This window comes from Typha angustifolia, chromosome 14, assembly GCF_048772165.1.
Source record: "Typha angustifolia cultivar Huaian chromosome 14, ASM4877216v1, whole genome shotgun sequence".
Classification (NCBI taxonomy): domain Eukaryota; kingdom Viridiplantae; phylum Streptophyta; class Magnoliopsida; order Poales; family Typhaceae; genus Typha; species Typha angustifolia.
In genome coordinates, this window is record NC_133252.1 from 3762315 (window position 1) to 3906493 (window position 144179).

Consider the following 144179-nt stretch of genomic DNA (forward strand, 5'->3'; position numbering starts at 1 on the left):
TGTCTTAACGGATTAAAAGAAAAACAGATATGTATATAGTAATTGATAATAAATGTGTTTTTTTAATAAATTTTTCCGTAGCAAATAAGGGGCCTGTTGTAAATAAAAATGGTTATTTGCACCTAAAACTCATCTTCTACTTCCTTTTCTTTATTCTTTTTCGTAATTGAACTATAAAATTCTAATTTAGTATTATTTTTTAAAAAATACTTAAAAGATAATCATTTGACCTCTAAATATTATAAAATTAATTGAATAAAATCAGTGGTATCATGATTAACAACTTTTGCATTCTATTTTCTTCGGATTATGAATCTGTTTATGGCGAAATAAATAATTTCTAGTTTAAATATAAAATTATGAATTACACTAAGAATTTTATACTTAAACGCATAATTTTAATTCCATATGGTTTCAAATATATATATATAAGTAATAATAAACATGTAAATTGTAATTGTAAAGTATGTAAATTCTAAAATGTGTAGAAAAAATAACAAAAATTGTTAAAAATCAATAAAAGTTATTATTATATTTGTGACAATTGTTAATATTTTTTCTTCCACTTCTTTTTTTTTCTGTACAAGTTTATCTAATTGCTCTTTAGTTAATATCATAAGTGATTAATTGAAGATAGTGGTGAGATAATTTTAATTAGTTAAATAATCAAAAGCATGATTTATGTATAATTATTATTTGTTTCTATACAAATTATTATAGTGAAGTATGTAAATTATGTAATATATAAAAATAATAATAAAAGTTATTAAAAATCAACAAAAGTTATTAATATATATTTTTCTTCTTATACTAATTTTGCTATTGCTTCTTCTTCTTCCTTCTTCTTTTGCCTTAATTATTCTTTATTTTCTATAAAAGTCTCTCTAATAACTATTTAATTAAAAAAGTATGAGATTAATCAAATACTTATGAGAAATTATATTTCATTGTTATTTAATAATTTTTTTTCTATACACATTTTGTTATCTTTTAACAAATTCAGTAGTGAAGTAGATTAATAAGAAGCAACAACAGAAAATAAGAAAAAAGAAACATATTAAAAACTTTCATAAATATAATAATAATCTTCGTTGCTTTTTCTATACACTATCTATACACTATAGAATTGATATATTTCACTGTTATAGAGCCATATTTTTTGTTATTTAATTAATAGAAATGATAAAAGATAATTATGATTAGTTAAAAAATAAAAAACATGACTCAACATGATTATTGTTTATTTTTATGTGAATTGTAATTGTAAATTATATAAATTCTGCAGTGTATAGTAAGAACAATAAAAATTTGTTAAAAATTAATAAAATTATTACTATATTTACGAAAGTTGTTAATATATATTCTTCTTATTCTATTTCTAATTTTCTGTTATTGCTTCTTATTCTCTCATTCATTAATCATTCTCTTTTTTTTTCTATATAAGTCTTTATAATCATTTTTTAATTAATAAAATAAGAGATTATTTTGAGATAGTGGTGAAATAATTAGGACTAGTTAAATAACAAAAAATATAACTCTACATGATTATTATTTGTTTCTATATAAATTGTAATATAGAATTTCGTACTTAAATATAAAATTTTATACTTAAACTAAGAATTAAGACACAGATAAATTTATTATATGAAAAAACTTTGAATACAAAAGTTATAGATCATGATGTCACCGATTATCTAATTAGTTTTATAATTTTTGGACGTCAAATAATTATCTTTTAGATTTTTTTTTTAAATTATGTAGAATTGAAATTCTGTGTTTAAGTATGAAAATTCTGACTGTGATTCATAATTTCATATTTAAACTATGGATTATTCATTTTGCCATTGATAAATTCATAATCTGAAGTAACTCTGAATAGAATAGTTGTAGTTCATGATGTCACTGATTTTATCAAATTAATTTCATAATATTTAGATGTTTGGATGTCAAATAATTATTTTTTAAATATTTTCTAAAAACTATGCTAAACTAAAATTTTGTAGTTTAAGTACGAAAGAAGAAGAAGATAGAAAAAAGAGTAGCATCAGTAAAACGAAAAGAAGAATAAGAATTAACACTAGCAAATAAAGTAGAAGATGAAGAAGAAAAATTAACATTAGCATATGAAGTAGAAGATAAAGAAGACGAAGAAGAAGAAAAATTAACATTAACATCAACAAATAAAGTACGTGGTCATTTTACTCTCTCTCTTATAGTGTCCCATTAATATTTAATAATATACTAAATAATAGAAATGATAAAGTTGGAAGAAAAATAAGAAAAAAAATCTAGTGTGCAATGGGAATGAAAAAAAAACCCCCTAGCTTAGGAAATAAAAAACCTAGTGAATTTTTAATAAAAATAATGCAAATCAAAAAGATATTAGAAAAATAAAAGAAAGAGCTTTATTCATGGTAGTTAAAATATAGTTGTTAATATAAAAAGGAGTTTTTGATTAAACTAAACCTCTTCTAAACTTTATATACCAATTTAAATTTCACCTCAAACTTAATATACAAGAGTTTATTTTACATTAGCTACTAGTAAAATATTGAATTTGCTCAGATTTTACTCAAAAAAATTCCGGTAATAAGTATAGCTAAGAAGTTCAGCATAAAATATATATTTAATTTAATTATTTTATAATTTAATAAATAAACTCATTAGTAAGCCTTTTGCTTTAATTTTGTTTAAAAGGCCAACTAGAAGATCATAATTTTATAATTAATAGTCTAAAAAAGTTTAGGATATAGTAAAATTGTGCTCGATTATTTATTTTAGTCATTAAAAAATATTGTTATGAAGATAAGAAAGATGCCAAGCGTTGGAATGATGTGGCTATTTCTCTACGACAAGACTTGTGAAAAAAAAGTACTATACGTCCTCCAAACTTTTAATTTTTAATTTTGTCTTTTTTTTGCAAAGAAAAATGATGAATAATCAAACATTTTTCTAAATTGTTCAGTATTTTTCTTTTCTAAAAATAAAATATTAATACATTTAGTGTTTTACCTAGAAGATAAAAAAAAATAATAAACTTATCGATGTATTACTAACAACTGTAATAAAGTAGACCCAGTTTGTTATTAGGTTTGAGGTATTAGAGCAACTCCTAAATTTAGAGCTCAGTTGAGCTCCAATGGGACTCTACAACTAGCTCTAAATTTGGAGCTAACAATAGTGAACCATACTATGAAAATGGAGCCCGGCTCTATTTGTCATTTCAACCTTTTGAAATACCAAAATTATCCAATAATTATTGCATTCAATAATTTTAATTTTATTTGTATTATTTATTAAATAATGTAGTTAGTTAAACTGAGTATATAATTAGTTTTAGTAAATAAAATTTAGGAGAATGCTAAATTGGTTAAAATATAAAGGAATATGTTTTAACTAGCTTAGATGTTATATCATAAATTATCAAAAAAATAATTGAATTATTTATAAATATAAACGGTTGATTAGTTCAATATTTTCATAAATCAGTGAAACGCTGAACAATTAAGCATTTCATATAGAATACTCAATTTAAATAGAACACTTAGTAGATGGAAAATCCAAATTACTTTATTAATAAAATGTTTACTGTTTAACGTGTTTTCTAACTGTAAAACTACTCAACAATTCAGCGCCGAGTTAAATAATGATGTGGCAATTGAGACCCGTTTGTTAATTAGGACTGGCAAAATAAATAAGCTGCTCGAGCTCTGCTAGACTGAAGCTTCTGCTCTGCTAGACGACTGAGGTTTGAATTCAATGTTTTAGATATTGCTACAGTAAAAAATCCTTTTACCTAGTTTGAGGGACAATCCATTTAAAAAACCAAAATTTGAAATAGGTCTAGTTTGGTCAATCACGCTAAAAAGAAGTTTATAAGGGGACCAATTTGGTCCGAAATTCTTAAAATAAAGGGTATCATTTATACTTATCTCTGAACTATAAAAATAAGACCAACTGCTACATGACTCTCTTCCTACCTTTCTATGCTGTTTCCCTGGTACCAATTCAAGACTTTCCCAATCTTTAGCCCTACCGAAATTCTATCAAATTTACAAATTTTTAATTCCACCTACTTCCTTGCACGATTAATTTTTTTTTTTTTTCAAATCCGGAATCACATTGCTCAAAACAAATAGGGAATTTTTCAACCTATTAATTGATCTCTTTCTTCCTCTCCCTCAACAAATAGAGAGAGATAGAAGCGTAGAGATAGAGGACGGGATCGATGGGTGGATGCTGCTCAGATGTGAGAGGAGGGATGCAAGCCGTCGGCGTGGGCCCACGCGGCGGGTCGGCCGGTCCCTCGGCGGCGGCGGCGCAGACCGAGGTCAGCCAAGCCGTGGACTACTTCTTCCAGTCTCGTGGCCTTCGAGGCTTGTACATGCCGCTGGAGGTGAGCGCATCTTGAAATCCTATAAAAAAAAGGTTCCATTGCTCTGCATTCTTTAGTTGATTCCTTTTACCGTCAGCCCAAGGAGGAGTCTGGTTAGTAGATAATGTTGTGAAAAGCGCCGGCGGTCGTATGTGCCTATGCAGTCTGTTCTAGCAATAAAAGTATTAAAAAAAATTATATATGATTTACCTATCCGTTTTTTTTTTCTAAAAATTTAGTAGCATAGCAAGCTAATAGATAGGTAAAAGTTGCAAAGTAACATATGGAGAATCATTTTCATAATATCCTATCCACTAAAGACACTACTTTCTAATCATATAATTACTCAATAAATATACAATTAATCAATACAAATTGTTATGAAGTGCTAAATATCCATTATTATGACAGTGCTTTCATATGCATATTATGGTAGATATGTATATGCAGTCAATATATGGGTGCCTATGTGTTTGCGGTCCTCATATGAGATCTATATGTGGTCGCACTGCATATGAGGACTGCATAATGCATTTGTTGCGCGATTGACCCACCGTCAGCGCCTATGTGGCCGCATTTGTGGTTTATGCAGATAGATAGGTAAGTATATAAAATGCAACGTTTTTTCTGTCCTTGTTTAATGCATTTTGTGGTTGCGGGATAAGGAAATCCCCATTAGTTTATTAAGAATCAAAGAGGTACTGTAAGTTGTCTTTTGGTTGGGAGAATGAGACTAGATGCTGATAGAATTGAAACTTGACATATGACTTTTTTTCAATAATATATAAAAACTGTTTCTAATATTTGGTATTGGCCTTTGGAACTCTGGTTTGTCATCCTATTTCTTTTCCCTGTTATTCATTATAAGACTGGTCAGCTATGCAGAAACCTTGATAATCTCAGTTTGACCACAATTTATTGGGATCTTTTATCCTGTCTCATTTTCCTTTTTGTTGTTAGATATTGGTCACCATGTTGATAATATTGTCATTTTCCTTTTTGGTAACACAAGAATGACTACTGAGCCATTACATATTTATCTTCAAAGTTATCATGATATTTTAGAAAGACAGAACACAAGATGAAATTTTTTGGAGGAAAGGATAATGAAAATTTTAAAAATAAGTAGTAATGTAATAATGTTCCTAATTATATGTTTCTCTACCTCAATTAGCAGACTAATCAGTAGGAAATTATACTTCTCTGTAAATTGGAGTGACGTAGGACAATATAAGGGTTGTTCTACGATGTGATGATGGGCCTGATACTCTATGATGTCCTACTGCAGAAAATAGGCAAGAAAAAGATATTTTAGTAGGGATATGTTAAGAACAGTATGAAAGAAAATTATGACAAGAGTGTATAAATGCAACTAGAGAAGAGAAAAGGGTATGTAATAGAGAATACTAAGAGATAAAAGATAAAGAATAAGAAGTGACAAAGAAGACACAAACCTGGCTTCAAGCATTTTCTTTTTTATCAACAATCATCTATACATCCATAGGACTAGCTAGTTCACCTCTTTATATAGAGAATACAAACCCTGAGTCAAGCATACCCTAGTTAGACTCTGACAACACTAAATAATAATACAATAAGTCGTGGCTATTGTTCACATGAGTTGGTGAAAATTTATAATATGACTTCTGCAGCCAGTTGATGTTAACTTCTGAAATTAATCTTAAGTTCGAAGATACATAAGAGTAACAAATTAAATTCCTTGATGCAATGTCGCTATGCAAATAATCTTGCTACTTATTAGTGCATTTTTTCTCTATACAGCTGATAAATAACATCTTCTTTTGGAACAATTACACTGTATTTTGTTGATTGAACAACATGGATTCATTGCCTTTACATGTACATTTTCTTAATATTTTGACAATGCTTCTTTCTTAGTTGTCATTGTCTGCTTCGAAGTTGCGGAACATGGACATACTTTCAAAGGTACACTTCCCAATCCCAATGAGGAATTTTTAGAAGTAATCTTCAAAACACATTCTCTTTGAAGATAGTATTAGAATAACTTAAACAACTTTTCTCTATATTTTCTTTCTGGTGCTCAAGTCTAAATGGTTCTCAAGTTTTCTTGTTGATTTCCTTAGGCTTGTTTATTTAGTGGTTATTGGAAAATCTTAGTGCTGCATATTGAATACTTCATTGTTCCAAATTGTTATGTCTTGTACATGGGTGCTAACTAACTTTATCAGTTTATCTTACAGCCTGTTTCGCGCGTAGTTGCTGCTAACTAATGTAAGAATATAAGATTAATCGCCCTGGTTGCTTAGTAGCTTTTGTGTTACTTGGAGTGGAACTAATATAATATCTAGATCATTTTAATGACTAGAAATACAGTACTTGAAGATGATTACAATATACTACCAACTCTAGTGTTGTTTGACAAGCTGGAACAAGATGGATTTTTGGGTCTTCGTCCTCGTCAAGTCATTGACTGCTAAATGCGTTCTTTGAATCAACAAGTCTGGAAAAGGATATAATCCTATTTTTGAAAGTGATGTAGGACAAAAAGGAGGTCCTATGATTCAATGTTAGACCTTTGGGTAAAAGAGATTAAGGATAAAAAAGATGTGAGAGAGAGAGAGAGTTTCAGGTGAACAATAACTGTTATAGTCAACAATACTGTGCCAAGTGTCACTACAGTACCCTCAAAAATAGATTAAGGGTAAAAAAGTGGAAGATGAAGATACGAGAGAGAGTTCACGTGAACAATAACTGTTATAGTAAACAATACTGTGCCAAGTGTCACTACAGTGCCCTCAAAATTTTCAAAAAGTTCGGCTTTTTTCTTTCCGAAGAATGTTTTACAATTCATTTCCATTCCATTTGTACCTGTCACAATTGATACCTGCATCGGAGGTGGTCTTTAATTCCTCTGTCTAGTCTTTGATCATATGTATGGAACTCGTAGAGTGTTTGCCAAAGTTTCATGTAGTATAATGACTTGAAAAATTAGACATAAATAGTCAAAAGTAAAATGTACTAATAACTCTAAACCTAACACCTATGTAGACTTTGGCTTAAATTTTTACTTCATCAATAACATTTTTTTTTCTGGTCTTATCTGGGTGTACTTACCACCAATCTGTCTCTCATCATATATTCTTGTTGAAAGTATGCTTCCTTGATATGCTGAAGGTATAATCATATCATTTCTCTAGAAATTTACATACATTGCTGTTTTTCATTCTTATACCTTTTTTATTTTTCCTTCTCTTAATCCTCTTATCTACCATGGATAACATGGCTTTTACTGGTCTTTGATACCCACCTTTGGATCAAACTTCTTCAGATCTTATGAATGATATCCACTTGTGTACCACTGATGTGATAGATCAAAGTTAGGGAAAATATAGTTCATAGTCCCTAGATCACCTTTCTGTTTTACTTCCCTTAAGTATTTGTGGATATAACAAATTTTAAACAAAGACACGATACACCAAGGGTACTTAGGTTGTGTATTTACTTGAACATATATATGTAAATATATCTATGCAAACAAAAGATTATATTTGTGTATGCTTGTATTATATTGAATTAAGATTGTTATTACTACAAGTCTACAACATGTGATAATATATTTGAAGCACATCTTTAAGTTGTTCATTAACAAAGCTAATAATTTATAACGAATTTAGACACTTATATTAAGAGTGAAGAACATCTATTTATAAATCATAAGTTGGTTATGCATCTGTGGCGTGAATCCTAATATTGGTTCCCTCCAAATTCATAGATCTTTATAAAAGAACATCTAGCATCAACTTTGGAGCTATCTGAGATTGTATGTGTCTGTTTTTATTTTTAATACATAAAGGAAGTATGCGACATGTATTAATGAATTTTTCTGATAGCACTATATCTAACATGATATGGATAGAGTTTTAAAATATCTCTGTTTTTCCTAGGTGTCAATTACTAGGTGAAATCCTACGAAGTTTTTGGTTTTATTTGTTACATACTCTCCTTTGCTTGAAGCACAATCACATAAATAAAGTGATTTTTTAACAGTAGGATACTTGTATTGAAGTATGTCTGCCCGACTCAAAATCGGAATCACCACCGGACATATACCATTGAGTTGAGATACACAAAGCCGTAACATTAACTTTCCAAAATCCGCAATATAAATTAATAACTCCAAGTCAATTAAAAATTCTCAATGTAATAAAGAGGTTTAAAGTTAGAAAACCAATGCCTTTCAAATAATATTGAAACAACTAATGAGACTAAAGGGAAACCTAAATCCTAAGTAGAGGTAAAAAAAGTCTCAATGCACCACGTTTACTCGCCACCCTAATCAACATCTAAAATATTAAGAGAGTTTAATGAGCTAACAATTTTAGCGCAATGGATGAACCCACTCTCTATAGATAGAATAACAATTGAAAACCATAATTTGTAAAGCATTTTTTAAAAATCTAAGTTTAACAATTTCTAACACAATTAAAATCAAACATGTTCATATGATGAATAATTCAGCAATAACATGACAATATGCTTAAATTTTATTATGTGTAACTTCTCAATCTCAAACAAATGTCATATTTATTTTTTTGGATTTGTGCTCGTAGATCTATATCAACTAGAAGTCACCCTCAAAATGACAGTGATATTTTTACCTTATAGCTGATTTGGTTAGACTTATCTAGAGGTGTTACTGAGTGATAAATGCACATTGTCTTTTCCTTTAACCATTAAATATGGGTGTAATTGAGCCGAGCTCTGATCAAGCTTGAATTGAATTAATTTCGAGTCTAATTATAGAATTAAACTTGATTTGAAATATTTCAATTTGAGTCAATATTGAGCCAATTTTGTGATCGAGCTAAGCTCTAGCCTAATTGAGCCGATCAATAAGCAATTTCAAGTTTGAATCATTTCAAGCCTAAATCAAGCTTGAGTTCAATCAAGCTTGATTTAATGATAAAGGTATAAGAACTAACGTAATAATATTATGAGCTTTTAGATCTTGATCTAAAGGTTCATATTAGTTATATGTATTATACATTATATACTATTAAAAATTACCTTGTCAAGTTGAGCTTGATTGAGCTGCCTCTTGATTAAGCTTGTCTCAAAATTAATTTTGACCTATTATGTAGATCAAGCTTGAATCAACTAACTTTTTGAGCCGAGCTTGAATGAGCTTTAGTAAGCTAAACTTAGTTGAGCTCGAGCCTGCTCAATTATTTTATATCCTTATTGTTCAGAGAGATTAGAGTAATCTTGGAGAGATTTTTAGTCTAGCTTGGGATTGTTTCCTAACTTTGTTTGAGTCACTTATACCAAGGTTTTGAAACTCGGTATTTGAATCGTGATCGACCGCTAGGAAAAACGATATATATTAGCTGTATCGGTTGTATCAGTTATCTATAATGGGTCGTATTATTTTCATTTAAATATGCAGACTTTTTTAAAAATATTTAGAAAAAATAACAAAAAAATAAGAAAATAAAATTTAGTTATATATGAAGCCTAAAAACTAAATAAAAAATCACTCAAAATTATGATGAATTTCGACTTGAATCTTACAAATTTTTATAGCACAATAGTAAAGAGAGAGATCTCTCTCTTACTGTTATTCTATAACAATAAGAAAAGAGGAGTTAAAAAGTGTGAAAAAGAGAGAAGAGAAGTGAGGAAAAAAAAACACTCAATTGAGTTCAGCAGAGTGTAGAGTAATCGGAAGGGTTCACTGAATCGGCCGCCCGAATGAGCTCGGTGAAGTATAAGGGGTAGGAGGAGACTGTGTGTGAGAGATAGAGGGTAAAAATTGAAAACTTGAAAAGAAGGTAGCTGATAACATTAATTATTAATGTCTTCTAGGCTAGATACATTTTAAATTTGACCTGAATTTAAAAAATAAATAGTTTCAATTGATACGACTGAGATGGATTGCTAAAACTAGCCAATCTCAGACCAAAGGTTAGGATCGGCCGATTTTGAGAACCATGACCTAAATGGATTACCATAGTGATTAGGAATAAGTTTGTTTCCTAAACTAAGGTAGGCTTGAGTTACCACAAGAAGATTTTTGATCTAGCTTAGGATTGTTCCTGAAGTCATACCTATTCATAATGTAGGTTCCACTAGATGTATAAAGAATACCATTTCATGAGGTACAATATTGTCCAAAGGATAAAATGACACAGAATAATATAACACAGAATACTATTGCACGGAGAATAAGTAGTATACACATATTTTTGCAAAATACTATACAGAGTAAACTAAGTGAATCTCAATTTTTTTAATTTCTTGTAATAACAGTGTCTGTTGTCAAGATATAATTGCTGACTGGTTCCTTATGCATTTGAATATTTGATAGAGGGAAAGTTTCAAATTCTGATAAAAATGCTTTTTTCCTCATAACTTCAGTGTTTGAGCTTGTAAACTATATCTCAAAACCTTTTAGTGTTTTGTCTCTATATCTCAAAAACATTTTAGTGTTTGACATTATAAATTTATGTTTTTCTTCACTATTTCTATTTTGAGTATCATTACCAAGAGAACCCTAGTCACTGGAAAATGTCACTTTCCTTGAAGTTGACTGTCATTATAATGTAGTTCGGAAGTTAAAGAGACAAGGTTACTGTATTTTTGTGATATCGATACTTTTTAAGTATATAATTCTTCTGGAGTACATAGTTTATCCTAATGTTGCAGAAGTTGTCCTTGTTTTATTCCTAACCTGTTGGGATGTGCAAATTCCACTTGTGCTAACTATGTCTATTCCACTGATGGTTCTTCTGTTACTTGACTCTAGAGTGATCCAATGGCAGTATTATATGTAAAGAAGCAAGATGGAAGTTTAGAAGAACTTGGTCGTACTGAAGTGATATTGAACACATTGAATCCTGCTTGGATCACAAAATTTACCATTAATTATCAGTTTGAGATTGTGCAAACATTAGTGTAAGTTTCTTAAAGATGGTGTCTATCTTGTTGGAGCTTATTATTGCTTCTTATTTTCTTCTTTATCGCATGGCAGATTTCAGATCTATGATATAGATACCAGCTATCATAACATTCCTGTGAAGGTATTGACTCTTGCTCACAGTTATACTTCATAATGGTAATTGAATGAAGTGCTTAACTGCTTACTCAACAAGCTACAAGAGATATGGATTCTAATTTTGGATTCTTTTCCTCTGTTTTGTGTGTCATTTGATTGTTGAAGTGGATGCAAATTTCTGCTTGTACTTCTCATTCTTTATTATCCTGCACATATAGTTTAATTCTGACGCATTACCTACTAACATTTTTCTTCTGCTGGTCTACATTGAGACAGACATATTTTACATTTTTTTCTGTATCTGTCTCAGTGATATTTAACATCATGAAGGCCTGAAAATTGTAGTTTGTTGAAATATTAGTAAGTATTTTTCTTAAAGGATTACTAGGGTCATTTTGTTACTTTTGGTAGCTGATTCATGCCTATGCTAATTTAGTTGCACATTGCTGTAGCTTTGATCTCCACTGTTCAGTGAACTTAACAGTATTTAAGAACATCTTCAAATTTCAAGTGTTGATTTTACTTGGTTTGATGGCTTGGTAGTTCTCAAGAGTTCTAGAGTTTTTTGAGATTTGTCCATGACATGCCACTTATGGTATCATAATCAAATCAAATTGTCTTTGACAATTTTCCTCTACTATTTTTGCTGATAATTCATTGGTTCAGGGCTTCAACTTCTGTGCTGTATCATGCAGGTTACTATACTAAAGTCAGGCCTCATTTTTATGTTAAGAGCAAGGCAAGGTCGAAAGTTGAGAGTTATCTGCAAATTATTCGGAGTGTTCTTGTAAGGTTATATGAATCTGTACAAGGGGGCACGTAATATGCTAGTGCAGCTTGGACAATTATGCAAGGGAGTGGTTTGAACCTTTGTCTTGAGCGTGAACAGTAATCCAGTATCAGAGTTGATAAAGGGAATGCTTAACACTCTATTTACTGAACATATCGACTACCAAGTCATTCCTACTCATGTCGATGTGATACAATGAGGGTCATCTCAATTAGTTTGACTTGAATCTACTCATCGACCAGAGTATGCAAGATATGAGGAGTAGAACAGCAAAAATTGAACTTCAATAAACAGAAAGCTTATTAGGGGGAATATTCATTCAAGTGTGTCCTTCGAGGATTTACATGGTGGGAGTTTTGGGGAGCTTGAAGTCCCATTTTAAGTCATGGTCATCATGATTGATACATAAATAATAGACAAACAGAAAATTACAAATTACTAAAAGCTACTTCTTTGGTTTATAACTTTACATGACAGATGTATCTAGTATCTACCCTTTCCCAAGGAAGTCTTTTGTCATATATTAAGTATCACCCTCAGTAGATCATATATCATATCTAGATGAATTTAATCAGATCTAAAGATATGATCCTCAACAAATATAGTCAATTATAAGTAGTCTTTTTTAATTTTTACCAGATATGCCTATTTCTTTTCCAAACTTGGGTAGAATAATGTACTGTGTTTGATTCTAAGGACCTATCAATCGATCACTTGCCATGCCATACTTAAGGTCTTGTGCTTCATTTTTGATATAGGTTCATGATCAAGGATTAAATATGCATCCTCTTTGTGGATCCTGCTAATATCCTTTTGCCCCTGCATGATCCAACCCATGGATGGGCATGCACGATGGGATACAACTCTACATGCCTTTGCTACAAATTTTCCTTGTTAACGAGTTGCTTCTAAATCCCAAAATGCTAGTTTCTGTTGTTGAATTGATATATACTTTATGTTGTAATTCCTGTTTTTCCATTAATGCATCTTTTGTGCATGCAACTTTTAGAGAGAATCTGTATTGCAGTAAATGCTTAACCTTACTCAGAAACTTACAATCGCTGGCTTTGCAGATGCTGAAACTGAATCAACAAGATTATATTGGAGGTGCTTCTTGTGCTCTGTCACAGGTCTATTCACCTCTTATGTAGTACTTCTGAGTTCTTTATTCTAGGTGTATATTGGGAGAATCAGTAGCCATTAAATTATGCAGTTAGAGGCTAGTGTCTATGAAAAGTTCGAATTCATTCATCTCATTAAAATACATGCAGATTAGGTGTAGTTTGAAACCATACGTGAACTGATAGGACCTCTGATTGTACCCTATCCCTCTTTCTTTGTTTGTTATGCAACTTCTGTGCCTTGATTTTTCCATGTACATTCCTTCAATTTGATATTAGCATGTAAAGATCATTATGCTCCTTTTTCATCCTCTTTTTCCTTGTACAGATTGTGACAAGACAAGACCGGAGCTTGACGCTAAATATTCAGAGTGGACCGTCAGGAATGCATTTAGGGACCATAACTGTCCATGCAGAAGAATCAGTTGCGTCAAGGATAGCAGTAGAGATGACATTCCGCTGTTTAAACTTGCAAAATAAGGACATCCTTTCAAAAAGTGTATGAATAAGAGAGCTATAATCTTCTTTCTAGTTTAAAATATATGTGGATATCTCAAATTTTGGTTCGTCCTTTCTCAATTCTGACTGCCTCTAATGTGTAGGATCCTTTCTTAAGGATATCCAGAATAGTGGAGACTGGTGTTTCTATTCCTGTGTGCCAAACAGAAGTGATCAACAACAACCTAAACCCATTATGGAAGCCTGTAACAGTAACAGCACAACAATTTGTTAGCAAGGCAAGTTTGTCCCATTTAAATTTAATAGCTTCCTACTGACAGTACACCAGACACCACACCTGTGGTTCCTTTTGGGGCTAAGTTTGTGAATATTTATTGCTTACAGGACAACCCTCTGATGATTGAGTGTTTTGATTTTAATGCAAATGGCAATCATAAACTTTTAGGGTAAGTATTTAGTTATAATAAATAAGATAATTCTTCATGCTTTCTTGGGTTTGATTTCTCATGTGGATCTAATTCTTTGAGCAGAAAATATCAGGGAAGTGTTATGGCACTTGAAAAACTCAACAGAGATAAGTCTGGGGCAAACTTTTATGTTCAATCTTCCATTCATCATGATCACAAGAAGGTGCCTATTTTTGCACTTTTCTCCCATAAAGCTTTTCAGCTTATAGAGTAAGTGTTTACATACCTACTTTGGTAACTGCATTTTGTTTCAGATGCTGAAGGGACAGCTGTTTGTGGATAACTATTCTGAAAAGATTCAGTATAGTTTCTTGGACTATATCTCCAATGGTTTTGAACTTAATTTCATGGTTGCTATAGATTTCACAGGTGAACATCATTGTTGGCACTTGGCAGTCTTATTCTTTTAAAATTCTTAGGGTAGAAAATCATGCTTGCTTTTAATATGTACTTTCTCAGCTTCAAATGGTGATCCTCGAATGCCTCAGTCGTTGCATTACATTGATCCTTCGGGCAGACTAAATTCTTATCAGCAGGTAAATTCTCCGTTTCACCAGATCTTATTGACACAGTTTATGCTATATTTGTATTATTGGAGCTAGCATTCAGCTATTCCATTTTCTTTGTAACAGGCTATAGTAGGTGTTGGGGAGATTTTGCAGTTCTATGATTCTGATAGTCGCTTTCCTGCTTGGGGTTTTGGAGGAAGGACAGCTGATGGTTCAGTATCACATTGTTTTAACTTGAATCAAATGCCTTCTGATTCTGAGGTGGATAATGAGACTGTAAATTTCTTCTTTTTTTTCCTCTCTTAGTTATATGTTATTCTTCTTGATGCGATGCCCCAAAAAAAAAATGATACATATTAATTGCTTGTATCGGCCGATATAATGTCAAACTATTTAATTACATAAAATTTGAAAAAGAATTTAAAAATGTAGGAAAATTTCTAAAAATTTAGAAAAAAAATGAGAAAAAAAAAGAAAATTAAAATTATTCACATATAAAGTCTAAAAAGTAAAAAAATAAAGTATTCACTCAAAACTATGATGAATTTGATATGGATATGGTAAATTTCTATGTTCATAATTACTCTTGTAGAAGTTAGATGAAGAGAGAGATATTTCTTAACTTTTGTTCTGCAACAGTAAGAAATGAGTTAAAAGTGGGAAAAGAAGAAAGGAAAGAAATGGAAAAAGAAAAGAAAAACTCATTTAAATTCACTAAAGTGCAGAGTAGCAGAGGAGTTGTTAGATGAGCTCGGTGAAGTGTGATAGTAGGAGAGAGTGTATCATAAAGAGATTGTAAAATTAAATACTTGAAAATGAGACAGTTCGGGACATCATTTACTGATATCCCTCCTTTCCCCCTTGGTCAGCTCATTAAAATTTGACCCAAGTTATTAAAAATCCATTTCGGCAAGTTTTGGCTGACTTGACAAATATCGATATAGTCCATACGGCTGAAACTAGACGATACCAGATCGAAATTAGTTGGGATTAGAATTGGTCGAAATAGGGATCCATGGCTTTAGGAATGACTAATAGAAATATCGTAGGAAATCTTGTTGTTTTCTATCCTTCTATTTTCTTCTTGTCACCATGTTATCTTGAAAAAAACATACCGCCCACTTGGTTAGGAATGTTATATGCATATATTGACTTCTCATAAATAGGGATAATGTTGTTCTTTCAGTAAGATGTTACAAACCGGATGAAGGTGATGATGGAGGTGGTTTGCGGATACGGATGCGATAGATGGTTAAAGGCTATAATTGGCATATAATTGTGATATCGAATAAAGATAAAAACCATATGGGAGATAGAGACGGTTAAGATAGAGAAGACGAAGGGGGAGAAATAGGTCTGCCCTATAGGATTAGGGGGATCGACGGAAGAGGCAGATTAGAAGCTAGACGAGATCGTGCCAATGGAAGAGGTGTCGCTGGTTGGTAAAAGAGGAGAGAGATGTAGAGATCGATGACCTAGTTGAGAGAGATGCCAGGGCAAAAACCAATTAATCTTTTATTCCAAGCATGTCTAAGATACAAGTCATAAAGCCTTATTTATAAAGATTAAATTAAAAAGTCCTAAACAAATATAACTAAATCAGTCTTCCTTATCTTCTCAGATTAATCCTTCATTTCGCGGCAGATAGATTCGAAATATGAAGAAGTCGTAAATACCAAAGTTGTAGATCTGGAGGTTGGCAATTTTATCCAACTGGTTTGATATTATTCGGACGTCTATAAAATATTCTGTGAATATTTTTTTGAAATTGTGCAGAGCTGAATTTAGTTAATTAAATGAAATCCTAACCTATTAAGGCTCTAACTAAACCAAATAACCAAATAAGATAACTAGACTCAATCCATTGAGTCCAATGTCTTTCGAGGTGATCCGATTTGGTCCGAATCGCATCATAAGATGAACTCGTTCAATTTATAACTGCCTTGATTCAGCTTCAGAACATGAAACTTCTGGACATAGGTTTAGAAACCAGGATTCTCCGCCAAGAGCCTTCTGCCAGTTTAAAGAGAGAGGGATGAGGCCCTCTGTTGCTGTCTGATAGGACGTGCAACCATTTGTTAACTTCTGAACACCTCAATAATTAGGATGTGCCTATTAGATCGAGCACTTGCTTTGGAATCTCTTCATACCGTTGCACACCCTTCTCAGTGTTACCACTTCATTTCACTAAAATGTAACAGAAATTATCTTTTAGTGTAAATGTATAACCTATAGGTAAAGTCTGAACAACATTTCAACAACCCCCCTCTTCCATCGATATGCTTTTAAAAGAATTCCAAATGTGATGGTTTCCCTGTTCAGGTAGTTTGACTAGACTGGCTTTTTTTTTTTTTAAATACAGCAATAACTGAACTATCTTACTTTTAAGTATGCAGCAAATAAGTGAACCTTCTTACTTTACAGCATTAAGTGGGCTCTCTGATTTTTGTCTGATATTATATGCCTCAAATCTTTGTAAGATCAAAATTCCTCTCATTTATGCACTATTTCCAATTCTGAAAACCATAAACCTTCTGAAGAATTTGCATTGTTGTCAGCCTCTTTGTTTTCTACAAGGTCTGTGTTCCATTTCCTTGGCAGAGATGTGAGTATTTATCTCCAAATAATGGTTGCTGGTGATGGTAGTCCATTTGTGATTGTTCAGCCAGTATTTTGTTTATTTATGAACTATAGCTATTACCTGATATCCAAGTAATTTAAATTATTTTGCAAGTTCATGAGTAGATAAAACTTTGACATGTTCATTTTTGATATACTGTCACAGTCTACACTTTATTTTTGAACATCCTCTTTACTTCAGTAGCTTTAAACTGTCTTACTTGATCAGCGTGGCAATGCTTTTCATAACATGCAACCAGACCTAAGATAGGATCAAGCATCTGATACTAACTAATAGTGTGAGCTTGGTGAAGTTTGGTTGGTTAAAGTTTAGTTTCTTTTCTTCTTTTTTTTGTCACAGGTTGCAGGAATCGAGGGCATTATGTCAGCGTATTCAGTGGCATTGCGTAGTGTTTCTCTTTCTGGACCAACCATATTTGGACCAGTGATTAACAAAGCTGCAGAAGTTGCTACTCGATCCCTATCATTTAGTCAGAGTAAATATTTTGTCTTACTGATAATCACGGTAAGCTACCAAATTGTCTGGAAGACACCCTGCCAATAGTATGGTTCCGTCCTTCTATCTATATTGCTGTGCTCTTTTTCAGGATGGTGTTATTACTGATGCTGAAGAAACCAAAAATGCTATAATAAAAGCATCTGATTTGCCATTGTCAATTCTCATAGTGGGTGTTGGAACTGCTGATTTTAAGGAAATGGAGGTAAAGTTATTATGTCTGATCATACATTCCTACCATTCTTCATTTCTTGAAAGATTATTCTTTGCCATTTAAGTTTAGAATGCCAATATGTTAGTCTCTCCCAGCACTTAAGGTTGGTCCTTTCTTTATGTCTTCCTGCACTGACTTGGTGTTTGCGGATGAGTGAAATTATATATTTTCTGTTTAACTTGCATTTTGGTGTTCCATTAAGTAGATTCTGGATGCTGATAATGGGAAACGACTACAGAGCTCCACAGGACGGATAGCAACACGAGATATCGTACAATTTGTTCCTATGAGAGAGTTCCAGGGTATGGATGATCTTATGTTTCCTAATCTTCTAGTGTTCTCCAAGTGAGACTTCTTTAGTTTCATTTCATTTGTGGAGAAAAAAAAAGAAAAAAACTCACCTACAAAATGGCTTTATATATTTTGTCGGAAGCATGATGTTCTTGAAATACAGACACATGAGGTACTTTCAGAGGGCAGTTGTTATTGTATTAATTCTGTTTGGTTTCTGTGAGCAGGTAATCAGGTTTCCATTGCTCAATCTCTTCTGGAGGAGCTACCTGTGCAATTCTTGACATACATGCGGAGCAGGGGTATCGAACCAAAACTTGCTCAGCACACTGACACCTCCTCATGGCAGGCAAACTGATCCCAAGACATCAGACTTTGCTGACAAATTTGTTACCTATTGCTCACCATCTTCCATAAAATAAGGTACAGATTATGCTACACATATCTGCTTTGTAAAAATGTCTTACATGTTAGCTTTGTAAGGATCTTGCTTGTAAACAATGCATCACTATTCTACAAATGTCTGTCATTAAAGTTTTAGTTATATATGGTGCTGTAAGATGAATTGTTGGAGATTACTAGCTATGGAGTCCAAATAGGATGGCCGGTAACTGAAACATCTGCTTCAAAATTGGAGATCTTCTAAAACGCATTATCATCTTGTTTCCTTGGAAGAACTGCACTAGAATGAGTAGTACTCTTGTGAAGAACAGGTAGGTCGACAAAAAAAAAGAATATTTCCTATATAAATTTGGTGAATTTAGTCTCTGAAATCTTCTCTGGAGGCAGCCAGATCCTTCTGGTCCTAATTATTTCGTTGGCATCATGTATAATTTTCATAGAACCAGCCAAAGTCTATTTGAACGGTCAAAGCCTTTCTTAAGTTCATAGAACCCGTCCTTCAAACTGTACACTGCTGTCGTTCAGTTGCTGTTCATGTTAGATATGTCAATACACTTTAATTTGCCTAGCAGGGAGCTTAAGGAGGAAAGGAGACCTCAGATTTACCAAAATTTATGTGTAAACTTGTAAGCTTCTCATTAAGACTTAAAAGATACCCATAACATTTTGACAAGAGAGCTCACTGTCATTAATACACAGTAAAAGATCATCAGAATATATTAGGTAGCTCACACCACAATTATTAATAATTTTAAAAGGATGGATGTGATTATTTAGAAGAGCAACCTTAATAAGAGAAGAGAAATCTCAGAAACCAGGATAACGAGGTTAGGGAACAAAGTGTCTGCTTGCCTAATCCCTCTTTTGCTACAAAACCAATCAGATAAAAATCATTTACCAAAATTGCAAAGGTAGAAGAAATACAATCATAAATCCAATCTACTAAAACTGTCAAAACATTCATGCAGGTTATTGTCCCTGTGATAGCCTCCCAATGTAAACGATTATAAATTTTCTCAAAGTCAACTTTAATCATGATAAAATTCTCAATGACCGTAGGAGACAAAGGAATGAACAATCTCCTAAGCTAAAGCTATATTATCATGAACGTGCTTGACAGCAGTGAAGGCAATCCAGATTCAACCAAAAAGGTAAGAACATGCTTAATCTTGTAAGAATTTTGGCCAAAATTTTATAATTTACATTATAAGGAGAAATAGGTCTAAAATCTAAATTTTCCTTCTTGGAGTTTAGAGTGAAAAGATTTGACCCAAACTTCAAGGAAGAGTGCTGTTAATACAGAACAGAAGTATACAAATCCTCACCAACAATATCCTATTAATTTTTATAAAAGTCAATATGATAACCATCTGGGACAGGATACAATCCAAGAAAAGATAAAGCTCTCTCTTTCTCTTGAGGTTTGATTAAACAGGGAAAAACAAAAGAGCACCAAATGATTCTCTCATCAATTTTCATCTTAAAAATGAAAAATAAGTACCTCTTAAAAGAACTTATAGTTTAGAATGGAAGACTCAAGATTTCTGAATATTCACTTGGATAAGATTAGCTTTCCCAAGTCTGCCACAAATTTCAGCTACAACATCATTACTATAACTTTTGACAGGAATAACACAGATCAATTGGGAGGACCATGACTACAGAAATGCAAAGTGTTGAGCCCTATTACCTAAGATTCCCAAACTGAATGGGCCTTCATTGTGGAACAGCATGAACACCAGCAAAGTAAGCAAAACCTCCAATGGCTGGAGCACATCTGACTAGGCACGAGGGTATACATGCCTAACAGAGCAGGAAGAAAAATAAGTTACCCAAAGGTAATTAAAAGTCTTGTAAAATGCAGTCACAGCTGCAATTAATGGTGGCAGTGAGAATTACAACCGAGATTCCTCAAGGCGCAGCTAACCTCTAGTGAAATCCAATGATACTCATCCTTTGAAGAACTACAGCAGGGATAAGGCATCATGTCTTAGGCTTGCTGGATGTCTGTGCACCATCATCTGAGACAACTGGAAAATGCTTGCTTGAGCCATTTACAACTACATCCGCTCCTTGCATTCTCATATCCCCAAATGATCTTTTCCTTGATAAAGACTCAGAAATGTCCATCTCTTTAGCCTTCTTACCCTCCTCTCTGCTGTTCTCCTCTTTCTCATTCTCTTTCTGTTGTCCTTCAGAGCTTGGAGGTGGGGGTGGCGGCAGATCTTGACCGCTCAGCCGGCAGTAGACTCTCTCCACAGTTTCGGTTATCTCTTTCCCCAAACCGTTGTTATCAAGTATCAGCTCCCAAACTGCTTTTGAGGCTTTCTCAAGAACTGGAGTTCTGCATAGATTGCAATAATTTATTTAATTTCAACAATCAAGAGAGAGAGAGATATGTTGTCACACTAGTACAGCAGTTATAGTGGTGACTGACTGCAAAGTCTACATATAACTTAGAGAGAGTTGTTCCCAAGTGTGTTATCACTTTTCCAAGAGAGAAATGGGATATGTAAACTTCACACACGTGTTATCTAGCATATAAGAAAAAAGAATATAATGATGGTGTTTTCAACATGACCCTCCCATTTTTTCTTTAATGCAATGATGCCCATTGAGTTAAACTAAAAGTGATGAGAGAAAATCCTTATGGTCAAATCCACCACCAGATTCAGACAACTAAAGATGTAGAGTACTAAAGAAACTCACCTTGATAATACCTTCTCCTTCTCTATAGTATTCAGATACTTTTAGTTTCCAGATGGTACTAATCCTTTTGAGTTTTTTGAGATAATTTAATTTAACAGAATATTCCCTGATGGCATCCTATATTAAATTAAGATAAATTAAATGATATTTTGTAGTAGAATAGTAAATGAGAGGATCATCCTAAAAATATTAAAATACCATCATTTCCCCCTCTTTTTTCAGCAATAACCTGTTTATGCATGTACTGTCCATAACAGTTCTTGCAGCATCAACAGAGAGATGTGAATGAAATTGTGTCCGATGCAAACAGGACTAGGAAGTACACAGCACCAAATATACTTATGTAGATAAACAACAAACAGTACAGCTGTATTACAAATATGAGAGAAGTCAAACTCTAGTAACAGTTCTTGCAGCAGCAGCAACAGAGAGATGTGAATGAAATTGTATTCAACCTAAAAAGGACTAGGAAGTACACAGCACCAAATATACTTATGTAGATAAACAACAAGCAGTAGAGCTGTATTACAAATATAAGAGAAGTCAAACTCTGGTAAGAAGCAAAGAAGAAATGAAGTTGGAAAAATAGTGTTTTAGAATGATGACCACTTATCAGTCTTTGAATAGATCACTTCTGTGAAGTTAAAATGACTCACTCTAATTCTCGCCGAAGTGCATCAAACAACTCCCTCTTAGTCTTTTTCTCTGCTCCTGGGGTGTTCAGAACTTTACTTTGCTCCACCATCATCATAGTATTCTTCTTCATATCTTCCTGCAAAAAAAAAAAAAAAATTGCCAAAAGACTTTTAAGAAAAATGCAACATTGACCCAATGAAGATCTTTTTTCTTTTTCTCCACAACTTCCTTGGAGCAATCAAAAGAAAAAAATTGTAATTATAAGAGAGGATAAAAAATCTAGAAGTTGGAGAGAATATTCTCCTGTGATAATTTCACTAGGAACCCCTGAACTGTTGCCCATTTCCACATGCACTCTCTCATCTTTTTTTGGGTAAATATTAAACCCCTAAACTATAAGCCTTTCACCTCATGTTAATGGAAAACGTCAAATAGTTATTTTACTCTCAACTTTTTTCTCTCTTTCACTGATTATGGACACTCACATGTCATTTTGTAACCAAAAAAAAAAAATCTAACAAATAATTAATCGAAGGGGCAGTTTGAAAGTTTTCGGTAGTTAAGGGGGCCAATATATTTCCATGTAGAAATGGGCAACACTACAAGAGGTCTAGATATAATTATTCCTATTCTTTTTCACATCTGTCTAACTAATAGCCCGTGGTACAAATGGTTAGATAGCTCTTATAAGAACTATTATCGAAATTACAAATGACACTAAGATGGAGATGTAGGAAAAAAGATCTTTGCAACTAACAAAGAGAGCAGGATTATCAATTTGAAGGTAGCAATATACTGACTAAAAGTTTCAATCATATTTATTAGGGTTAACTAAAATTTTAGACCCATATGCTTATGCATATAATTACTTTATTCACCTGTATAAATTTTTGTACCAATAATGCTTGTACTTGTGACTAAAAGTGAGACTATAAGATTTTCCATCCAATTTAATAAAGTTGTCATAAATTACCAAAATACTCCCTCATAATTGTCAGACAAAATGCTTGGAGGGAAGATTATCTTGTTATGGTCCAAACTAAATCACAGCCCAAATTAGCCCAAGCCAAAGGACTAACTGAGTCGAATGGGTTTGAGTCCTTTATTATTGCAATTTTAGATTTTCATTACTTAGTTATTGCATGAGTCAAATCCATGTATGCTGTAGCCTGAACCTAGTTATTTTGTATTTTAGTTGGATTGTAGTTGAGTCAGCTAGTTAACTCTAGTTAGCCTCCAATATAAAATGTAGAGTGCAACTCAAGTGAAGTATGATTCTCACTTTCCCTCCTTCGTCCTTCCCTAATCCATGACCTCGAGATGGGAATTAGATTTTCATTTATTTTTTTATTTTTAGATGTATTTATCTAAAAAAATAGATTTGTTTTTAGAGTGCCCAATTGGTTAAAACTCCTAAAAATCTAGGAAATTTGGTTGTTGGTTTAGAACTAAAGAAAAAAAAAATTGGGAGCGCACATGCATTTTACATGCGCACCGCACCTTTCACCCTCCACCGTTATGCAACGTGGTGGTGGTGAGTTCTTCAACCTAAACCAAAATTCAATTTCTTATAAATAAAAACCTAATTTCACATTCTTCCTTAACTACAGCCACTCTCTCCTCTCTCCTTTCATCTTTTTCTTCTTTCATTTACCATCGAAATCACTTTACATGATTGGACCTAAGCCAAGGGCCCAAAAAATGGGCCCATGGGCTAGTTTTTCCCTGCATAGGCTGAGGCCAGGCACTGTCCGCACGACAAGTGCCCGCTGCATTGCGACATATGTCCAACTTACTACCCTGGTGTTAGAGCAATCGAAGACCACCACTCTTCTCACTGGTCAGTCCTCTCTCACCTCTCAAAGTAAATTAAAGTTTAATAGGTTAGATAAGCTTGCGGCTTCGGGTCGCTATTACTCGTGTGCCGGAGCTCCACATCGTTGGCCTCGAGCCGTAGGTGAGCTTCTTTTGAGCCTTCGTGGCTCAATTTGTTGTAAAGCCGATTCCATGGTCGCTAGCCATGGAACAGGGCAGTCGATTGTCGACGGTGGCTTCTTCTCTTTGTGTGGTCAACGTGGTTGAGAGGATGGCAGGGAGGTTGCAATGCGACCGCCAGATTACCGATGACGGTGATCGCTGATGGTTTCTCTCTTTCTCATTGATTTCCTCGAGGAAGAAGATAAGATAGGAATTGAGCCAACCTAATTTATTTCAGGTTTGGATCTAGATTTCAAATCTAACAGACCCGACCCAAATTAATAAGTCGTGGATTGCAAGCTACACTGCAGTACAATCCATGTATACTAGTGGGTTTGGGCCTTAAGTCGAAACCATTTATTGGTTGTTCTATGGGCTGCTGGCGAGCCATAGCTCAGCCCATTTGAATAATTTAATTAATTTAAAATTTTAAAAACTATAATATTTGTTAAAATAAAATATATTATTTATGTATTAATAATAATGGGGATATTTTCTAACACGTGAACTAGAGACTTCAGTCATTTGATCTAGACTCAGGTAAGTGGACTTACTCACATTTTTATCCGTATTGTATTTCATACTTTTTACATGATCACACATTTTTCGGTGTACAAATTAAATATCTTATTTCTATGTGCATATTTAATTAATATAATTCTGTGTGCAAAATATAACTTAATAGATTGTTCCTTTGGTAAATACAGTTGCAATGCAAATGTGAAGAAATATAATTTTTTCAAATTCCAACAAAATTCGTATAGTACAATGTATATAAAAATGTAGACTGTCATGTTTCAGTAGGGTATAATATTTGCATATCTAGAAATAATCTCAGTAAATAAAATATATTAGGATTACAATACTAAGCCATATGTGGATTAAAGTAAAGGCAACATAAGGAATATTACTACCGCCTATACAAGCACATGGATTGCATTTCAGAACAGTGTACATCACAATTACTATTTGATCTGATCATAGCAATATATGCAAATTAATAACAAATTATTGAAGAACAGCTAAAAAACCCAAAAATTGTCAGAGGAACTTTTTTCTGAAAAAGATGCATAGAAAAAATTTGTGAATCAGATTCTGCATTAATTAATCGATAAAAGAAAAGCTATTCTCTAGCAATTGTATAACTCAATGTATCAAAAATAGAGATATAACCAAAATAAAAAAAAGGAAATTTTTAGCATCGATGCCCTTACATTTGCCTTCAATTGAGCAATTATCTTCATCCTAATACCGTCAATCGTGCCATCATTCATTAGCGACTCAAGCACATCTTCTGGTGTCACCACATGCGAAGCCATCACATTCACATGCGAAGAATATTAAGCTTCTCCTTCACCTCGATCGTTTTATAAACTTCGATACCCTACTATGCCACCTGCATCGCCAATGACAAAAGAACAAAAACTTAATGGATCAAGATTGATTGCACAAATTTCATAGCAAAATAGCAAGAAGATATGATTTTTGGATAGAGTTCTTCAAATAATCTTCAAATTAAATGAAAAACTAGACAATATGCTTAGGGATACCAATCGAAAGACTCAAGTCCTTGATGCCATGAAAGAAATGAAAGAAAGAGAACACTTATATGCTTAATCCAAAGATTAGTAGGAAACCAAAAGGAGATCTATACCTCTAAGATGTGTTCAGTTGTAGGATTGGAGAAAGAGAGATAAGTTCAGTTATCCCAAGAGATAACATATCCGATGAGATTACTGATCTCATATTCCAATCTTAGTCATTATTAGGTTTATATAGGATTATTAATAGGACAACTAAATAAAACTGCATTATTATCCTCGAAAAGAAAACTAGTAACTCCAATTATTTATTTTAAACTGATATTGATTATCTCAAATTTAAGTAATATTATTAAAATGGATTTTGTATTCTAAAATAAAAAAAGTAAAAAGGTAATATTATATATTTATTTTGAAAAAATCTTAATTATCAAAATTAATCACCATTTCTTTTCAAAATAATCAGATAAACCAAAAGTAATAGTGATAGAATAAAGTTAACATAAAATGCATACTAATAAAAAAATAAAAATAGGAATAATTAAAGCCTTTTGAGATAACAATACATTAAATAATGTAAAATTTGAAATATTAATGAAACATAAATAAACAATTAAAAAAACATAATAAAATTTTAAGTAATTATATTGTTAAGATGTTAATTATACAACATAATATCTAAATTTATTATTATTTATATAAATACAATATAGCCATAAGACCTTTATCCCTTTGCTTGAGATATACCATCCCACATAGGGGTCAAATTGGTTGGATACAAATCAGATAGTGTTTAACTCACATCTGAATCTATATTTTTGCTCTGAATGTAGATTTGGATATGAATATCAGACAGAGAGCAAAATTTAGAACAATATTCTAACTAAAAGGATACAAATATAAATTAGATAAGGATTAAGTTTTAAAAGAATACATATCGGATCTTAAATGGATATTGATACATATTAGATATAGATCAAATCTTAAACAAATATGACTACAGACCATATCTTAATTGATTAGTGTTTTCAACTAATTTCTGATCACAAAAGGGATAAAGCAGCAACCATACATAACAGGTTGATGATCATAAAAGGTTTTAAAAATTACACCCTACAGTCATGAGTAATTGCATCTTTCATGAGATCAGGAATCGCCAAACAAACACGTACTTCAAAATGACAAATTTGCATCATATAATCTAAATATGCACCATGGCCAACCCACTACAAACATGTTTAAACAAATTGGTCCTCATTTTCCAGTAAGAAAAGTAAAATATAAACATAAACATGGAAGTACAAAGTATTCTAGACTAACATTACTCTAGCAATTGACAGAAGTCATTTCTCTCCCCTGATCTTTTTCAGTTCCAGAACTCTTCTTCTTTCTTAGTTGTTGTGTTCGCTGCAGCTTAGTTTCAAATCAATCCAAAGATCTCTGGCTTGCTTCTCTTCCGGAAGCAATGACATCATTAGTTTCTCCCGCCGATCAAAGTTGGCGTCTAAACTAAAATTAGGATTGAGATGAATAGGATCAATGAAATTATACCAATTTTTAAGACCACACTCTTAATTGATGGGCTTGAAGAATGTGAAACAGAATCCTGAACCTTCTTTCATTTTTATTGATAAACTCTCCAGGTAGAATTTCTCAGCTTCTATTGGGGCACAGAATTTTTATCTATTAATATAGTCAAGGTTGAATCAGTTGATCAAGTCAGAAATAAATTGGAGTTATAGGAAATGATGAATAGGATTATTGCATTTGGATAACATGACTACAGTTTCAAGTTTCAATGTTATGCTAGGAAGCACTTTGCCAAATAATTTAATCCCACATCCATTTGATTCATAAAAATGTTAATATAAACGAATCAACATTGGCATAGTAAGCTTGCAGATTATGAGAACACAGAAGTAACTACAAGCATATCAACTGGTTTGTTGTTGCTAAGCCCCTCAATACTTACTTGCTAGAGTGGATGTTAGAATTAAAACATGAAGTAATGCAGGCAACCAAAACAGAAGAATAAAAGTTTGATTTCTTCAAATAAATGAATCATGGATCTGAGTAAATGAATAGGTAGAAAAATTGCTGACTGCTGACACATGGAAAAGTTGTTACAAACACATGCCTAAATGAGATAACACTTGTCACACAAAAATTTCTAATTATCATTATCATCACTCACATGTATCACCATTTCATAAGAATAATGTGGACATGAAAAAAGAGTTAACAAAACAACAAAATATGGTCCTAGCAATATGCACATTAACAAGGTCTAATGACTTGCTTCTCACTCTAAGAAAATTTCTATCACTTATCCTTTTAGAAGTCTAAACCTATTCCTCATATTCTTTGTTTCATTCTTACCAAGAAAGAAAATTTTCCAGTAAAAACTACCACAATTCTGTTTCTATACACAGTGCACCATTCTCCATATTCATATCAGCTGAAACTAAACAAATAATTGGAAATATATAACGCAAACAACCGTTTGTTAGATACTTAGATCACAACACCTAACTAACAAACCCCATTTGTTAGCTAAAGTAGGAACCATACAAAACTTTGCTGATTTCACAAAAGAAAAAAGATTTGGCAAGAAGCTGAACTAAAAGAATCACCTCGCTGTCAAGATACCCGATCACGGTTCCTGTAATGCAGGGGATGTCGTCGGAGAGAGATGGGGTCAGCGGGCAGCAGGTGAAGAGGGAGAGTCAGAGAGATGGGGGCGGCAACCGGCGGGTGAAGAGGGAGAGTCGTCGGAGAGATATGGAGGCGGCGACCTACGGGTGAATACTGAAGAGGGAGAGACGGAGGTTGTCGGAGCGAGTGAGGGTGAGAGATGAAGACGGGTAGGGTTTCGTGATGGGGCGAGGATGAAGAGGGGGCGAGCGAGAGAGAGAGACGGAGATTGTTATTTGTTAGCGCGTGGGGATGGGTAGACGTGTATATGGGTTAAAGTATCCGTTAATCGTATTCTTATTCGTATTCGTATACGTATAAATTTACTCGTAATCATATCCATATTCCTATCCATATAAATTTACTTATATTTATATTCATATTCAAATCCTTATTCATATCCATATAAATTTATTATAATGGTATTCATATTTGAATCCAAATTTTAAACTATTATATTTAGGGACAGATAGCAATTTTGCACTATGAAAATATAGAGGATGGTCGAACTGAAATTAATTCAACTTATTTTGGTTCATAGGTTGAATTCCTAAACCTAATTACCTACTTTCATTTTTTTTTAACTTGATTAAGTTTGCAAGATGTTCATCCGATCGTTTCCGTTCCCAAGTTTAATTTCTAAACCTAATTAGATTGCTCATTTTTAAACTTGAATAAAGAAGCAAACAATCGGTTATATGAGATAATTGATCAATTAATAGCATGATTAGTGCACATTAGATAATTGCAAATATGAAGAGAGAAAAAAATGGGAAGAGCCTGTTGATCAAATTTGACTTTGAAAAGGCTAATGATAAAGTCATGTGGAATTTATTAAAAGATGTGATAATATGGAGAGGATTTGAAGAGAAATGGATTATGTAGATTATAAAAGTTGTTACAACTAGATCTTCAATAGTTATGATTAATGGAGAGGTTAGAAGTAATTTTTGATACAAAAAAAGGCTAACGCAAGATATTCCTTTATCTCCCTTCATATTTTTCTTTGTGAGATGGATTATATTAAATTCTTAATAGAGTTAAGAAGAAAGGTTGGCTGACTAGTCTAGTGAAAAATTTATTACTTAATTGTTGATTAATTTACATTACATAGATGACATTCTGAGGGCAAATAAAAAGAAAGTCATGGTGCTAAAATTCTTCGTTTATTATTTTGAGGTAGTGTCTAGTTTTAATAAATTTTGAGAAGAGTTCACTTTAGATAATAGCATTGAGGAAGGTGGTTATTTTGTGAAACGATAAATTGTGAAGTGGAGAAGCTGCCCATTAAATTGGATCTACATCTGACAGTAAATTGAGAAAAAAGACTGGATTCCTACTTTTAAGAAAGTCAAGAAAAAATTGGTTGATGGGAAGGATAAATTAGTTTTTAGGCAATCGAATTATATTAGTTAACTCGACGTTAAGTGTCATCCATTTGTACAATTTCTCATTCTTCTTATGCTTGGATGGATGAAGAAAATGAGCATAAATTATTTTTTATGGAGTGATTCTTTTAAGGATAAAAATGGGTATTATATATCTAATTGGCAAAAAGTATATAAGAAAAAAGATTTTGAGAGTATGAGATAAATTTGGACGATGATGGAGATTTTTAAAAAGGGACAATCAAATATCATAAATGTAATAATGCAGAGATATTATAGAAGAATTAAAGTGAGATTTTTTTAGTTAAAGAATTATAATAGATTATCACTTTTTTGGGGAGTTCTATAGTTTCGAACTATTTTTAAGGCAATATTGAATTGGAAAGTTAGGTCTAGCAAGTTAGTAAAATTTTAGAATGAAATCTAGAATAGAGATTGCAACATTGTATTAAAATTTTAAAAGTTATTTAAGGTCGCCTGGGACATTGAGGTCATAGTGACATAAATCTAGAATAATGATGACTAGGCTCTACAGTATAGAATGTATTTTCATGGCAATCTGTTATAGAAAAATAAGGATTTATTAACTATGTGAAGAATACTATATAGGTACCTGAGATAATGGATGAGATAGTGTGGATGTTTCCTAAAGATGAAATTTATATAGAGAGATCTTTTTATAGTTTTATGAACAATGAGAGATAATTATCAAATGTGCTACTTACTATTTGGAAGATTAAGGTACCATTAAAGATGAAAGCATTAATTTGGCTGACTTATGATAGTAAAATTTTAACTAAAAATAATTTGCTGAAAATGTTTTAGACTATGAACACTATATGTATTTTTTAGAAAACTATTAGACATTTATTTTTAGAGTGTGATTATATGATGCATGTGCATTAGTGCTTGCATAAGGTGTTTAGCTATATATCTCTCAAAGCATATTGTGGAAGGATAAGTGCAACAGGAAAGAAGAAAATGGAGGGGACATATATGCTAGGGGAGTAGAATCATCGTAAACTTAAAATACTATGCACAGTGGTAATAAGTAGGATTCGATGATACTGGATGAAGACTGAGCAGAGTTGTTGAAGGAGTATTTTTGTTAAAAATAATGTTGTAGGCTTTTTATTTTTTATTTTAATTATATGTATGGAATTCTCTTTGCATTGAGGGATATTCTAGTGTTTATTTAGTAATTAAAGATCTTGTGATATATTAGCTGATGTTGGTTTCTATATTTTGCTGGTCTTTGATGTATGGGATGTTATAAGTGTTTATTCAGTAATTAATGATCTTATGATATATTAGCTGATGGTGTTGGTTTCTATATTTTGTTGGTTTGTGATGTATGTGATATTATAAGTGGATGTGATTGTGATGTGTGATATTTAATTTTGGGAAGACTGAAACTATGATGACTTTTTTATTGTGCCGCACTTTATTATTATTATTATTATTATTATTATTTGTGATATAGGGTGGTTACTATTTAAATTTCTAATGAAGCTCAACAAGTGATGCCTATTTCTTTTAAAAAAATAAAATAGCAAGCTAATGACCCAAATTTAATCTACATTCGTAAGATAATCAATTAAATTCTATGTCTACAAGGCAATGAGTGCTATCGCATATCCAAAAGTTAGAAAGAAGAAAAATAATAATGTAGTAAAGAATATTTTGTTTTTCCTTTCGAATTACAAGGCTGCAATCAAATGCCAAGGATATAATTTTTTAAATTTTAGCAAAATTTATGTAGCACAATGTACATAAAAATGTAGACGAGCGTAATATTTCATTGGTATAATATTTGTGTATATTTAGTAATAATTGTAGTTGAAAATATTATATGTAGATTAAAGTTGAGGCAGCATAAGAAAAATTAGTACCACCTATAAATATAAATGAGCCAAGATGTGCCAACTCAACTCGGCATGAGAGTCGGATTTTCTCAACTCGAGATCAACTCAATAGTTTGATGGTCTTTATGGGCTAACTAGGCTGAGCGTGATATATATAATAAAATAAATTCTAAAAGCCAAACAATTAAAAAATTTAAATCCTAAAAGATAAAAATTAGCTACATAGTGATATAGAATTATAATAAATAGTTAACATAAAAATTATAATTACTCATGTGAATATATAATAATGCATCAAATTAGATGATTCATCCAACTTGGATTATATATATATATATATATATATATACCCATGAGCCTCATGAGCCTATGGGCTTTTTTGATAGCCCTAATACCGCCAATGCAAATACATGGGCTATAATTTTAGAATAGTGTATATCATAATTACAACCTGATCTTATCTTAGCAACATATAAATGGTAATAGTAAATCAAGGCGAAATAGTTAAAACCCGTAAAACTGTTTGAGAAACTTTTTTAAAAAAACTTTGGATTGACAAAATTTCTTAAGCACATTTTGCATAATTAATCAAGAAAAAATAACTATTATCTAACAATTGCATAAATCTGTATAGCCTAATTAAAGATATACCGAAAGAAGAAAATTATCATCCATGCCCTTACATTTGCCTTTAGTTGAGAAATTATTTTCGTTGTAATACTATCAATCATGCCATCATTCATCAATGACTCAAATACATTTTTTGGTGTCATCACGCTCGTATACAAAGATTATTCAACTTCTTATTCACTCAATCTTTATATAAAATCTAAACCTTTAACACCACATGCATGCAATGACAAAAGAAAGAAATAGAATCGAGATCGATTCCACAAATTTCATATAAAATAGTGAAAAAATTCTGTGGCATGAAAAGATATACTATTTTTTTTTTTAATTAATGAGAATTTAAATAAGATATTTGAGGATACTAAACAAAAGCTTGAGTCCTCAATGCCGCCAAAGAAATAGAAGAAAGAGGATAATACTTATACGTTTAATGTAAAGATTAACGGAAAGCTAAAGGGAGATCTAAGCTAAAGGAAAATTTAAAGATTTGATAGAGAGAAACAAGTCATTACTAATCCCAAAGGATAACATATTCCTTAAGATTATTAATCTTATACTCTGATAATAGTTCAATAATATAATAACTAAATAAAATTATATTATTATTCTTGATAAAGAAAACAAATTACACCAATTATTATTTTAAAATGATATTTGTTAACTTAAATTAAATTATATCATATTAAAATAAATTATTTTTATATTTAAAATAAAAATAAAAGGTTAATATTAATATTTATGTTAAACAAATATTAGTTATCAAAATTAATCATCATCCAATTCAAAATAATCAGAATCAAATCAAAGTAATAGAAAATAGAATAAAGTTAATATAAAAAATAAAAACAAAATTTTAAAGCTTTTTAATATAGTAATACTATAAATAAATAAATGATAAGACCTTTATCCTTCACTTAGAAATTTATTATAGAAGAACAAAAATTTACCCAATTTGATAACCTAATATGATTATTCAACTTTTGAATTAGTTTGAGTTTAGTTTAATTGAATTTGGATCACAAATGGGCCAACTTATATATCTAACCCAATTAATAATTAGGTTTAAAAGACTGACCCATTTGACTTATTTGACCTATTTAAATAGTCAATTTAATAAGCTAATATATATATATATATATATATATATATATATATATATATATATATAATATATATATATATATTCTTGTGTGTGCTGATTAGTAAACTTTTAACCCTAATTCACTTTTAATTTAATTTTGAGGAAGAGCCATATGTTGCATCCATTTTCATAAAATTCTATATCCTATTATTACCTATTTCTTCTCTTCCAATGGTGACATCATTGGCCAAGAGATAGTTTCTTCTTGAAGCCAACCTTAATGTCATCAACCATGTTTCTCCCACTCATCTCTCTATCTCTCTCTCCCTTTTTTCTCTTCTCTCTTAATACTTTCTTGAATCTTTTTAAATGGATCACTTCGAGAAATCTTGTTGTTCTCGATTAATTTTGTTTTTTATGATCTCTGAGTTCTTAGATCTCATTTCATAATTAAGACCTCATTAAATGCACTACTTTGATTCTTGATTTATTTGATCCTTGGTGATGCAGTAATTTGGAGGCTAGAGTTCTTGAGGACAATGTTTAGTTTGACAATGTATGTATTGAACGAGAAGCTATTGATATGGTCCTAATGCCTCTACTCGCAGTGATATTTTTATTCTCTTACATTTCTTAGGTAAAATTTTTGGATTTGTACTGATGTATAATGTTAATATTATTGGAATAGTGAATGGTGTTTGATTTCTTAGCTAAGGATAAATATGGGAAGAAAGTTGATGGAGAAAAAGCTTTTAGTAAGGGTAAGGAGGTAAAATTTGTTTTAATTTTATTAATGATGCCTATTGTGCTTGAGAAATACTTTTTTTTTGTTATTCATCTTATGATTATATTTCTTTTTAATTATTTTTTCTTTTCCATTGCATATTGTTCTTTCTAGATTAGTAACATGCAAGAACTGATATAATGCTTCCATTATTATTTGCTATTCTATGGTTTAAAATTTTTTAACAACAATAACCCTATCAACCAAAACAATCACTAAGACATCTCTAGTTCGGATTCTCACCTGCTATATAAAGGCTAACTCCACTATACCTATAACTCATTTTCATCACAAAGATGATAGCATGTCTGCTCTTGCTACTGTTGGGTCCATGATTAAGATTATTTGAGACATTTTTTGTTAAATAATTGAATTGTATCATTTTCATGTTGTATAAATTTTTTAATTATGTTAGCTATGTCATGTGAGTTGTCGCGTGTTAACATAATTTTGGCATGTTTTGATACACAACTTATTTATTAAACATATTATATGGCTTGTGTCGTGTTACTTGTTTATTAATTGGGTCATGCATATGCCTATCAAATTTGACTCCTTTAATAGTAGAGATGTGTTCATATTAATGTGAATTGATCTAACACAATCCTATTTACTAAACCTGAATTTGTTTAACCAAATCCGATTGCTTCTCCTATATGGTACTATATCTCCTTATTTAGAAAATATGTTTCATTGGGTTTTTTAAAATGAAATGTAGGTTTCATTATTAGACCTTTCTTTATATATGGAGCAAATCATACTAAAAAAATGTTCGGTAATACTATAAAAATATAAAATAAATTTATTAATAATTATTTATTTATATATAATTTACTACTGAAAGAAATAGTAATATCAACAATTATAAATATTATACAAAAGATGACGATGTATTATCATCCTATATATTAATCATGATGGTTGTTGTTCTGGTCTGATTTAGGAATATGATGGCCACATATCTCTAGCATAAAACTAAAAAAAATATGAAGGCTTAAATAATAGTTAAATCCTAAAAAGAGGTAAACATAATGGAAATGTATTCAATCTTTAGAGTCTCTAATTAGCTTTTAAAATTTTGATAAAATGACAAATCCTCGTGAGAGCTCAACAAATAATATCACCCGTTTATGACTATGTCTAATAATAAAAAAATATCCTCTGATACATATATTAGTAGAAAATAAATCATAATAATATACATAAGCTGTCTTAGAAAATAAATAAGTTTCTTATCTCTTATATCATTTCAAAATCTAATATATGCTAAATTATATTATAAATTAGATACGAATAAATCACTATAAGAACAAAATTGATATATGCTAAAGGTGTACTATCCAAAAAAATCATTCAAAGTTGATAAATTTATTATTATATTGTCTCATAAGGGGTACTTTGATTTGTAGCCTTACTCACTATCATGTTGGCACCTTAATATATATATATTAATTCTCCTTTATAAGTTATGTATAAAAAATATGAATAAATAATAATCTAAGATTTGATCTCATAAGGTTCTCAACTCATAAATAATCTTTTATTAAAGATATTCTCCAAAATATTTTATAAAGATCTCTTATATATTTATTTTCTAGTAAAGATTTCTTTTTATATCTTATTTTATAGAAATTTACTTGTTCAAATGCTGCATAGAAGATTTCTTTTCTTTAATTTGATTTGTCTTCAAATTAGGGCTTCTTACAAGTTACAACCTACCTTTTGGAATTGTTAAAGAGAGGACTTGAGGGAAATAGGGCATTACTCTAGGAGACTATTAGTCATCTTGGTTGATATTCAAGGAGGAGCTAGGTAGAGCAGATTTGTGAGGTCTCTATATCATATTATGATCGAAGTTCTATTATATTCAAAATTATATTTGACATTTTCTCCGTAATCATAAAAATAGATTTTCATCTCTAAGTGGCATTAATGTTGGATAACAAGCACGAGAAGTGGCACCTTAACAGGGAGTCAAATAAATCACTCCAGATTTATTCTAGGTAACAACAGAAGGTCCATAAATATTTTGAAAATGTTGATTATTAAAATATCTAGTTTGATCTTGAAGAGAAGATCCATAATTTTTTCACTCTTTTTTCATGAGGAAGTATTCCATATTAATATTTTGTGTTTGTTGTGTGCCTTTTATTTTATATTATAAATAGTACTATCAATAAAATAAATGTGAAAAATAAAGCGTGAAAAATTAATCGTAGATAGAAAAAAAATTACGTAGAAAATTTTACACAGGGTAAAAGAATCATAAATCTAAACTCTGATCGAAACTAATCTTAAAACCTATAGTAGTAGTTACAAGAAGTTTAAAGATGACTAATCTTTATGACTCAATCTGTAACAACCTTACTCACTAAATCCTGCAATACATCGGATCTCGTAATAGGTTATCAAACCTTAATGGTTCTCGAGGTTTATTCTTCAAACCTTAGTAACCCTCAATAATCCTTGAGATATAGATTTTCTAGATTTGACACAGATACATTGAATTAAGAGTAATTTAGCATATTTCTAACTAAGTTAAAATATTTCTTCAAAAATTCTCCACGAATTTAAATGATTTGAGAAAATTTGTACTAGCGTTTTGGCAAACTTGGTTCGTGTTTAAATGGAATAACTTAAATATAAAATCATAAGCCTGTTTGATCCATGCTCGAACATCATTGTGAAGGCCTACGTCTCAAAAAATAATCTTTGCATTTAAGAACTATTCTTACTATTTTCGAATACGTTACGAACGCTTTTCAAACGCCTTATAAACACCTTCAAGAAAACATATTTTTTTTCTTTAATTTCTTCATTTCTCACTTCAATTTTTTTTTCGTCAACCTTCGTAACACTTGTGCATATTTTCATACAAAATTTCTAGAAATTATTATACATTTAAAATATTTTAAAATATATTTTCAATTACATAAAAAACTTACACCTTTAATAGATATATGGAACTATATGAGCATATCCATTGCAATATTTTGAAAGCTAACCTCATGCTCCTTTAAGTTCATTTACCCCCTGGCAACAATTAAGTGCTATGATCTTAAGCAGGATGATGCAACAGTGACATGGCACAAATAATTTGAGCCCCCTTGAAAGATTCCAAGAAAGAACAAGTGGGTTGACTTGGTCCATAAGAGGTGGAGTGACAAAGAAGAGGACAACGAGCCTTAATGAACATTTCCTATTGAATTGGTCTCTCAAAATCTCCTTTAATTGAAACCAGTGAAAGCCTTCGAGTCTTAATTATTTCGTCACCTTTGCGTATAATTAATTCCTCTCACGTACGTCAGTTTTAATCCTTTTTCTTTTCCTCTCCTTTAAAGTTCTTTTTAAGTCCATGGATTTAACCATTTGTCCTTCAAATTGTACACTATGCTGTTGATGTTTGACGTGTCTATATACAAAAAAGCCTTGTAACTTCCTGTCCGAAATTATGGTTAATTTCTTATTTTATCTTTTTATCTTTCTAGTAGCACCATTCTCATCTTTCCAACTCTCAGCTTTCAATCTTCAAACTACATTGCTTTCAAATTAACCATTAAGCTCTTTTACCCCCCTTGCAGTAAGTGCTAAGGATGATTCATGCTGCAGTAGAATGCGACAGTGACATGGCACAAATAATTTGAGCCCATTTGAAAGATTCCAAGAAAGAATATGTTGAAAACCAATAGAAGTAAAGTTAATTGTACTGGTATAGATGCATTGAGCTTTATTCTTTACAAATTAAACCACACGAGGATTGGAAGGGCGGATGTGGAGCCAATGACTTAGTTTGGTCGTGCTGGTCCATCGATCATACATATCTGACGATTATAAGTATATTATTTTAAAGATTATATGATGTTTTCATTCCCGGGGTCAGTTTATACCAAATCCTCTCAGTAAGATTTGGAAACAAAAACGGCAGCTCCAACTTTGTTTGGAAAGTGAAGAAAGTAAGATGCTCTATTTCATTGTTGACCTAGCATGGATTAGCAATAAAGAAAGTGCCGACATATTAGGGTTACGGGGTTTTTTCCCTTTTTTGTAATAAAAAAAAATAGAAGTAAGATGGTGATTTAGTTCATCCTCATCCTCATCGACTTTGACTTCATTTAATTTGATTTTAGTAGTTGGTAGTGATTTTTATTAAGGGAGAAAAGTTCATTCCAAAGCCGAGGTAAGATAGATAGATTACGCAAAGAAATGAAAATAAGTCCACATACAACTCCAATAATTAACCTAAATATAACTTTCAAATTTGAATGGAAAGAATAGACCAAAACTGAGCTTGATAGGAATGAATGAGAAAGAAGAAAGCACAATTTTACATCAATCCCTATCTACTAGTAGAGGAATCAGGTGCAGTAGTACTAAGGGATATGTGACAGAGAAAAATTATCTCTTACTTTATTTATCAAATATATCATGATTAAACTCTTTCATATCAAGCTCTCCATCCATCTTCTTTTTTTGGCCTCTGCTGCCTTTCAATTCTGATAATATGGTGCTATTAACTTTATATTTTTTTTGCAAAGTTAATTAAAATCAACTTACATTTTATTGTTATTATCACTTTTTTTTGGGTGTTGGGGGGGGTGTAAAATAGCTAATTGTATTACCACAAAGTAAGGACCGGATACCTTTGGGCATCCCTATACAAAAGTTCTAACAGTTCATGAGAGAGTAACGAATATTTTAGCCTCTCTAAATTAATGATTTAAAAAAGTTACATGTAAAATATTCACGAAGGTGCGACGGATTCTCTAAGTACTATTTTTTTTTCCTTTTGTAGGATGAAAACTAATACTTCCGAACGCCATCTTCTCTATTTTGTGCCATAGCTGTCGACGATTGTGGTGGAGTTGGGTGGTAGTGGGAGATGAGTTTAAAGATGTGTGTGAATATATTGCTGTTGGTTTGGGTGAAGTTCTTGTCACTATCTTCGAGCTGAGCCGATGTGCTGGATCTTTTGCTCATGTTGTGATATGTACTCCTCTCCTTGCTTAGTTCTTTGGTGGGAGACAGTCTGTGTGCACATCAGTCTTGATACCTTTTTCTCTTACTTTGTTAGTATTTTGATACTTGTGAGTGCTAGAGCATTTTATCAATACTATTAGTGTTTGTCATTTCTCTTTTTGCTATTGGGTCCGCATGCCTATGTATCTTTAATTATTGGATCTTAATGGAGCTGCAGATTGACTTAAGGTCTTTGCTTCTACAAATTTGCTTCGACCATGTACTTTTTTCTAAATCTCTTGGCTTGATACCTAATGTTATCTGTGGTAACTAAGTAGAGGGACTTATGTCAAAGGACTGTCGCCCTACTCCCCCCTTCTTATTGTGTATCAGGCTATTGTTATTGTTTAAATCTTAGAATTAAATCTTAAAAGAAAAAATAATTAATTTTCAAAAGTATGTAGGGATGAAACGGTAAATACCTATATAGTAAGGTGTAATTAATAATAAAAAGAAACGTTATTAGACTAAGATTCATGTCATCAAGAGTAAAATAGACAAAGAAAAGATCTAGAAACTTATAATCAAGATATAAAACCAGACAGGTAGTCCACAGAAACGAAGTACACTGTCGTGACCACGACCGCTGATTTTAATGAAGAGGTCAAAATGGCTACTGCTTCTCTCCAGTGGTAATTATAACGGCTAGCATTAAGCCATGGGGCCAGTCCAATTAATATTCCATTATTAAGTGGTACAAATTCGAGCATAGTATTAACAATGCTGACTCATCATCTCTCGTTTAGTACAATTTTAGTCATTCAAAACATTCTAGATGCACCGACACTATTATTGGGAGTAAGAGACCGAACAGCTCTTTTTTTTTTATACCAAACTAGACATGTTTTAAATTGTTTTACCACTTTGTACCTCAAACTTAAATACATTTTAAAATGGTATATTTTAGTTAGCCCTAAATAGAACGTTAAATTGTTAAACGTTTTACCGGGCTAAAAATAAAATGCTAATCAGATCAATTTTTATTAAAAAAAAATACTAATAATTAAGTAATTTACTAAAAAAAGATATAGGTAAAAATATAAAGAATAAGTTTGTTACGTAACTTCGTCCGTTATCTATTTTAGTTATAAAATATATTATATATTATTACGAAGACATAAAAAAAAATATAAGTTAAAATAATGTAGTAATTCCCCGAAACTAATTGCATTTATAATATAAAAGAATCATAATTTTGCTAAATTTATTTCTTAATTTGTTTGTAAAAAAATGATCAACTCTTTAATATATTTTTAATATAAGAGATACGTTCCACATTTTACTTTTAGATAAGTAAAAGACTAAACTTATTAACGTGGAGTCAGAGATAAGTTGATAGTTTGGTCCAAAACTCCACCACCAAGGAGAGAGTGCCATTCGTTTGTATATATATCCAAAAGAATAAGCAACATGGAATCCATGAGGTGGTGGTCCCTTTCCTTCTAGAACGCCAGCCATCATGACGTCACCACCTTCTAGAACAAAGAGAGTGCCACTCATTACTCCACCACGTTTTCCAACGCAATCCAGCAAGACACCTCAATATCTTAAGCCAAATCCTTTCCCGATGTTAATGGTCAAATCGAACACGTATCTAGCACACTTACGTACGTGACCACACACACACATATATATATATATATAAATAACCTTTCTCCCCTACCATTTCGCCTGACAACAACAACGCAATGGGTGCCACTGAACCTCCTAATTACTTCCCACCCTCTGCAACTCCAACGCCAACTCCAGAGGGTGGAAACGAATCGTACGCCGAGTTTGATCCGGCCAAGATAGACGAGGACGACGTCTTGTCGTTCGAAGACGGTGATGAAAGCGTCGTCGAGCATTCTCTCTACGAGCCGATCTACGTAGAAGATTCCGATGACGATGATATTGATGGAAGTACAGAACAGAGTTGGAATTGCACTGGAGGAAAGAGAAATCTGACGTGGGTGCAAGAGATGACTGTAGCATTCGGAGCTCAGGAGGAGGAGAAGAAGAAGAAGAAGAGGAGGAAGAAGGAGAAGAAGATAGAGAAGGAGAAGGAGAGGGAGAAGAAGGAGGATCCATTAGATGACGGGAGGGAGGAGGACAGGGCATTTTGGGCGGCATGCTTGGCATCAGGTTACCCATGATGCTACGTTCGTACATACGCATGATCTGTTGGAATTTCAAGGATGTACATACTTAGGTATCCAAAACTTAACTATAAGTCTTTTCTTAGAACTCTATAACCTGGATAACTTGTGTGGCATTTAAACAAAAAATAAAAAATAAAAAGAATGAAGCTTGTGTGGGATCTTTTATGGTAGACTCCTCGAGGAAAGAATGCCAGGGAAGTTTGTTTGTTTGTTTGTTTATTTGTTTGTTTGTCTTGTTTTCTTTCTCCTTCTGGGCCATATCTATGCATTGATCCAGTTGGGAAAAGGAAAAGGTTTTCTCTTGAAACACAATAGATCTTCATTTTATTGATTATGTATGGTGCTTGGAATTGTGATCATCTTGATCTTATTTTGGCTAATTATTTTGAACATATTCTCAACAATGTGATCAGGATAAGAGTATTATTCTTGAGTGCATGCATGATATCGACGTTACCTTTCTAATAAATGGTGTCCCGCTGCATATAAGGCTCCCATCAGGGGGGGTGGGCGCAAATTGTAGGCACCTTTATTCTCACTACTAAAAAATTGTCTCTCCGAAAGAATCAATGACCACTTAGATGCAAGGGTTAGGGTAATCTTATTGGCTGGATGGTCTTACTTTTCTAATCTGCTGATATGAAGTTGCATGGAAATTAAAGACACCTATAAAGGTTTGAATATTGAGCATAAGTAGGAAGATATATTAGTATTTTATAGGTTTAAACACTATCAACTATGACTATCACATGATACTAAATAAAAATAAAAACATATCATCTGCTTTATTAGTTTGTTTATTAGCAATTTATGAACAAACTAACTTTGGATATGTTGTCCAAGTCTGGAGTAATAATGTAAGCATGATAGGAACTACACAAATACGGTTCTTTACACGTCATGGAACGAGTCAGCGAATCAAGATGTCAGGAGAATTCACGTTGAGCACGAGCATGAGCATTATATTGGTGGTTCTGGATGGCTGTTCGAACAATCATTGGAGCACTTTCAATTCACTCAAGCATTTAAATAGTCAGTAGGGCGTTTGAACTAACATAATTTAAGACTGCCTTTCGTGTTTATAGTTGTTTGAACGTGCATTTGATGCAAATCGAATAAGTTCGGATCACATTATGAGGATATTGAGTTATCTTTTAATTGATTCATGCTTATATCTTATGTAAGTTTTTAAGAAAAGTCTAGTTAAATTATATAAGCCTCTAATGCAAGTCCAATTAAGTTATTTATGTTTGTAAGACAAATTCTAATTTGAGTTGTGTAAGCTTTTAAAGCTAATCCTAGTATGACTTATTATACTTAACCTCTATATATAGAGGGGTTGGGCTCCTTTTATTGAGGAATCCAAGCATTGAGGAATTAATAAATTTAACCAATTTATTATTATTGTACTTTTAATTTTATCGTAGCAATTATTATTGTCTTTATCTTCGTAAGAGTAAATCTTAACCGTAGAACTCTTATAAGCTTCCAAACCTAGCCATCACCTTCCTCTAAGAGCCACTCTACCTTACAACCATTTACCACTCTTCGTCGACCACTATAACGTTGAATATTTCTGCTTCTGTCATATTCTAACTTTCCCTCACTATTTTATTTTTAATTTTCACCTCGACCTCGGATTCATATGAAACTAAAGCCATTAGATCCGTAACTCATGAGGTTACCACTTATAAAAGTCTCATAATTTTTTTACATGCGGATCGGTCCATATCTAGTTCATAATAGTATTGAATTGTTAGGTTTTGCAATTAGTAAATTCATGATGAAACAAAGTTACTCATGATGTATCTTTCATAGTTAATCATTTATAGATTGTAGCACGTTCGATCAAACACCGCCCTTTTTCTCCCCTTGCCCATTGTCCGATGAGATGAGTGGTCGTAGAATTTTTGACCTATTCTAAAATTCAATTTATATTCCTTCTATGAAACAAAACCCTGGATTCCTTTTTTTTTTCCTCTTACCACAATGTTATGGTTACTTTTGGTGAAGATGATTTTATATCTGATTTGATAATCTGGACAGAACTTAGTATGAAACTTACCAAGATAATAAGGATCGATCCAACCATTAATACAATCAGAATCTTATCGATTAGGTTAGTATATCGAAAGTTATGTAGAAAATAATGACCAAAGGTCATGAGGTAGTGGGATGGGTGTAGATTATATGGTTAGGGTTATGGGAGATGATTATGGGTATGATAGATGGTTTAGTACTTTGCACAAGATAAGGTGGGAGAAGAGAGCTTCTAGGTATGGTTTGTTGTTGGAGGGAGGAGGAAGAAGCGACAAAAGATTAACCTCGATTGTAGATGAGAACTCGGGTTAAATTCCGAGGGGAAGGAAGGAGGAGGGATAAGTCGGCTCAAACTTAGATGCAAAATAAGTTTCAAAAATCCAAAGATGCTACTTTTCCATATATTTGGAGGCTACCTAATCATCCAAAAACCCTAAATAAATCCTATTACGACTCAACTTATCCATCGCACGTTCGAACGCATCGTAATTGTGTTCAAACGCCCCAAAACGGGTCTCTAGATGTGCGAACATGAAATCAGGCGTTTGAACGGTAAAACCCATTCTCTATATGTGCGAATGCGAATCAGGTGTTCGAATGTCATCCATTTGCGTTCGAATGCACCTACTAGAAACTATCTTATTTTCTTAAAATATAAACAAAAATTAATACAACTTGAAGTAGTTTAATCATATCCACTATGCACCTAAATCAAGAATCACAACACATAGCCACTATTGTCTTATTCTTAATTTTCTTCCTCCTTCCGTATCATTATAAATTGCGTCCTGGGATAGACCGCTAGAGCAATTAGTGTCCTTCATGTAACTCATCAGCTAGTCCTCTTCCACCCTTCATATTTAATTTAAAGTTTAATAAGGTAAATTATAAATACCTAATTTCATTGTTTGCGGCTTCATCGAAGAAATATGCCGGATAATGGCTTCGAATCGTTGCTACACCATTATTGGAAGCTTTGTGCCTTTAACCTCTTATCATACTTGTCTTTCATTGGAGCTCTCATGGCTTGGATCGCTGTCAAGGGAGAAAGTCCTCGCCGTCGATGTAGGAAGGCTTTGTCCATCATCGACAAACCTTTTTTCTCCTCGAGTAGGTGGCTGTAATGGCGAGGAGCCATCCAATGCAGTCGATAGACCACCGGTGGTCTTCCCTTCCCCTCTTGTTGGCATCCCTCATGGAGGACGAGTTCAATCAAGCTCACTCCCCTTTTGTTTTAACTTTCAAGTTGGGTTTGGTTTGGTAAGAGAAGACCCAGCTCGAACCAATAATTTTTATGCTACGGGCATAGAATATCCCAGTTCAATCCTCTTGGATTTGGGCCCTAACTTATTAGTTGGACTAGTGGGTTGTGGGCTAACCGCAGCCTAGCCCAAGTTCTTGGGCTAGATTTGGCCCATTTTATAATTAAATTAGAATTTTATCTATAAAATCATGATATTGATTAAATTAAAATATATTGTTTATTTATTATTAAAGGTAGTGATTCTTTTTAAGGACATGGACTATATATTTTAGTTGTTTCACCTAAGCTTCGTTAATGAGTTCACTCACATTTTTATTTATTCTTGCACTTCCGTGCTTTTTATATGATCATATATCTTTCTATGTCCAAATTAAATATTATGATTCACTATGCAAAATATATGACTAAATGCAATTACTATACTTCATGTAACGCCAAAAAAAGAAGCAAGGGGAGGGGGGCGCGACATATGCCCTCCTTCACCCCACATTTCTCTCCCTATGTCAGCTTGACAAACAAATTCCTTTGTCAGGCCAAGGCGAGAGAGGCAGGCTTAGCCCCCTCTTCCACACATGGAATTGACGACTTGCGAGGTGGGGGGGCCTTGGGTAGTGGGCCACTGCCCCTTCCTTTCTCGCTCTCCCTATTTCTCTCCCTCCACTCTCGGTTCACTAATCCCACCCCTTTTCTTCTCATTCCACCACTTTCCTCCCTTCTCACTATCCGATTACTACCATGTTTGCCATTGTCGTGGTTGGAGCTAGTGAACTCGTTGTCGTAGGTGAGTCTTCCTCCCTCGCTCTCTCATTTCAGTAGATGGTGTTGTGGTGTAGCGCTTCAAGTGTGGTGTTCTTCCTTTCCTTTATTGCCTACGGCGGTGTAGCTTTAGTTAGCCACCAACGAAGGGCTCTATCCTCCATTCGTGGGGATGGTATCTAGCGGGGAGAGGGGAAGAACCCCTCCCATTTGATGTAGTGGCCCAGTTGATTAGGCTAGGGACCGCCCGCTCAAGCTTGGGTTGGGCGGACCTAGCTCAAGTGTGCCAAGATTCGGGCTAAGCTTCTATAATAACCTCAAAAAATTGTTTAGTTGGTTTTGCATGCCATGTACAGTGCCATGCAAATCGTGGCACTTGCTCAGAGTGCTACGGACCTCGGGCGGTTGGCCAAGTGATCGAGTCGGGCCAACTGGCTATGGCAGCCTCGTCACCGCCGCCACTTACTGCTCACCATCGCCTCTCCATTCCTCTCTATTTCTCTCTCTCTTTTGTTCTCTCACTCTTTTTCTCTTTATCTCTCTAGTATCATTGTGAATTGCAGATCACTAGGAAGAGCCAACGCTGACTCTCCATTGCCGGTGAGCTTCCATCCCTCCTAATTTATATATATATCTCTCTCTAACCTTCTCTTTCTCTCTTGGGGTCATTGGAGGACCAAGTTGCTGGTGAGAGGCTGACCAATGAGTGGTCACTAGCGGCCTTTCCCCTATCTTGCAGCCCAACTTCCCGTCCCCCTTCTCTTCTTCTTCTTCTTTCTATCTCTTCTTCTTCTTCTTCTTCTTCTTCACTGTGCTTCTTCCTCCTCACTTGTGGGCTACAGTGTTGAACTCAGCCCAGCACTGTAGCAATGATGGTGCAGGGTCGAGCCCAACACTATTTAGCAGTAGGAGGTTTATCCTTTTAGTTAATGTAGGTTAATTAGTTATTTAATTATATTGTAGCTAATCTAAATTATGTTGGTCTGGAAAATAGTTATTTATACCATGATTAGTGGAATAAATATAATATAATTATTATTTTAACCATAGTCAGTATAATTATTAGGAAGGTTAAATTAATTTGATTCTAAATACTTATATATATGGACATTATCTATATAATAGTATAGAGTGATTTTTATATACTTAAATGAAAACACAGACACACACACTCTCTCTCTCTCTCTCTCTATATATATATATATATATATATTCAATTCTAGTATTTATCAAAAGAACAATATTCAAATGTTTATGTTTTGAATAATGATATCATTATATATTTATAATTAGTAAATACTAAAACAAGAATAGTAATTAATGATAATATGAGGATGAATTATCAATTATAAATCAAATTGGATATTTATGATGAATTATAAAGGAGAAATTATCTTTTAGTCGGATTAATAATATAATATGATTCGGACTTCATCGATGTCGTCTTGAGCTTGGATTCACTTTAGGAGTGTTTTTGTTTCATGTTTTAGTGTTTAATTTTCATTAAAATAAGTTTTCTGTAAGTCGCGTTCGAACGCGGGTAGAGTGAGTTCGAACGCGGTTTGTGAACGGGGTTGTGAACACGGGTGGCTTGCATCGCGTTCGCAAATATCGACAGGCGCGTTCGATCGCGCGTTCGAACGCTTGTATCACGTTCACAAATCCAGAGGAACGAACTCGGTGCGTTCGAACGCGGTCGGCGAAAATTGTATTGTTAGGGTTAATTTTGAGTTGTGGTTAGCCTCTAAAAGGATGTGGATGGCAACCAAAGTCATTATTGATTATTGAGATTGACTTTTGCCTTGCCTCCTTTATCTTCTTCGCTCCTGTTTTCTCAATCCTCGGCGACGTCGCTTCTAACCTCCCTCAACCGGCCAATCACCCTAGTCCCTTAGGGGTGGTCCTCTCCTCCCCCTTCTTCCAATCTATCAAACACTTGCCCTAACCCTTCCATCAACCATAACCTTTCCACCACCACTTTTCACCGGTGCCACCCCATTAACGCCGGTCCACCTTGAACCACTATCACCTAGGATCACGTGCCTCGATCCACGGATCCAAAACAGACCACCCTGACCTTCGTCTATTAATCGAACGATATCTTGAGATCCCCATATCCGATTCGCCTGAAACTAGATTTGTTGGAAAGCTTTTTCCTGGGGATACAACATATCAAAATTCACATTGATCTGATGGCAGCATATTTCGGGATCTTATTTCAAAGTTCCATGCTAGATCTAGTCCAGATCTGAGAATCGGAAGAGATCGAACCTTAGCCTAAGGGGAGATCGTATCAATCTTGGTATCAGAGCTTCATAGCCAGAGGCGAGATCGTATCATAATAATATGATTGATCCCCCGTGTTTAAGACCTCGTGGACCTTGCTAACGAGGATTGATCGTCGATATAACAAATATGAAAGGTGGTTGTTTAGTATTTACAATTACAATGAGTAGTCTTACCTTCTAGACGTCTTTTTTAAATTAGAATATATTATATAATTATATGCATGCATCATGTTTTGATCTATAGCGTGATTATATGATCCTATATAAAAATGATTACAGTTGAGCATATTTTATCATTTAGTTGATTTGGTTGGTCTTGGATATAAATATGCTAGTGATATATAGCAATAACCGAAGATGAATAGATTATCTATATTTTGTGTTGAGTTGGTCTCTAGCATAAATATACATGTGTTAGATATATGGTCGGAGAGTTACCACCTAAATTCTTGATATGTATGACTTGTTATAGTACTGGATATAGACATAAGATCTCTCATATATAAAGCAATCATGATAATATATGTATATGTGATATGATGGCAATAACAATATCTTATCCAGATTGGTACTGGACATATTCTTATACATATGACCGAATATAGTGGTGACTAATGATTGTACTCTTAGTATATGACATTGTACAACTATTATTGATATATCATTAGCATATAATAGGGTATGATAATGACTGAGATATTCTTAGCGTATGATAGGGTATGATTATATTAAGTTTTGATATACTTCATAATATTGATAGAAATAATTTGAGATATTGGTATATTGAGAATTTATCTAAGCTACTAATGAATAGGAAATAATATTATTGAATTATGCATTGATGTACTTTAGAGGACATGTATTGATTTTGATGTGTTATGTTTGTGAAGCATAATATTGGAGATGTATACATATTCATATAATGTGATAAAGTGTAGAAATTCAGAAACATATGGAGATATTTATTTTATACAGAAGGACTATTGTTAGTAAATTTGAGGTTATTCTGAACATATATTACATGTTTTATATTTCTGATCTTTTTATGTATATACTTGGGATTAGGAGATGACGTAAAAAGGTATATATGTAGATAGACTATTTTGATTCTTTATAAGGATTATAGTTATTGATTATAATGAGTAATATGTTTTCTAGGTAAGAACATGACTTATGATGATCTTATATGGTGAAAAAGATATCAGATGATATGGTAGATGATTATGGATTGTAAATACAAATGAAATTTTTAGAAATTGGTATGGTTGATCGTATTTGCAAGATACTCGTAAGCTTTGATTGTGCTAGCAAATAGGTGATTTAGTAGGATATGTTTGTCCAATAATATTGCTAAAAGATTAACGTTTCTTTTAAATTCTTAACTTGATGATTACAAAGAGGATAATAAGCATAGTAAGGGTAATATTGCTAGAGATATTAGATTAAGAGTCATTTGAGTAGTGGAAATTTAATATATGTAACTTTTAGATGACATGAAAGTGAGTTTAATTTAGAAGCTGCTAAGTATGTGGATATGATTAAGTGAAAAGAATGATAACGAGATGAACCATATAGGGTGATGATAGTTTACTTCTTTGATAGCATCATGATATCAGAGTGAAAATGTATTTTGATTACCAGTTTAGTTTTGAGATTGATCTAGAGGATAAGAATTTTAGGGCATGTCAATTGTATGATTTGAGTAATGTTGGATCTTAGTCACTAATATGCAAACTTATTTTCACTTATAATTATTATGCGATATTAATGATATTATAGAATAATTTTGACGATACTATAAGATTAAATTGTTTGGTATATGTGGTGGACTTTATTTGGAGGATATGATAGAATATTAAGTTGGAACTCTTGAAGAATTATTTAGGTGATTTAATTATTATAAATCAGAAATGAGATATATAATGGTTTTTAGTCATAGATGTTAAATTGTGATATTATGTGCTTTGACATGTCAATTATTTTCAGGGTACTAATTGGAGAGATAACTAGATATACTTATTCATAAATCCTATAGATATAATCATTTATTATGACTAATAGATTTTTTAAAAGTTAGACTGATTGGTTCATAGGACAGTAGTGAAGAGAATACGAAGAATTACTATTATGTATAGTAAGTATACTGATGGATGTTTATTATTCTACTAGATGACAGACATATAATGATGTATAAGAAGAGATCCTATTAGTAATTGTATAATTGTTATTCTATATATTAAATTATTATCGGAAGTTATTGAGCAAGCCCTTTTAGAATAAGGTTGTGGATCTTAATAATTTTAATGATCTACATGTTTGACCTTTATTGCTAAGTAGATTCATAATAGTTTTGAAAAACTTGATATATTAATGAATTGCAAAATTAAGGATGTGAATTGATCAAAGATAAGAGGGAAGATATACTAGTGAGGTTGAATAATTAATATTTTTCGACGTTCTATTATCTATATGAATTAATTAGTTCCAATTGCTTTATTGGTAGATTATAATAGTATAAATAATTTGAGAGATTGATCTCATCCCTGAATTAGATTAACTAAGTCGGCACACTTCCTACCTATCAGTGTCAATGACTTGATGGAGCAGCTTGCAATCTAGTTCAGGGATGAGATCTTTCGCTGGCATGGGGTTCTTATCTCTATCACCTCAAATTGAGACCCCATATTTGTGTCCCTATTTTACCGTCATCTGCATAAGTCGTTCATGACCAAGTTGCAATACATTATGACATTTCACCCTTAGACGAATGGATAGACAGAGCGCATCATTCAGACATTAAAGGACATGCTTTAGGCCAATGTGGTGGATTTTGGACTTAGTTAGGATCGACATCTATCATAAATCGAGTTTGTTTATAATAACAGTTACCATTCCAGGATTGGAATGCCTCCATATGAGGTCCTTTATGGATGCAAGTGTTGTACACCGATCGGTTGGGACGAGGTGGGAGAAAAAAAGTTGGAGAATGTAGCCCTAGTTCAAGCTACCTTCGACATGGCCTGATTGATCTAGGAGCGCCTGTGCACTACTCAGAGCCGACAGAAAAGTTATGCAAAATGTCGTTGCAACCTTGAGCACCAAGTTGGGAATAAAGTTTTTTTTCGAGTGTCATGTTGGAAGAAAGTTTTTCGTTTCAGGAGAAAGGTCAAATTAAGCCCTTACTACGTGGGCCCATACGAGATATTTGAGCACATTGGACCAGCGACATACAGGGTTGCCTTGCCACCTGACTTGGCACAGATCCATAATGTGTTTCACATTTTCGTGCTGAGGGGTTATGTGCACAACCCTTCCCGTGTGCTTCAGCATAAGCCTGTCCACATATAGAAGAATTAGAGCTATGAAGAGCTAGCAGTCAGTGCAAATTCTTGACAGAGGGATAAAAACGTCGAGAGCTAAAACTATACCTTTAGTCAAGGTACTTTGGAAGAACCACGTGGTGGAGGAGGCCTCCTGGGAGTGTGAGGAAGAGATAAGGACAGCCTACAATTTCCTTTTAAATTGGCGAGTGAGTAATCAAATTTTGGGGCAAAATTTTATTAAGGGTGGTAGAGTTGTCACACCGCTAATAAAATATTTGAGGCAAAGGGGAGGGCATATGCTCTCCCTCACCCACCTTTCCCTCCCTAGGCCAGCCTAATAAAGGAACTCTTGCCATGGTGAGGGAGGGGTAGGCCTAGCCCCCCTTGCCCATGCCACCGACGGCGTGCGCAATGGGTGGGCCTCAGGTAATGGGCCGCCTCCCCTTCCTTTCTTTCTCTCCCTATTTCTCTCATTCTATTCTCAATTCATTCCCCCACCTCTCATCTCCTTATTCCAACACTTCCCTCTCTTCTCACCATTCAACTGCCGTCGCGTTGCGGTTACCATTACCGTGGTTGGAGCAGGTGAACTCATCATTGTTGGTGAGTCTTCTCCCTCGCTCCCTCATTTTGGTACCCGATGTTGTGATGCGAACCGGGTCAAATCGGATCACATCAAGGGGAGATTAGACTCAATGGATTGAGTCTAATTATCTTATTTGCTTATTGGTTTAGTTAGAAGGTTAGGATTTTATTTAACTAGATAAATCCAGCTCTGTGTAATTTTGGGAAAATATTCACAGAATATTCTACAAAAATCCAAATAATATCAAACTAGCTGAATAAGATCGCTAACCTCCAGATCTACAACTTTGGTATTCACTACTTCTCCAGATTCGAAATCTATCTATCATGAAACGAAGGATTAATCTGTGAAAGATAAAAAGGCTAATTTAGTTAGCTAGCTAGCTTTATCTTGTTGTTTGAATTTCAAATAAATCGGATAATCCGCATGTGGATCCGATCCACTATGAATTTTTACTCCTACAAATAGGAGTGGACATGTATTGATAAGAGGGAGATGGAATTGAATCATCGAGAGAAATCTGAGTTTAGGCAGTTATTATTCTCGTCCTTATCTTTTTTACATTAGCCGTTAGATTGTCTTTATCTTCATAGGAGTAGATCATAACCGTAGATCTCCTTCAAGCATCCAAACCTTAGCCACCTCCTACCTTCAGTAGCCACCCTACTACACGGCCGTCCACCATCACCCTTGGCCGTCCACCACCCTCCACTATTTTATTTCTATTTTTTCATTCCGACATTCGATTTAGGTAAAACCAGAGCCATTAGAACCCTAACTCATGAGGCTACATCCACCTAAATTTTCATAATCATCCTACGGACGGGACATTCCAGATATGGTCCGTAACATGTTGGTGTGGCACTTCGGGCATGGTGTCTTTTATTTCCCTTTCCGCCTGCAATGGTCCAGTGTTAGTTGGCCATCGGTAAGGGTCCTTTCCTCACTTGTGGGGATGTGTGTTTAACATGAAGGGGGGAAGAGCCCCTTTCCTCTAGTGCAATGCCCTAGTCGATCAGGTTAGGAATGCTTGGTTGGGCTAGTTGGTGTCGGCTCGAGCGCGTTGGGGCGGGTGGTTGTGTGGAGCCAGCCTAAGCCCATCGGGTTAGGCTAGGTGGTGCCAGCTTGAGGGCACTTGGGATTGAGCTGGTTTTATGCTGGGCTTGGCCTAGCCTGATAGCTTAAGCCCCTTTTAATATTGGTCTGGGCATGGTTGAGCTTAATTTTTCGTTGGCGAAATCTATGCCCTTTGTGGGCATTTTCTTCCATTATTATTATTATTATTATTATTATTATTATTATTTGTTCTCTCTTTTACTATCCCCGTTAAATATTGAAATAAGTGCTGACCTAGTGATCTTGTCATAGAACACCCAGAGACTAACACTCACTTCGAAGCCGACCATGATTCAAGTAGCACTACTTATCGCTAAGGAATTTAAGCAAACCCAGGCAAGTGGTTTATCTACCTTTGTTATTATCGCTTGATGCAATGTGTCATAATATAAGCATCTATGACATGCTAATTATAACTTCTATTATTTTAATTATTAGGTGCATTCGTCAACATGCTTAGATATGAAAACATTTCTTACAATTACATTTTGCTACCTATATTTACCTTATCATGCCATTAGCACACAAGCACAATCATAAAGGAAATGACCTCTACGCCTCAACATTACTTAACACTTTCCCAGCTAAGGTTAAGGGCGGGGGATATTTATATTATTACATAGTAGGGCTCAAGCCTGACGTCTTAATCTATGAATCCTAAATAATCAAGTAGCCGTTTTGCCAAGCGATAGGTGATCTTTTATTTATTGGCGAGAATTAACCCTTTAGGGTGTTCAAGTTAGAGAGAAAAGATAGAATGACGTAGATTTAGTGATACCTAATGAAGTAGGGTAAGAGAGTCTATGAGTGATGGCTTGTGAATATGGAGCCGTGGGCTTAGATGGTCATATCAATGTGCGATATTGGTTTATGCGACGAGTTTACAATTAGGTTCCTAGTCTATAGTGGCGGACGATCAATCATGATGTTTGCCGGGTGATGAGCAAAAAATTCTAACAATATGATTGTTGAGCATAGTGTTGGTGGCCGAGGGCCTATGTGGAAGGTGTGTCATGTGTAAGTGGTGGATAGGGTAGCAGTAGTCTGGTCGGACCATGCTAGCCAAATATATGACATGCATATTTCATTTTACGTCATGATTAATTACATAGTTGCACATGCATTTTCTATGCTGGGTGTATTATTATCCATAATGCTTAATTAGTGACAGTGTCACTTGTTGAGCATTAGGTTCATTCTGTGTTGATACATAATGCAAATTAATTAATAATATAGTAAATTATTGTTAAGACTTCGTGTATTTCAAAATTATTGAGATATTTGGCTGGTCATGAGATTTCGAGTCATGAAAAAATATTAGTTCAATAATTTCAAACATATATTACCTCCCATTTTTTATTACAAATTGTCAATAACTATAAAGATAATTAGTAAAACGCATTCAAAACATGTGAAGAACTATAGATAAGATAAGGTCTTTAAAAATGGAATCGTTTCCCTATCTGTTCCCCCTCTAGTGATTTCTCCTATGCCAACCCCACCTAAGCTTCCACCAGATCCCCTAGCACTTCCTTTACCTCCTGAAATAGTCAATGCACCTCCTGCGGAGGGAGTTATTGATACTCCTGCTCAAGATACTCGTCAAGAAAAACCCAAAGAAGTTGCCTTAGCTCCAACCTCCAACATTAGTGGGAACCTTGATGAAAAATATAATCTACTCCTACCTCCTAGGCACAATTATTCAGAGGCCCCACCTGTAGCACCATCCTCCAACAACTACAGTTGATGGCTTCTAGCTCAGTTGACCTAGACTTGGAAAGGTTAAAAGCTAGCTAGGTGGAATAGAGATTTAGCTTAATAGGTAAATTTCTAGGTAGGTCGCCACCTTTGGCCTATCTGATCAAGGAATCTACTCAGTGTTGGAAACTAGTTGGCCAGCTAGAGATCATTAATATGGCCTCTAGTTTCTTCACCTTTAAGTAGAATTTCGAGGATGATATGGTGAAGGTGCTAACTAGGGGGCCATGGACTTTCTTAGGTATGGTTCTAAACCTTATACCTTAGTGGCTAAACTTTCAACTACTTAGAGAGGATATCCAGACTGTGCCAGTTTGGGTCCAATTCTTGGGGTTCATGGTGGAATACTAGTTGGAGGATCTCCTCCTAAACGTGGCCTCAAATATTGGTCGACCACTTAAGATTGATGGGTACACCTAGGCTCATATGTGTGGGAGGTTTGCCCGCATTTGCATCAAAATTAATCTCTCTACTCCACTTAAACAATCTATGGAGGTAGGGCTGCCGGGGACAAAGATCTATCATGCTGTGACCTATGAAAACCTCCCTATTGTCTATTTCAATTGTGGCCGTATTGGTCGTAATTTAACTACCTATACTTCGGCAACCCCTTCAGAGGTTGTAATCAAGGTCTTGACTCGCTTTTGGGACCGATATTGAAATGCAAGAGGAGTTGCTCTATAAAGACCTGGAGCCGTGTTCATTAGCGGCTTACATTAAGCAAAAGAGAAATGGGGTTCCCATATCTTCTGAGCTGCAAATTCCTGCCCTTGCTAAAACAAAAGGGAGGAAGGCTGTTAATAAAACTACCTCTCGAGACGATGATGAAGGGTTGTTGCAAGGAGTTGAGCCATGTCTGATGCAATTGCGGTCGCTCTGTGATAACCCCCCTCACACCAAGTTTAATTATGTATCTCATCTGTTGGAACTATTGCGGGCTTGCCAAAAATGAGGGCCTATCTTTCTCATAAATTTTCTAAATTATCATAGCCCGACATGGCAATTCTTTGAGAAACTCACACTTTGATCATTGTTCAAAACTTTTTATTAACAGAATGAGACCTACTTGGGATGGATGTTTCACTCCAAGGTAACTAGTGGAGGAATCCTAATATGCTAGAAAATAAAAAAGGTAAAATTTTATGATGTCCAATCTTCAAACCAAATCATCCATGGTATAGCTACCCTAGAAGGTAAGTGCTCCTGGATTGCATTTGTTATTTATGCTAGTACGACAACTATGAATCACATTTGGTTATTTCATGAATTAAGTAATGTTGATTTCTCCTGCATACCATGGATGGTTGTCGGGGATTTAAATTGCGCTATTAATCCTAGTGACAAGTTGGGTGGTACCTTCTTTAGAGCTAACTACTCCATTATGACTTTTAAAAATTTTATTTCAAAGAATGTCATAAACAATTTCAGTTTTGATGGTTTACCATACACTTGGTGCAATAATTGGCATGGTATTTCCTGTATCTTATTTTGTTTGGATAGAATGTTTGGTGATGCAAATTTTATTTCTTTTTTCTCTAAAGTTATTGTTAAATATTTGCCTTGGATTGCCTCTGATCATATTCCTCTCTTGATTTCTCTTAGTTTTGAAGCTAAGGTTGGTAGGAACCTCTTTAGATTTGAATGGTTTTGGTTTGATTATCTGGCAATTAGGGAGATTGTTAATTCTTTTCGGAAGAAGAACTATCTTAAAAATCAACTCTCCCCCTTCTCCATTTTCAATCATAAGTTGTCTCAGTTGTGTAGTTTGTTGTTGCACTGGAATAAATTTTCTCTTAGCAATCTTGAGGTTAACCTTACTAAGGTTAATTCCTAAATTACGAATCTAGAGCTTAAAGAGAGAACTAGCACTCTAACTCCTCTTGAAAGCTCTCATATTTCAATGCTCCATCGCAAATTTTATGCTTTCCTTAGACAGTTAAGTCTCAAGTGGCAGAGCAAGTCTTGTGTCAGCTGGCTTAAGGATGGGGATGCAAATACTGCATTTTTCATCTGTCCACTAAAATCTGTGGACAAAAAAATTGTATCAATTTTATAATAAATCAGGTTGGGAATGTGATTGTTAGTGCCACTGGTATTGAATCCAAATTTGTAAACTTCTACAAGGATCTATGGCATGTGGATGTTGAAGGAACCAGACTTTCAGAAGACTGGCTTACAATCCTTTCTTGATTTCTATCTGCGATGATGATTTCACTAAGGAAGTTAACCTGGTAGAGATGAAAGGCCTTGTGGTCTTTGTTGGCTAAAAAGGCCATTGGCCCTAATGGTTATCATGTTGAATTTTATAAATATTTTTGGGAAATCCTTGGGCAATACTTTATTGAGTCAATTACTCATTTTTAGCACTCTAATGCTTTGGCTTGGACCTGGGGCCAAACCTTTATTTCCCTTATCCTTAAGAATGAAAACCCCGCCAAGGTTATAGATTACAGGCCTATTTCCTTCTGCAATATTAATTATCATATTTTAGCTAAAATCTTGGCTAATAGGATTAAGCCTATCCTCCATACTTTGGTAGGGCCTAAGCAGACAACTTTTGTGACTAGTTGCCATATTTATAGTAATATAGCCCTTATCTAGGAGATTGTTCATGTTTTAAATTCTCCTAGTATAAAAAAGATTTTGTTTTGATAAATTGAGCTTGAAAAGCCTATAACTAATTAAACTAGGAGGCTATTACTGATTGTATGGAGCACATGGGTTTTCTTATCAAATTTATTAACTGGATTTCTGCTTGTCTATCTTCCCTTACCTATGTTGTGTTGATAAATGGTAATACTTCTAATTAGTTTAATGATGGGGTATCCATCGGGACAACTCCATTTTCCTTTATCTTTTTTATCTTGGTGTTGAAAACTTTTTCCCCCTTAATAAGTGAACTGTGCTAAAAAATTACCTTACTCCTTTCAACATTAAAGATTGTACTATTAGCCATCTCATGTATGATGATGACCTCTTCCTATGCTTTAACGCTAGTGCTTCCTCTTGCACTAAAATTATGGATATCTTTGAAAAGTATAAAACTATCATTAATTTGAGGATTACCTTTTAAAGTCTGAAGATTTTTCCTCCTCCAAGACCACCTACTTTGAAAAACAACATTTTGCATATTCTTAATATGACAGAAGGGAGTTTTCCCTTTAAGTATCTAAGGGCTAGAATTTCTCCTAAACGTTTGTTTATCCATGACCAGGAGATTTTTTCTTAAAAAAAGTTGAGGCCAAGTTAGCAGGATGAAAACGTGCTTCCTTGTCCCAAGCAAGGCGCGTTACTCTCATTAACTTGGTCCTCAACACTATGTCGATTTATCTTATGTCTTCCTCTTGGACTTTCCTCACGACCATTGATGGGAAAGCCAAGCTCTCTAGAAAATTCTTGCGGGATAAATCAAGTCACAAAGTTACTCAGCTTAAGAATAATGGGGGCCTGGCCATTAGAGACCTTCGCATTGTTCACTTGTCCCTAGTTGACAAAATGGTATTATCGGTGCTTAACCTTGAGTAGTTCCCTAGGGTTAGCTTAGTTACTGCTAAATATGAACCTTTACACCCCTAGTCTTGCTTGGAGCTAGCGGATTGTTTGGGACACCATGACTGCTATTTGCACTAATTTGCTTAAAATAATTGGTAATGGCAGATTGACGAGCATAACCTGGGACCCTGTCTCTCTCCCATTCCTTTGAGTTATTGGCCTACCTTTTTTAATGTTAGGGAGATTGGCTTGGTTTCTCTTGTCTTTGATCTTATTATCCGTAGGATTTGGGCCGAGGACTAAATTATTAATATAGGTGATCTTTGCTATCCATCTTCCCATCATGGAAACCATTGATTATTAGGTTTGGACTACTCATCCGACCAGGCATGCCACCGCCAAAACTGTCTACTCCTTCTTGAACAAACCGCTTGTCTTTGAACCCCCTTGGAAAGGCCGGAAGAAATTTTAGTCTATCACTATTCTTACTAAAGTCAAGGTGTTTTTTTGGAAAGTTTGCTGGGGCCATCTTCCTACTTTTAATCTGCTTTACTTTATGAACATTGGTACTGCCTCTTTGTGTCCTAATTGTGGCATTTTTTGTGAATCCATTAATTATTTATTCTACAAATGTAAATTTATCATTGATATTTGGGAGCCTCCACCTTTGGGCTGGATTAAAATCAACTCTGATGGCTCCTTCATAGGACCTATGGAATGTGGAGATACAAGATTTGTAAACAAACAAGCTAATAGTGGGCCTATCTTTGTAAGTAATCGAAGTGGCAAATTTACCTCAACACTTGTAGTTGAAGCCTCGTTAATGTTAGATGCTCTCCACGCTACCTCCATAAGCTCTGTAGATCGTGTATGGCTTGAAATGGACTCTTTTTTTTTAGTCAACATGTTAACTAGCTAGACCACCCTTCCCTGGTCCATTAAAACCATCATAGTTGATATTACCACTCTATTACAAAAATACCAACAAATCAAAAAAAAATTTTGTTTTTCATGAAGCCAATAATATCTTCGGTTGGCTAACAAATTTGAGTCGCACACAAGGATTTGGCTGTACCTAACTGGGAGCTTTTCGCTCTTTGCTTTTACAATATTGCGCCTCTGATATCAATGGGGCCTTTTGTAACCATGGAAGCTAACCGTTTGAAATAAAATCTATCTTTAAAAAAAAAATGTGAAGAACTAGAGATAGATTTTTAAAGAACAAATCAATATGAACACGTAGCTAAAAAATAACCAAATAAACCCATCTCAAGTCACACAAAGACACTAAAATAAAGAAAAATATTTATTTTTCTTTTCAAAACATATATATTAGCGATGCAACTTAATGCACTTAATAGTCTTTTTGCTTTGGGCAATTAGCTTTGAATAGCTTTCGGTCCTCCATATAATTTTTCTCTTGCACCTCTTCAGACATGATACTATATATTTTTGGTGCAAAAGTATACATCCATTTGTTTGACTCATCCCAACTACATGCATAATAAAGTTAAGACAATTAACTAAATGATGCATAAGAAAATCACCAATTCTTTTACAGCCCATAGATATCTAGCATCCGACAGAGAACTGTAATAAATACCATCCCGTTTCTCTATGTCAAGCAGTAAAAGATGTCACTCATTATAGGTGTGAAGAGAGAAATCAGTACTTCACAGTTTGCTACATAATTTTCTACAAATATATCAAATATTGGGTCATTCCAAATTGGACTCCTTGACTCCTTGGACAAGAAATGCGGACGAAATTATTCCATACTCTTACAAACCAAGATCATCATTAATTAATTGATAATTACTTAATAAAACGACAAGCTGATGGGACACCAATATAAGGAAATAAAAGCATTCATTTGATGAGAGGTTTGTCATCACCCTACGTGAGAAATTGACTTCTAGATGTGATTGTTTTCTTCTCTCCTTCTGAATGCATTTTCATTTAATTTTTTGTTAGATTTTTCTTCTGGAGGAATTTTTTTTTGTTTACCAGAGAAAATATTCTGTACTGAATAAATAAGTTATGCAATAAGTAATGGATTCCATTTGTTAAAAAGAAAAGAAATTCTTAAGTGTATTATTCATCTGACACTGTTTATTTGACATTGTTAATATGCCACTATCATTCAGCACTATTTATCCCTTTGAACACTTTGACATATTGAGCTTCTTGTAACATCCATCTTTCATCAAACACATTGTTTCAAGAATAAATTCTTTGATTTCTTACGCTATGCAAAAATCTAAATATATTGATTAGGTTTTGTTCAGTTTGAGATTAAATTCTAAATTTAATTAATTAGTTTTAATTTTTTTTTAAAATATTTAGTTATTGAATCAATTCAAAAAGTTCCTATAAACAACCTCCTGGCTTTCCATTTTCTTTTTCCAAGTATTTATATTTCAATGGACTCCTCCTCCTCTTTCTAACCTAGTTTACGAGAACTATTCAATTCATTGTTCTTCTTTCCTAAATCTAGAAGCAGATGATAAAAGGAGCGTTTCCTCATCAATGTCTAACGTGCAGTCCAACCTTCAATTCTTCGTCAAGAAGGATGGCTGCTTTGATACAAAAAGGTACGGCTACTTTACTTTCAGGGTTTTCTTTCTATATATTTTAAAAAATCTCATACAAATAAAATTAATATTCATATTTATACCTCTCAAACTTACCTTTTAAATTAAAACTTAATAATTTAATAAAAAAAAAATAAAAGATATCCTTAACTTAAGATATAATTTATAGAGTTCAAAATTGGACTATGGATCAACTTTAGGCTCAAGTCGCTTTCCAAAGATAGTGTACACACTTACTCCCTATTCATTTCAGAAATATATTTAAATATAAATATTATTTATTAATATTATATCTTATATTACACATTAATCTAATTATCAATTTACTTTTATTAGATATCCTTACCGATCTACTTCATAAAAGATATATATTTTTATTTTATATCATAGGAAAAATAATTATTACAGTCTTCTTTTAAACTATAAATAAATATAAAAAATAATAGTTAGATGACCTCATATTGGGTGCGTGCGTGAAGTACTTGGCATTCATTCACATTTAAGATTCTCGTCTTCTAGAAGTAGTCCCACGTCACACTTTGGAAAAACCCCTCACAGACGCCGATGACCGGCCATTCTGAAACCCTACAATTTCCACACGAACTAAATTGAAACCAGAGAAATACTCCTTTCGTCAATGTAACAGCAATTTCCATACATTGGAAAGTAACTGACCAACCACATTCATTAATTGACGACTCAAACTAATACCAAATCTCCCTTCTCTCTTTTTTTTTCAATCCATCTCTCTCTCTCTCTCTCTATATATATATATATGTGTGTGTGTGTTCATAGCTCATCTCCAAGAGCTGTGTCATCATGAGTTGGAGCTCGGCAGGCGGCCCCTTCCAGGCCGTCTTTGAGTCGAGCGGGGACTCCGATGATTGCGACGCTATGATTGTTGTTTTCGTTGATGATCATTACGACGCTGAGTCGCGGTGCGAGGAGATGGAAGACCGAGGCGAGGACGAGGCGTGGTTTAGCTGGAAGCAGCATTTCGCGGAGATCGACCATGCAAATGAGCCCATGGTCGATGACGATGATGATGAAAATTTTAAGGTAGAGGCAGGTGGTGAAGAAGTAAGCAAAGAGAAGAGGGTGTATGAGTTGGAGGATAACAAGCTATTCTGGGAGGCTTGCTTGGCTGATGGCTTCTAGCTAAGGATGCCACAAAGCGTAGTCTTGCTAATAAATGGTCAAGCAATAGATTCATCCGGCCGTAAGAGTGTCACCTGCTACTTCCCATTTGAAACGAAGGTACAGAACCTTTTCTGCATATATTATATATTAACCTCATTTGACTGCAATATTGTTTTGGAACAAGCTTGTTTAATACAAAGAATAACGTCATTTTAAATGTTTGTCTTGTCAAAGAACCTGATGTCAATAATATTGAGGTCACTTTGTGACCATTTACAAAATTTCTACCAATTTGATGTAGAGATAAAATTAAAAGTCTAAGATCTCGCCATGTCATCAACTTTATATAAAAAGTCTATGAGCTTAACCAGTTCCTATGGTTTATGAAGTCATTAAGTTTAGTTTTATTCTTTATAAATAGATGTTGGGAATAGCACGGAGTCTAGGCAAATGGAATGTGACAAAAATAATCACATAAGAGACAAAGGTATTTTTTCATAGTTCAGCTAATATGGGCTACGTCTATAGAGATTCTGCTGATTTTACTAATATTAATATAAGAAGAGAAATATTAAGGAGATATCACTCTCAATACAATCTAAGAACTCATATTTTCCCTCCTCTCTATAAGACTCATCACTCTTAGATTGCTCATGAACTCTTGTGGTATTAAATTATGTCTTATGAGTTGTATTGAACCCCTAGTCTCCTCTCGTACTCTCGTAGAAGGGAGATGTGAAAATCCTAATTAAGATTAGAACCACATAAGCCAAATCTTCTTTTTCCTAAGGACAATTTACAAAAGAAAATAATATTGAATCAATATGAAAGTCTTTAAGTAAGAATCTAAATAAATAAGGATTCTTACATATTCCTAAAGCCTTTAGGAATTAACTCAATAACTTCGATAAGGCCAAGTCTAATTAGGACTTAATAACTTCGATAAGGCCAAGTCTAGTTAGGACTTTGCTTCATAACAATCTCTTACTTGGAGACTAATTAATTCCACTGATAATATGATGAGGGTGTGAGTTAGTCTTCAATATGCAGGAATCTCAACTTTGATAGGGATCTCAAGTTAGTCTTCATTCACAAAGACTAAGAGAAGCCAAATATAACATCAACTTCTTAAATAGAACTACCTTGGTCAATATATCTATAGAATTCTTCTTTGTGTGGATCTTCTGAAGGCCCTTTTTTTTTTTGACTATGGTCCGTAGACTTTTTAAAAACTTAAGTAGAAGGTAGGTACATCAGATCGGCTAGTGCAAATAGTGCTTTGACCATTCCTCGCTGTTAGCCTAGCAACAGGATGTGCTACACTATCGTTGATATTACTGATAAGTAAAACCCTAACAACAATGTTAGCTGCTATGAAATCCCTATAGTCTTGGATGATACTTGCTATTGACTAGTTAACTAGATCGCCACACCCATTGATAGCAGCAATTATCTCAAGACAATCGCTGAAAATCCAACAGTTGGAGCAGCAAGGGTGAGAACTGAGCTCTTTTAATCCCAATAGGAGAGAGTGCACCTCCCCTAATAGGGCACTATTGCAGTGCTTCAAATAAATAGCTTTATCTAAGCATTTAGTGCTGGGGAATTTTATTAGATGAATACCCACCCTGCCAACGAAAGAACCTCTCCAGGAGGCATCTACCCAGCAAATGAGATCTCTGCCATGAAACGACACTCCCCTTGAACATTTGGAGTTTTTGGCTTATCATGGGCTTCATGTTCCCCTTGAAAAGCTGTAGGGAGGGAGGCACCATTCTACATTAACCTAGCATCTTCTTCAATAATAACAACGGGAAAGGTTGCTTCTAATTAAAGATCTAGCTGTTTCTTGCTTTCCATATCACCCAGACAGTGGAGAAGGCATACTTAAGTCCATCTGCTGAAATTTTTTCATGCAAAGTTATGGTAGATCCCCAAAGAGCAACGGGGTTTTAGATTCTAGTTATAATTTTGCCCTATTTCTGACCCTCGAGAATCTCTTCCAATTATCTCCTCAACTATACATATTCTTTGTTGTTTTGCTTCTTTATCAAATCTGTCCTTTTACTCATATTTTCATTGAATATTATATTTTTGTATCTAATAATTATTCTATTTTCTTTATCTCAAAAGCAATACTCAAAATCATTTTGCTCGTACCCAATGAAAATGCATTACTTTAGACTTGGCATCCAACTTATATAAGTATGAATATATGATATGCAACCAAAAGTTCCAACATGTAATAGTTGTACCTATCTGTCAATCCATACATCATATATAGTAGTGCTCCATCAAATGGAAATAAGGGTAATCTATTAATTAGGGATACATCGACGTTCCCTGTATCTGCCCAAAACTACTAAGTAATCGAGTATGTAGCCTCATGCATGCTCCATAATAGTGCGGTTCATGTGCTCAGCATTTATTAAAAAGAAAAAGAAAATCAGTGATAAGTACTTTACCATCTAAATTATAACAAATAATAGTATTTTAGTGATATGCATATATTTATTAATTTTAACAAACTATTAAGAATTTTTGTCAAAAACTAACCATAATGATAATTCTAAAATATTTAGAAAGATTTTAGTGGTAATTATGATATTTCAACAAAAAAAGAATCAGTGGGAAATATGTTTTGAAAAAAAAGAGAGCATACAAACAAAAATGATTTCAAACTTTAGTAACCATCTATCTATCTATCTATCTATCTGTGCATCCACAATCATCCATGCAGTTGAAGTTCTCTCCATGTGCTCTAATTTTCCAAGGCAAGAAGAAGAAGAAGAAGAAGAAGAAAAGCATCGCTTCTCTCTTGCACCCTCCTTCCACCATAACCATCAAACAACTGCAACAAATCCATGCCCAACTCCTCCTCCAACTACCCTCCTCCTCCCTCCCCTTCCCCATCTTTAATTCCATAATCTTAGCCTACGCCGCCGCCTCCTCCCCTTCGCACGCCTTCGCTTTCTTCGCCACCCAAACCCATCGCCCATCCCTCAATGAATTCACCTTCCAATCCCTTCTCAAGGCTTCCTCCAATTCTAACTCCATTGCCCAAGTCACCCAGCTCCATTCCCTCTCTTTTAAGATTGGATTCACCAACTATACTCGGATCCAGAATGGTTTCATTCGGTGCTATTGCGTTTGCGGTAGGTTGTTCACTGCCCGTAAGCTGTTCGATGAAATGACGCAGAGAGATACCGTCTCGTTTAATTCCATGATTCATGGTTATGCCGAATCGGGGGACGTCAGCTCTGCATGTCGGTTGTTCGAGCTGGTTCCGGTTCCGAGTCCCGTCACATGGACTTTGATGATTACCATGTTCTCCAGTGCTGGCAATGTGGCCTTAGCGAGACATATGTTTGATGAAATGCCTGAAAGGGACTTAGTTTCTTGGAATTCTGTGATATCATGTTATGTTCGAAATCAGCATCCTCTTGTTGCTTTGCACTTATTCCGCCGGATGCTTCTGGAGAAGTTAATGCCAAATCGGGTGACGATTGCTAGTGTCCTATCAGCTTGCGCCAGTGTTGGGGCTTTGGATGCGGGGAAGTGGATCCATGTTTTGATAAGCAAGAAGAAGTTCCAATTGGACCCATTTCTTGGTTCAGCTCTTGTTGACATGTACTCCAAGTGCGGAGCTGTGGAGTTTGCTTTGGATGTTTTTGGGGCCTTAAGGGAGAAGAACACATGTACTTGGAATGCGATGATCAATGGTTTAGCCATGAATGGCCACTCATCAAAAGCTTTGGACGTGTTTAGCGAGATGCAACTGGAAAGCATGGTTAGACCTGACGAAGTTACTTTTGTTGGTGTCCTCTTGGCTTGTAGCCATGGTGGATTCATAGATGAAGGAAGGAGACATTTTTACTTCACCGCAAAGAAGTATGGTGTCGAACTAATAGTAGAGCATTATGCATGCATGGTGGATTTGCTTGGACGCTGTGGGCATCTAAAGGAAGCTGAAGAACTTATAAAAGCAATGCCGATCAAGCCTGACATTGTTGTTTGGAGGGCTTTGCTCGGTGGCTGCAGACTTCACAAGAACGTCGAATTGGCTGAGCGAGTTGTCTCAGAGATGGAAGCACATGGAAGCGGGGACTACGTGCTTCAATCAAATCTCTATGCCTCAGTTGGGAGGTGGAAGGAAGTAGAGAAGATTAGGAAGATCATGAAGGACAATGGGATAAGGAAGACGCCTGGCTGCAGCTCAATCGAGATTGGCAATATGATTCACGAGTTCATTTCGGGTGACAAATCCCATCCAAACTATGAGGAGATCTCTGCAAAGTTGGTAGAGATGAGGAAAAGGATGGATCAAGAAGGATATAATGCAGAGACTGCGGATGTTCTGTATGACATAGATGAGGAAGAGAAGGAACAAGCACTTGGGCATCACAGTGAGAAGTTGGCTATCAGTTTCGGCCTCATCAGCACCCCTCCAGGATCTACTCTTAGGGTTGTAAAGAATCTCCGGTTTTGTGCAGATTGCCATAATGTTGCGAAGCTGATATCAAAGATCTACAACCGGGAAATTGTGGTTCGTGATCGAGTTAGATTCCACCATTTTAAGCAAGGCTCATGCTCTTGCAACGAATTTTGGTAGGTTATAATGCAGTACATCGCATATTCTTTTACTCCTAGCTAAGAGGGCATCCCAGTGCATGAGGCTCGTACTAATACAGGGGACATTGATGACGGTTTACCTAAGTTGCTTAAGTAGAATATAACGAGTTTAGATCGGAGGAGCTAAGAAGGCTCAAGCTTGACATGATACTATTGGGGCGAAGCTTGTGTTTGCCTGAGCTTGAAGTAAGCTGGCTAGTATTCTAACTTCCAACGGTCAAGAATTCAGAGATAATCTACCAGCTGCTACCAACTATGTGAAATAGTTGTGCCTTATAGATGTATATAATGAATGTTTATTTCTACCAGCTAATTTGAGGCAGACTGGACACTTGCTCGTTTATCAGGTGAGCTCCAATTGGAGCTCAAGTTTTGATTTGCTTAATAAATGAGCAACTACAATTTAAGAGCTTATTTGACACTAGGATGCTGCTTGTCACGGACTTTAACATTTTTTAGTGTTTTAACAAGTCCGTGCAGTACTACAATTTCTTCATAAAATGAAATAAAGTAAGAAATAGATAAAGTTTTCGTTAACACTTAGAGAAAAGTCATCTTAATTAAGTTTTACTTTTTTTTATATACTCAAACCTATAAAATACAAGTAGTGGATTCAAGCCCTTATATAAGAAAAAAATATCTTTTCTAGATTTTAGAATGGCTAAGATCAAAGAGGTCGTCATTTGCTCTTATCGATGCATCAATGGATAAGCCTGAGACTTGTCCAGTAGTGAATAAGCTCAAATTTAACCTAAATGCCGTAATTTTTAAGTTAAGCTTTGCTACTGTATTGCTGATGCCCTTAAACTGCCAGGACACTTCAATTTTAACCAAAATTTTGATGAGGGCGTCACATGCTACTTCCATGGTCCCAAATTGTAGCTCTACTTTGGATTTTCTTCTCTTTTTTTTTTTTTTCCTTTTGGCATTGCATGCCATAACCTTCTTTTGTCTTGTGGACAAATTATCATATATGGAAGCCTAAATAACACTTCATGATACATCATACTATTGAAAACAAAATAGCACCCCTATAAAGGGATAAGATTGTAATACTTAAGTAATATAGGAGATAAATTATATGCTTTTGTCCTTCAGAGGGTTTAAATGATAATGAATCATAATTTAGGGGGTTAAAATGTAATTTATGCATTATGAAAATATCAACTCTCTACTTCAAAATGCATTTTTGATGATCCAATGAGCTTGGTCACTTTTTTCTCCCCTTGCCTCAACTCTCTACTCCTTGCACTACGTCAGTGGTGTAGTTTGATACTGAGATAAATAGTTTGATCTTTCTCATCAAGGTGAGGTGATCACAAGAAGGATCGCACAAAGGATTTGGAAACGAGCTTACATAACCTAAAGATCAAACCATTAATCACCTAATAATTATCTAGTAAAAACTGGATTATTTGCACATCAGATAGTTGCAGAATCATATGTGGAATCACTTAGTGACCTGTTTGTTTAATCTGGACACCTTATGATAGGATACCAAAAATTATACACATGAATGTCATGTTACTCAAATCCATCGTCATCAACAACAACAACAACAACACCAAACCTTTAGTCCCAACTATTTTAAATGCGAAAAATATAAAGAAAAGTTAGGGATTCACAGAAAACTACAACCTAGTAGCATCTTTATTGAAGACATCTTGAGTGTGCTACTCGAATTACTTATTGATTATATGCTATTTAAACTAATACAATATAAAGCTTGAATATAAAGAGCATAAATAACAAAATTTGAGCAGCGTGTGGGTAGGAGGTTATGCAGAATAGTAAACGAGACGAGTATACAGGATAAACGTTGTTCTTTCTATGAGTTACCATTTAAATGAACCTTAGATAGCTTTTCTTGCTCCTCTACCACTTGCTTCTTCAACAAGTCTGCACCGTCACACCCTGGATATGACCTCCCACTACTACTCACAAGATCTTTAATTGTTGCTTCAAGGTCCTTATCGTCCAGCAAAGACTCCAAAGACACATGTACACCTGCACCATAAGAGCATAAAGGTGTAAATATGGTAGTAGACTTATAATTACGGAATTATGATGCTAAAAAGTACAAGATAGATACGTCAGTTTGTAAGTTCATATGTAAGTGCTCCGATTAACCCATATTGTTGGAAAGGTCGGACAGCCAATGATGACGATTTGGATAACTTACTCTAGTAAGTTAAGGAATCATCTTCCATCAAGAAATTTATTTTCTAATATTTATAAATGGAAAAAATACTTACGAAATCTCCAATAATGCTTTGGGTTTGTGGGATCATTGATCGTTTCCTCTACTGCTGGCCGAGTAGTGTATTCTTCTTTCAATGCCAACAAATCCTAAAAAGGAAGAAACTCTCAGTGTGATTTGCTAAAATGGTTGAGCTTAAGTGCAGCATCTAATTTAGGATGTAATACCTGAAGTGGAAAGATTGCCCACATTGATGGCGCTTGAAAGTGTTGTTGAAGAATGAAGTATGCCACATCTGGTGTGCAATGAGAAGGGGGCACATCGTTGCAACCAACCACTGTTTTAAAGAAACGGTCCCTTCTACCCTCATCTTCCTCCCACCAAGCACGCAGGGGGGAGCAGTCATGACATGATGGGGCGCAAACCTGAAATTGTATTGGAAACCACTCTCTTTTAGTTGTTCTTAAATTATTAAAATGTTAATTATTTATACAACACATAAACGCATTGTATCAACCAGTCTCAGACCCAAACAAACATTCCACATATGATACAGAGAAGATAGTTATCTAACAAGCTACAAAGATACCATTCATAATGAAGGATCATCCTACTCAATTTTCAAATATGTTGCGCTATTACATGGTTGAATTTCCAACACATCAATTATTTCCTTTTCAGTTACTCTATAATTTATGCAGAGATGTAAAGCCCAAAAAAAGATTATGATGCAGCAGCATAAAGGAAAATATTCTAAATTAGAGAGTTGGTAGTTGGTTTTCAAATGTCCTTACTGAGTTAAGCATAGATGGATTAAGTTATTTGGGTTATTTTCTCATTGTTGTCAATTATTTGAAGTGACATAGACTGGTGTGATACCAAACCCTTAGGTGTGATACGCCAAAGTGAGTCTGGTATCCTTTATTTTTTCTTTCTTCTTTTTCTTCTTTCTCTTTGCTGTCTGTTGCGAACGTCTTTTCTCAAAGTAGCCTCCATGCAAATATGCAATCATCTTAGACTCCAAACCTAGATTTCAAGCCCTATATTGTTGTTTCTATTTTTTCCTTTCACTGCAGAAAACCAGAATATATATATATATATAAGGCGATACTTATGTAGCAACTGTACTGTTGGACACCGTAGCAAACCGTACAAACCTCTTTGATCAGATTTGAGACCTGACAGTGTTCTTTCCCTTTTATTATTTTCTATTTTTTTCTAGTCTATTTCCAGTTTTTCTATTTAACTGTATATTTGTTTCTCCTATCTTTGATCCTTAACCTTAAATTCTTTGTTCTCCTATACCCATCCTACATCTGTTTGGCATCAGAACTGTATCATCTTCATACATCAAATTATCCATTAGAAAAATGCCTGGACAAAGCAAGATTTCCCATAGTACAGACAAAGAATATTTAACATGTATTGAATGTATACTTCAAAAGAACATTCTAAGTGAAGGTTTATTTTCTTCCGATAAAAATATTCCTTCCTAATTTCTATCTTTACTTTCCCTTCTGACTTTGCTTAAAGTGTATTAATATTCTCAAGAGTCTTAAGGTAGAATTAGAATGAACTTTGGGGTTAGATCTTGTGAAGAGCTCACCGTCATATAGCTGTACAGAGATGGAATGCCAAATTCTAAGTTTGCTTCACTCGGCATTCTTTGGATACGTAATCCAATTAACCCCAGTTCCTGCATAACCTGAATAGAAAATTGTAGGAACATAATCAGTGGTCAAGTAGTTAACAGGAAATACTTGTATTGACCTGCAGCAGAAAGGATATGTACAGGATGAACACAAGAAGGAATAAGTCCAAGATCTTCTCCACACGCCAACATATCTGATGAGTTCAACAAAGCTGGCAGAGTTTTCAATGCATTTTGACGCCATAGATTTTCTTGCCGGCTGAAGTAGTAATCATAGTATAATCTTCTGAGAACATTTTTGCTGTATCAAGAAAAAATCAGGAACAAACAAATTTACTATTTCATAGAGATATCACTGATATTCAAAAGATCTAAAGATCACTAGTAATTGTACAATCCAAGCAAAGAAAATATCTAGTCAGGAAAATCTATAAAAAGTGACCTAAACAAGTTTCCATAAAGATTTAACTTAGACAACATAACAGAGAATATTGATCAGAAGGACAGTGCTTTGGATATTGATTCTTGTATAGGACTGGAAATTTGAGTTATGCAGCATTCTGCAAGTACCTCTTTTCATCTAAATCTCTGAAACTTGATGTATCTTCAAGATTGAAACGAGGATAGAATTTTCTAGAGTCTTCTGGATCTCTTATAAGAACTATATTCTGCACATATATGAAAATAACTGATTTCTGTCACAAGCATGTTACTTGCAGAAGTTCTTCGAAAATGACTGGATAGTAAATAGCCGTTATGACTGCAAATTAAAAGTTTCAACTTTTTCCATATTAGCAACTTACCTGCAGAAGATCAAAAAGACCACTACGTATCTCATTTTCTTTTTCCGACCACAATGACTTCCCAGAACTGGTTTTCAGTTTGGCCATAATCTTTTTCTCTGTGTTGCACTCCTCCTTGAACTATATATTTCAAATTAAAAAAAGAAAAGGTTAGAGAGCTCAAAAAAATTTACTATGAAGTACCAAAGCAGTACCAAGTGATAGTTACCACAAATTTAGCAGTCAGAACATTTGGTAAGTAAATAGACACATTGGTTGGTCTTAATTTCAGATCTCTGTGACAAACTAAATTAGGTGTGCAGAACATCGCTGTTCAACAGAGCACGTGTCATGCCGTTGCATTGTGCCGACGTAAAAATTAACAAAAAAAAGAAGAAAAGAAGGCAAAGAGGCTTGGGAGTGGGAATGAAAGGGACATGGAGAGAAAGAGAGGTGTTGGGGGCTTAACTCAGTTGAAAGCCTTCTCTGTCATAGTTGCCATGGTGGAGAAGATGAATTAACAGTAGCAGATTAACGATCCAAGTGAATCTAAGTTAGGATCCTCAAAGCAGATCTAATAAATTAGTGGATTATCTGCTACTTTAAGTTAGATCCACTTAGGGGGGTCTAACTTAGGAAACAATCCGCTTAGGCAGATCATCTTCCTCCTCTCACTCGACATCATTACCACCTTCTTGATCCTTTTCACCATCATCTCCTCCAACCCTCCAGAAGCTACAAACACCTACTCCAGCCACTCTTTGACCACCTGAGGGAGATCTTCGCAGCCGCTGATAGTTGCTAGGTGGCAAGAGGGGTGCCGTGCCCCCCCATGCTACGTGCCAATACTGCTTCGACACACCTCGTGCCGGAAGACAAGGCCATCCTTGTATAAGACTACATTTGATAGTATAATGACTTCAAATAATATTTATAAGCCTCTTCTTGTCCCGATTTTCCCTTTACCTAATGACTGTCTCCTTACAAAACATCAAAACATCTTTTTTCTATTATTTCCACACTTCAGATCATCTGCCCACTTTCTTCAACTAGCAATTCCTTCGTGCAACCCTTCCTCCTTTCTCCCCACCTTGTCGTCCAACATCATTTCTATCCATCTTAAATGGATTTATGTTCCATCCTCCAACAGGGCCATGCTAAGGTGTGATGCAAGAGCATAAAGACCAAGGATGTATTCCAGACCAGAAGAGTTAAGAGTTTGTCTTTGAATGTCTTTATCAAGTAAAGTCTAGTAGGATTAAATTTCGATGGCTTATTTTCAATTTTCATTATTTATTTGACTATTTGTTTATGTATTTTTGTTCTTTTGTATTTGGGTATATTTTAAGATTATTTAAGATATTTTGAGTATAGTATCTTGTTAGATTATCTACATGGGTAAGACTTCTTTTGAACTAATCCAAATAGGAATTTGAGTTTGTTTAAAGTTTCTTATATCCCTTAATAAAAAATGAGACGAAGATCTTTTGTAAAGATGGGTATGATTTTGTTGCATATGAATAAGGAGACATTCTCATTTTCTTCCTTCACATGAAGTGTAGAATGGTGTGATGCCAAACCTACTGGAGTGATTTTAAGTTACCTTTCTCTACTTTAATCTCATTTATTTTCCTTTTCTATCAATATCTTCTCTATTTCTGTTTTTTTTAACTACATAAAATCAAGAAAACATATCTTTTGGGGCTTCATTACTGTGGCAGTTTGTACAGTAAGGTATCCATACAAACATCTTTTTTTTTTTTTACAAGATTCAGTTCTGAAACCTTTTCCCTTGTGTTATTTCCTTGTTGTTCTAACGTATTTGTTGTTTTTTACTGTTAAAATCCATATACTTATATTTTTTTTGAAACCATCCCTTCCCTAAATCTGTCCTACATCAGTTTGGTATCGGAGCTACTTGTCCTATATCAAGATGTTTGACTCGAGGAAGCTAACAAGAAGCAGAAACATCATATATTTTCCAATGGAGAAGGCCCCTTACTTCAGCAAGCATTAGCGGAGACATTTGTCCAACATGTGTAGATATTACAATGACCCACACAGAAATATCGATCCTTTTCATGCTTCTTTTCTCTCCAATAATCTTAGAGATTATTTTTTGTGGGTCAATTTGGCAAGTTAGGTTTCAAAGCTATTCAAAGTCATTTACTATGAATTACTTGAGAATTTCCATATCCTTTCACCATGCTATTTGACCAATTCTAGCGTCAACAAGAAGTAATCCTTTTTAAACAAGGTTCGAAAAATCAGAATAGAGATCAAGCTCGGCCTCCCTAGAAAACAATATATATCAGCCGTATTGGCTAAATCGGCCGCTCAGATCTGATTGGGTTATTTTTAATTAAATAAAATTCGAAATATTTTTTAAAATGCAGAAAAATTTCAAAAAAATTTAAAAAAAATAAGAAAAATAATAAAATAATAATTACTTACATATGAAGCCTAAAAACTAAAAAAATATTTACTTAATACTACTGCAATGAAGGAGAGAGAGTGGAAAAAACAAAAAGAAAAAAAATATCAGCCTATCCAGACACTTAAATATTGAGTTGACTTTGTCGATAACATGATTTTCTAATAGACATCAGATATAAATATCAGCCTGCAGACTCCTTAACTCTAATAGGGTATCCTTGTTCCTAAAGTTGAGTTACTTTGGCTTTCTCATACATGACATCTTGTGTGCTTCTGCATTCTTATTTGTTGATTTAATTTACTGTTGCATTTGCTACATTCTACCATTTCTTCCATTCTAGAATCTAGACAATAATGTAGTTCAGGGATTTCAATTACCTCACATCTACAGCCCCAGCATCTTACGATTCTAGAATATAGACTATAATGTAGTTCAGGGATTTCAATTACCTCACATCTACAGCTCCAGCATATAAGATGTAATTGAGGTTACCCCAGGTCTATACGCCTTTACTGACAATGCCATCAGCAAGACCATGTACCTGTATTTTCCCTGCCTTCCCTTTTATAAAATTTGCCCTTTCAAGGATCATCCGGTGTTCATGATTTGTAATAGATCAAATCTACATTCAAGCTCAACCTGGAAAATAGTCTTCTATCTCCACTGTACTTTATTTGATGCTCCGTAATTAATACTCTTATTCCTCAGGTTAGTAGACTATTGACTTACAGGACACAATCTTTCTTGGGGGTAGAAGAGCAATGCAAGTAGCATGAGAGATATCAACTCCATCAAGCTAGTTCTTTTATTACACTATTTCTCTAGCATAATATACTGAGGCTATCAGAAGGCTTACCATGACTAAAAGCTGAACTACAAAAGCAACCCTTGTAATAAAGATCATCAAAGAATCATACCTCTTCTAACCAGTTGAATCAGAGAAAAGGAGTCATAAATGAACATAATTACCTCATAGCATAGCTTCTGATACTCATTTAAGAAATTGGAAGCTACAGTAGTCCACAAGGAGCCAAATTTATCCTGAAATAAGGTAAACTATCTTGAAACAACATGCTAACTATGGACTAAGAAGTAAAATGTAGTTCAAAAGTTGACATTGGGAAAAAAAATAGTTGGATAGGAAACCTGTAGCATTTCCTGCCGAATGTATGGACGGCTCAAGCGATTAAAATCCCATATGCCTTCCCTCTCAAGTTCCTCCTGAGAATACAAATGGCAAACCAATTAAGTCACACAATTAACTGCTAAAATTTTTATCTCAAAGGTATAATCCCTTGACAATTATGTTAGGGTTTGCTTCCCCCTTTTGTTTGCTGTGCTGGTTAAATAAGGACTATGAGATATAACCTGACTCAGAGCAATGGATGGGCGGAATTTTCCAACTAAACCAGTACATGCATGACCAGGAAGCTCCCAGATCCTAAAGAATCCCAAGATGTGATCTATTCTATAGGCTGTAAAATATTTTGCCATCTGTAGAAGAAACAAAACAAAGCTATGAAGTGATTAACGGTTCTTATTTCATAGTAACAAACAATCATTATGTGGAAAAAAAAGGAAACCTGTGTCAAACGAGCTCGCCACCATGCATAATTGTCCTTGGACATTTCCTCCCAGTTATATGTTGGAAAGCCCCAATTTTGACCATTTTTGTCAAAATAATCAGGAGGTGCTCCAGTAGATGTATTCATACGGAATAAATTGGGATAAACCCATGTATCCACACTGCTCCTGTCAACGCCTATTGGTAAATCTCCTTTCAGAACAACTTTTTTCTTTCTTGCATATGCTGCTGCTTCTGATAACTAAAGTTATGTAAAAAAAGATGCAGATTAAAATTTGAGATTGTATTGTTGATAATAAATGAATACATAATTGTCTGCCTCATAACTTACCTGTACATGTAGATGGAACTGTATATAGTAGTGAAAGCGTATAACATCATGGTGCAAACTGTCATTGGACACAAGTTTCTCAAGCTAAAAGAAGAAAAATGGTATTTATTAGCAACTAAGTGCACATCTCATATGCCACAAACAACCAATAGAAGAATTGGGAATAAAAGAGCTATATGTTCCACTTTTCTAGTATATGTGTTGATAATTAGTAAACATGATGACTCAACAGCCAACCAGGGTACCTTCTCTTTACTAAACTGACCAAACCGACCCCATTGGGTGTGATCTGACGTCTCAAAGAAGTCCCTCAGAAAGCAAAATGCTGCATATGGCTTCAGCCAATCCTATTTGACAACAACATGGGAGTTACTACTTACTAGAAATGAATCATAAAGTAGGACACAGATATGAACAAACTCCTGGGAGCTTGCTAATATATGTGCTGAGAAAATGAAATCAAACTATGTAAGACCTATACCTGATTCTCAGAGAAGAACTCCTTGAAGGAACTGGAATTCAGTATTTCATCTTTCTCCAAATTGAATATTTTTCTTGCGATTGACAATTTAGTAGCCATTGTTGCCTCATAATCGACATCCTGCATTAACAATAACTTGAATTAAACAAGATGAAGGTTGACGACTATATACAAAATGTTGCAAATAAAACCATGAAAAATATATTGAAAATGGACTACGATTCTTTTTAGATAAAATAAGAAAAACAAAAATTATAATGGATATTGAGAACAGTTTATCAGAAAGCTATAATGCCCATTACTACAATATTAATGTATCATTTTAACTCAAGGTTTGTACAATAATATGTAGCTGAAGAGTTTGAACTCATTGTACCAAGCTACCATTCTCACTCAAATTTGTCATCCTGGATACAATAAATATAGGAGCATTCTGTTAAATAAAAAGCAGAGCACTCATGCTTGGCAGGTCAACAAACAGATCAACAGATGCACTCACATTTTATGAAAAAAAAAATTGCAGCTACAGAATGCTAGATATTTCTTGTCGGGCTCTTTTTCTTCTGGAGAGTTTTCTTTTAAGCCATAAACCAATCAACAGCACTAAATATCTCATGAAGTTTGTGACCAGCTGGAGAAAGAATATAAAGACCGGTTATTATAAGCCAATTTTCGTTTCAGAATATTGGAACTGGTCAGTCAAGTGAGTGTAGATCTTGCACACTGTGATAAACCTAAACTACATAAACAATAAAAAAAACATGACCAACCATTTCCTGGTCGTAGAATCTAAAAGCCTTGTTTGCTTTGATTTTAAGGATTCCTCTGAACTGATTCAAAGACTCCTAAACTAGTTCAGTAACCAAACATATTTTTATCTTTTTCATATCTAATTAAGTTTATTATTAAAAAAATCAAGACTAAGAAATGAGACTAACTAATCGAGTTCTGAACTTAACCTCAAATCAAACAAGGTCTAAAGTTATCAATATAAGGTTGGTTCGCTCCTTTATAAATTCGGCTTTTAAGTCAACTAGTTATCCAACATAGTACCAATACTAGCTTTTCTAAAGGTGATGAGTCCAAGCCTCGCCAACCCCTATTTAATCCTTGTTTTCTATTATATATTTTCATGCAGTGTAGATGAGTTGCACATCGTGCACATTCTCTCTTTTTTATTTATCTTTTTATCTATCCATGTAAGGTGTATAAGGGTACATGGGGGGTGGGGAGGGGGTGGGGGTCTTAAAATTGTGACATACATTGTTAGTCTATTACTTAACAGCATAAGGATTTGAGCAACTTGTTATCTTATGGCTATAAACTACTTCATGGGAAGACGCAACAAGAGATATGGTTGATACTTGGTGAAGCAAAATCTAGATTCTACATAAATTTTCGGACAGGTCATACTCTGATTATCAGTACCATCTAACTTATCTAGATTATGTTTAGCTATTGGCATGACTCAGTAAGGATTTATGGAGAAAACAAAAGAATCAATGATAATTTTGGAACACAAATTGATCATTCTATACAGAATCAAAATACTCTTGATAACAAGGAATCTAAAAAGAAAAGAGATGAAGAAATCAACTTAGACAAGCAAATATATTATCATAATTACACTATAAAGCATACCTTTTTATCTAGCAGTTCCTTTGCCCTTAAGATTTCTTGCTGCAATTATGTACAAAGTGAAATGATTACAAACTTTAACTAAGGATGTTGTCTAAAAAAATATGGTGCTAAATAAGTAATGAAATAATCAAGTTTGTGAAGTTCAATAATGGAACCTTAATATCTTCTGGAATATTTTCTGAAAGAGCTTGTACTCTCAGGTATAAGGGATGCAATGCAAATACAGAGAGAGAGCTGTAAATAAGAGAAATTTCCTTTATTACATCTGATAGGCTAACAAGATTGTGCAACTTTTTGATAACATCTATGTGGAGAAGTTCATGAATTACACTAGTCATAAAACATTCATTAACGCATATTCTAAAAGTTCTAAGAAGGAAACCAACCTGTATGGATATGAATCCCACCACATTCCATGAACAGAAGTATCATTAACTGGAAGGAGCTGAACAAGATGAAAGCCTGAATTAACTGCCCAGTCAACAAGTAGCTTTAGGTCAAGGAATTCACCAACACCAAGGTCATCATTTGACCTAACAGAGAACATTGGTATAGCAACGCCTGCACCTCTCCATGGAATTTCCTGCCAAAGGTAGAAGATTATATGGGCCAAATGTTATGATATCCGTCTATTGCATCAGTAAATCCATTTTGGAGCACATTTTAAGATGGTGAAATTTTGACTGCATGCTTACCCGAAAGGCACCATCAGACAAGATAACGTATTTTGGTCGATTGTTTGATGCAATGTCAACAACTAGCTCCCTGTAAGGGCCAACTTCCAAAGTAGTTTGTTTCCCTTTGGTAACTTGGCCATATTTGTATGTGGGACAAACATTAAGGATAAAGACAAACCAGAAATTCAAAGAAACAAGTGCCGAAGCATCAAACAAAACTAAGCTTTCACAGATGTGTCAAGGGGAAAAAGGATATTTTATTGGTAAATCATCTTTCTTCAACAGACAATCTGCCTTCCAAATGGATTCTCCGGCATAGCTTAGTGGTAGTCCATCTTGAACCCTCCATTGTCCTAATTGGGAAACACTACCAGTAACAAAAACCTGAAAAAATTTCATTTCACACATCTCTATATCATGTCCATGCATTGGGCACATTCATATAGTTTTCATAGTGTATCAGAAAGCACAGTCAAATGAGGAATGGCTAAGAACCTTTGCCTTAGGTAGATAAGAAGAAGAAATAAACAAATTATATACACTAGGCTTACTTTTGATCCAGCTTCTGATCTTGGACAGCTAATCATAAACTGAACAACAACGATATCTGTTCAATTCAACTTCAAGAGCTCAAGTCACGTTAAACTAAAAATGGTAATTATCAACTACTTAAATCTTTGACTGGTGCCAAATGAATTACATGAAAATTACCTTGCTGACTTAAGTTTTCAAGTTGGGTTGTAGGACCCTTTTGTCCTTCCAATTGTTCAGTTCCACTAAAGATGACATTCTGGAATGCACTTCGAAGAAAAAGAGCTTCTGAGGCATTCTGAATTCAGATCAAACATGAATTTAAGAATAGGAGAAGATCCAGAATAAATAACAAATTATAAGATATCAGACCAACAATTGTCTGGTAATTGAACAATAAATTCACGAATAATCAGCTCAAATTTATCAATGACTCCACTTTCTCCAGTTCCTTAACAAATTCTGCACCAGATTTTATACCTTCCACTGCTTTATTTTACTAGTCCATGGGTGAGTTTGCCATTTGTAATTGCATGCACGTTATATGCAGCGTGACAGTCAAGTCCTTTCTCTATAAAGAGTAAAGAATGTAACTTCATGATGTTAGATTTGGGCATTGCATGGACTTAAATTATATATTGCACAGAAAGAGTAAATGGTCCTAGCAAATCTTTCTTGAAAAAGAAGAAGCTAAAAGGCTGAGACAGAATGTTTCTCCTTAGATTGATGGATGACGACATACTTGAGAGACAGCCTATCTGGTTATGATTTTGTATTTTGTAATAGGCATGTTACATATGATTCCTTGTAAAGTTAAGATACTTAGTATTTGGGCATGTTTACATACTACATACAACATCTTGTCTGGTTATCATAAGAGAATGTCAAACTCAAATAACAATATAATGTAAATTTAGTGCGCTCCTTCAACATCTAAGATACTTAAATATATAAGTTCCATTTTAACCAAAGTTTAACCATCATGAAATTTTGCTCTAGGATTCCTTTAGCATGTCTCCTACTTTATTTGTTTCACTCCAAATTCTGCAAGGATGACGTCATTGATTTGTGATCGAACATCGAATTAAAGTCTTAGATATTCAGCTGTTGTCATCCTTCTATTAGAAGTTACTTCCAAGTACTTGAAACAAATATTGTGCACCATTTGTTCTACATGATACTTTGACACTGTTACCATATAGTCAAAAAAGAGAAGACGTAGAGACAAGTACCACTGGAGACATAATCAGATTATAAAATTCAAATTCTATTAATAACATTTAGATGCAAATTGTTGAAGCAGGAAAATTGAAAAAAAAAAAAAACTTCTAAATGCTAGAATAAAAGGTAAATAAACAGGTAATCTGCAAGTAATTAACACCTGCCACAAGTCATGTATTTCCACTACGTCGCCTTCCTGAATTCCTTCAGGTAGTACTAGCTTTCGTTTCTTCACTGTTTCCCATCTCAAAATATTTCTATGATCATCCACCAAATAGTAACTATACTCACATTCAAAACCAAGTGAGACAGCAACTCTTCCACACCAGATGAGCTCATCTCCTTGATGAACTGGACTCAAAGCTATGCCCTGCTTCACATTCCAAGATCCGAGCACTGGTTCTGAGCCAGAGAGGACCAGGCTTTGGCCCCATTGGGTATAGTATGGTAATTTGAAGTTCAAAGTCACTGAACTCAAGGACTTCTTTCCAGATAATGAACCCAACTTCACCATTCTTTCTCAGCCAAACAACCTAAAAGATAGCAAATTTTGAAATGTAAAAGTTAAAGCAAGTATTTTGAAGGCATATAGCATAACTTGCATCACAGTTTATACAGAAACGAAATGCTTCTCGGAACACCAAGATTATCTAAAATAGTTGAATTAGCCAAAGATATAGTGAAACTCCAAGGGGAACGCATGATCTTCTTGGTAGTATTCCATGCTTCAGTCTAGTGCACACGACACATCTTGAAAACTACATATAAGAACAAGACGTGCTCTTTTTGTTGAAGAATTAATTTAAAAAAGAAAAAAAGAATCTACTCGAGAAAACTTCTCCTTGGTCATTCTTTACATCATAACTCTAAGAAAATGGAAAACTGGGAAATAGGGATTATAAATTTCTACGACGAACTTCCCATATCCACACATCCATCTAAAAGTCTACCAACAATAAACTGCAATGCATCCGACGTCCCAACAAGAGCATTCAACTCTCCCAATACGACTATTACTTTTCCGCAAAAATTGGCACCATTCACTTCCTTCTTCATCTCGAAAACCGACAAAGGTGTAGTAATCACAGGAAGCCAACCGAGCCAAATCGAGAAACCAAGCACGAGGAGGAGTACAAAAAAACAAAAAATAAAAATCAGACCTTTCTTTTCTCGATCGAGAAGAAGAAGCAAACCCAGAAGGTGGGAGCTGAGATAGGAGTGGCGAATAGAGTGGGAGTTGGGTACGCTTCTATTTATTTCTCTCCGCAAAATGGATTGAGAGATTAGTGTGGGGGAGTGAGAGCGCGACGTTTGGGACTGGAAAGAGTCGGCATCTTTTTGGATCGGCCGAATCCCGTGAACGGTGAATCCTCCGGGACACATGGATTCCACTTTTTCCTTTTCCCCGAAACAACCCTTCAGATCTACTACTAACGAACAACAAAATTGTATTATTATCTATTAAATCGATGAGCATTTAATTTATACCGATCGAAAAATATCTAGAACAGTATCCATGCACGAGTTTTGAAATGCAAATGTAATACGAAATTTAGAAAGATATAGGCAGGGACGTAAATCATAATAAGTGCGTAATATGGGGTGTGAAATCGAAACATCCCTTTTCTTTTTTATTTTCTTTTTCTTTGGCCAAATATTGTAATATTCTCTCTAATCATCCACTTTTAAGCCCTGTTTTAGATTGAAAGCAAGATTTTAGTTCTGCACACAAGACATGCTTATTTGGAGCTACTCTCTTACTTATTTTGCCTGCACATAAAAGAGCACGTGTTCGTTTGTTCTTGTCGTTTTAGGAAGATATTTTCGGAATAACCCTATCTTTTGGCTAAAAAATTCCTCTAATCCCAAAACTTTATGATCGCCTTTAAGATCGTATGATATTATGTCCGCAGAGCTCAAGGATTTATGTGGCGTTTGGTTATAGGTGCATCGTTTTTCATGTCATGACATAAGCTTATCTTGGAGCAACTCATCATCTGGAAGTTGGCATCATGATATGTTTATTTGTTCTTGTCGTTTTAGGAAGATATTTTCGAAATATCCCTTTCTTTTTGGCCAAAAATCCTCCAAGTCCCATTTTTAAGATGCTATGATATTATCTTGGCAAAACGTATGGAATTTTACAATTTAATTTTTTTTAATTATTTATAGTAAAAGACTCTGATATATATAAATTTTGTGTATTCTATTATAATAAAATATACATCAGTTATATAAAATATATGCACTCGTATTTATACATTAAATTCTAAAATATAATGCAACCGTTTGGAAGAAATATAATTGCAATATTGACGCAAGAACATATTTCAATTGGTCTAGATATAATTAATTCAAAATATCTTCATGAGTCGGTATTGGGTGGTGGATAAATTGAAAAAAAATAAATCCCTAGACACACGTATGTATCTAACCTCTAGGTAATGATATTTCTCGTTCGCTTAAGTAACAGTCGGAAGAAATATTAAAAACAAAAGTAGAGATGAACGCCAAGATTTTAACGTGGAAAAACCCAAAACGGGAAAAAAACCACGGATCCAAACTCGGATCAAAACCGATCACTATAATAGTAGCAGTTACAAGACTGACTCACAAAACACCCCGTCGATCCAAACGACTTTGTTTCTCTCAGTCTTGATCGCTAGAACCCACGATTCACTACTTCTTGTGATTGAAGTCCAATCTCAGTAGCCCTCGAGATTGATCTTTCGTCTAGATCACCCTTAAGACGAAAGATTAAATTCTTGTAGATGAGTGGAACCTTGTTGGTAGAAGAACCGATGTAGCTTCAAGAAGTCACCCTCAATAATGTTTCTTCCACACCCCTAGAGTTAGGGTTTCATAATCCTTATATATGATATTCAAGATAGAGCCAAATCCGAGTCTTATCCGTACTCATGATCTTCAAGATAGAGCCAAATCTGAATCTTATCCGTACTCATGATCTTCAAGATAGAGCCAAATCTGAATCTTATCCGTACTCATGAAAGTCCAATATTTTTAAACTTTGTTGGTGCGTTCGAACGGGCTCGAGTGCGTTCGAACGTGACAGCTTGAATTCTTCAGGTTGCGTTCGAACGCGTTTGTGAACGCGGCTCTCTGTCTGTGTGAACGCAGATTTCGCGTTCGAACTCGTTTGTGAACGCAGCTCTCTGTCTGTGTGAATGCAGATTTCGCGTTCGAATTCGTTTGTGAACGCACCGCGTTCGAACTCGTTTGTGAACGCGGTGTGAACTCAACAGCTTTTCTCCAATAACCTTACAATTCTTTAGACCAGAGATATTCTAGACTTGTGTAAAGCTCATATACATGTAAAAAATACACTTAGAATATTTTGTACACAATTGCCAACAAATAAAAACCTAACAATCTCCCCCTTTGGCAATTTGTGACAAAACACCTAGGTTACAAGATATTACAAAGACTTCAAATTGAGCAATCAACAAGTCTAGAATATTTTGCACATCAAGCCCTGCAAATAAACATATACAAATCCAAGATCAAGTGAAAATAACTTGAAATGAATAAACAATCTAAACACAAGTTATCAATGTAGCATAAATTCAAAAGTACTTAAGCAGACAAAGTTCACAATTACTTCAAGCAAAGTTCAAAAGTACTTAAGACTCTCATAAACTCTCCCTATGCTCATACTCCCCCTACACACCTAGACACCTAGACACTAACCTAGACACTAAGACACTCTCCCCCTTTTTGACACAAATGCCAAAGACTAGGAACTCGGAGGAAACTGACGATGAAGAATCGTCAACACAGAGTCGAGGTAGGTGAAGAAGGCGGCCTTGGTTTCTTGGTAACTGTAGCTTTTTTAGGCATTTTAGAGAAGGAAAAAAGTCGCAAGATTCAACATATGCCCAAAGAATACAAAAAAAATCCAAAAATTCTAGAAACCATGAAGGCCCTAAGTGAAATCCATCTTCCACTTAAAAATGCAAGTTATCACGTTCAATCGCACAAAAAACATCAAGATATTAACTTTAACAAGATCAAAACTTGAAACTACACGAAATCAATCAAGATCAATAGACTTTGGAGATGCACTTCTAGAAATTCAAAATACATTCAAGACATAGAATATGACAATAAAATGAAATAAATCATACACAGATCAATCAAGTCATCAAAAGCATATTATAATCAATTCTAATGCATCACTTAAAATTAAATTAATCTTGATTGATCATAACGATACGCATATGCAAGATGAGCATAGATAACATGAACCAATCTTCTTAAACAAACTTTCCTATATAAACAATGATGCAACACAGTAGTCAAACCGACTTAGTATTGAAATTTTGCACTTTTCGACTTATTCTCCATAACATAACAGGAATTTTTCCTATATTTTTTTTAAAAAAAAAATAGGTGCAATGATGGCTTTCACACATGAGTAGGTAGCCCTTTTCTTGTAGTACAAATCAAATAAAGTGCAAGAAGAAATTCACATCTATCATTTTTTTTTGAATTTGCATATAATGTACTGAGTCAAACTGGACTCGAAACAAGACGGCTTTCACACTAACTCATTGTAGCCCTTTTCATTGATATTTTATAAAAATATATTTGATAACTAAGTATGAGGTCAAACTGTGCAAATCAAAGTTAATAGTAAGCTATTTAAAAAAATATTCATGATATCATGCTCACACAAGAATATATATACGTTATGAGGCATTAAAAATTTATTATTATAGAAGTCAAGGGAGTGACAAAATCAAAATTGATACAATATACTACAAGATGACAAGATTGACTATAATAACTCATAATCAAGAGAAAAGTCATATTTTTATGTCAAGAGTATATTATTGAATCTAGGAGTGCATCAATTTTTTTTTATAACAAAAACTCTCGACAAATCTAAAACTGAAACCAAAGAAAATTTCAGAGTAAAATAAAACCTAAAAAAAATGAAACAAAATAATAAGAAACTCGCAAACTAAAACACAAATCAATCCAAAGCACAAATCCCTAAATAAGTGCGAAGATACTGAAATCTCTGTAAATCAAAAGGTTTTGTAACAAATCACCCAACTGTTTCTCCATCTCAACATGTTCTAATGCTATTGTTTTGTCTTGTTACATTTCAGATTATGTGAAGTTCTAACAATATAGCAATTATTAGATGTTCTAGATCCAAAACATATAACATTACCATCATGATCTAGAATAGTACAATCATTTTTAGAGAATTCTACCTCATAGCCTTCATCACAAAATTGAATGATGCTTAATAAATTTGCTTTCAAGCCATTAACATAAAGAACATTTTCGAGACTAGGAATCCCTGGAGTACTTACCTTTCCTTTACCTATTACCTTGGATGAGTTACCATCTCCGAATGTCACAACTCCCCCTTCATGTTTTTCGAGATTAGAAAATAAAGACTTGTCACCCGACATATATCTTGAACAGCCACTATCTAAATACCACAATTCAGAATTTAAGGCTTTCAAGGCAGTATGCACAACATAACATTTCAAATCAGATTTCTTGATCCATATGGCCTTTGTTTTTATCCCATAAATAAAAGCACTTCTAGGTTTTTGCAAAAATTTGCAATGTGGTCGAATATGCCCTAGAATGCCGCAATGATAGCATGTCGGAACAAACCTTTTTCTACTCACCTTATGTCGAGGAGAGTGATTAGAGTTTACCTTTGGTACCATTGAAGATTCACTAGTTTGTACATTCAAGTTCTGTTTAGAAGGGTTCATCCACGATTGCTTTGTAAATGCGGTTGATGGCTTCAGGTATTCTTCCTTCTGTATACCTGCAGAAACAAATACAGTTTTATTATTATTTGAATTACCAGTGTATCCAACACCATACCTGTCTTTTCCAGAGATCTGAGCTTTTAGAATTTCGTCAAGTTTGTTCTTCCCTTTCAGAAATGTAACTTCCTTATGCAATCGCTCTAGTTCAATTTCATCAACCTTCATTTTATTTTTCGCATTGTCAAGTTGTTCAGAAAGGTCTTTGACACGTTCAAGCTCCAATTTGTACTTCTCCTCAAATTGAATTCTTTCTGGTTCAATTTCCTTGAGTCGTTGAAGTAGTCTAAGATTGTTTTTCTTGAGTTTAAACGACTCTAGGTATAAGTCATTATATGCCTTTTGGATTTCAGATTCATCTTTCTCAGCAGATAACATATCCTGATCATCTGTACTATCAGTATCAACAATAGAGTCAGTATAAAGTAGAGAAGAGGTAAAAGCTACAAAGTTTTCTTCGTCCTTTTCAGAATCATCAATATATTCATCTGAGTCATCCCAAGTAACTTTCATAACTTTGCCCTTCCTCTTAAGACGATTAGGGCATTCTTGTGCGATGTGTCCAAAACCAGAACATTCAAAACATTGAACTTTATTCTCAAAATTCTTATTTTTCTGTTTGACATTGTTGTTGGTACCACCTGTATTTGAACTCACAGTATTCTTCCTTTTTACAAAGGCTTTGCTTTTCTCAAGTTTTTCAGCATTTAACTTGTTTGGCTTCCGAAAGAATTTATTGAACTTTTTGACAAACATGGTCAACATCTCAACATCTAAATCACCTTCATCATCCGACTCCTCTAAATTTTGTTCAATTGTAGATAGGGCCATCCCTTTGGACTTCCTCGGTTTTGAAAGACTGGACTCAAATGTTTGTAGATTTCCTACCAATTGTTCAACTTTCATTGAATCGATATCCTTACTTTCCTCAATAGCTGTAACTTTTGCCTGAAACCTTTCTAGAAGGGACCTAAGGATCTTACGGACAATTCTATTTTCAGGAAGTTTCTCTCCTAAGTTGAAACTAGAGTTGACTATATCACTCAGCTTTGCATAGAACTCATCAAATGTCTCATTCTCCTCCATACGTAGGGTTTCAAAATTAGTAGTCAACCTCTGAAGTTTCGAAAGTTTTACAGCCATAGTACCTTCATGAGTTATTTCTAAGATCATCCAAGCTTGTTTTGCTATTTCACAAGTAGATATTCTTCTAAATTCTTCCGAGGAAACACAACTAAAAATTGCATTTATTGCTTTGCTATTCCAGCCAACTTTTTCATAATCTGTTTTATCCCATGACTCAATCGGTTTCTCAACTAACTCATCATTCACCATGTACATTGGTGGACTCCAACCGTTCATAATGGCCATCCAAACTCTCTCATCTATAGACTTCAAATAAGCTCTCATCCTAGCTTTCCAATATCCTTAATTTGATCCATCTAGAATAGGAGGTCTAATAGATGATTGTCCATCTCTATGAAAATCCATGCCTATTTGATCTCTCTCAAAGAGTGAGAGAACCTGCTCTGATACCAATTGAAAAAAAAATAAATCCCTAGACACACGTATGTATCTAACCTCTAGGCAATGATATTTCTCGTTCGCTTAAGTAACAGTCGGAAGAAATATTAAAAACAAAAGTAGAGATGAACGCCAAGATTTTAACGTGGAAAAACCCAAAACGGGAAAAAAACCACGGATCCAAACTCGGATCAAAACCAATCACTATAATAGTAGCAGTTACAAGACTGACTCACAAAACACCCCGTCGATCCAAACGACTTTGTTTCTCTCAGTCTTGATCGCTAGAACCCACGATTCACTGCTTCTTGTGATTGAAGTCCAATCTCAGCAGCCCTCGAGATTGATCTTTCGTCTAGATCACCCTTAAGACGAAAGATTAAATTCTTGTAGATGAGTGGAACCTTGTTGGTAGAAGAACCGATGTAGCTTCAAGAAGTCACCCTCAATAATGTTTCTTCCACACCCCTAGAGTTAGGGTTTCATAATCCTTATATATGATATTCAAGATAGAGCCAAATCCAAGTCTTATTCGTACTCATGATCTTCAAGATAGAGCCAAATCTGAATCTTATCCGTACTCATGATCTTCAAGATAGAGCCAAATCTGAATCTTATCCGTACTCATGAAAGTCCAATATTTTTAAACTTTGTTGGTGCGTTCGAACGGGCTCGAGTGCGTTCGAACGCGACAGCTTGAATTCTTCAGGTTGCGTTCGAACGCGTTTGTGAACGCGGCTCTCTGTCTGTGTGAACGCAGATTTCGCGTTCGAACTCGTTTGTGAACGCAGCTCTCTGTCTGTGTGAATGCAGATTTCGCGTTCGAATTCGTTTGTGAACGCACCGCGTTCGAACTCGTTTGTGAACGCGGTGTGAACTCAACAGCTTTTCTCCAATAACCTTGTAATTCTTTAGACCAGAGATATTCTAGACTTGTGTAAAGCTCATATACATGTAAAAAATACACTTAGAATATTTTGTACACAATTGCCAACAAATAAAAACCTAACATAAATCATATGACATATAGGTTAGAGATACATATTTTACCTATTTCTCTAAAAAGTTCAGTGATTTTATAGGTTTAATTATAACATAACAATAGCAACTAAAGATGATAAGATATCAACTTGTTTTTTATCTATATTATTTTTATAAAAAATAGTTTTTATTAGCAGATTGAAATTATTTATAGTTGATTCCCTATCTCTACATATGAGAAAGAATGTTCAGCTAAGTGATGCTGATATTTTCAGCATCCCCATCCCCAGTGCTAGGCCGTTAAAGTAAAACTACAGATCTGGTATTATAGGCACCGAGAGCTTCAACGTCTTTTGAGATATTGAAACATTCAGTAGCTCCAAATTGAAGAAAACTCCTTACTATGATGAAGTGCTCCGAGTGAAAAGAAGTTATCCAACAAGTTCTCAATTTCCAATTGGATTTTATTCAAAAGATGTGATCATTTTTCTTTTGAAAAATCAATCATCAGACTGATATGTCATTAATATCATCAACCGGTTACAAATTTGATATATTGAAGAAGAGGGGAAATAGGGTAAGAATCTAAATGACAAGTTTCATACTTGATTGTATTACAGATCGAACAATAATTAAAACGACATATCAAGAACAAGCTCTTATTCAATAAGAGAATGTAGAGCGAACCACTTGGCCCAACCACGGCTACGCAACAAGTAAAAATAAATATGAGTCTTGAAAGTCTAAGCATTCAATATGCCCAGAAAGGAATACAGGCACATCAAAAACGGAGTCCATCGATTATACTATAATTGCTTAAAGGCTCCATTTAAGTAACCTATCAGACCAAGAACAAATAAACCAACAAGAAAATAAATGGGAACAACAAAAAGAGGATAGATCTGCTGACAACATCCATAACTAGAGAATCTAGAAATCTAAATTAGCAAATCAGTGGGAGGTCCCAGCAATCTAGCTCTTGACACAGAGGAAGACAGAGAGCACCGATAGGCTAGGATCAGGGTGGACAAGGTCCATGGCAGTAGTGCAAGTAGTGGCAAGGTGGAAAGATGCGTAAAGGACTAAGGCGAGGTCCGCCACCCTTAGAGCAAATGATGGAAGCAAGGACAAAGACCGGGACAAGGTCCACAGTAGACGACACAAGCACGACTGGCCGAGAAAGGGGGGGCGGAGGGGGAGAGAGAGAGAAGGGATAGATGGCCGTGATGGAGGTGCCAACAAGAGTGGAGTTGAGGGGCGAACGACTATGAGGAAATGAGGGACAGTAGAAGGGAAAAAAAAAGGGGGAGAGGAAAAAGGAGAGGAGGGGGAGAGAGTAAGAAGCCAACAAAGGGAGATGGGAGATAACCTCTCCCCTCATAGGCTAGGTGGAGGGGAGTGAAGACAAACCGTTGACGACAATGGGAGGAAACCCCTCTTGTAAGAGCATCTCCAAGGGAGGGCTCAAAGGCTCCAAATATAGAGCCAAGAGCCTGGTGCGCTCCAACGCACCGGGCTCCATATTTATTATTTAATTAATATAATATTATATATATATATATGCTAAATCACTTAATAAGATCTCTTAATATTATTATTTTTTAATAAAAAATATATGTTTATAAAACTCTCATCGATATCTTTATAATAAGACTAATATTCAATAGTTTCACAAATAATGTTAAATTACTATTTTTTAATTAAAAACATCAAAATTATATTACATAAAATAAAAATAAAATATTGAAAATAACTTAAATAATTTAATATTAGACTCATTTTAAAGATCTCGATGAGAGCACTCTAATGGTACTATTTTTATTAAAAATTTATTAGTAAAATTGATTATATATTCAGTTTAATTAATTAGATTATTTAATATGAGCTATATATATCACGTCAGTTATAATTGTATATTTGTCACATAAATATGTCCCATCTATATTTATAACATGTTAAACGATCAAAACACATGTTTGAAAACTTTCGTGTTTGAGTAAGATAACTAAGTCTTCTTCTAAACCACTATAATCTTTCAATTGTCCTCTATAATTCATGACAATGTTATGAATGAAACAATAATAAAATAATGACTATTGATAAGTCAAATGAGTCAGATGGGGATATTAATATGCCCACCCTATTTCTAATATGTATTATTGAAGTGTTAACAAAATGATGTATGCTTATAGAGACTTTAAGCATGATATTGCTATGAACATAGAAAACATTTGATGTAAGAGATTGTTCCTAATATTGGACTACACTCATATCTAAATGCATTACTAAATAAGGATCATCGATAGTTAGATGGTAAACTTATCGCCCTTAAGGTTAAAAGGATAGTCAAGAAATCAACTCGCATTGAGGTTAATACGATATTGTAAAAAAAATATCATAATAAAATTTCTTATCAGTAAGTATAGAGGGTTAAACAAAAATTAATTGCTTCTTTGCATGGTAATTGATCGGAGTCGTACAATAATCATCATCTATATCGTCAAAATTCAAAGGCAACTTGATCCTACTGCATATTAATGTTGTGACATATTGACATTTGGTGAAGGATAATGGTCATGATATTTTTTTGTTGCTTATATATATATATATATATATATATATATACTTCAGTATAGTACATGGCTCTAATGTTGGAATGGGCATTGTTTCGACTGTCTTATTATTATGCTTGAAGTCTCTACAGACATATAATCTTGCAGGATTATTTTATAAGGATAGTGAGAGAAAAATACATTCCTTTTTATGTAATAATGCATACTCTTCTATTTATAAATAATATTTCTTTACAACCCAGCGAGCAAATTTTGAATCATCGACAAACTAATGATCTCGTTACGCATAACTATTACTAGTTCAATATCTTTAGTTATTCATCTAGGGCAAATTGAAAAATCATCTCTGGCCGGATAATATTACTATCATTATCATCATATAATTCGCCTTTAATATTGGCATCAATATTATTTTTGTTTGACTCATCAATAAAATCATCCTCATTGTTTTACTTATAACATAATCATTGTCTTTAGCTTATACTAGTTGGACAATTTTGACATTACTCGTCTCACCGTCACCCTATTGCTGAAAATCATCATCCACATCATCCAAATGCTACTAGGTCTTGCTGCATATTAATATTGTGACATATTGATATTTGGATAAGGGTAATTAATGCATTGGATAGAGTGCTTGTATTGAGTTTAAACAACTTGAGTGTTGCCTCTCTCTATATATATGTCAACCATAATACTTTTATCTTGCCTTGGAAGGAACTGTAAGCATAGCATGAATTATTTTTCATATTGAATAAGTATTTCATAGTAAACCTCTCACTCTTGCCTACTTAAAATATAAATAGAGTTATGTCTACTATTTAAACCACAACAATTCTACCTATCTCTTTGAAAAGTTTGAAAATTCTTCTATTTATCCAATAAGTTTGTTTGAAAGACAGAACCTACTTTTCTGAAGAAGAAAAAACAAAGGGTGATTTACGTGAAAGACATCTTAAATTTTAATTTTTATTAGTCAAACCTGTTTTAATTTTCCTGCTAGTCAAGCTTCTTCCCTAGTTTTCTCCAAAGTATGCACTTCTACTACCTGGGTGCATCATCAAATGTTCACGGAAAGCATTACTGTACTAATATTTTGCATCCTTTTCCTCTTACTCTTTTTACTTCTTCCACTCAAAATATTTTTAAGAAAAAGAATGGCATACATTCTTTTTCTTAAGTTTGAATTTCTACTTAATGTTGCTATATACAAACATCTAACTTATATATTGATATTGACTTCCTACTTCTCATTTCACTCATGGCGAACACTAGTGTATGAATATTAGAAAGAAGTATACATGAATTATTCTTAGCCAAAGTAAGAGATGAAAGAAGAAGAAGAAGCAAAAGAAGAATACAACAATGTCTATCTCCTTACAATGTCCAGCACTTAAGGGTGATCAAAGGGGGACATAAATGCAAATTTGAAAGGAAAAAGGGAAAAGAAACCTCACACCAAAATGAGTTTTAACTTGCAAAAATGAAAATATATTGTGTTTTTAATACAAATCACCCACGCTCATTAAAAATGCCTATAAAATATAAGGGTTCCTTTTTTTTAAAACATAATTACCACTCAAAACTTTTAAAATATAATAATTGCCATTACATTCTTTTAAAAATTAGAATTGCCACTAAATTCTTTTTCTCTTTTAGAATTGCTATTTTTTTTAGTTAATTTTTAAAATAGTATTTTTTTTGAATCTAAGTTATAAAATATTTTGAAAGTTTAAAAATTAACTTAATAATTTCTGGGGTAATTTTGATATTTTGAAAAATGTAGTGGCAGCTATGATATTTTGAAAGTTTTCAGTGGCAATTATGTAAAAAGTCCGAAATATAATAAGGAACAAATGGTGACGTGGGCGTTACAGAGGCTACCAATTGAGATGACAGTTGAGCGTTAGCGCCACACTAATACTTGTCTACTACTATTCACCAAACGGGGAGGGAGAAGGCCAACGAAAATGGCATCAATCTCTCCTCCATTGCTTCTATTCCCTCCAAATCCAAGAACTTCTCCTAGAACCACTCCCATTACCTCGAATCCCATAAAACTCCTCCGATGCCCATCTCGTCTCCCACTCCGATTCGCTCCAAGAACCCTAAGATGCTTCGCTGAGAAGCAATCCGCGGAAAAATTCGAGCAGCTCTTCTCGAATCTGAATCAGGCCACTATGAAGCACGAGCCCGGTGCGTCCCCAGAGTTTTGAATACTGAAAAGATATCTTGATCCTAATGTTTTCCGTTCTCTTTCTGGGGATTTTTTTGGGTTTCAGGTAGCGTTACCAGCGGAATCTTTCTTGTTGCGGGCACCACGGTAAATTCTCGTTGTGTACTGAATGTTGACTATTGTAGTTTACTTTCAAAGTTGGAATCTTTATTGTGGATGCTTGGTAAATGGTGGGCATTGTATCTATTTGATGGAAGCAAACTGCTCAATGGAAGAGTGTGAAACTTTGTTCAGTTAGGCGAAGAAAGGGAAGAAAAAAATAAATGGATATTTTTGATAGTACTATAAAATTAAGCACACTCGCTTCGGAACAATCTTTTGAATATTACAACCTCTTGACGAAATTGAGTTGTCGCAACTTTGCAAGATTGCCCAATTAAACTAAAATGGGAAGAAGAATACTTGGGGAAGAGGAGAATCTTTTCTATGCATGCATTATCTTGCATATGTTTTTGAGAACTTTTTGTAACTCCAATCACTTAAAAGCCATTTATACTTTTGTGTGTGCCAAAACTTTGTCTTTTGTTGCCCATTGATTAGATTTAATAGTTATTAGTTAATCTTTTCTCCTCTCCAAGTTGCTGTAGAATGTTGTGCTTACAGTGTCACTAGTTATAGTTTTTCTAGTTTATGAAAGCAGAGAACAGAAGCACACAACTCATTAATGCTTTTATTTCTGTCAATTTATAGATCATCTGTTTATTTCCTGTGTAATATCTATCCAGATGCTCCTTTGTAATATCTATCCAAATGCTGGATATATTGTAGGTTGGTGCAGGTATCCTTGCTATTCCAGCAGTCACCCAAGAAGCTGGATTTTTGGCCTCAGCACTCACATGCATTCTTTGCTGGATATATATGGTAATGGCATATAACAAAATTATCAAATTAACACTCTTGCCATCGAAAAACCTTTTTAAATTTGTATCCTTTTACATGAGTCCATAGTTCTTAATTGATCCTAATCTCGCTTCTAAGTTCCTTTTTATTCTAATGTCACCTTATCATTGGTAGGTTCAGTAATTTTCTTGTATACTTAATTGACATAATTTACTCAGTGCTCATAACACCTTTTAAATTCTAGGTTGTGACGGGATTGCTGATTGCAGAAGTAAATGTTAATACAATGTGTGAGCTAGGTTCTGGAGGTGTCTCACTGGTAATTACTATCTTGCTTTTCATAGTTTTCTGTCATTTGGTACTTTTTTTGTGAGTTTCTACAATTAGTATAAAATCACTTAATCAAATATAAAGCTGCATGTACTTTAGTTCTTTTGTACTAAATAAGGACATGATTATAACAAATTAAGGAGCCAATAGCTAGTATATATTTCTTTTGAAAGTGCTAAGAATACCTCCTCCCCCTGCCTCCCTCCCTCTGTCCTCTCTTCCAGAGGAAGTTTTCTCATTTGCTGCGGACTATGAATCAAATGCATACACAATAAGCAATGAAATTGTGATATGCAGAGGGAATAACCTAAAGGTCCTAAATTATATGAGATGCAAATTATATGATGTAGAGATAGAGGAAAATAAAAATTCAGCAACAAGAAATAAGATAGTTGTGGAGTAAGTAATAATTTTCCATAGAAGTCAAAATAGTTACCATTGTGTAATCACTATCGATTTCTGATTGATTCCTTAAGACTTGTTTCAAATCCACACATCAAACACTTGATAGGTTCTAGGTATCTTGAGATTTACACCCAATGGTCCGGTGCTACAGTACCCAGCCTCAAAGAACAGCAAAGAGAAAAAAGAATAGGAAAAGAGATAACTCAGATTTGTTCCAAAGGGTTTCAAACCCCTTTTCCACCCTTCCACCCGAAGAAATTGGAGAGAACTTCTCTATTTTGAGATCAATAATAATATTTTAGTACAAGTAGGGTTTATTTCCTTAAATAGATAATGTAATTCTCATTATGACTAGTTTACCCTTGACTTATACGTCTTATTACAAATAAATCAGAATTAAATCTAATACAACACTAATATACTCAAACTAAACCTAAATCAAATCTAAAAGAAAACCAACTTGACACAACAATGAAATGAAACCTAATACATCATTCTAGGCCTAATTTGATTCATCAAAGATCAAATTCAAATTTGAGGAGTGAATTGATCAACATAAATGAATTAGTTGCATCCTAGCCATTTCTTGATATGATATGTCCGTCATCACACATCCATAGACTTTGATATTTCTTCCAACAATGAACATAAGTGTGAAAACCAACAATGGTTGTGCCGGCGACGTAACGGCACATGGCATAAGGGGTGGGGTGGGGGGGGTACCCCTCCTAGCAACGATTTGCTCACTGTCGTTGCTCACCTTCGCCCTTTGCCGCGCGCATTGGGGTGCCCTCTGCAACTAAAGTGTTTATTCGACCCGACCCATCTCCTTCTTCCTCCTCGAGCAAGGACACCCTGACGTGAGCAACACCTTCTTCCTCAAGCTGGAGCATATAAGCGATGTGCAATAATGAGCTCGATGGCAAGCGGCGACAGCGAGCACGATGGCAAGCAGCAAAAGCGAGTAGTCTCCCTCCTTCTTTTCTCTCTCTCTCTCTTGCGGCATGTGCATTTTTGGTGAACATTTTGAATTAAAGATCTCGACAAAGTTTCACGTTTTGAGCAAAGTTGATCCTTTTTAATTAATGGTCGGCTGAAAATTAGGGTGAAAGTTGGAAAAAGGCCATTTTTTGAAGAATTATAATATATAAATGTTTTTAACTAGCTCAGCTCAACTTGTGGGCCATATCAGCTTGTTTCAGGTGAAATGACTTATTTGATTTTAAACAGGCTGCTATTGGTCTAATGTAGTAATGCTGATCCAATAGCAACAGTTTGAAATTACTCAAAATTTGTCTAGTCCAAGTATCATTCAGCCATTTGTTTAAGATGGTCATGTTTCAAGCTCATTTTGGCTGCTATTCAACTTGTAGATAGTTCAATAAGCCTATCAATAACATAACCATTTCCCAGTTATTAATAAAGAATCCTTCCATATTTGTATGGATAAAAACTCACCAATATCACCTGCATTAGAATTACTATCCACTCTAGTACATTCCAAACCCCAAGTATACCCTTACTGTACAATGTGGCACTATGCCTTTTAAACCACCTCTGAAAAGAAATTTAAACTCTACTATTTCGGCATGCCATAACATAGATTATCTTGTCATTTGACTATAGGGTCCTCAGGAGCTTCTCTATGCTTTGCCTCATCATGCAGCTCTCACCTGAATCAAAAGAATTTGACCTATTTGACCTCTCTCTCTCTCTCTCTCTCCAATCAATAGTCTTTTAGCCATCTTAAGTGAGTAATGTAACTTTTTAATTGTACATGTAATAGAATCAGACTTTATTTTTCATGACTACACATCCTTCTCTTGGCTGTCAATATAGAATTGAAGAATTAAATTTTTAATATTTTTTGTTTACCTCATCTACTTCTTTATAATATAAGTTTAGCTAGCATGATTATGTATAAATATTTATAATATCTTGCCTGATGTTAAAAACCAATCTAATGAGAATCTTTACATGCTTCTCTTTATATAGAAAAAAGCTGCCTATTAAATGACAAATTTCCGCTTGAAGGACAGTCATTGTCTATGATGCTTCTAAATTATTAACCATAGAGAAAAAAATCGATTGATGGATGTGGTATCTAATGGAAATTTATGAATTCCATGTAAGAATTATGATTTTTTAATTTATGGTTTTAAGCAGCTGAATGCTGTAGTAGAAGCCTTTTCTGTTGTAGTCATATGTTGCTCCTTTGAATTTGCATTCAGGTATCAATGGCCATGCGAACTATTGGAAGAGTTGGAGTACAAGCTGCTTGGTATGTTCTTAAATTAAAGGTTGAAGAATAAGCTTACTCATAACTTATCCTTTAATTTGATTTCATTGAAACTATTTTTATTTTCCAAATATGAATGTTTAAAAAACGATCCTATTTCATGACAGTTGACACTAACAGCAAATTTGGACTAGTAATGCATGCACCGTATAAGTAGAACAAATATTTATTGTTGCAATACAACCAAGCCTTTAGTCTATCTGGAATTGGCTGTGTGGATCATGTTCCTCAATCAGCTTTGCTTTGGGTAAGATTCTCTGCCAAACCAAGTTCCATTATCTTTCTTATCACTCTCGTGGTTCCTCCCGTCTTGGTGCTTTTCTTCCCCTCCTCCTCAAGACACCTTCTAATTAAACAAAGTTGCTCTTCTATAATGGTGCATTATACGATTTCCGTTGAACATCTCTGAGACTCCAAGCCATCTCAATTGGTTCTCGTGTGGTTCATCAACAGTATATCTTTCTAATCTTGAATTTTATCCGCTCAATCTCACACCTACTTATTTTGGATCTATAAGATTCTGTAAATCTTCTCTATATTTATTTTACTGTTGTAAATCTGTTGTTGGTCCATCAATGAAAATGATGCTGTCAGAAAATGGAAGCGTAAGCCTTTTGATTAGTTGTTGAGTTAATATAGTATCGGAGCAGGAGGTTCGGAGTTCAGAGCTCAAATACCATCAGGACTACCTTGTTAATTAATTAGAAACTTCTGCCCATTTAAATAAAGTCCACCTCTTGGGTATGTCAAAAATGTTTCAAGCCCAAATATTTGGACAGGGGAGTGTTAGGATATAAAGATAAAAACAATTGTTCTCTAATAAACAGATGTCATCAATAGGTAATAGATAATTAGATACCATAGAATCTTATGCTGAATATCTCAAATAATTTATCTATAACCAGTGCACAAAAGTATAGACTAATTACTGAACTTTTGTGGAACCCCTATTATTTCTGGAAATTTGTTAATCCTTCCACTAGTTGCTGCAGACGAGTTTTAGATCTGTTCTACAAATCCTCAATTGCATCAATATATCTAATTATTTATCTAACACTCATTTTCTCCTTAAAACTCACCACATCAATTCTCTGGGAAACAATTGTAAAGTTTAAATTTAATGTAAATCAATAGAAATTACATGCCAGTCTCTCTGTTTTCCTATACGTCTCCAACAATCATCCGAATTAGTGGATATCTTCTGCAGTCCATTTGATATGAAATATAATTGTTTTCAGATAAAATCATTTCTCTATTCTTAGCATTTGTACAATTATTCTCTCTCAAAGCTCATAAGTTTGATGCAATGATAATTGCAACAAGGGTACTTCTTGTAATCTGAAAAAGAAAGTATGTCATTCCTAGAAGATTCATCAACACATTTTAATGCTTTTGCTCGCTGAGCAGGATGCAGTATTCATTGTGTGGGTGTAATTTATTTCCAAAAAATGTAAAGCAAATTTTTTGGCAGATCTGTTTCAGTTGTAAGATACATGAAAATCGCCCAACTTTAGATGATAATATTAATTTTCTGTTGAAAAGATACTGTCTGAGGAGAATGATCTAAGAAGGGATGCATACAATATCATGGCCTTTGCAGAAGACTTACACATTCTGGGTTTAGGTAGTTATGACCATTTATTAATGCTGATCATGACATAGGCTACTTTATAAATGCTGAAAACTATCCCCTCCAAGAGGTATTGCAAATAAAAAAGAGTGAGTATTATATTGGTTTGCCTTTATCTGATTATTGTAGTAGAGGAGTAACCTCATGCCATATGATGATTTCCATTTCTAAGCTTGTCTGGCACATTATCTTTTTGTCTTTGTTCATCCGACTTTCATTGGGTAAAAAGGTCCATAATATCATCCCATCTGGCATCGTCAAAAGCAACAAATTGTCATTGTCACGACCCTATATCAGAATCATGACCGGCCATGGAACCTAATAGACTTGCAATACACGAAGCCTTAGCAAATAAACTTTCCTAATCCACAATATAAAAGGATTTAATATGAACTACTAATTCCAAGCCACAAAACTCTAAAAGAGTAATAACAAAATCCAAATTTAATAACCAATGTTTATCCAAATAAAACCAAGGCAACAAATAGTGTTCAAATGGGAATAAAAATAATTGATACAATTGAAAGTACAAGATCAAATCCCAAGTGGAGGTAGAGTCCCGGTACACCAGTCTCAGTAGCCATGCCAACAATTATAATTCAAGCAAATCCACCCAAAAAGCCAATAAAATCCATAATCCAAAATCATGATTTTAGAAATGCAAGGCTCAACAATTTATAATGAATATATAGCACTTAGCATGCTCATAACCAGAAAGATAAGACACAAGTAACACTAATATGAATAATAAGTTGATAATGTGCTTAAGATTTCATTATGTGGAACTTCTCAATTTTAATAAACATCATATTTTTCATATGGATTTGAGCTTGTGTATTCACATAATTTAGAAGTCACCTTGAGATGACATTTAGATTTTTTTCTCGTAGCTGATCCAATAAAGATTATCAGGAAGTGCCATTATGTGATAAATTAATTGTCTTTTTTCTCAAAGGGTTATTGAGAGATGTCATTATGTAATAATTGCATCCGGTCTCTTCCACTAATAGTTCAGAGAAATTATAGTCATTGCAGAACATCTTTCGATCTAGCTTGAGGCTGTTTCTTAATCCTATTAGAGTCACCTAAGAAGATCACCGCAGTAATCTAAATTATGTCTATTCCCTAGACTTCTAGATAAACTTGAGTCACCACGAGAAGTCCTTGAGCAACCTATACCGAAACTATTCTCTAAGTTATACTAGTGACAACTTAAGTTCTTTGCTACTCTTGATTAATATTTTTGTTATTTGCACAAAGAATATCAATGCACAAAGATAACATGATATGTATTGTACACAAACGATATAATGATATTGCATGAAGATAACATCATAGATATTTGCACGAAGATAACATAAAATATATATATTTGCACAAAGATAACATAATAATGTAAAAATACAAAATACAAGGTGAATAAAAATACAAGTGGATACACTCATTGAGGTTCAAATTTAATACTCAAATCTCTAATCCAGTGTGAGGAAATATTGCCACCTTTAATAATAAACAAATATATATCTACTAAACAAATAAATAGAATTTCTGAATTAATATCTAATTAGATTTGGCAAAATATGAACCCAAGGCCGTGGGCCCACAACCCATTGATAAATAGCTTGTGCTAGGCCAAAGCTCAAAGTTGACCAATAGGTTAGGCCAGGGAAGGGCCCAATACCAAGCTCAGCCAAACTTGATGGCTTAGGTGAAACCATCTGAGCAGTAGCTCACCTTCTCTTTTGATGGAGAGGAAGCTAGGCACAAGTAGAGGAGAAAATTGTAGGTAGTCACACCGGTCGCATTAGAAAGGTTCCTCGCCGCCAACACCACCCACTTGAGGTAGGAGGAGGTTAGCTTAGTCGACCAACAATGATAAGCGCCATCCATGGCCGTCAACCATGGTGGTTAGCTATCTAACCAACAAGATTACCAAGGCAACCGCAAAGGATGCCAAAGGATTCCTCATGAGAAGAGAGACTAGACTGGGAGATCAGACGTGACTAGCATCAATGGTGGCAATTTGACGCAAGCCAAGAAGCCGATAGAGGGAGGTTACATGGCATAGTCTTGAGCACTTTGGGACCCATTGAAGGTACCGTCGACAGGAGGGTAACGAGGCGAAGCTTCCCACACTGGAGCAAAGGCGACCTATTTGAAGCCGTCGGCTAACGAATTTCACCAACGAAGCCGAAAATGCATAAGGCACACAACATTCTACTGTATTAAATTGAAAGTAATTGTTTGGAAGGTAGATGACTCATATGTGAGTTAGGAGAGGGTCTTTGCTTGCTTTGATGAAGCTCCGGTAATCCGATCCGACAACATGCACTCCGACAAGAGAAGAATAAGAATAAGAAGAAGAGGGAGTGATGGGATGGTGAGGAGAGGAGTGGAGTTTGAATTTTATAGTTAGGAATTTTCTAGGTTTTGCTTTTAAGAAAGCCAATGACTTGGCCGACAAAATCGTAGCAGCTTCCTTGTCACATAACAGGCGAGAGGGAGGGGAAGGGAATGCACATGCAATGTACGTGACCTTTTTTTCATTTTGATTATTACAGTCTTGCTTAACTTATTGCTTTGATATCTAGTTTGGATTTTTTTTTTATATACTTGCCACTTCAAACTTTCAAAATATATTAATTACCCTACAATCTTTGAAGTATCATATTGCCCAAAAAATTATAGGGACTCTCTGAGTGCCATGAAAAGTTATGAAATTTATATTACTTCTTATTCTTCAAAGTATCATTTTGACCATTAAATTATTAGGTGGTTTAGAAAATGCAACTATAAAGACAGAAAAGACTACATTATCCTTCCACCATATTATAATATCTTTTGCACATTTATTCAACTTTTTAGCCTTATCTTGAAAAACCTTCTTTTGTGGACATGTTTGACATTGAACTCCTTGTTTTCAAGTATATTTGCCCAAAAAGGATTCCAATCTTTTGTAAGTAATATTCCCAATAAATATTTGTTTTAAAACTGTTATTCAGATGATATTTTTTGTAAAGATTGGATAATAAAGAGGAAGAAGGGCATTCTATTAAAAAGTAAAATTATAAAGAATATTAATAAGAATTAATTGGATTTAGTCTATTAAGAGATACACCTAAAGAATGACGTCGAATCACATCTGTATGAATAAGGATAAGATGTAGGTGGTGACATTTGCAAGGTAAATGTGATATAGTTTATCCTTAAGGCAGCATTTTCTATACACTAGCTAAGAATTTGATGATAAAAAATTTAAAATGATGTTTTAAAGAATATTAGGGTAAACATTACATTTCACGACTTATCAGCATATATGAAAGAATCAATGTTAATAAGGGTAAATATCACATTTTAAAGATGTATTGGCAATTATGATTTTTTCATTTTTTGAAAAAATTTATTGGCAATTATATGAAAATCCCTATATAAAAGTATCTGGATCAAAAGACAATTAAATATGTTTGCACTATTGCATCCTACATTATTCTTCTATTTGTTTGCTTCTATCTGTGTATGACTATGCTGCAACTAGCGTCTATTATGAAGATCTCTTATGAATAAGTGGTGCTATTAGCTCAACAATGTTGCATATATCCATTTCTGCTGGTGTGTGGAAGAACTACATGAGCATTTATAATTCCCATGGGAATGCGATGATCATATATAACTTGCGACTGATTCTGAGCTGATCAGAGTGGAATAATAGGAAATTATCAAGGCAAATTTAATGCTCTGATACCCTTTGTACACAGAACTTAATCTCCAGATTTGAGGATTCCACATATTGTTCAGTTGGCCAGTAGGGGTGTAAATGAGCTGAGCTTGAGCTAGCTGAGATTCGCTCGACTCGGCTGAAATTGTCAAACGTCTAGCTCAGCTCGCGCTCGAGACAAACCAGCTAATGTAGGCTTGAGCTCAGCTTGTGTATTGACCTGGTTTTAAAAAAAATCTCTATAATATAGATTTCTTAGCTACAAGTTTTGTATTATTTAAGAGGTGAGTAAATACAAAGATGATTCTTAATTCTTAGTTTTTCAGTATGGGACTAAATGTGACCCAACTAATGTAAAAAAAAAAAAAAAGTTTTTCAAAGTTCCGTTACTCGGGATTGAGATCAAGATCGGACAATGAAAAAATGATATGATTCGGTTGCTACGATCGGATTGGTTGATCCAGATCGGGATTGGCTGATTTTTCAATCCATGATTTTTTACATTGTACAATATGAGACTAGAATCCAGGTCTTTTTTTTTTTCTGAAGTTGAATCACATAACCAACTATGCTACGGATACATTATTCTATTATAAAACAGAATACGTATGTTATATAATCTTATATTAAAAAATATATATTGGTCTAAATTGAGCGGAGCTCACAAGCCTTGCAAGCCAGCGAGCTATTTTGATAGCCCTATTGGCCAACTTACTTGGCAACTTTCTCCAACATCAACTTCTGTCCTATACCCGACCTGATATTATTGGTGAGAGGCTAGGATAATGGTGATAGTGATGATACATGGTAATCATTTGATGTGAACACTTGTACCCTAATTTCATTATCCTACAATTCGAAACAATGAAGTTACTGCATCATCATTGCCTTTTTGTTTTCATATATTTAATCTTATGATTTGTGTCCTCATTTGCACATGATTTGACTTATTTACTCATTTTTCTGCAGCTGGTCATATATATTTATACATTATGCCCTTCTTGTTGCTTACGTGGCTCGCTCTTCAGAGATTTTGACAAATTCCTTTGGCATTCCATTGTATGATGTTAATTTATATCTTTTCCCAATCAGTCATACAAGAGAGGAACATATGTTTAATTGCAATACAATACAGTATCTATATTTCATAATTTCAACATATTCTGGCAGTTTGGTTAGATGTTTATTATCTTGTCTGTAGGTATTAATTAAAAACTGGCACACAGCAAATAGCTTTGCTTGCGCACATAACAACACCGCAGGTTAGGATGTCACAGTTTCATAGATGAGTAGAAAATTTATTCTAGCAGTTTGACCATGTAAAATTAATAATAAGTGACATTATTGTATTTGTTTACATCTTATTAGTTTGTTGAACAATTTGGAATCATGTTTGACATCTTTATTAGTTGGGCCACTGGGATAATTTGTGCACTGATAGATCATGTTTATCTTGCTTTGCAATACGTTCAACTTTCCATCTTTTAAGTTTGTACAGTGAATTGTCGAAAAGGTTGATGGAGATTATGGAAAGAGGGATCTGAGCAGAAGGGAAGCAACTTAGACTTAGTAAAAGATTAAAAATTCTTCGGGTTGACCTTTGGAGGGAAGAAAACCTTAAATCAAACTCATAGGTGGAAATTGAGGAAGTGAATTTGATTAATTTTCTCTTTTTCTATAGCACAACATACTAATGATGGATGTACCAAAGGCATGTGCTATGCTGATCCCTAGCCGCATGTACCTGCATGCCACTAGCATGCCTTTGACATATTTTTAATATAATATTTAGAGTATTTAAAAATGTTATTGGGTTTTCAGCATGTCAATTATTAGTTTTTTATTTGAATATATGTATTAAAACCTATATTAGAGTCATTACATAGATCATTTTTGTAAATAACCTATTTGATTACAGACATAGCAATAATCCACTAGAAATATTACTCAATACATAATACAATTAAATGCATTTATTAAAACTAATATTTATGATTAGACACCCGATAATATGATTGAGTACTTCATAATATAATTAAAATAGAAAAAAAAGTTTAAATTGGGTTTCGCACGACATATCATGTTTGTCACATGATAAAAAATGCTCTATAGAATATTTTGGGTTACCACTCCAATGTATCCATTTTGGATCAATAAAAATTAGTTTTGAACCTCATGCGACTCGTGCAGGTTCGGCATGCATTCATGTCAGTCGTCATGAGTTAGCACGTGTTGACAAGAGAGTTTACTACTGGTAAACCCCGTGCCAGGTGTTGTGTGCCACCATTGGCATGGCAAGTGCTGACCGATACGACCGTCATTGCATCATACATAAAAGAAGAGAAACAAATAACATAGAATAGATGCAAAAGAACAAATCCTTATGGAGCTGTGTTGTTCCATTTTATTCCCTTCCCACTTGATCTTCATATCTTGTCATACCTTTAATGATATCTTGATTCTTTAAGATTCTTTCATTATCTCTTTAGTTGCCCTAGCTAAATAGCTCTGGTACCACTAATGATGCAACCAAGTTGGCCTTAGACAGCACAAAGGATTTCACTTGGTTGTTGTCTGGATGTAGTGTGCACTGGGCCTCGTGGACTTGATTAAGAGCTATTAGACTCGGTTTCCAAACGGGTGCGCACAGAGCCTAGCGGGCACTCCAGTTCCTCTCAGATTCCTAGAGACAGTGAGCACCAACATGGGCTAACTTGAATGGATGGGTTTTTTTAGCGTGAGGATGGAGCTTTAGGTGGTGTGTCTAGAAATTGAGGGAAGTCGATTGGTGGTGGTTGGACGAAATGTAGGGCTGTGGAAGTGCTTAGTTAGGTGGTATCAAGGATTTTTCTTTTTATAATAATCGGGCTGGGCCAAGGCCCAACCTAATACTAAAAGAAAAGGCTGGACCCGTAGCCCAAAATTGAAAACTAAGAAGGGTCGAGCTTGCGTCCGAAACCCAGACCCAAACCTGAGAGTAGAAAAAGATTAGCTCAGGTTGAACCTAAGCCCAACCTTTTCTTCCTCAATGAGATCGACTAGAGAGAAAAAAAAGAGAGATAAAAGGGAAGAGAAAGAAAGGAAAGAGAAAGAAAGGGAAAATTGACGGCAATTACCATCGTCGGCAATCCGCTGACCTCGCCAACGCCTTTCTTGTGACCTCGACTACCTAAATGAGGGGCGGGAGATCGGCCATGCCAACCAGCGGTGGAAGACCCTCCATCCATTGTCGACTGTGACCCAAGCCATGCGAACTTCCCTAGAAGGTATCAACTATCAATGGCAGAAGGCTCAAAGCATGAAACTTTCGGTGACGGATTGAGAGCGACTCGAAGCTATTGGTCAGTGTGATTTGCTGACGAGAGCGAAACACCAAAATTAGGTATTTTTATTTTAATCTATTAAACTTAAATTAAAATTGAGGGATGGGGGAGGCTGACTTGTCAATCTCATGGTGGTCTCCGATTTCTCCAATGATGCTTCGACAGTCCGATCTCGCTGCGCAAGCTTCGATGGGTTTAGAAAAGAGAGATATATCAACGTAGGGTGTGAAATAATAGGGTTAGGGTTTATATTTATAGGTTAGGTTTTTTAAATCCTAATCGGAATCTGGATTTGATTTGGAGTGGCCGGAAATCCGCCGCACTTCTCCTATCACATGACAGGGAGGGAGAGAGAAGGGAGTTGCACGTGCGCCCTTTTTTCTCTCTTTTTTTTTAGTTTTTACACATGTTTACAGTAGGGCAGTTCTCAAATAGAAAACAATTAAGCAACCATTCATCTGAATGGTTGTTAAACATATAAGCTTCCAAAGATGAATGGTTGTTAAACATATAAGCTTCCAATTTTTGCCACAACATGTTCTTTGGTTCACTTGATTGGTACAAAACCTTGTGGCTTTTCTTTTGAACTTGATTATCTCCAATATCCATTCTGAGTCAGCTCCTGATACAAACTAGAATTAACTTCTATCTCCATCTCAATTATGACTTAAATTATACCTGCAGTGAAACACCCAAACCTCCAAATACACGTGTAAACTGCGTGGGTAAATCTCCCATGCGGTGCATCACATGACCTGTCAGTAATAGGTTTTCACAAGGCACATAGTAATATAGGTTTATACCATAAATAATCTCAACAATATGAGTCCGGATACAAGTTCCACAGGTCACAACAATCCTTCAAGATACACATCCAAAATACAACTCTAAAATCCAAAATACAATGTCAATCGTAACGCCCTCGCAGGGTCTCAATACAACTAATAAACATAGACATAACTGAAATAAAAAGGCAGCTATTCCTCGCTATCCGCACCTGCTTCCCCTAGCTCTGAAATGATGCTACCAAGAGGTGGTGAGCGCACAACCCAGTGAGTATAATCCATCCAATCTATAACAATGAAATCACAGGTGCATATCCAATACATGCCTAAAGTTAGCAATAATAATACGCTTGTTTAAATGACTTACCATGAGTTACTAAATCAATGCAATCAATAAAGACTACACGTCACTATCCTAAAACATGCCAATTCCTAATCATATCAGGATAAGTTTACACAGATATAAAGCTTGATACAATCTTTTATTCATACAAATTTCAATCATAGTGTTTACATGTTATGCATAGCAATAAAAGAGTAGTTTAGTCATTTTATGCTCACCAAAGCATTAATCATGTTTTATCATAGCTCACCGAGCCATTCACCACACAGTGCGGATATTCTCAAGAAAATCATCCATTACATAATCATCAATCATCTCATACACTGAGAGATATATACACATCTAGCGGTAATGCCACCCACACATGCATGGCGACACTACATGTGTCCGGTTATCTGTGACCATTAGACTAAGGACCCCGGTCATGATCCTATATCTCACTCTCTCTAAATCATCACCGCCCTCAGCGGGAGAATTAGGAGCCCTCAGTTCATCAACGGACGCCCTAACTCTATGTTGTCGGGTATCGCTAGAGATATATCCCCACCTCACAATCATATTTTTCTATCATCATAATCTAGTTTTGACTATGCAGTATAATTACCTTAATGCCACACGAGCTCTTGACCTCAGGTGTAGGCCGTTAATAATATAGTTATATATGATACACTCTACCTTTAACTCTGGGCTGAATGAGTAGGGACACTGTCTTGTTAGAACCCGACTACTAATAATAAGTGGAAGTGGTGCAGTGTCTGTGAGTATATAAGACATATCATAGTCATCATGATCGTTACATTCTATATTCACAACAGATATTTATGCAAGAGTTTATCATATAGGATACATATAGAGCATTGTTACACTAATGCATATGCTAACATTCTCATAATATCATGATGAGTGAACTATCAATAACTGCACATGTCAAGATACATCATATTACACTAGATGCATGTACTAATACTGACATTCCTACAGTGTCATGGAAGATATAATAGCTGTAACTACATTATTCTAGACTTGTATAAACTCTACTTGCCTGGGGGGTCTCCACAGTACTCTAGTTTTTCTTAGCTAGTTGGCTCCTCTAGAATCCCAAAATCCTCCTCAAGCAGTGTCGATCCTATTAATTCACGCAAGTAAAAAGCCATACGTAAGATTAGTGAATTAATAGAATTAATTACCTTATTAGAGAATTTAGGTTTAGGTATATACATGAGTCAAGGGTCCCCTAGGGTGAGTTCTATGTCATCCTAAAATTCACACTATTTAGATGATAATAAATTGTCTTTAGGAGAGTGGTTAGCTAAAATAAAGAAATAGAGCTATAGAGTCCAAATGGCCCCCAAATAGGTTAAGCTGAGGTGTTGGGTTGAGCTCAAGCCCAACTCAATAGACAAGGGAAGGAATAGCTCGTGGGCTGCAGTTTGGACTGCAGCCCACGGGCTCCATAGGCTGCGGTTTAGACCGTAACTGAACAAGCTCGAGCCTTCATCGGCTGCGGTCTGAACCGCAACCCATTTAGTCCTATGGGCTACGGTTCAGACCGCAGCCCATAAGCCTCGTGGGCTACGGTCTAAGCCGCAGCCCACAAGCCTCGTGGGCTACGGTCTAAGTCGCAGCCCACAAGCCTCGTGGGCTACGGTCTAAGCCGTAGCTCAACAAGGGCGTGGGTGGGGTTAAACAACCCCCACCCTCGCACACTATTCCCTTCCAAGGGAAAGAGATAGAGGGAGGAGAGAGAAGGGCCCGGCGCTGCCGGTGGCCTACGCAGCCGGCAACCCGCCCTTAAAGTCGATGGCCCGTGGCCCTTACCCGGGGCGGGCGGCTGGTTGGAGGGAAGGGAAAGGAAAAGAGGGAGGAAATTGAGGAGAGGGAGAGAGATGCGGCAACCATTGCAATCGACGGCGTCGGTGGCACAGCCATGCGGCCGAGAGGGGTAAGGCATGGCGGAAGAAAGAAAAACAACCAAAAGGAAAGGAGATTTACCGAGGGGTTGCACAGTTGGCTTCGTTGGCCGTCGGTTTCGAGGCTTCGTCTCCGACGTCGGCAACCCGAGAGAAAGGAGAGGGAGAGAGAGAGAGAGAGGTAGCGGGGTGGATGAGAAATAGGCGGCTGGGATGGTTGTGGTGAGGGGAAGAAATAGAGGAGCGGTGTCGGTGGCGTGCATGGCAGGGGAAGAAGAAGAAGAAAAAGAGAAGAGGAGGACAGGCCGGACGGGGGGGATGGCAGGGGGTCTGTGATGCACGCACTCGGCGCATGCATTGGGTTTTTTTTTATAATTATTTTTCAGGTGTTACATGCAGATTATACAGCTACATATCTGCACATCTATATGCAAAGGGTTATTAACACTTTGTAGGGTTCAACTTCAGATACAAGCTAGAAGAAAGTATTAACTATTATTGTATTACATTAGGACTTAACTTTTGCAATACGTGCACATAATGCAGCCATCTGCATATCTGTAGGCACTAGGCAGAAAGTGATCGATGTTCATGTTGGGTTCTTTAGTCTGTTCTTTCTCCCTTGTAGTTTAATATGTTTGAACTAACCTATTCATTTGTAATACATCTGCATTTTATTTGTGACAAGAATATTTGGAGGTTATTATACAGCTAATGTGGAAGTATTGCATTACTAATGCAGATGGGAGAGTGCTACCCTATTTTCATTGGTTTTGGGAGGCATATGCTACTTTGGAAGGTTAGTTATTTTCTTTCTAGGAACATATGCAAGATATACAAATGTATCTCATCATTGATTTGTTTAAGAAAACTTTGAATAAGTGGGCTATGCCTTAACTAGTTTTATTATCTAACTTGTCACTTTATTGACTAAGCAGTCATGGGAATCTCACATCAATATACTTCATGGACTAACAATCATGGGACCCTCACATGAATATACAATATCTAATATTCAAGCTATGACTTTTTGAACCTCAGAAACTTTAGCAAATTGTCATATAGACCCCCTAAACTATTTAATATCTCCCACTCCTATCAGTGTCAATGGAAAACAATCAAATAACTATCTTATTCTCAATCTTTTTCTTTATTTCCTCGAAAATAAGGGTAAATAGTCCTCAGATTGCCTAAATTTGATCACATGATAGCTATGTAATGTTTCTTTGGTGGAAATCAAATAAACAACTAATATAGGGCTTTTACATGGTTGAGGGGATCAACGTGCGATGAAAAATAAATAAGAGGATCTACATGAAGATGGACAAGAAGTCAGGTAGGCTAGGTGTAATTATTTACTTTGAAGATGAAGTTTTGAAGTTGATTGACATCAATGATCTTAGGTTTAAGACTGGTTAATTTTCTCAAGGATTCAGTTTTTTGTTCTCCAATGATTGTCATAATGCATTCTTTTTGTATGCTGGTATAATCATACATATTCTTTATGCATTCTTTAGCTTTTAAATCTAATAAGAACTGAGATGCCAATCAATGTATTACTGCAGCCAGAGATTTATCGGTGTGGTCAATGGATTTTTGGTATTCAGCATCCTCGTCTCTTTCACATCTCTTTTGGTAATTGCTTTGTTACCTTGGAATACGTATATATATATATATATTCCGTCTAACTTTGACATCCTTGTGATATATTGTGAAGTTCTACATGCATCACTCTTTATTTAAACTTATTTTCGTTCATGGAAGGCATGCATTTCATGATCAGTACCTATATTCTGCACTCTGCTGGCTTGGAAGACATAGAATTACGTGGATTACTAGCACAAGTCAACATAGGAGGGCCTGGGCTTGTCAAGAGTAGGAAATGTTAACTATTGCTTGACAATAGACAATAAACATTTCATTAGATATATAGATAGTGTTAGACTGTTTTAGATACATATGCAAGTAGTGGTGCTGATGGACTGGGCTGGGGTTAACCCGGCAAAAGAAAAAAAAAAGAAAAAAAACCCGAGCCTGGACAAGGCCTAGATCAGTTCAGTCTGGAAATAGTTTCGAGCCAGGTTCAAACAACCTGATTTGTTCCAGTACATATCCATGTTTTTATTAAAATCTTTTAGGGCCTTATGATCAACGCCTCAAAGTAATTTCTGGGAGTTCTGCTATCTTAGTCAATAAATAGCTTTTTACCAAAAAAGTATATAAATTAAGAGGTCAGATTATCTAATAAAGATTAGAATTTCAGAACATATAATTTCCTAATACTTGCTTTATTTTCATGTGTTGACATCTTCTATCTATATAAACCTTTAGAAATTTAAAGCTTCAAACAGTTGTCTGCTTCCCTGCTGTGGGTGGATGGACCAACATACTCAAGTCGGGCTCTAATGGACCAGGCCAAGAGCTACAGGCTCGGGCCGGTTGGGCTTTAGATTCCTCTGCCCAAGCCAGTCCAATCGCTTCTAAGTCAGGTCGGGCCTGGCCCAAAGCAAACTCGGGCCATGTTTTGATTCTATTTGGTTGGACATGAATGAACCAATGGGCCTTTTGTTTCCGATGTGTATTTGTTATTTACTGTTCTCTCAATTCTTTCATTTCTTTCCATTATCACGGAAATATGGTCAAAATTTAGTGCCTCAATTAGCTTTTCTTAATGTGTTTCTTGTGTGGCCATTTTCTAATATAGCAGCTAAGAGTACCTAGATGATGTTTATGATCAGAAATAACATGGTCAGGTTATTCTCACAGGGGGTGGCAAGTGGTAACCTGCAATGGAATTCTCTTTTTCAAGCTAATATTGAGGCCATACCACAAAGTATACCAATTATTGCGCTTTCATTTGTTTACCAAGTAAGTCCCACCTAGCATGTGTATTTCTAGTTTACCTTTTAGGATTAATTTTACCCATCTTGCAGAATGTAGTACCAGTTCTTTGTACAAATCTTGAGGGAAACCTGTCAAAAGTAAGGTAAGAATTATCTTCATGATTATATCTTTCTTCATGCATGAAAGAATGTCAAATTTTATGAATGACAACCCCCCTGCATTAGGTATTCTCCTAGACAGTTAGTTAATAATTTTAAGGATTAAAAGGCAGGAAATAATATTCAGATCCACAAAAGTATCAGCTATTCCACTATTGCTGAAAGATAGAGCTGAATGTATGATTAAACATTCTGTTATATTTGAATCTAATTTACCTCATCCCTTAACAAGCAAACCACATTGCACGTAACCAATTTCATACACATCTATCACCCAACAGATTAAAAATGTTTTACTTCACTAAAGGTTTATTGGAATTGCATGGTGCAGCTTACTACAATAAAATGCAGAGTTTGTCATTCTACATGGACTAGCTCTATCAATATCTTAATGATTATTTTAAAACCTGTTCTGATGAAATAAGAATGCACCCCTTGACTATATTAGGGAAGACAGCAGCCAGATGTTAATAATTGAACTTCTCTCTTTTCTGGACTTAAATTTTCTCTTTTTTGAAAACAAAGAAAAATAGTCTTGGTCACCCAAACACCATTGAGATTTGAGAACTCCATTTGTATCATGTTAATACATATGGTGAGGATTATATACTTATGTAATGGATTGATTTCTTTGTCAAAAGGAACAAAATGTTATTTCTTTAATTTATTTCATCTTACAACTAGGAAGCAACATTTCTGGTTCGTACTGCTTTTTTAAATTGACAAACAAATATGCGACACTTAAAACGAGATATATGAATTGAAATACCATGATGAATGTAATTTTAATATGTATACCAAATAATCATTTTGCATTACCTCCAGAAACCTGGTTCAGAATAGAGAACCACCTGATTTTGTACCCCTGAGTCTTATTTCAGTGATATCCAGAGATTAAATCTTCTTGATCTAATGTTGCAGGACTGCCATTGTATGTGGTACAGCTATTCCTCTTATTTTATTTCTTAGTTGGGATGCTGTAATTCTTGGTACCATTCCATATCTAGAAGCAAGCAACTCTCACATTACTGACCCATTAGAGCTATTGCGATCTAATAATGGAACCATTGGAGTAAGTTACAGTCATGATCGTGCTCCATCAGAGAATGTACTATGAATGATAAATGTAAACCTCACATCATGTTTTGCAGCCAATCGTTGAGACATTCTCATTTCTTGCAATAGCCACATCATATATTGGATTTGTTCTAGGACTATCAGACTTCGTTGCTGACTGTAAGTAGTTTCTTCCATTCATGTTATTTTTGTGTATTATTACTATTTTCTGGACTTGTTTTTAATAGAATATAGCAATTAAGTGACGGATCAACTTGCTCCACATAGGTTAAATAGAAATTATTGGACTTTCAAATAACAATATAGAAAGAACTGTTCTGCTGCCTTCCCATATCTTATCCTTTTTTCCTTTCTCTTTGATAAATATTGCAGTGCTTAAACTGCCAAGCGGCCAGAGCAAACCACAACCATTCCTTCTAACTTTAGTTCCTCCGCTGGTGTTATCATTGCTTGATCCAGAGATATTTTTCAAAGCCTTGGATTTTGCAGGAACTTATGGAGGTAGTGCCTTCTATAACAAACTTTCATTACTGAATTTGAAACATACAAAGCTCATGATGCTTAATCCTTCAAGTTTGCTATAGAGTATGATCAGGAAAATGCATGGTCTTCTTTTGTTAAATATTAGCTCTATAACGACATCTTCAGCATTAACCTTTTTAAACAAAATTCAGTCCCCCCTATAGAGACATTAATTTCAGCAATCCATTTTTCCAGTTTTAGTACTATTTGGAGTGCTTCCTGCGGCAATGTCTTGGTCAGAGAGATATTCAAATGCTTCAGAGTCTCCAAAGCTCCCTCCTCTGGTTCCAGGTGGAAGATTTACACTGTCCTGTGTCATGGGAGGTGCTCTGCTTGTTATTTTCTCAGAAATATTCAAGGATGTCATGCACCTACAGCAACTAACTTGAAAGATGATGGAAGAGGCAAAACACAGGTCCAACTAAACAGGCTTCCACATCTCTCTCCCTGCGTTTTCTCTAATTAATCGATATGTACTAAAGATATGGTTTAAATGTTGATAACCCAATTTTGATCATTTTCCTTTTCTTGTTGCAGTTCTTTAGTTTGTACATATAATAAAGGAACACACAACTGAAATAAAACTTTCTTTAGTTACTCCAGCTTAAAAATTAGAGACTTTTGAAGGATGTGTTCTTGCTCTAAATGCTTGGAATGAGGTGGACAAGCAAAAGTACTCGCATTGCGAATGCCGAGGTGCTAAAATTGTTTCCTCTCAATTGCTCTTTCATGTGAAGTATAATGAGTCTTTGACCAAATGGGCCCCCTTAAAAATTTATTTATCCAAATAGCACAATAGGGTATGCTTTGAGCATATCAACCGCCTCCTCATAGTCCTAATAAAAAATAAATCCTGAATTTATAAGCCTTTTAAATAAGTTGTAAAACACTGAAAAATGCACTCTATTCTAAACATAAAATGCTGATCTCATTGGCGCTTTATTCGGATTAAATCTAAGTAAAGAACTAAGAAGATTATTCTATAATATAATTATTCCGATTAAATCTAAGTATAGAGATAAAAAGATTATTCTATAATTTATATCTATCCATTAATTGGATCAATTGGAGATAAATTACAGAAGTTTGTCACGTTTATAATCAGAAAAACTAGAGAAAAATATTAGATTCAGATTTGGTTAAAGATAAATACAAACCTAAGTCTTCGTATATTCTTATATTTATAAAATAATAATGTTCTTACATAAAACACCAAATTAACTTTTATAAATTTGAAAGGCAAACTATTTCTGTAAATAAGTTTGTTAGGAGGTCAATTTAACTAGAAACTTAAGTATAATCAAAAGTATTGCTCATTATGATATGAAATAGCTTATGAAACATCCATCTCACGTGAGTAAAACCCATCGAGTTTATGCACGACTTGTTGGTCAAAATTTCTACACAATATACAATAATAAATATCTAACATTTTCACAAATAATATAACAATAAAATCTAAAGTATATATGTGTCATAACAAACTCTAAAATACATATCCATATACCTTATCAAATAAATGCCGACGTATGAGCTTGAATCTTTCCAACTTTACAATAAAATAATTTTCTTATGACCCCTAAACTATTAGTTATTTCCATAATGACCTTCTAAATTTTTTTAGGTACACATTAACATAAAATAGTTGCTCTCAACCATTCGTATGGGATATAACGGAGAATAGATGACAAAGGATGTCAGGTAAGATGTTCTCTTACTTGAAACCCTTAATTTATTTCATATTTTTTCTAGGGCATGAATTTTTTGTCATGGCACTCAACTGTGCGCAAGTGTGTAATTCTAAATTGGTGTTAGAGATCTGTTGCCCAAACCTTAGCATTGTGGCCCCTTGCTCTTAATTATAGTGTCAATTTCTTAAAACATTTTGAATCATATGTTTATAATTATAGAAATGAGTCCTTGGCCCACTAGATATTCTAGTCCACTTATTTTGTGGTCTCATGTAACGTAATGTGATTTAGATAGTTAATTTTGTTATTCTTTGTATGACAGATGGCTAATTGGAGACAAAAACTGATGATATATCTTTTTTTTTGTAGACTTAGATGAAATGTCAGTTATGAATTTATGGATATAACACTTCAATTTGGTTGCCCACCTACTTGTAGAATATATTATCTAATGCAACAATGCAGGGATATCATTGAATAACGGTTTATTGGAGATAGTTCATAATAAAGATGTTCTTAGTATGTTTAGTATAATTCTAGATTCACAATGTATTAATATATACTTCGTGGATAGTAATGTTAACATAAAATAGCTTTTTAAAATTAAACTACTACAACATTGGCTACTTTTACTAAAAAAGAATTATTAACTTAAGCCATTGTAGATGCTTTGAATAATAGAGATGCTTTGAGTGAAGATACTTTAAATGAAGATGCCTTGAATGATGATGCTTTAAATGAACTAGATGTAAATGAAGAAGATGATAGTAGTCATGCCATGCGTAGCTTGTATGATTCCAATGATGAATGTGGCGGTCTGATTTTTAAAGTTAGAGGAGAAAGAGATATACAATAACTCAAGCTTCAAAATGGAATAATATTTGCCACACCCACCAAGTTTTAGGACTTTTCTAAGGGAGTATAATATTAAAGAAAGTTATAAGTTTAAGTTTATAAAAAATAAAACAAGTAGAATTATAGTGGTATGTAAGAGAGGTTGTGTTTTTTGATGTCATGTATCTCCTATTGGGCAAATAAGTAGTTTTCAAATTAAAATTTTGAGATGTCATTATACTTGTGGTAGAGTGTATAAAAATAATAATGTCACAAGTATTTAGCTTTCAAACAAATATTTGGATAAATTAGTGGATAACCCGAAATTGAGCTTTGGGTCCATTAAGAAGATAGTTTCGGGGGATTGGGTGTTTTATACTAAATAAGTATATAAGGCTAAGAGAAAGGCTATTAAGGTTATTGAAGGGGATCATTTTACGTAATATATGAGATTGAGAGATTATTATGAAATGACAATAGCAAAGAATCCAGAGAGTTATGCTAGGTTGAAGGTTAATCGGGCTATTTAAAAAAATCTCACTATGTTCTAGAGGTTGTTTGTATCATATGGTGCACAAATAAGTAGATTTAGATTTTGATGCATATCATTTAAAAATATCTTATGGTGGCCAGCTTATTCATGTAGTTGGTAGATATAGAAATAATCAAATATTTCATATTGCAATTACAGTCGTTGAGCTAGAGTGTAAAATAGCTGAACTTAATTTTTGGAGAATTTGGTATCACTAATTGAAAGGCCTAAAAAGAAGTGGTGAAATTTCATTAGTAATAGATAATGTATAAATTCACTATTTAATGTTATAAGTTTACTATTTTTGTTTTCTATTTAAGTTTATGTTAGTGTTTACATATATATGACTATTTGTATTGCTAATGGATAATTCTTTAAGAGTATAATATCTGCAAGTTTACTGTATTTTTTTGTTTAAGTTTATGTTAGTTTTTACATGTATATGATTTAGGTTACTGTTTATCTATAGGTTTATATGTAAGTTTAGAGTCGAAGGTTTATGTTACTGTTTATATATTTATATATTTACTTTATATGTTACTAATTAGATTACTATTTATATGTTTATATTGGGCATAAAGTTTAGAGTTGAAGGTTTAGTTTACTGCTTATTTATAAGTTTATATGTAAGTTGAGAGTTGAAGATTTATACCACGGTTACGGTTACTAATTAGATTACTATTTATATATTTATATGTTTATTTTATATGTTACTGATTAGGTTACTATTTATATGTTTACATTAGGCATGAAGTTTTGATTATTATTTATATGTATAATTTATATGTTTATTGTTACTATTAATGAACCACATGTTTATATATTTACTTTATAGGGCTTGGTTCAAATATTTGAGAACCTTAAATAGAGCATAGATATTACATGCATTATATGGATGCAAAATTTTTAAAGGGAAGGAATATAGGAACTTAATATGGGGAGCAACATTAGTTTACATAGTTAAAGAGTTTGATTGTCAAATGAAAAATAAAAACAATGACACATGGGATTGGCTAATGAAAGAGCCTCCATGATATTGGGCAAGGAGCAAATTTAGCATAATAGTTAGGTGCGCAAGAATTGTGAACAATTATAGTGGATCATTCAATATTTATATTAAGAATGGTAGAAATAAATCAATTGCCACAATGATGGAGATAATTTGAAGACAACTTATGTCAAAGATTCCAACAACTTTTTAAAGTTGGAAAAAAGTTTAAGGAGAAATTGCGTAATAAAATTCAGAAAAAAATTGGAGAAGCACTTGCAAGACATTATCATATGATTTATGCGGGGAATAAGATATTTGAGGTCACAAATACTTCAAGTCCTATAAGTTATATTGTTGACTTACAAGGGCACTTGTGCACATAAAGAATGGGACTTAATTGATATTCCTTATTCTTATGCAGTGTGGTTTCTATCTTGCTTTTTTTATAGAAGTCAACCGAAAAATTATGTTAGTTCTTACTATTACAAAGATATATTTATTATAATTTACAGTCGTGTAATCACCTTTATTCCAAATCAATCTATGTGGAGACATTTTAATTGTGACTAAATATTACTACAAAAAATATGAAGGCCACCTGATAAGCCTAAAAAGTTGAGAAGAAGAGGAGAGAACAAAAGTAGCAGACATAAAAAATCTAAGTAATATTAAAAGATACTACATCATAATTAAGTGTAAAAAATACAAGTAAGTTCTGCATAATACAAGGACATGTGAAAAACCAACTAATCCAGCAGCATCTTCATTAGCAACGTTTACCGAGCACTAGTACTTATTTAAGTTCTGTAAATAATTTAAATTATATATATTTTTTGTACTCTTTAAGGAATCTAAGATGGGAGAGTGCAATGTTTCCGGCCCCCAAAAAATGCTAACCAAGGACAAGTACTTATTAACTAAAATAATTTTATTTCACATGGAATAACTAAAGTTTCCTTTTATAATTGGAAAATGAAATTAAGTAAAAAAATAATAAAAATTAACGCCCATCCACTCTCTCTCCCCCCACTTCCCAGATGCCATCAGCCGCCGCCGTCTCCACCGGAGTTGGCGATGGCTCCCCTCGCACCCCAGACCCATCGACTCCTCCTCCTTCTCCTTCCACTACGATTCCCCCTTACATGAAGGCGGTGTCTGGATCCCTGGGCGGCACCATGGAGGCTTTGTGCCTCCAACCCATTGACGTCATCAAGACGCGGTTACAACTCGACCGCGGTGGATCGTACCGCGGCATCGCGCACTGCGCCGCCACGGTGACGAGGACCGAAGGGGTCCGAGCTCTGTGGAAGGGTTTGACCCCTTTCGCCACGCACTTGACCCTCAAGTACACACTTCGCATGGGCTCCAACGCTCTTCTCCAGTCCGGGTTCAAGGACCCCGACACCGGGCACCTATCCACCCGCGCTAGGCTCGTCTCGGGATTCGGGGCCGGGGTGCTCGAGGCGCTGCTCATCGTTACCCCCTTCGAGGTGACATTGCTTTGCCAGATTTAGGAAATGCCTCTGTTAGTTTGCTTGATGCCTTCGTGATGTTTGAGGAAATGATCCTAAGAATAAGTTCCCCCCTGTTTTTGCTTATGAATTTTTGGCACATAAGTTATCATTAGGAGATTGTGGAAATAAGGTTGCAATCGGATTTAATATTAGATTTCGTGGCTTTTAGTTGAAAGAATAAAAAAAAAAAATGGAATGATACACATAATGTACTTTGCTTAAGAAAACTTTTAGTGAATTAAAAATTAGGTATGTGCGTTTACAAAGTCAATGATCGTTCCCTCTAGAAATTTTATTGGTAGGCATTTACACACAGATGCCTCTTTAATATGTAAAATTGGAATAGAGATTGTTTGGCTACATCATAACTTTGTGCCACAACAGCACGCCAATTGCTTTTTGAGAAATAATTCAGATCTGACCAGCGTTGCCAATTTGATAGTCTTAATGTAGATAACTTTTAGTTTGAATGTTGCTATGTATATGGTTGACTTATGTGCTGATATTTCAACTTGAAACAACGGAACTTCTAGGTTAACACAGTACACATACCTGTTTTATGTTTTAATGAGACCAAGTTGCACATTAAGCTGTTCATATATAGTCAATACTCAATAATACACACTTGGGTGAAGTTATTGCTTGTATTTCTGAATTTGTAGCTCTTACAGCAATCTACCTGTACATCTCCTTTATAGCACTTTAGATGTGACATATCACTTTCATCCCCTCAAGAAGAACAGTGAACATATACACCCTGTAAATTATCTAATTGTATCACTAAGTTCTCTTCATTAGAAATTCGGTTAGAGAAATTGTTAAAAAATTAGCTAACTAATTAGATGGACAAGAACATCCTTTCTTTTTCTCTCTCCTGTTATGAATAGATTTTGAAGTAATTAGAGAAGATTGGTTTATAGTTTAATATTTGAAGAAGTTACTATAGAAACAGCTAAAGGAGAAGATGAAGGATATAGAAGAAAAACAAGGATATTTTCTGTCCATTTATTAAGTTAATTAAGTTTTTAAGATTATTTCTATCGAAATTTTTAATAAAATATTGATAGAGAGGGTTGTGTGATATAATTAGATAATTCATGAGGTGTATGTGTCCACTTTTTTTTTAGGGGAGGAAAGTGATACAGAGCGAGAATTGAGGGGATTAAAATGTAACCTCTAAACCTCTAAATACTATTTTGCACCTATTGTTTAAGATTGGTTTGTTCTCCCAAACTTCAAGTTCCTTAAGTTGTTTTCCTATTCATTTGATGCATGCAACTCTTATGGCAGTGTTTATTTTGCTCAGAATGGTGTGTGTTTTTTTAAACATTGCTTATCTTGAGTTTGTCGAAATCATGCAGTTGCTTTGGTTGAGTGAAACTTCTTTACTTTTATTAAGTTTTTGTCATGTTACACGTTATCAGTTTTTGGATGCGAACAAAAAGATCACCTGTCATAATTCTTCATATAAGACCCAATTTCATGTCCATCAGGTAGGATCATCTTTATATCAGACTTGGAGCATTTTAGGCATCATATAGTCAATAACCTGTGATACCAGACTGTATCTATAATTATGAATAAGTTGGTTCAAGTTTTCACCGCCTTTTCACTCACATTGTTCAACAATCTAATGCTGGCAGACAACTAATATTGCTGAAACTTTTGATCAACTATTTTTCTTTCTTATTTACCCATGAGTTTCTAACTTTTAGCCTTCTTTGATCTGTTTCCTTCTATTGCATTGTTCCTTTTGATTAACAGTATTGTTCGATGAATCTTGGGCTCTAAATCTCAAATATAAGTGAGGAGCATTCCTTCTATGTCTGAGCTTCTTTTGTTGATATTCTAGCTGCCGTCTGCTCGGTATTGATGTTGCTAACAGCACTCTAGCGACATAGCTGAATCTTGTAACATATCTAAAGGAGATATTTTTTGTCATTTAAAGTTCATGAAATAAACCATCTCACTATAAACATACTTGATGATGATGAGAAACAGAGCTGACCCTATTTTTGTTATATTAAGGGGAGAAATTTCAGAACAAAGAAGATAATGACATGGTTTTTGTATGAGTGTTCTTCGAAGTAAAATCGCTAGATTCTGTAGTCTACAAGGTGTCCACTCTTTCTCGTTAATTGGCTGCAGTATACAAGTTTTCTGTAAACAGACTTGCAAGTATTCATCAAGTGACTCAAGTTTCCCACTCTTTTTGGTTAGTTGACTGTAGTCTCAGTTACATAGTTTTAATTTGTGGTATTAGTGCAGGTGGTTAAAATCAGGTTGCAACAACAAAAAGGACTGAGCCCTGAGCTTTTGAGATACAAAGGACCGATACATTGTGCAAAGATGATCATCCATGAAGAAGGCATTTTAGGGCTCTGGGCTGGAGCGGCACCAACAGTTATGCGCAATGGGACGAACCAAGCTGCCATGTTCACTGCCAAGAATGCATTTGATATCCTTCTTTGGAAGAAACATGAAGGGGATGGGAAGGCCCTTCAGCCATGGCAATCCATGATATCAGGTTTCCTAGCAGGAACAGCTGGGCCCATCTGTACAGGGCCCTTTGATGTTGTAAAGACAAGGCTGATGGCGCAAGGCAAATCAGGTGATAATACCAAATACAAGGGCATGGTCCACGCAATACGAACAATTTATGCTGAAGAAGGATTGCTTGCCCTCTGGAAGGGTTTGCTTCCCAGGCTTATGAGGATTCCACCTGGGCAAGCAATAATGTGGGCTGTTGCCGACCAAGTGACTGGATTCTATGAAAGAAGATACTTACAGAGTGCTCACTTATGATTGATCACTCGTGCATCTTCATTAAAAATTCTGTTGTGTTTCAGTTTTATTTCATTCCAATTCTGCAATTCTTGACAGAGATGAGGCATATTAACTAGCAAACAAAGTTGGTTGAGCCTTCTCATTGCTGAGAAGATTGACCATATCTGAGTTCAAATGTACCTGATGTTGGTTGGCATCAAAATTTTAATGCTAATGGCTTTTACCTCAGCCATGGAGTTTATCAATATTCAAGAGGTTGATTTAGTCATTTTTTTGTAGAGTTATTTCTATGTGACCTCTCTGTGCAGGTATATATATCCATTGTTTTCCGAGAAAAAAAAAATGTATTCATTGTTGGTAGCCTGGAAATAAATATTGACTTGGTCTGCCTGGAGATAGCTTTGGTTTCTTATTAATAGATGAAATTGTTGTTTTATTCTTTCTTTTTTTCCTTTTTGATTTGATAAAGTTATTGTTACGTACCTGTCCGTCTAATGATCGACATTCGTAGTGAAATTTACCACAGATCCTTGAGATGGGAAGTTTTTATAATCCTACAGTTTAAACAATTAGAGATTTTGAGGGTTGGTAAATCAAGGGTGAAGGCATGAATCTATGGGAGTGGATGGTGGAATGGAAGCCAATATGGTGGTGGTGGTTGGCCTTGATGGTTGGTGGTGGCAATGGAGGTGTAGGTGTAGGGATTGCTCAGTTGAAGGGAAGAAGGGATGAGGGAGAAGCTGAATAGTCACCTAGGGTCAAATCGATAATGATCGGCCACAGCTTGGAGAGGTCAAATAAGAGAGGAGACAGAGAGAGACAAGGTGGCAGGATTTTCAATATTCTAAAAGATGGTTAACTTAGGTGTACACCATATTTTTTATAAGTGTCTCTTTGTCTTGTCTCGATTAGCCGGATCGAACAAACTCAAGTCTGACTAATACATATAAGCGAATGACTAAGAAGCAAATATAGCAATCATACGATCTAATTGCGAAATCAAACTAATAAACAAAGAAAAAGCAAAAGCAAATAGACAAATAGACGGGGGGATGTATGTTAAATGTCTTAACTTCTCTCTAGGTGTTGAACCCAATGTGGTTGTGTTCACCCTTATAGCCAAACCGTATCAATCCACAATGCTTTCCTCATCTTGTCCTCAAGGTGTGAAGTCAGAAAAGTGGTTCATAATCTCCAACTCAAAATCTCATGTTGCCCCGCCGATCTCTGCACCAGTGACTGAATGTTTGCCCCAACTTGAGTTACCAGCTTTTAAAAGAGAAAAATGGTTAATTTAAACTAGGATAAACATTCAACCAAAAGTGCAAAAGTCACTAAAAAGTTCTTCAGCGACCATAAGGAGAAAATCTCCTTATATCATTGAGATACTTCCCCGGTAAGCAAGTCCTTTGCTTTTCTCCATTTATCAGCATTATGTTGAGTTGCACACATATCAACCACAAATCCAACCGCTAACTCTCTTTTCAATTCCCTGCATGGATTTGTCACCTAATGAGCTTACTCGGGTCCAACCCACACCTTCTTAGCCTTCTGCAATGAACTCATAAATCTAGGTCAGTTGTGTTAAGCATCTTCAGTTCATCAAGGAAACAAAAAGAGGGAGCCGAATATGACTCAAATTCAACCACATTCGATTGGCACAATAAGGTAGATTTAATCAGCTCTAGCTCGAATTCAAATGGATTTGGTGAGGTCTCCACTGGCTTGATCCTCCTTTTCAAACTCGAGCTTAACCACCTCTGGTCTCTCCAAATAGGTTTCCTTCAACTCTGGAAAAGAAGGAAAGATTCGATTTGAAAATGTGACAAGTTAGCCAATTCAATTCAACGTAAGATTGACTCGGGCCATCGTGATGTTGCATCTGTTATGGCCTTAGGTGGAGCTGCTAATTGCCAAGGCATCTCTAGTTGTCATCCCCTGTCCAAAGTGGTTGAGACAACCCCACTATCATATGAAAGGTCAAGCTTGTCTACGATCTCACTCCTGACAAACCACACCATCTTGCCATTTCGCTGGAACGTCATCCACATATGGCTGAAATTAAACATTATCAAACCTAGCTCTAAAGCCACTATTTGCCTAGGACAACATTAGCACCTCATAAGGCAAGAGAGTACAAATCTACCATCAGCTCATGGCCTTACACCCGTATCACCACCTACCTATAAGCACATGTTGTCTGCCCATAGCTTGGTGTCATCGTATCGATCGCCACATCAAATTCTATTGTTGGCTCCAGTTCCAACTCAATCTTATGAACCAACCACTTGTCCAAAAAGTCATGCATACTCCTCGAATCAATGAGGATTTGAATCCATTGCTTCTTAATCAAGCCATTCATTCAAGGAGTTTTCAGGGTGGCAGTTTCAAAATATGCGTGCAACAATATCTCAACTTGCACGTTCTCCTCTATGTACTCTTCCCTAGACTCCTCTAGAGGTTCCTTAACAACCTCTTCCGCAATAATGTTCTCTATATCATTTCATCCATAGATCAACGTCACACTTCCTGACTCTTTCGCACACCAATGTCCCAGCATGAGGTGCTCATCACATCTGAAATAAAGATATTTTGCCCTTCACTCCTCCACTTATGTAGGTGTGAAAGTGCGGACAACTAGTCTATTACCCCTTTTTACATCAGCGGAGGGTTAGGGAAGCTTTCGGCCCTTAATTTTCAATAGACGACCTTAGTTCTACTGTAGTAATTCTAGCCACTGAGTTTGGCCGAGTCAAGTAATGGGGATTTCTTCAGGCCAAGGTATCTTGTTCTAGTTCCTAAAGCATCTATGCTTTTTCTCCATGAGTATGACATCCTTATAAACTTCCGATAAGTTCTCAAATGTAATGCTTAAACGTCCTCTTGGATCTCACTTTGCTACTCTGAAATGAAGATGCTTTTTAAAACAAGAATCCAATCATGCTTGTTAAAACAAGAATCTAATCATGGAGGGTGGCAGCAAGCACCAATCCGATCAAACTCTCCTTGGTATGCGAGCACGGTGGTTCATTGCACCAACTTAGTGAGAAGAGAGTCAAAGTTTTCATAAGTCGTTGTCCCAAACCTCTCGGAGATATCAACATTAAAATTTGTTTACTGAATTAAGTTTTGGTGTGCAACGGCAGCTTAATATCAATGGAGGGCTAATTCTTGCAAAATGAAAACTCACAAGCAACACTTTTTGATCCTATGGAGTTCTTTAAAAGGCGAAGAATTACTCTGTATGGTAGAGCTAATCAACAAGGTCTCCATTGCTAAATTTTGGAAAGCCAAGTCTGACCTGAGGTTGATGTGGCTCCATTTAGTGATTGTCCTTTCTCCTCTCCAAGTTTGTTTGACGTGGTTCTAGGTCTAACTCCTCCAGCCAATCACCATTTTTGTCAAAATGATTGAAGTTATCCTAGTTCTCGTGTCCACCGTCGGCCAGCCTATAAGGACCCATGGGTATTGCCTTGACCACACCTGGATGGGGCAGTAAAGGCTTTGTGTTTTGGTGTGGAGGGACTAGAGATGCTTGGACCACTAGTGGTAGAGCAAGAATAGTAGGAAACAGTAGTGGCGGACTCGGCTATAGTCAGGTTTGCTAATTGGGCCGCGATTAACTCCAACACTTTGGTGTTTCTTTGCACCATAATTAGCAGCTAGTTCATAGTGTTTTCCAATGTCGAAGAAAGATTTTTAATAGGGCTAAGGCTAGCCATGGTGACATCCACTCTTCGAGTTAGAGTTTCCATGCTTGGATCCAATCCGGTGGGAGGATGCTCCTCGGTTGTCTTCCTCGTGGCCATGGATCTTGTTGTTATCATTAATGGTGTTCAAAGTTCAACCAGCACTGATACCAATGTTATGAACTCGTCTATCTAGCGATCTTAAGGATCTTAAAGATATATTCCAACTCCTTATAACTTCCTTTCTAATATATAAAGCACAATTATTTTTTGCTAACATTGTATTTTATTTGTCTATTGCTTTGTCATCATTGCGCCACGCAGTAGTATTTATCTATCCCATAGAGCAGAACTTATGCAAAAAGATCAACAAAAAGAAGAGAAGGCCCAAGGTGAGAAAAATGGCATGTTGCAAAACACAATTTTCTCTTATTCAATCTTCCGCTGAATATAGTACATATCCAACAAGGGAATGTGTTAATAAGGGGCCTGCCACCTCTGTGGCTTTGACCGCAAACACGTTCCCGCTCGCATGGTCTCCATATTTACATGCAATAGAAGTACTTAAGAGAAACAAGGTGCCCAACTTTTTAAATCTGTTGCACCCGCATGGAAACTTTCTCAGCTCTTATGATACAGCACCAGAACTTGTGTGTCGTGCTTCTACCGGACTTTGTAATTTGGATAGAGAAACCAAAATGCTCCATACTTCACAATAAACTCGTTGTTAACAAATACAGGAGAGTTGTAATGGCCCAACTGAAGGAAGTCTGTGCTGAAGCAGAAGCTGCAAACATAATGGGAAAGATGTTATATAAGGAAAGATAATCTAGATGGAGAGATCTAGCAAAATCAAGAGATGAAGAATCACATCACAGAGATTCCAGTGTAAACTCAGAAAACACTACCTATGCACTGCAATTATCTATTGATGCATAGAGTTATTAGCAAAAATAATCAATGCATTTAATTTGGTGGTTAATTTAGGTCCTAATCGCTAGCCTTTATATGATTATGCATTTTCCTCGGCCAAGATATATAAGACCTAGTCTTTCTTATTATTGTCAAGATTTTGTGTCAATTATTAAATAGCCGACTGCATAGAAATTGGTGACAAAGAGGAACAAGCAATGGAAAGCAACTGGTCCTCGGTCCTCCTAAGGTTTGACAAGGGAAATGAAAGCAGCACAAGAAATGGAAAGTGAGAATGAGATAAAACCAATCTAACATAGTCTCAAAATCAAGAAGTAATGTTTCCCTTAGGCCCCCCATCTGTTTTCCTAACAGTAACAACTTCCAAATAGTGAAGTTGCAATCAGTTGCCTTATTATGATCGATCATTTGAAGATGTCACTAGCAATGATGATAAAGATTGCAATCATCTTCATGGAAGATTTTTGACTCATGGAATTCACTCACTATCGTAGATGGGGTAAGCCCTGTATTCATCTTGCTCTTCCAAATCCTACATTGATTGGAGCAATGGGGTACACTTCTTTTCATCTTGATCATTTCTGTTTAATATGGTTTTCAGTGATTTCACCTATTAAGAGTTGATGGCCAGGACAATAATAGCCAAAATACCTTCACATAAAGATTGTGTAAATAGCAGTACTAAGCATCCAACATGTTAACAAAGATGTACTGCCATGTGAAATGCAAAAGAATCACCATAGACTGCCCTATATCAAGAACCTATTAGAAAAGGTACATTTGCTCTTGTACACTAAGATAGAGTTTAGATTATCCATAGGAAAATCAAATCAGATGTTAAAGGTACATTTGAAGCCAGCTAAACAAGCTATAACTCCAGTCTATTAGGTTATAATTTTATGGCATTTCAATATTTTGTTTCAGATTATTTTAGAAAAATGTAAAGCATTATATACATTGTCATCTAACAGTTTAGCTTTTAGAGACTAACTGGTCATCTAACATGGTAGTTTTTACAAAGGTCATAAGTTGAATAATCATTTGCATTTTATTCCCTATTTTCTCATATTTATACTGGTGTTGTGCGATGGTGTCAGGCTGTAGATCTTGTTATCTATCATGTCTACATGCAAAATTAGAGACCACACGCAACAAATCGTGTTTAAGGCACATGATATGCATTGTTAGTCCGTAACTAACAACTTAAGTTTTTGGGTCAACCATTTATCTAACAATCAAATCATCATTTTACAAGCCTTCTATTAAACCATAGACTCCTAAATGACAAACTAAAAAATTTACCTCTCTAGATTTTCATCCATGTCTTTTCCAACAATATATAGTTAGATAGAGCATAATTCAAAGATGATAGATGAGAATGCTCTAAAAGAACTCACAAATTTTACTCTACCTTCTAAATTGCAATTTAGGTTCAATCTAGGAAATTCTATAGACATGGAAATAGTTTCGACCAATGAGAAATATAGCACTGGACGCAAGGTTTAAAATTTTTCTTGAACAGGTTAAATGAAGATCTATTCACTTTACAGTCTTACCTTCAAAAGCTTCATTATATAACTTGTTTACAACTATATCTCTTCATTCTAGAAAGCATTAAAAGCACATCACATTGTGTCATCTAAAATTCACATAACAAGATAAGATGGCATAGCTTGTGTCATTGTGCATGAGGTTCCACAAATGCCGCACAAGGTTGGTGCAATAAAATGATAAATTATTAGTAATATAGATGGAAATATTCATTGTACCTAAATGAGAAAAGAATCGGAAGGAGAAGTTTCCTAACATGATATGTATTATATGGCAAGGATGCCCCCTGCCAACTAGCACTTGTCAAGCCAATAGAGTATCTACACTCAGCAAGAGTTGTGCCAATGGCATAGCCTCACGCCGAGGTGTGTCAAATTGTGCTGGCCGACATAGGTGTGTGCCAAATCGGCATGGACCTATGTCGACTTGTGTTGGTCGACAAAGGTTTTTTTATTTTACATTTTCAAAACTAATTTGGGATGTACAAATGATAGATCTAGCTCATCTTTGCTAGATAAATTATTTTTAAAGGTTAATTTTACATAGATTTAAGTATTAGATCTATAAAAAATACTCTTTTAAAAGTAGAAATCAAAAAGTTTGATTTCCCAAAAACATTTCCTCCAAATTTCAAAAATCTAGATTAATGTCAAATTTATTTAAATTGGGTCAAAAGTTGTATACGAACATACCAGGTAAGCTTATATGAGATTATTAATTATAGCTAAAATTTCAACATGCTTAGATTTTTCCCACAATTTTTTCCTAAATTTTAAAAAATCTAAAACTAATATTTCAAATTCATTCAAATTGGGTCAAAATTGATATACAAACATGTTGGCTTAGATACGTTCAATTAGGTTTTAATTTTAATTATTGAGCTATTGTCAATTAATTAATATATTCAATCATATTATGTCTGAAATCATGTTTCTATTTTACTATTGCTATATTTTTAATAAAATAGTTTATTTACAACATGACATAAGAATAAAAGCTTCTAATATAAGCTTTAATACGTATATCAAAACCAAAAACATGTGTAAAGACCCTATGTATATTAGAGGCATGCCCAGTGCTGTAACAACTGGGTTTCAGCACAGCCATCCTTCTTACATGTAGTTTTAAATGTACATTGATTATTTTGAAAATTAAATAACGAAGGATAAAAGGAAGACCTTAATATCTGTTAAGTCAGTGATACAAATAGAAATTTATCTATAAGCCTATTATAGAACATCCAAAATTGTCACAGAAAGGGACGGATCAATCCAGTAGGGTGCACAGGAAAAAAGCCTTATACATTGAAAAACAAGGAAATTGCGGTCCTAAGTACTTAAGCAACCATGCAGATGTGCAGTAGGATTCATGTGGCCAACTATGAACAATAGCAGCATATCTGGCCATAAGTTTTGGTAGAAACATCAATGCTAGTCGATACAAAGAATTCAAGAAATAAACTACACACATTGAGATAGAAGAGACGATGCTTAAAAAAACCATCATGCTGCATGTAACTTTAAGTACTATCCTAAAATATAAATGAGAACTAAAATGTAAGATACCTAAGAAAGGTACGAAGTTTGATACTTTGATCTACATAGGAGTAGAACAGATGACTACTGCTGTATTACAAATAATATAGAAAATGAAATTCTGCACAAGAAACTCTTGGTTGTGGAATGGCTCTGAATGGTTGCCATAGCTACAGCCTCATATTACTGAAATATTGTCGGTTTGGCATTGATTTGAAATTTTGCTACCTTCCTGTCTTTATTCTTTATCTTTCCCATTTTCAAAATTTCATAGTTTCATATACTTCCTTTTAAATAAAACTAGCATTAATTAGAGATTAAACTGATAAATAACACTACTCTCAAAAACCAGAATTTCAGGGCAAACTCACAAGTAAAAGGTGTAGGCGATATTGATAACATTCCTCCAGAAGGCTTGTTGCTTGGTATACTCCCACTTGGAGGCTGTTCATGAGTGAAGACCACAGAAGGCAATGGAGATGCTGGAAGTCGAGGAGCTGGAGCTGGCGGGTCTTCATGAGCAGTGGGAGCAAATGAGATCCCTGCAGGTGCAACAGAATGCAGAGGGGAAGCCAAAGGAGGAGCAAAATGATGTTGAGCTACATCAGGTGCAACAGATGGAACAAGATAAGCATTGTTCTTGGGTTTTCCTGAATGTCTAAACCAGCAACCAGATGGAGCTGGAGTTCGGTAACTGTGTCTCGGAGAAGAAGCAGGAGCAGGGGGGAAATGCTTATCACCTCCATGGTTGTGGTGATGGTGACGGTGATGGTGGTAATGATGATGACCAACATGTGGTTGGGGAGCTGGACTTGGTGAACTAGCACTACCTCCACTACTCAACGAACGTTGAAGATAAGAGGAGAGATGGATCTGCTTTACTCTGCCAAACACAGTATGATTTAAACCCAAGTTTCCTGAAGACGAATTAGTGATCGTCTGCGCCAACTGTTTCAACCTTGGTTGGTTATTTCTAACTGCAAGAATGATGGAGGTCTGAACAATTGTTGGAGGAACAATTGTTGAACCCTCTAGGTTTGTCAATTTGACGTAGAGATTCTGCATTTCACAGAAAGAGAAATTAGTTAATGAAATTAAAGTATATTTAACCGAAACTACAAGTAAAAGACTCTCAAGAAGTTGTAACTTAATACATTCCAGATATGTGTCTTATGTCTTAAGCCACTACTATGCATGTGAACGAAAGGAGCAACATATTCTATTTCATTGCCAAGCCACTACTACTTTTAAAATGGTGAATTTCTATCACCACAATGTCTTTAGAAGTGCAAAATATTGGAAGAAAACTTTATTTCTGTATTTTGACTGAGCACTCATTATGTTAGAGGATCTTTGGCAAGTTGATATACGACTAATTAGAGATCAGTTACGTGACTTTAGTTGCAAGAATCAGATAGACAGACCTCATAATCATTGAGAAGTAAACCCAACTTCATCTGCTCCTTTAATTCATCGACTTTGTCCTTCACTTCATCAATGGGGAAGTTTAAAGAGAAATTGAATACAGCATGAGGCTTCTGCAGAAGGAAGGCATTTTGTTGAGGGATAATCGTTATTCCTCCAGGGAACTTTAGCACCTCAAAAATGGACGAATTTCCAAACAAGGACGTTGTCAAGTGAAGAGTTGATTGCCCTACAACCAAGGACATAAAATAGGACCGGAGAATGCTCAACCCTGTTGGCGATATAGTCAAGTTTCTCGGATAAGGCCAGATGCCAAAAACCACATTTGTCCAGTTCGATCCAGATATTGGTTCCAGAGAACTTATAACCACCTATCATGTAATAGGCATTAGTAAGGACATGAAAGCACAATGGATAGAGGTAGAAAAAGTAGTAGAACAGAATACATACTGAAGAATTAGGAACACCAATTTCTTCGAAAATATCATATTCAAGTTGTGACATGTTTTTCTTGAGCTCAAAAAGTGACCTCTGCAATCTGAAACTTGCTACTATATCAGCTGCAAAATGAGTTTACTGGTTAGAATCTACAGTAAAATAAATTAAGTCATTTATTAGCTAAATCTGGTGTACTCTCAGTACCTTATATCACCAGTAAGCTAAACATTAAAGTCTAGCCAGCCAAAAAGATAATTATAAAATCATGTACAAAAGTATTAACAAAACATGTCTACTCTAGTTGGAGATAGTTTGAACAAAAATCAACAATTCTGACATTTTGTCCTATCAAATTCTATGCATAACTATTTGAGTATTAATTATTTATTAAAGAATGCAATCAGCATCATGAGATACGAACCACCAAAAGAAGTGCAATACTTCAATCCAATAAATTTTAGTTGACCAAGCATATCGTGTCAGATTAAGTACTTCAGCAACTAGACTTCTTATCTCGACTTAAAATACTACATTGACCAGATGCACATTATAAAAGAACCAAGGAGTTGTTATACAATAAGGTGTACCATACTGTTCTATTTAGTGTGATTAACTGTAAGAAAGCAAGCAAAATTCTTCAGCTTCTTTTGATTATTTTTTTCAATTTTTCCTTCATTTTTTTCGTTTATCTTTTTTATTGAAGGTGAGTCTTGTAGGCTATTGGTTTGACAACTAGGGCAACTTTCACCACAGTACAGGACACAAAGAACATGACAATTTTTCGGCACACACCCAAGACCTATGTGTTGGTATGCTAGGCTCTTGACCACAGGCTTCTGGCGTACAGCTTCATGCCTTCTACACCAACAGTAGCTCTTATATGAGCAATTTGGCAGCTATCTCAGATAAACTTCTGCAACCAATACCCCTTTTGGCAAGCTTTACGTATTCAGATTGAACTTTGCTAGTATCCCCAGCTAGTATACATATCTCAGGCTCTTAATTTAACCTTTTACATTTTCATATGACAGATCAAGTACTCTAGCCTCCGTCTAACATTTGTCAATGTGGCATTCTTACAGATGACATCTTATTTGCTTATCCTCCAACTAACTCTCAAACTTTTGAAACTTCACCATAAACTATTGTTCTTCACTTGATAGAACTATTTAAATTTTCTTTCCCCTCTCGTCTAGCAAATTTGCACACCAGTCTTCAATCATTCACCTTTGTCATTACTTACCTCCTACCATTCATAGTCATTCTTTATTTTCAAAAGGATATAAGACATCTTGCAGAAGGGTGTGCTTTCTTAGGATGTCTACTAGTCTTTACTATAGACATTGCCTCATACTTGCGACTTTCAAAAATACAGTTGAGTAATGATATACTGCCATTATTAAACATACTCACAGCACAAATAAAACATAGTAAAAAGGCAAGTAAGCTTGTCATGAATAATATGAACTTTTAGTGCAATTTATGCTCACATGCAACTGTGTTATCTGTATGCCTAGATTCCAAGCATCGAAAGTTGATACTGGAATCTTTGACAAATCCTGAGTACCTAATATAACAATGCATATCATACAACAAGGACATATTGCATTGACAACTCAAGCATGCATGAGTAGAGAGATAAATCTATCATCTAAGGTGCTTCTATCCCCATATCTAGATGACTCAGCCTGCATGTGTTGCATATGGTTGACATTTATGCTTTATAAGAAGCATTTTTACCAATTTCCATAAAGGAAAGAGCTCCCAAATACACAGATCATGGTTGCTGATCATGTTATCTTGGTCTCATTATGCTTATATTAACAAAAGAGCAATTTCTTCTGGAAAATCCATACATATGAAAGCAGTTAGTCACTTGAAAAATTGAACCACAAAATGTATTCTCAAAAGGTGGCCCAAGCAGCCCCTTTCATCTCAACAAATTGTTTTAGATTGAAGGTTTATGAAAGCTACCTTTCAATTTATCTGGCTGAAAGAACGTCCTTGCATTACCAGGGCTCTATGCACTGGATGCCCTTTTAAAATTTGTTGCCCAAAGCCTAGTGGATTGAAATGTCCAAATTAAATGCAAATTCTTACTGCCCAGTTTTTGATGATTGATTTTAGGTTACTTATTACATCTTTATTGTCCTCTTTTAAGTTCTTCTTGCTTTTGTTTGCTTTGACCCTATGCATCAGGCAATAGCACCAAAGCATGTTCATGCACCAGATTCCGATACGTATTTCTAACCTTGAGAAAGCTAGGAATTGACCAAGATTAAGGCATTGTCAGAGCCCATATAAGCCTTGAGAACTCTATTTAAACTTGGCAGATTTTGAGAGCTCAGTTGCCAGTATTTAAATTCCTCTTTTCAAGCAGTTACAATCACAAAACATATCATATAAATTTGAGATACCTATGACAAACATTCAACTTTAACCAAAAAAATTTAGGTTTGCCAACTTCAAAAAAGTGAATATTTAAAAACCATTTATTGGCAGCAACTAGAACTCTAACTAATGAACATCAAAGAATATCAGCTTATTACCTCAACCGGAAATTGGATAAGTAGATTTTCCAGCTCGAATGATTGAAAGAACATTAGATGGGACAACTGTCAACTAAGGTGATCACCCTACTACCGCAATGTTAAACGATATAGATAAACAAGTTCAAAAGATCTCAAAATCACAAAATTTATCTGACTTCCCTATTAGATCAAAGAGTGCTCCCAAGTCAAACATTTTTTTCCACCAGTCTCAATTTGCACTGAAGTTATATAAGCAAAGGCAGTCAGATGCCTATCAATATCCTCAGACTTAGAATTCCTCCAAATCAGGTAAAAACCACATGTCACTCATAATTCAATAAACTCTGATAATGGCTTAGTTTTACTGGTATTATGCAATGACCCACCTACTCTCTAGAAAACAAAGGCAGTCAGATGCCTATCAATATCCTCAGACTTAAAATTCCTCCAAATCAGGTAAAAACCATGTGTCACTCAGAATTCAATAAACTCGGATAATGGCTTGGTTTTACTGGTATTATGCAATGACTCGCCTACTCTCTAGAAAACGAATCTATAGAAATATGAAGAAAGCAGGTAAATGACAAAGATAAGCTCTTAATTATTATAAAAGAACATTAAATTAACACGAATTTCTCCAAAATCCTGTCTTAAGATCAGCATATGCAAGTCCATAATACCACAGATAAAATAACCTACAAACAAAATTACATTAAAAAAATATAGAATCATTAATACTATCTACCAGAACATCAAGAAAGATCAGATCTAGAAACACCAGATCCTAAAAGCGCCCCAAATCCAACCAAGAAACCAATATAATCCCCAGCATTCCCCCATCCTCACCTCCATGGACATGTCCGGGATCCGCACCCCTTCGCCGTCCGACGAACGGTGGCAACCAGAACACGGCTGAGAGCAGCACGGCGGCGCCGAGGATGAGCGCCGCAACGCACCGCAGCCGCACGATCCTCCCACATCTTGAGCATCTACCTCCGTCGGCATTACCTCCGGTTATATCCGCCGACTCCGGCGTGCCGGACCCCGCCTGCTGCTCCTCATCGACCTTGCCCATTGCCGCAGATCTCGTCAGTCCCCATCCCCACCTTCCTCCCCAAATGCCGCCATTGCCGTGTGCCGAGATCCAGATCAAAGATAGTAACGGGATCGAGAACTAGGGCTAAGATTAGGGTTTCTGTGGAAGAGAAGAGAGGAGATGGGAAGAAGCCAAGGAGAAGAGAGAGAGGGGAAGGAAGGTGAGAGAAAGTGAGAGTTAAACAACAGAGGATAGAGAGCGGTGGTGGTACTATGACTTCCATTTTACTCCATTTTTCTTTATTATTATAGGGGTTAAATTGTAAAAAAATACAATAACTAATAATTTTACGGGGGATCTTAAGACAAAATGGTGGTTTATCCGTTTGAACTTTTTCGGCAATTCAAAATTTTAATCTTCTTTTATTAGAGTGGGTGCGTAGGATAGGGGGCGGGGGGCAAACGCCACGGCGGCGTAAGTTAGAAGGAAGGAGTACACGCTGCGAGATCTCGTGACATGAGGTCGCTATCCATCTCGTGGTCGAAAGGGAATCGCCTCGGATTACACGTGGACAAAATCCAGCAGTCAGTTTTGAGTGGAGGAACAATGGACGGCTGGAGATCGGTACGCCGACGTGACGGAACACCTGTCCCGCACGGGACAGCTAAGAATCCGTGTCGGTTCGCAGGAGTGGCGACGACTCGGAGGGGTCTGCACGTGTTAAGTACACGCCGTTTGGTTCGGCGGAGACACGCCACATTTCAGTAAGATTCAGCACGCGGAGGTGTGGATTGTGGAAACTGAAGGGTGTGTTTATCCGCACACTCGCGGCCTCGTAGCTGCAAAACAAAAGGGGAGAAATTTACTAACAGCACCCTACATTTTTCGCATCGGGCCCTCTATCTTTTCTGATAATTGGAAAAGGAGACCTTGGTTACTGATTACTAATAATTTACTACTGACTTGTGATGCACTTTTGGCATAGTAATTAGTTAAATAGTTAGGGACTGTTAGAGAAAGTAACGGCAATCTGGATGCTTTCTTGAGATTGTCTAAAAATGTTTGGGGAGTTGAATTAGAGCAAATTGTGGTAGGGCATGGTTGTTGAATCACCAATTTGATAAAATTTAGGTCTTATTTACAAATTTCCCAACGGCACAAGGAGATAAATTAGTCTGCTATTTATAAATAGGGGTATAATTGAGGATCAACTTTGAATTAAATTTAATTTTGAGCCCAATTTTGATCTCAAGACCTAAATGAGTCATTCAATAAATAATTTCATATTTGAATTAATTCAAACCTAAATGGAGCCTAGTAATATTATGGGTCATACTAGTCATAAATATTAAATATTATATTATGGGTCTTCGAGTCTTATTGAGTCGAACTCGATTGAACTGACTTATGAAATTAATTTTGAGCCTATTTTACAAATCAAGCTTAAAATAGTTAATCGAGCTTGATTGAGTATTAACGAGCTAAACTTAGAGCTGAGCTCAAGCCCTGTACAGTTATTGAATTAAATATAAATTAATTTGGTCATAAAAAAATGAGAAAGATAAATACTTATATGAGTTCAGATATTATTGTCAAAGTATATAAAAGAATTAAACACCATTTCTCTATCAGTCTTAAGCTATATAATTGGAGCAGATGCAATTAGATAGATCATCAGATACGCATCATTGATGGATCCCAGTCTGAACATATAAAGGTCAAACTATCACAGTTGACATTTCTAGAAATATCTACAGAGACTTGGCAAGAATAATTACAATTTGTATTAATTGGCCCTAAGTGAGAGGTTTTATGATCACCAATCAATGCCACTCGACAAGAATATTGTTTTTTTCCTCATGGTCCCATTATATAGTTTGCTCTTTATACCATTTAAAAAAAATTTAAAAAAAGAAGAAGAGGAAAGGCATTATTGATGGCAAATATTAATTTGCATTCATGCCTTCAAACTCTTAATTTGGTCAAACAATTAATATAACTCCCCAAATAAAAGGCAATAAGAAAGGCATTGCATGTGATAACTCCTCTTTTAATAACTATAAACAAGGATGAGTGGGAAGTGAGGGTGGAAGTCAAAAGTCTTTCCTTGAAGAGACAAGGAAGCCTATAATAGTTAAAAGATTTGGTGAGCAATGAGCAAAGTTTCTTAACTCAATCAGAATAATTGCATCAAAAGAAAGGAAGAGAGAAGAAGAAAACCAATGAGATTTGAAGAAGGTGGAAGGAGTAATGGTAGGTAGGTTGATTGGATAAGACTAAGTTCATGAAAGTTGAGTTAAAGAGCAGTGGTATTAGTTGGAAGTAAGGTTAGAGGCAGAAGGAATCTGATTTAGGTTACATCCACCTTAGCACCATATAGTATTCTTAGTTAAAATTAACATATTTTACGTAATTACCCTTGAAAGCTTTCAAAATATCATAATTGATATTGCATTCTTTTAAAATATCATAATTGTCACATAAATCATTGTGCTCCTTGGAAAAATGAATATTTATCAATTACACTTTATATTTTATATATTTTATGATTCACAAATCGTGTTTGAGGATTTTATAACCCAACCCTCTCTTTTTCCCTTATAATTCTAATTTAACATGCTAATGTTATTTTGATTGACTAACGCCGACTAAATCTAACTAGTTATGATTAAAATTAAAATAAAATTCTAAAAGACTAGTTTCTATTGCATAGATTATTTTAAATAAATTATTTAAAATAATTTAAAGTTATCCAATAATTTATCTAATATTATAATACAAAGAAAATTATGCATGATAAAAATTGTTGATAAACTTTTGCGCTCTAAACTTCCAAAAAGAAAGGTATTTTAATTATTTGTATGTGTTTATTAACTTTAATAATAAATTATGAGGAATAGTTTACTAAAAACTAATCATAGTGGTAATTCTAAAATAGTTAAACAATTTGACTAGCAATGATGATATTTTAAACAATGTAGTGGCAAGTATGATATTTTGAAACTTTTCAGAAGCAATTATGTGTAAAGCTCTAAAATTTTAAAAAAAAACCTTAATCAAAAAAGTTAGTTTTCCATTCAAATTAAAAAAAAAATAATTATAAGACAAGCATTTAGAAAATAGTTATTGGACTCCACCAAAATAAATGACAATTTTTTTATTGAAAACTTAAACATTTGAATAAGCCACTCTAAAAAATAATGCCCAAATAGACTTCATCGAAACACCTCACTTGCCACCTCATTACCTAAGAAGAAAGCCAGTCGAATATAAAGCACTTAGCATTTTACTTGATAATTACATACACAAATTTTCTTTCTTAATAAGAATAATAATGGCTGACGAGGATGAGAAGGTTGCAATACCTTTCTTGATTAAATTAGATTCTAATAGGATATATTTCTCTAATTTATTTAATTATAGTATTTCTCTACTAGTTTACGGATTATAATATTGTATCTCTCTCTCTACTTTATGTAATTACAAAATTACTAATTTTTTATTCTTGGGTTAAAATTGTGCTTTACATCTCATGTAAATTGCATTTTGAACTCTTGATGTTCTTTGCTGGCCCAGCAGTTTTCCCCGCCTCCTCTCCACTCTAGCTGGCTAGGTGGAGGGGAGAGGGGTTTTCTCTCCCCTTAGAGGATGTTGTTTCTCTCCTCCGTTTCTCTCTTCCAATATGTCCTCTTTCCTCTTTCTTTTTCTCTTTTGTCCCCTTTTCTCCTCTGTTACCACCCATCTCATATTTTTTTCCCTCATCCACACTGTTGTTGACTGTCGTCGCTATCTGGGCTAAGTACCATGGTACTCACCCGATCCTCTCCTCGGCTTCTATGTCACCAAGGTGTATGAGACTAGGGTTGTGGATCTCCTTGGTCTCATTCTCTACTTGCTTGCACCAGTCATCGGTTTCGGTCTTAGCCCGCTCGCTACTCGCTATCTCTGTTGTCACCTCTCGCCTCGGCCTTCGTTGCCGTACCTCGCCTCGACTCATCTTGCCTAGCTTTTAACTCCATTGGCTTTAGGATCTGTCCTGCCTTGTCCTATTTTAGGCCAACTTTTTTTTTAGAATCAAATATCTATGTGGATGTAATAGGCAAATCTTTGCTCTGTATTTGGATTCATAAGTCTACTTAAATGAGGTCTTCGAGTGTTTTGTTAAATTCACTAAACTATGTCACTAGCGTGCCTGTATCCCTATCTAAGCTTGCTCCTTAATTGGGTGCTTAGCTTCTCAAGGCTCATGCTGTTCTACCTATAGTGCTGTCGATTGGGCAATGAGAGGCTTGCTTCTAAAGCATTGCTCTATCTCCTATGTTTATATAGTGCTTGAGTACATATTTTGATACTTGTGTTAACTGTTGTTCGGTCTGTAATGTAACAGTGCTTGTTCATAGAGTTTTTGTCCTATTCCCCCTTTCATTATTTGTATCAAGTTGTAATCGATTGATTGAAATGAATGAAATGATCAGCCTACGGACTTTCTTTCAAAAAAATTTCCATTTTGTTTATGACTGATAAAGTAGTAATTGAGATGTTTAAAAATGTAATTAGAATATTAAGTTTCTAACAAAACCTATTTTTGATCAAATACTCTTTTTAATTATCATTTCTTTGGTTAATTACAATTTGAATTATCAAATAGGTATTTACATCGATTTACTATTAAAGTTTCAAATAGAAATTTACCATATGTTTGTCATCTGACCTTTTTATTGACCAAAATGCCCTCTTCTTCAAACTCCCTCTTCTTCAAACTCTTGCTCTCTTATTACTCAATTTTCTTTTGTCCTCTCAAATTCTAACTCTAATATAAATCTCATCATCCATTATTATTAAACCTTCGAATTCTCCTCGTATCTCTCCCCAACCCCAATTCAAATATAAATCTCATCATCCATAATTATTAAACTCGTGATGGACAAGTAATTGAAAACATCAATCTGAAACAAACAAGGCAATCGCCTTTGTTTTCTTTTAAAACAAATAATTTAATACTTATCCCTCAATTTTATAAGAGTAAAATAACCATCTATTATTCATTTTCACATCATTCAAAGGAATTAATTGGTAGACAGAAAAAATATAAAACTATTCGAAAAAGTACATCCTCTCAAATCATCAATTAATAGAGAAAGAACTAAGGATATACAGAAAGACAGTCTTTTTACTACGAGGGAGGGAATAGATGAATCTAAAACTTTAAAATTTTCTATTTTAATTTTTAATATGAGCAAATATGTCAATTTCAATCTCTTCACTCTATCTAAATAATAGCAGATCCTTCTAAAATCTCTCCAATGTAAATGAAAGATGCTAGAATGTGAACTATCTGGGTAGAAAACTAACAAATCAATAAGAGAATTAAAAAAAAAAATCTGTGGGACTATTTGCAAGTTGAAACAAAGAATCACGAAGGAATTGGAGGAAGCTGATTCAATTGGTTCAAAAAATTCACATTTCGCAATAGAAGATCACTAAACTTTTTTTTTTAATGAAAGTCCATGGACTAATATATTCCTTAAATACCAAACGTACAAACCTCACCCTTAGGGGAGTGGGTCTAGATCTTACAAGGATCTCTCTGCTCAGCTAGGCTGGCAAGAGAGTGAGCAAGAGTGTTATTGCATCTACTCGTGAAGAGTATCTTGATATCCTGTAGCTTGTGTATTCATCATCTGCATTCTTTGACCACATTTAGGATCTCCCAGCTAATATCCAAATCGCCTATAGCATTGACTGCTTTAAACCACCGTTTGAGAGTCACTAAAAAGCCAGCACTGAGAAATCACTCTCATGTTGTGGATCTCTTTCAAACCTTCCAAGAGTGCAATTGCTTCCCCCATTTTTGCGTCGGCACAGTGTTTCAAGAATATAGATTTGCCCAAGCGAAAGGTATTCGACAATTCGCATATTGCAATACCAATGCCCCCAGGGCAACTTCCCTTCCAAGAGGTATCTACCCAGCAGATGTACTCCCCCATTGAGGGTTAACCACCTCGTCATCCTCCCTTCCTAGTATTGGGAATAGCAGTTGGCTGATGTAGCCAGAGCTTTGGTTTGCATTCATATTTGCTTCCTCTAGAATCTTAGTAGGGCAAGACTTCACTTGCCTAAATACCTAGTTATTTCTAGCTTTCCGGATGGCCCACATAATTGAGAAAGCCAATGATAGCTGCTCGGTTGAGAAGGAGTCGCTTAGCTCCATGATCCACAGGTCCAACCTCGAGGGGCAGTTGTCAAACTTGCAACTCAAACTCGAGGCAAACCAAACAACTCTAGCCATATTTCACCCTACCAAAAGGTGCTCTATAGTCTCGTTCTCTGATTTGCAAGTAGTGCAGGTTGTGGAGATGGTAGAGATGTGTTTATTCAGCACTAATAGTATTGGAAGGGCATCCGCCACACAACGCTAAATGAAAGTTCTAATGCGTGGTATTGAGTTGTTCTTGCGCCAGATGATCTTCCACAATCTCTTCATGGTACTTTGGTTTGATGAGCTCGCCAAGTCTGCATCACAGCGGACCTTATAGAAGGATTTTGCTGAGAATACTCCTATTGGGGTGTACGTTCAAATAAGCTTATTTGGGTAAGCCGTTGCTGCTGGATTTACTTTGATATTGAGGATTGTTGAGGTGATGTCCTCTAGGAAGATAGACCGAGCCCGAACTACCCATGGGTGGCACGGGCCAGCCTTTTGCCCGCCCACCCCGGCCCGAAAGCCCGCCCGTTTGGCCCGCAACTAGGCCCACCCGTTTTGCTACAGTAGCCATCCGTTATGCTAAAGTAGCCCGGCTGTTCTGCTACAGTACTTTGCCCATTTTGCTATAATATTTTTACTTTTGCTATAGTAAATTTTTTTGGTATTGTACCGTTTTGCATTATTTTAAGCACACCTTAAAATTTTTTTGATTTATTTTAATTATTTTTTAAATGGAGGTATAGAAATAATTAAAAAAAGAAGAAGCTAATAGTAAAAAAAATTCTAAAAATAGCTAAAATATGGGTTGGGTTGAGTGATTGGTGGGTCGGGCCAGCCCAATCTCTCACGGGCCGACGGGCAGTAACAGGCTAGATTTCTAGCCCGGCTCGAACCCGGCCCGACCCGAGTGATTGGTGGGTTGGACCGTGAATAAATACTTAAGCTCGGTTGGCTTGAAAAGCTCGGCCCGAACTTAGCCCGGCCTGGCCCGACCCGAGTGATTGGTGGGTCAGGCCGTGAACAAATACTTAAGCCCGGTTGGCCTGAAAAGCTCAGTCCGAATCCGGCCCAAATCCGACCCGACCAGCCCGATAATCATGTCGAGACTCATACAAGCATAAGAGAACAAGTGGCATTTTCGTAACTTCGGACTAGAAAGAGAAATTGACGTATAAACCCTTCTCTCTCCTCATCATTCGTGCTTTCGGGGTTTCTCTAGGGTTTTCTTTTTTCCTCCTCCTGCCTACCGACGCATCTCCTTTGGATCCATCACCATGACGGCCCAGACCCAGGAGGAGCTCCTCGCGGCGCATCTCGAGCAGCAAAAGATCGACGTGAGCTCTCTGGATCCTATTCCTTTTGTTTCTTTCCCTCGATACTATTAGTATATAAAATTTGTAGTTTTAATTGCTTGAAGAAACATTCTTTTCCTAGTGTTCATGAGAAAATTTACCTTTTTCTGTGTTGCTTCTTTCAATTTTTTCTTCGGTTGCTGTTACAATTCGAGAATTCATCTGAATTAGTTTTTAGCCATAAGTACGTATGCTTATGAAAGTTATCATCTTGAAGTAAAGTCTGTGAGGGTCGTGCCTACATTTCAAGAAAAAATGATATTTTATCTAGTTAATCCTTTCGTTCTTAATTTGCAAGACTGGTATTTCTGAATTGGGAGAACAGGTGGTACTACATTTATAAGAAATGGACAAATTAAAGGACCTCTTTTTTTGTAATAGTTAGTGGTATGTGCTTGAATGAGGGATTGATGGCACCTTAAAGCATGAGTGAGCACAAGAGGGTACTCTAGTTTCCTTCTGTTATGCAAATGAAAACCCAGGCACTGAATACCTAATATTTTCCTTCTGGGAATGAGGAAAAAAAATGAATTGGTAACTCCACATTTATTTCTCTCTCAAAAGAAAAGTCCACTTTATAGGGAACTAGTAGTTGTACTAAATTAGTTCCTGTGGAGAAGATTGCTAGATGCCAAGTAAGTTAAAAAGGCAAACTTGGTTACTTTGTTTTAGAATCAAGTTTAGGCACAATTGTCATTGATAAAAACTTAAGCTTTTAAAGATGATGGTGAATTCCCACATGTTACTACACCATTGAATCCCACCAAACCTCTCGGTCAACTAAAATAAAACCTCCACAATTTAGTTCAACATCGACGTTTTGGATCTATTAAACATGTCTTGTGCCTAGATGTGAGGGGAATTCTTAGAATATAAATGATAAAGTTGCTGTTCTCTCTTTGCCTCTGATTACTGAGTTTCCTTCGCATTGATCTTATACTAGACAGTTGGAAATTTGGAAGTAATGTTATTGGGCCTTCTTGTTTTTGCTCTAGAGTTTCTTATTTGGAAACATCTCCTCCTTTTCTCAAGGTCAATACCCAATATAATGTGGTCTGTTGCTTTAGGTTTTTTCACCTATTTTTTTGGCGAAATACTTGTTTGATTTTTCTATTTCTCAGTGTTTGTGATTTGTAGATTAGCTGTGGATTTCATGCTTGCTTATGTACGGTGGATCAAATTTAGCATGGGTAGCTGAAAAATAAAGCACATGCCAAAATTGCTGCTTGTTTTCTCATAGTTTTGTTCTCTCTCCTGATTGGCACATATAAGATGATGAGAAAAGAATATCTGTTTGTCAGAAGTCAATGTTTGATCAGCAGTCAGTTATACGAGCAGAACTTATTGTAAAATCTCAATTCTGTACAATTTGGTGATTCTTATTGGCTTTAACTAGGAGGAAGGTGTTAAGTCAATGTTAGGGACATTCATTACATAAATTGAATTAGATTAATCTAGGCACCAGGCAGTTTTGTCTATTTATCCTGAGAAGTCGTTATCTTGGGCATGCCTTACCTTTTTGTTTAATAATTGAAATATCTGACTGCATTCATCTCCATAAACATATCAAATTACTGCAAATGCTGATTACTATCAAGTTAAGGATTTGAATCCCTTGTAAATTGATGATAAATATTCTGTTCGTTAATGGAATTATCTCTTAGATTCTCTGTGATTTAATCTCATTTGCCAGATTTCTTAGAAGTGGCATAGAGAGTTAAAAATCCTCAATCTGTAAAGTTGAGATGTCTCGTCTATTTTAATACTAGCCCCTTAATCTACATTCACTATCTTTTAATCGTTTCTTCATCATATATTCCCTTTTCCACTAGTTCTCCTTGTTTTTCTAGTTTCCTTCTTTTTAATCATAGGGACATAAGAATATGTACCAAGTAGATACGAACATTGTCAATGTTTGAGTAAAAGCAGCCGGTCTTGCATGCATTTTATATAACCAATTCTTAAATGATAATAATATAAATATATAAACAAATGCATGGCAAGGTTATTTTTTCTTTTGTCTTGTGTGCAAG

The 144179-nt window shown here is 34.9% G+C and overlaps 8 protein-coding genes across 12 annotated transcripts in view; 5 read left to right on the forward strand and 3 right to left on the reverse strand.

Moving 5' to 3' along the window:
* Window positions 1-3954: 3954 nt before the first annotated feature.
* On the forward strand, window positions 3955-19098 carry LOC140775827 (protein BONZAI 3-like). Of its 2 annotated transcripts, none has more exons than XM_073119273.1 (16): window positions 3955-4396; window positions 6275-6322; window positions 11163-11311; window positions 11388-11436; window positions 13275-13331; window positions 13651-13821; window positions 13925-14059; window positions 14166-14227; window positions 14312-14411; window positions 14503-14617; window positions 14708-14784; window positions 14881-15033; window positions 17738-17902; window positions 17985-18098; window positions 18313-18409; window positions 18626-19098. In XM_073119273.1, exons 1-16 carry the CDS (start codon window positions 4229-4231, stop codon window positions 18754-18756), a joined length of 1791 nt encoding a protein of 596 aa, XP_072975374.1. In that variant the 5' UTR covers window positions 3955-4228; the 3' UTR covers window positions 18757-19098. The 2 variants fall into 2 exon arrangements, with proteins under 2 accessions (XP_072975374.1, XP_072975376.1); XM_073119275.1 differs by having other exon boundaries at window positions 3957-4396; window positions 14881-15018; window positions 18626-19094.
* A 1200-nt stretch (window positions 19099-20298) lies between these two features.
* Window positions 20299-28606, reverse strand: LOC140776603 (uncharacterized). 2 transcript variants are annotated; one of them, XR_012106906.1, is made up of 5 exons: window positions 28297-28606; window positions 25337-25518; window positions 22166-22281; window positions 20728-21144; window positions 20299-20603 (listed from the first exon to the last, which is right to left on the reverse strand). XR_012106906.1 is itself a non-coding variant. In XM_073120350.1 (4 exons), exons 2-4 carry the CDS (start codon window positions 25439-25441, stop codon window positions 20784-20786), a joined length of 582 nt encoding a protein of 193 aa, XP_072976451.1. In that variant the 5' UTR covers window positions 25442-25518; window positions 28297-28606; the 3' UTR covers window positions 20299-20783. The 2 variants fall into 2 exon arrangements, 1 of the variants encoding a protein (XP_072976451.1); XM_073120350.1 differs by having other exon boundaries at window positions 20299-21144.
* A 32549-nt stretch (window positions 28607-61155) lies between these two features.
* Window positions 61156-66564, forward strand: LOC140776565 (pentatricopeptide repeat-containing protein At5g66520-like). Its single transcript, XM_073120304.1, has 2 exons — window positions 61156-61736; window positions 64360-66564. The coding sequence occupies exons 1-2, from the start codon at window positions 61644-61646 to the stop codon at window positions 66229-66231; spliced, it is 1965 nt and encodes a 654-aa protein (XP_072976405.1). The 5' UTR covers window positions 61156-61643; the 3' UTR covers window positions 66232-66564.
* Window positions 66565-67871: 1307 nt separating this feature from the next.
* On the reverse strand, window positions 67872-81164 carry LOC140775433 (4-alpha-glucanotransferase DPE2). The gene is made up of 23 exons (XM_073118721.1): window positions 80949-81164; window positions 79949-80321; window positions 78748-78865; window positions 78588-78643; window positions 78290-78420; window positions 78055-78181; window positions 77746-77942; window positions 77515-77593; window positions 77360-77398; window positions 75719-75838; window positions 75483-75584; window positions 75238-75321; window positions 74905-75147; window positions 74690-74815; window positions 74468-74542; window positions 74291-74362; window positions 70906-71025; window positions 70673-70770; window positions 70244-70403; window positions 70058-70156; window positions 68679-68876; window positions 68507-68600; window positions 67872-68258 (listed from the first exon to the last, which is right to left on the reverse strand). Exons 2-23 carry the CDS (start codon window positions 80300-80302, stop codon window positions 68080-68082), a joined length of 2871 nt encoding a protein of 956 aa, XP_072974822.1. The 5' UTR covers window positions 80303-80321; window positions 80949-81164; the 3' UTR covers window positions 67872-68079.
* An 11412-nt stretch (window positions 81165-92576) lies between these two features.
* On the forward strand, window positions 92577-113713 carry LOC140776131 (uncharacterized). 3 transcript variants are annotated; one of them, XM_073119716.1, is made up of 15 exons: window positions 92577-92881; window positions 92968-93008; window positions 93690-93782; window positions 94006-94080; window positions 96728-96796; window positions 103110-103199; window positions 103342-103402; window positions 109244-109300; window positions 110067-110136; window positions 111268-111334; window positions 111435-111487; window positions 112425-112575; window positions 112655-112739; window positions 112953-113081; window positions 113298-113713. In XM_073119716.1, exons 1-15 carry the CDS (start codon window positions 92656-92658, stop codon window positions 113489-113491), a joined length of 1461 nt encoding a protein of 486 aa, XP_072975817.1. In that variant the 5' UTR covers window positions 92577-92655; the 3' UTR covers window positions 113492-113713. The 3 variants fall into 3 exon arrangements, with proteins under 3 accessions (XP_072975817.1, XP_072975819.1, XP_072975818.1); XM_073119718.1 differs by lacking the exon at window positions 103110-103199; XM_073119717.1 differs by lacking the exon at window positions 103342-103402 and having other exon boundaries at window positions 96728-96777; window positions 111268-111369.
* A 4429-nt stretch (window positions 113714-118142) lies between these two features.
* On the forward strand, window positions 118143-121703 carry LOC140776833 (mitochondrial succinate-fumarate transporter 1). The gene is made up of 2 exons (XM_073120716.1): window positions 118143-118640; window positions 120933-121703. Exons 1-2 carry the CDS (start codon window positions 118188-118190, stop codon window positions 121467-121469), a joined length of 990 nt encoding a protein of 329 aa, XP_072976817.1. The 5' UTR covers window positions 118143-118187; the 3' UTR covers window positions 121470-121703.
* Window positions 121704-125549: 3846 nt separating this feature from the next.
* On the reverse strand, window positions 125550-134858 carry LOC140776548 (uncharacterized). The gene is made up of 5 exons (XM_073120285.1): window positions 134400-134858; window positions 131035-131144; window positions 130584-130955; window positions 129531-130218; window positions 125550-125927 (listed from the first exon to the last, which is right to left on the reverse strand). Exons 1-5 carry the CDS (start codon window positions 134626-134628, stop codon window positions 125851-125853), a joined length of 1476 nt encoding a protein of 491 aa, XP_072976386.1. The 5' UTR covers window positions 134629-134858; the 3' UTR covers window positions 125550-125850.
* Window positions 134859-141973: 7115 nt separating this feature from the next.
* LOC140775303 (nascent polypeptide-associated complex subunit alpha-like protein 1) overlaps window positions 141974-144179 on the forward strand; it is a 4682-nt gene continuing 2476 nt past the window's right edge. Inside the window, exon 1 of the mRNA XM_073118520.1 lies at window positions 141974-142128. Within this exon, the coding sequence (XP_072974621.1) occupies window positions 142069-142128 (60 nt within the window). The 5' untranslated portion in view covers window positions 141974-142068. The remainder of the gene's footprint in view (window positions 142129-144179) is intronic.

Coding starts and splice junctions, on each gene's coding strand:
- LOC140775827 (XM_073119273.1), top strand. CDS start 4,229: ATGGGTGGATGCTGCTCAGATGTGAGAGGAGGGATGCAAGCCGTCGGC. Junction 13,822..13,924: donor AGGACATCCTTTCAAAAAGT/GTATGAATAAGA, acceptor TCTAATGTGTAG/GATCCTTTCTTAAGGATATC. Junction 14,785..14,880: donor GACTAAATTCTTATCAGCAG/GTAAATTCTCCG, acceptor TCTTTGTAACAG/GCTATAGTAGGTGTTGGGGA.
- LOC140776603 (XM_073120350.1), bottom strand. CDS start 25,441: ATGGCTTCGCATGTGGTGACACCAGAAGATGTGCTTGAGTCGCTAATG. Junction 22,282..25,336: donor TTGCTCAATTGAAGGCAAAT/GTAAGGGCATCG, acceptor TTTTTTTTGCAG/GAAGATATGAAGAAGAATAC. Junction 21,145..22,165: donor GCACTTCGGCGAGAATTAGA/GTGAGTCATTTT, acceptor CAATCTATGCAG/AACTCCAGTTCTTGAGAAAG.
- LOC140776565 (XM_073120304.1), top strand. CDS start 61,644: ATGCCACAAAGCGTAGTCTTGCTAATAAATGGTCAAGCAATAGATTCA. Junction 61,737..64,359: donor ACTTCCCATTTGAAACGAAG/GTACAGAACCTT, acceptor TCATCCATGCAG/TTGAAGTTCTCTCCATGTGC.
- LOC140775433 (XM_073118721.1), bottom strand. CDS start 80,302: ATGGTGAAGTTGGGTTCATTATCTGGAAAGAAGTCCTTGAGTTCAGTG. Junction 74,816..74,904: donor GGCGAGCTCGTTTGACACAG/GTTTCCTTTTTT, acceptor TTTCTTCTACAG/ATGGCAAAATATTTTACAGC. Junction 71,026..74,290: donor ATCAGAAGCTATGCTATGAG/GTAATTATGTTC, acceptor TGAAATATATAG/TTCAAGGAGGAGTGCAACAC.
- LOC140776131 (XM_073119716.1), top strand. CDS start 92,656: ATGGCATCAATCTCTCCTCCATTGCTTCTATTCCCTCCAAATCCAAGA. Junction 93,009..93,689: donor TTCTTGTTGCGGGCACCACG/GTAAATTCTCGT, acceptor GATATATTGTAG/GTTGGTGCAGGTATCCTTGC. Junction 103,200..103,341: donor AATTCCTTTGGCATTCCATT/GTATGATGTTAA, acceptor TCTTGTCTGTAG/GTATTAATTAAAAACTGGCA.
- LOC140776833 (XM_073120716.1), top strand. CDS start 118,188: ATGCCATCAGCCGCCGCCGTCTCCACCGGAGTTGGCGATGGCTCCCCT. Junction 118,641..120,932: donor TCATCGTTACCCCCTTCGAG/GTGACATTGCTT, acceptor GTATTAGTGCAG/GTGGTTAAAATCAGGTTGCA.
- LOC140776548 (XM_073120285.1), bottom strand. CDS start 134,628: ATGGGCAAGGTCGATGAGGAGCAGCAGGCGGGGTCCGGCACGCCGGAG. Junction 131,145..134,399: donor TCCCGGACATGTCCATGGAG/GTGAGGATGGGG, acceptor CTCATTTTGCAG/CTGATATAGTAGCAAGTTTC. Junction 130,219..130,583: donor TACTTCTCAATGATTATGAG/GTCTGTCTATCT, acceptor TGTGAAATGCAG/AATCTCTACGTCAAATTGAC.